The sequence below is a fragment of the Triturus cristatus genome, chromosome 5_1, assembly GCF_964204655.1.
Source record: "Triturus cristatus chromosome 5_1, aTriCri1.1, whole genome shotgun sequence".
In the NCBI taxonomy this organism is placed as follows: Eukaryota; Metazoa; Chordata; class Amphibia; order Caudata; family Salamandridae; genus Triturus; species Triturus cristatus.
In genome coordinates, this window is record NC_140587.1 from 557,551,066 (window position 1) to 557,695,244 (window position 144,179).

Sequence of the window (144,179 nt, forward strand, 5' to 3'; positions counted from 1 at the left end):
ACAAAATGGAGTCACTCTAGCTAATGGGCCTGCAAACTGCGAGGAATACTGGACGGTTTACTGAATGTAAGCATCAATACATGTAATTTAGCCACACACTGCTAATCTAAAACAGCACGGCTGAGGTATCATAGGATAGGGAATTTTTAATCTAACAGACCCTCCCTTTAGCAGTGTTGGCTAAAACCTTTATTGCCAGCCGACAGGGTCTTTATAATGCTAAGGGGAGAAAACAATACATAATAATTTATCGATCAAAGCAAGACAAGAGCAAGTCAAGCATTTCAATAATCAAACAGGCCTTCATCGAGAAGCATAATTGACTGAACTTCTTGCAACATCATTTTGGAAACTTTGTTGGTGTGACCAGAAGATCTAGGAGTTGGTGTAAGCTGAGTAACACAGTAAGTGCAACACACTGGGAGACAATGAATGCACAGGAAACAAGTAAAGATGACACCTGCAATACCTATTAGGACAAGCAGGATCTTCCAACCCCATGACGTTAGTAGACCCCAGAGCCATCCTGTGAGATACCAAGAACCGTTATCTACATGGATCTCTGAAGCTAGCTTATGTAGTTTCTGAATTGCTAAGTTGACAGTCGGGGCAGTGTCTGGTATGTACACACAGCAACTGCTCCCGATGACGTGGCATGCTCCATCCCTATCACCTAAGATAACATCTAAAACCATTCTGTTTTGAAGTGAGATGAGTCTCGTAGCTTGGAGCTCAACTGTGATGTTCGTGAGTATATCTGCTCTGGTGTTAATGACCTCCTCTACTACCCTTGCCAAACGCCTAATGTTGCGGCTATGGAATATGGGACCCAGAACAGTGTGAGGCCCTTCATTATATCAAAGAACTGCTGCAGAGAGGTGTCTGTCTGATCTATATCATCTGGATTGACAACTCTCTTGACTCTGTAAACTGCAGCATGCCTGCGCTGTAGTCGGGATATCTTGTGATATTCGGACGGGCCACATATACTAGGGGAAGGAGATAAGAAACATATCACTGCCCTGACCACCCCTCAGGTAACCACACATAACCACGGTCTCCACAAATAAAATAGATGTTATGTGGTGGAATCAATGGCGGGCTCTTAGGCATCTTCAGTATAGATGTTGTGTTGCAGGTACTGTTCCTTACCTCTACACTCCCTATTCCCTGGATGCAGAAAGAAGACAGCACATTTATGACCGCCAAGGGCATGGGCTTATCATTAGTGACATTACGTGTTTGAAAAAGATTGATAACATTCGGTCAAATTGAACTGCGAGAATCTGTCCCCGTCCTCTTCTGTTCTATTTACCGCTCTTCCTTTATTCACTGCTCTAAGGCACGAAGTCAGGACTACACGGTCAAAATGCCCATCTCCAGGGGTAGCACCATATGGTGATCTGTGCTGAGGGTACATTTTCATTGTCATTGATGAACGGGGCCTAGTGCCCCTCTGTTCCAGAGAGTCCGGTTGAGAGAAGGGGCGGACCAAGCTAAGCAATTTAAACCAGCCCTCACAACTATTAATATAGGATAAAGGCTTAGGTAGCAGATTTTAACACTTGTGTGTGGCTGAAGGCAGCAACCCACACACCCAACAGTTTGTCGTATTATAAACAGCATGTGTTTGATGCAGCATCTGAATAAAAACATTATCTTTATAAGTCTTACGGTGTTCTTCTTTCTGAGGGGCTAAAGTACCAATAATATGTTCAGGGGGTGTGGGGGTAGTACTTATCTAAGCACGCACAGGATATTTTTCTTCCAGGAAAAACAGTATGCCAAGTACAAGGATCAGAGAGAGCAAAATTATCACTACAAACACAATTGTAGTCTTAAGGGTCCAGGTGGACCAAACAGGACCATGGGTATATGAGTGGGGAGCTGCAAAGGGCTGCTCCTCATCTGGGATGCGCCGACCAAAAGGATGCATCGCTAAAAAGTACTTGGGGAAATTGGAGCTGCTGTTCAACCAGCCAGAGAGGTATTCTTCTTCCCTGTGTCCTTCAGAGCCTCACAGGCAGGCTCCTATCATTCATCAAACATTCTCTCTCCCACAGTGGAGCTGCACAAATGCAAATCAGTAAAACAATTGCGGCCCTTGTGGAAAACAATCCTTCCTTCAGGATAGGGCAACCTCCCTCTTGGGCAAACACCCTCAACGATCCTGTCCAGTGTTCAGGGCAGTGCACCAATGTTCTTCACTCTAATCTAAAACAGGCGCCAGAGGCACAACGCCTGCACCCTAAGCTCAAGTCGTTCCCTAACTCCTGTGTTGCCCTGCTGGTGCACTGTCCCTCCAGCGGGGCTGCAGATTGTACCTAGTATGCCCAGGCACTTCCTCATCAACAAACAAAGGCAAGGACTCAGAATCTGTTGGGGATCGGGACTCAGGACTTGGTGCTGGAGGGGCTGGAGTATCCGAGGCAGCCAGTATCTCAGGGGGAATCGCCTCGATTAAAATCTCGTCACTCTCCTTTCGGTCTGTGCCCCTCTCAGCCGGGCATCAGAAAAGGGAACAAAGCAGAGAACTAGCTCCCCGTCCTGGTCGGCAATCCCATCTTTCACCCAGGAATCATACAGAAGTGAGAGAGGCACTTTCTTTATATGGGAGGCGTGCACTGAGTGCTTCCAGCCATCCACCGTCACAGCTGTCCGAATGGCCAAGAGCACTTGGGTAGGGCCTCTCCACCGCGGCTCCAAACAGGACTTGCGTTGAAACTGTCACCCAAGGATGAAATCCCCAGGCTGGATCTGATGTACGGGGCCCTCTGGCAATGGTTGTAGGTAGGCCTGGGTGGTAAATTCCGTTCCGTTCGCGGAATTTGCGGAATTTGGGTAATTTCGCGTTCCGCGGAGAACGCAAAATTGCCCAAAAATCTGCGTTCCGCAACTTCGCGAAATTTTTTGCTTGTTCGCGTTCTCAATATGCGTGTTCGCGAGATATTTCACCCCGAGCACGCAAACAGCGATCGCGAACAGGAAAAAAGTATCGCGAACAAGCAATTCCGCGTGTTCGCGGAATTTCTGCGTGTTCGCGGAGATTTTTTACCGTTTCGCGGAGATTTGCGTAACGCGATTACGCAAATTCCGCCCACCCCTAGTTGTAGGGCAGCAGATATCTGTTGGTGGACAGAACGCAGATATTTAGACAAGGCATACAAATAAATAATCAAAAGAGGTTATTCTATTTCTAAAAAATCTTTAGGTCTCGGGATGCCCCAGACATTAGCAGGGCACCCGAAAATCACCTCGTAAGGCGATGATCCTGTCCTAGAATGTGCAGTCACTCTTGCTGACATTAGTGCTAGGGGCAATGCATCTCTCCATTTCAATCCTGTGCTTTCATGAATCTTGGCTAGTTTCAGTTTGAGAATGCCATTGTACTTCCCGACAAGGCCAGCCGATTGAGGATGGTTGGACGCATGGAATTTCTGTGTGATATGTAGGCCCTTGCACACCAGCTCAATGAATTTAGCATTGAAATGGCTCCCATTGTCTCTCCAGATCGCACATGGCATATTGTAGCGTGGGAAGTACTCCTTCAGAAGTACCTTCCCTGTTGCTATGGCTGTATTCTCTTTAGTTGGGTAGGGCTCTACCCACTTTCTAAATGCACAAACTACCACCAGTACGTACTTCAGATTGTTTATTCACTCCATTTCAATGAAATCCATTTGGATAACCTTGAAAGGGAAAGAAGGTGGTGCAAAGTTACCAGCAAGTATAGGAGTCCCCTTTCCAGGATTGTGCTTCAAACAAACTATACAGTGTCTCACCAACTGTGTTGTAACCTCAGGGATATTCTCATTCTGCCATACTGGATCTAACAACTTACAAATGCCTTTTGCACTAATGTGTGCTGGGTCCTCCTCAGATCACAACCCAGTGGTATTGAAACTCAAAATGCAAGGGTTGGTACGTCCTCGGGGGTCGTTTTCTTTTGATAGGAAGCTATTACTGAATGAGCAATTTATGTGTCATATACAACAGTTTATAAACCAGTTTCTGGCTATCAATTGTAATACTGTGAAGTATGGTATGGTTTTGGATGCGCTGAAAGCCAGACTAAGAAGGGAGATCCTGAGTTTCAGATTATGCGTTCAGAAACAACAGAGACAGCTTATACAGGAATTGTATGATAATCTGCAACAAGCAGAGTATACCCTGATGCATGCTTTGCAGGCTAGATTAGATATTTCGCAGGTGCAGATGGAGGTGGCTTGCTGTAAAGCCAAGATAAATGGGGAGTGGGCTAAGGACATAGCTAAAAAATATCATTTGTTCAGAAGAGAGTGCTTTGAGTATGGTGAGACAACTGGTAGATGCCTGGCTAAAAGAATTAGGTGCAAGGAGACACAATCACTTCCATTGACGATTCCACTGGGAGAATAGTCGAAACACCGGGGGAGGTTTTGGAGGTCTTCAGGGCCTTCTATGAGGAGTTATACTCAGAGAATGTTAACAATCAGGAAAGAGCTGAATGCTTTTATAAAGATCCGTACAGGAGGATGTTAAGTTTAGATGATCAGAGGTGCCTAGAGGAACCTATAACTATGGAAGAACTTACGGAGGCAGTTGGCGCTCTAGCAACAGGGAAGGCTGCAGGTCCCAATAAGCTTCTAATTGAATTTTTTAAAGCTTTTTTACCTGAGATACAAAAAGAAATGCTTACTGTATTTCAGAAAGCACAGAGAGGGGAAGCGCCGGCGTCCTGGGATGTAGCTGGTATTGTTATCTTTTTAAAAAAGGATAAACCGCTTACATTACCAGGGTCATACAGACCCATCTCTCTTCTCAATTGCGACGGGAAAATCTATGCAAAAATATTGGCCACGTGACGCTCCCGAGTGATAAGTCCTTTAGACTCTGTGCGCCAGCGTCCTGGGATGTAGCTGGTATTGTTATCTTCTTAAAAGAGGATAAACCGCCTACAATACCAGGGTCATACAGACCCATCTCTCTTCTCAATTGCGGTAGGAAAATCTATGCAAAAATATTGGCCACACAATGCTCCAGAGTGATAAGTCCTTTAGTCTCTGTTCGCCAGCATGGCTTTATCCCAGGAAGAGGCACAGTCAACCACAGGTCGGGTAGTTGCCATTTGGATCAGGCTAATGTGCAAAAACGTCCTTGTGGAGTTGTGCCAATCGACGCAGAGAAGGCGTTTGACCGTATCTCCCGGGAATTTTTATGGGCAACTATGCGGTGGCAGAGCTTTGGACCTGGCTTTATCCAGGCAGTCAGTACTATGTATGGCTGTCCTGCGGCCTGAGTTTGTGCTATGGAGCTTGAAACTAATCTCGTACCTATATCCCGGGGAACACGACAAGGTTGTCCCTGCTCTCCTTTGCTATTTGCTCTTTATGTTAATCCTTTTCTGAACTTGTTGGAAAATAGTCTAAATAGTCAGTCAGTGAGTGCTGGGCAGGAAAGGGTTGATATACTAGCGTATGCAGATGATATAGCAATAGTCACACCCAAACCAGTTAAGACTCTGGCAGAGATTGTGCCTTTAACAATATCATTTGGGAAAGGATCTGGCTATAAGTTAAATCTAGCCAAGACAGAAGTAATATACACAGGCCAAGCACTCTTTAATGATTCTAGGGTTATGGATGAGGCAACATATTTAGGGGTGCGTATTAATGCGTGTCTAGATAAGATAGTATTGTCTAATTGGGATCCCATGCTGCGGAAAATCAAAAGGGATCTAGATAGAATGGAAGGCCTTCATCTGTCAATGGTTGAAAGGTGTAATGTCCTAAAGATAAATATCTTAACAAAGGTCTTGTACTATTTTAGGGCGGTTCCCCTGGAACTTACAGGGAAGCAACTTCAGAAACTTCAGTCCATATGAAGCAGTTTTCTATGGACTCAGAGGAAACCTCATCACGTAATGAAGTATATGACTCTTCCATGCTCCCGGGGGGGTTGGGCAGTTCCCAACTTCCAGTTTTACAATTGGGTCTGCTTATTTCAACAAATGGGAATTTTACTGGTTAAGTAAGATGAATCTCCGCATATTTTTCAAATTCTTCTAGGACCCAAACTTGAAAGGAAGTTCTTTAAAACTCTTGAGCCTAGTTATTATTAAAAAAAATGCTTTAAGGTGGTTCAAGCTGCACATAAGGCATGGCTTCAGATAAGGAGACACCTAGAGATTGATAGTCTTAATTTTTATACGCCTACCTCTTCTTCAGAATTGCTCCCCTCTATTTTTTCTGATGTTACTATGGTCAGATGGAGACGGAAAGGCATTCAGACTCGGAGATTTAGTGGATAGCTGTGGCGTTAAAGCCTATTCTTCTCTGATGTCTGAATTTGAACTCACAAAATCTGATTTTTTTAAATATCTGCAGATTCGAGATTACTTGGTAAAAAGAGGGGATGTTGACCGTCTGGCTCAGAAATGTAATCTGCTAGAATTACTTAGCGGGCGAGGAAAGATTGGGGTCTTATATCAAACTCTCATCGCAATACAGAATGACGATTTGGAAGTTCAGAATTCTAAATGGATAGCAAGATTGTTTCAAGCAGGGAATATTTTACAATAATCTATTGCTTTGGCTGATAAACTATTGATCTCCTCCAGGTCTGAAAACACAACAATATAAAACTATGTTCAACTTGTTTTATACTTCTAAAACAATTGCACGATGGGGGGGTTTAAATGAGGGCAAATATACTCGATGCGGGATGGATCAGGCTGACAGTGTGATATGTGTTTTGCTTGCCCAGACTAAGACATTTGATAAATAGGATACAGCTTTTTTTGAAGGAGGTTACAGAGGCACAGAATATGATTACACCAACAGTAATGCTTCTGGGAATCATGGAAGATGCCATGGTTGCCCAGGAAATGTATGCATTTAGATATCTAATCTTTATAGCTGGGGCCGTGGCAAGATTATGTATAGCATCACTGTGGAGACATAAAGATCCCCCCACTTTTGAAATATGGAGAGGTAGGCTATATGCTATCTGTAAGCTTGAATATAGCCTATACGCTATTAAAGGGCCACAGAAACGACGATTGGGCCTTAGGCTTTGGGGGGCACTAGTGGATCATTTGGCACCTATAATGACTTGCAGATGAACATTTCTGTTAGATGGTATCATGTATGTTCTTATCCCTTTGTATCTCTGTTACTTAGGATATAATTGTTGTTTTAAATTACCTTGTCGTAAAGGTGTGGCATTATGTGACCTTGAGTTATTATGACATTATAGAAGTTATTTATGTTTGGCCCTGCTGCATGCTGTGTGTCTATGTAATCGCTTTATTGCTTGTTACTGTTATTGGCTCAATAAAAAAAAAATGTGTGCTGGGCCATGGGCCATAGTGACTACACGGAAAACATAGGCAATGGGCAGCAGCCACCTCTGTTTATCTGACAAATCAGTCCAACACCCATCCTCATCTAAGCGTCCTGTTCTCTCCTCCCACATTGCCAATTCGTCTGCTGGCACTTCTCGTTGCATCTCCCTCACACATTCCACAGTGTCTTCAAATATCGCATTGTCTGGAACCCATCTAGCAGGTCCTGCTACAAACATCCTATTCATCTTTGTTCTAGCTGTCTCTTTGGCTGTTTGGTCCGCAAAGGCATTACCCCTCCCCACATCATCTACCACTGCTTTATGGGCACTGCATTTGATGATGGATAACTTGTCAGGAAGAGTCAGTGCTGAGTATCAATGGACCATGCTGTATCCTCTGACCATGAGATGTCAGGAACCCTCTCTCTACCCAGAGGTGCCCAAAATTTTGCGCTACCCCGAAGGCATACTGACTGTCAGTGTAGACATTAAGAGTCAGTCCTTCACTCAGCTCGTAAGACCTTAGGAGGGCAACTAACTTGGCACCTTGGGCTGACTGGTATGGGACAAGGGATGTCTCAACTACAGTATGTAACGTTTTTATTGCATAGGCTGCAGTAGTAGTGCCATCCGGCAGTTTGAAACAAGAGCCATCAACATATAGTTCCCCTTGGGGTCAGATAAAGGAACATCTGTCAGGTCTACCCGTCCTTTCGTTTCCTCCTCCCATTCAAAACAAGCATTCATGGACATCACTGTCCTTTTCATCCGAAGGGAGGGGTAGTAACATGGCTGAGTTGAGAGTAGTGCATCGTTTAATGGTAATGTGCGGAGCAAATAGGATCAGTTCATATCCAGTAAGACGTGCACTGCGGAGGTGCTGTGTCTTTGTCTTGTTCAATAACGTGTCCACAGCATGAGGTTCCATCACTATGAGGTCAGTATCAAGGACAAGCCCTGCCGATTGTCTGATGGATACAGCTGCTGCCGCAGCTGCTCTCAGACAGCTCGGGAGCCCTCTGGCGACATTATCTAAAATGGCTGAAAAGTAGGAGCAGGGTCTCTGCTTACCACCGAAACCCTGTGTTAGTACAGAAAGTGCGCAACTGTCTGCCTCATGTACATAGAGCACGAAAGGCTTTTGGTAATCAGGAGTACCAAGCACAAAAGCAGAGCAAAGCGCAGTCTTTAATTGTTCAAAATCTTGCTGGCATGCAGGTGTCCAGGGCAAAGGCTCATGCACATCTTTGGTGGGAGGTAAAGAAGGGGTTTCGTTAGTAGGGAGAAGTTAGGGATCCATTGAAAAAATATGAAGTTATCCTGAGGAATGTGCGTACCTCGCATTGGGTTTTAGGAATGGGCATGTTAGTTATGGTAGCTATGTGTTCTGGTGTTAGTCTGCAACCCTCCTTCGACAGAAGGTAACCTAAATAGCTGACCTCCTGTCGACAATACTGAAATTTCGATAAGGACACTTTATGCCCATGGTGTGCCAAATGGAGCAGTAATTTAACTGTGGCCTCCTTACAGCCCTGTTCGGTGTCTGAAGCCACTAGAAGATCATCAACATATTTCAGCATCACATTACCAGTGGGAAGCTTCAATGAATTCAGCTGTGTTTTCAAAGCCTGGCTGTAAATACTTGGACTCTCTGTATAGCCTTGTGGAGCCCGACAGAATCTGAAACTCCGGCCAGCAATTGTGAATCCAAAAATGTGACGGCTGTCAGGGTGTATTGGTATACTAAAGAAAGCATTCTTTAAGTCGATCACTGAGAAGAACTGAGCTGTCGGGGGTGAGGTTCTGTAGCGATCCGAACCCGTGAATTCGGTATCATAGTACTGACACGATTTTGGTACCAATGAACCGCAAATGATCCATTGTTTACGTGAGTGTTTTCGCTGCGCAACTAGCACGAATTCACTGGAAACTAGGGCATTTTCTCTTTAAGTCACGGCATCCATTTTTACGGCATCCATCTTGTTTCTTGCCCTCACATAGTCAATGAACGGACGATGACCCCGGCAAGATCACCTTGTTAAGGACACGTAAGCTCGAGCCCGAGAAAGGCTGACGCTGCATGACTCGGCAGAATCAAGCTGCCTCCCTTGCCTGAGGCCAGTCCTGCTATACTGGTTCTCGTGTCCGTTGTCCTGACTGAAAGGCCGAAGACGATTGCCCTGCCCGTTTATGATCCATAAACACCTCTTATCCTACATTTCAATCCTTTACACCTGGCACTGCTCCTTTCCTTCTGGGCTTTTACAATGGGGAGGTTACGATTTTTATGGTGGGGAGGATCGGGCGAAGAATGAAAAACTGTAGAGAGGACCTGATCGAATACCGAAAACCTACAACTAATCATTGTTTGATATTTATTTATTGTCTGTTTGGGATACCGGGTTGGGCATGAGAAATATTTATGTAATGTTGCCCCGAGACATTTTTCTTGTATTTAAGAAGCGACCCACTTAATGCAATTTGAACAGTCTCCTAGATTCTGCCTCTGTGTAGTTCCTATGATTTCTGTATCCCTGCAGTAAATAAACCTTGGTCTTTGACGCCGCCATCGAGAAGCCCGTGTCTCTGTTTGTTTGTGCACCGGGACAGGGGGAACTCAGGGGTCTTCGGGTGTTGTTTCCCTGACACCTCTGGACTCTTAAAAGTCCAGAACCTCAAATTGGCGCCCAACGTGGGGCAACGTCATCCGGTACCGGTCCAAAGCCTGAAAAGTTCGAGAAGTTTCGTGTGAAGATTCCGGAGGGAGGTACCCCGCTTCATCGATCCCTGCATGTCGTAAAAGTGGCCCGACGATCTCTTCCACGAGGGTTCCCGTTCCCAGACGGCTACAGAGGACCGCTGCCTTGACTGTCACCCTGTCTTGGACCCGAGGTGCAGACCTTAGTACGGCGAGACGCAGACGGGTTCTCCTTGGTGACGTCTTCCACATTTCAGTTAAGTATTAATTGGGTTGTGCTCAGTCTGGTTATTTGGATACGTTTGTTTTGGATTTGTAGATTATCATTGGTTGCTCTTGTTAAGATAATCTTGGTATTTGGTATTGGTTCATTTTGGTAGGCCTAAGTTCTCTGCGCATTTTGGTTGGAATTTGTCTTTGTAGTCATGACTAAGGGTAACAATTGTTTTTTGTCCTGGTTACGTTGCAACGGGGATTCACGGTTGGAGGACTCGTGTTTGGTTCCTCCGATTGGGACTCCTACATATGAGCTCTATTGTAAACATGGTGTGGGTCCTATTACGTATAATGAAGTATGGGTCCGTTATACCAAGAAATATGGTGTCCTTAGTTGGCCACCGCATGGTAGTTTCGAAACGGAAATTCTAGATAATTTAGAAATGAAGTTGTTTAAGAGAAAAGCCCGGCCGGCGATGTTTGATTCTTTTCGCGTATGGCGCAAAGAAGCCAAACAGAGAGAAATTAGGAAAACAAAGAAAGAACAGAAAGAGAAAGGGTTGACTTTAATGGAGTCTGCTAGGCAGCTGCATGTCAACGAGACCGAGAAAGCAATGGAGATGGCGAGTAGAAAACATAATTTGGTGATCGATAAATGCTACCCTGTCTTGCCATCTTGTCCTGCTAAGCCGATAGAGGACCCTGAAAAGGATCCCCTGTTGTCTTACCTGTTGAGTTCACCTCCACCGTATGCACAGGGTATTACAGTACCACAGTTACTACCTGTTGTACAGCCAGCTGTTGGTCAGCCTGGGATAGGTGCTCCACTCCCTTTGAATCCAGCTCCTATCTTTCCCGTGGTCAATGATCCTACGGCATCCCCTCTTCCTGGGTCGCCTATTCCGCCTTTGCCTATTGTTTCGCAAACTGCTTTACCTACTACTCCTACCCTTACTACTTCATCTGCTTCAGCTGCCCTGTCCCCAAGCCCTGTCATTCTGACTCCGCTTTCCGTTCGTCGGAAAATAACCGACTCTGTAACTAATATATTAACCCCTCTTTACAGGTCCTTAATTGGGACCCCCGTTTCTGACTCTATACAGAGACGTAGCCAGCTTCCTGGTCCCGAGGAACGAGAGACGTTAGATTCGACAGCTCTTAGGTGGATGTCGAAAGCTGTGAAGTATGATGCACGAAGAGTATTAGACACATTTATGCAGTGGAATGAACCAACTCAACGTTATGTTTTTGACGTGATGTGCTCTCTTGTGCGTGAGGAATGGGAAGATGATGACTTAGATTCCGTCCCTTCTGATTTAATAAATATTCAGCAGAAATTCGCCGCAGGAATGGTGATAGGTTCAGAAGTAGGGAGAGCGATAGAATTGATTCTAGATTATAGGGATGAGTCCCCTTTTAGGGCGGCAAGAGACCCTGATGGTACACCGGTAACTAGAAAAAGACGAGGTCAGTATCCGATGAGGGATGTTCCGCCCATATGGCGCGAAGCAGTTGCTGCTGATGGGGCTAATAATATTGTAGCTGCTTCAGCACAATTCCAGAGAGTGTGGATACACATTCCTTGGAAACGGGCTGAAGTACTAGCGGTAAAACAAGCATTGCCAGATCCTCGTAAGAATCCTGCTGGTTATTACAAAGAATTAACGCAGACAGTCCAAGCGTGTATCATGAATTTGGCAGACATTGAAATGCTGTTTGGTAATGTAGTACCACAACCTATATGGGCCAAGATCCGGCAAGAGAACCACCCAGTCGCCTTAGGAGGTGATTGGCCAGCTATCTCAGCGGCAGACGCACAGCAGGTTGGCGGAGCTAAACCCGAACCTCTGATTGCTGCCTTACCTGGCAGAATAATTAACCTGATGAAAACGCTGATGCCAGCGTTACGAGTAAATTGGGATAAACTATCAGCATGCAAGCAAAAGAAGGACGAAAGCGTCTCTGACTTCTTCACTAGATTTGAAGAGACCTTCGTAGATCACAGTGGGCAAGATATGAGTACCGAGGGAGGTCAGAGGTTGTTTGTCGATAAGTTCGTGTTTAATTTACTACCTGAGCTTAGTAACAAGTTAAAGGATTCTGAAAGTGCATGGGCAGTGTCGACGACAGCACAGATACTTGCAACTGCTCAGTATTACGAGAATAGAGAGAAAGAAGAGAAGGGAAAGTCAGAAAAGAAAACGAAAGATTTAAAAACCAAAGTTCTTTTGCAACAGGCATATCCGCCTCGTTCGAATCAGTCAGACTCACAGCAGCGACCCCAGTTTCAGCAGCAGCCACAATTCCAGCAAGGGACGGCCCAGAGATTTAATTATAGTTTTCACCGACAACAGTTAGCATGGAATCAGTGTGCCTATTGTAAAAAGGAGGGTCATTATAAGAATGAGTGTCCAGTACTACACCCACAAACTAGTGGTGTCCCAGCTCAGAGAGGTAATGGTGGATTTATGCAAGCTCCTAGAGGTAGAGGGCGTGGTACGATGACACCACAGGCTGATCGCCAATCGAATTATTTCGACCAGCGAAATGTACAACCTACGCAACCAGGTAGATCTCCACAGTATCATGTTGAAGATTACTATGATCATAATGAAGAGATTCAAAGAAGCGAACAATAGGACAGCCGCAGGCAGAGAGAGGGAGTAGTATCAGTTCCAGTTGATCAGAGTGGACCTTATGTCACAGTAGTTACCTCAGGCGTGGTCGAACCGTTTCTGTTGGATACTGGTGCGGCAAAAAGTTCAATCATGCGTGCGAAACTCCCTGGCGCACCTTTGTCCGGCTTAACGAACACTTCAGTAGGTTTCTCAGGCGCCCCTGTTCACAATCCTGTGTCTAGTCCTTTATCTATCTCTGTTGGGCCATGCGAGTTAGAAGCACCCCTCATTTTAACAACCGGTTGTAATGAGAATCTGCTTGGTTTAGACCTGTTGAAACGCCTGCATGCGACGTTGTACTGTTCTCCTTCGAGAGTACAGCTCACATTAGGTAAAGGAGTCATCTCCCCGATGTACATGTCGATGGATAAGCTCCCACCGGAGCTGCGTTCTCTCCCTGATACTCTTTGGGCAACTGGTCCTAACGATGTAGGCCTCTTGGAAATTCCCCCTTACGTGGTAAGTCTAAAAGCGAATGTTAAATTTCCACGAATCCCACAGTATCGGATTTCAAATGAAGGTGAACAAGCACTTTTACTGATTGTAAAGGACTTGATACAAAAGGATGTGATAGAAGAAACGAGAGGAAATGTCTGCAATAGTCCTGTCCTGCCGATTTTGAAACGCACTGATCCTTCCAAACCTCCAATCTACAGATTTGTGATTGACCTCAGAGAGGTTAACAAAATTGTGATTCCACAGTTTCCAGTGGTACCAGATATCACTGCATTACTGACGTTGATTCCTGCATCGGCATCATGGTTCACGGTGATCGACTTGAAAAATGCATTTTTCAGCATTCCGATAGCAGAAGAAAGTAGAGACATTTTTGGTTTCTCATTAGGAGGACGCAGTTTCAGATTCAAACGCGCTCCACAAGGTTATTGTGAGAGCCCTTCAATTTATAGCCAAGCATTAAAAAGTCAATTAGACGCTCTTGTACTTCCTCATGGTGTTGCTCTGATCCAATACGTAGACGATCTTTTACTAGCCGCTGATGACAAGGAAACTTGCAAAGCAGCTACAATTTCTTTATTGCGTCATTTGTCAGACTTACATCACAAGGTGTCACCTTCTAAACTACAATATTGTTGCCAAGAAGTGACCTATTTAGGTCATCTTTTGTCAAAGGAGGGAAGAAGGTTGGCCCCAGAGAGAATCAAAGCAATTTCACAGATGACTGTACCAAGCACACAAAGAGAAGTGCGTGCGTTTTTGGGTATTACGTCATACTGTAGGCAATGGATCCCAAATTTTTCTCTCATGGCAAAACCGTTGGTAGCCCTGACTGGAAAAGGTGTTCCGAGCCCTTTGCCATGGTCTGATGAATGTCAACAGAGCTTCTCTGACTTACGTGATGCGCTGTGTTCAGCTCCTGTGTTGGGTACTCCTGACTACAGTAAGCCGTTTACACTATATGTCCATGAAAGAGAAGGTTGTGCATTGAGTGTAATAACGCAACAATTTGGCGACAAACAGCGGCCTTGTGCATATTTTTCATCCACGTTAGATCCGGTAGCCAGAGCATTGCCAAGTTGTTTTAGAGCCACGGCAGCAACCGCAGTGTCTATTCGACAGTCTGCTGGACTAGTCATGAACAACATGCTAGTAGTCATGGTTCCACATGCTGTGGATACACTCATGAATCGAACGAAGACTCAGCACCTCACCAGTGCTAGATTATCAGGCTACGAGCTGACGCTTTTGGCAAGTCACATTCAGATCAAGCGATGCAACATATTGAATCCAGCAACACTGTTGCCGATTGCTCAGGAGTCGAGTGATTCAGAGCCCCATGATTGTTGTTTCAGAACTGAGGAAGAGACAAAAGGTAGAATTGATTTGAAAGATACTCCGTTATCAGACCCAGACGGCACGTTATATGTCGATGGGTCCTGCTTCAAACTCCAGAATGGTGATGTGACGGCCGCGTATGCAGTTACGACTTTGAGTACGATTGTTGAGGCTGCAAGAGTGAGTCAGAATTCTGCCCAAGCAGCAGAATTAATTGCATTGACAAGAGCGTGTGTTTTAGCTGATGGAAAGAGAGTGAATGTGTTTACTGACAGCCAGTACGCCTTCGGCGTTGCACATAGTTTTGGACGTCTCTGGAAAGAAAGAGGTTTTCTCACGTCCCATGGAACTAAGATCCAACATGGACAGCTAGTCAGCGATCTATTAGAATCCCTGACTCTACCGAATGAAGTTGCGATTGTGAAGTGCAGTGCATATCGAAAGATTACGGATGATGTTGGCCGAGGGAATGCATTTGACGATGAGGTTGCCAAAGAGACGGCCAAGAACATGATGAGCCGAATGTACGTTGCAACGTCTGCAAGAGGGATTGCTGAATCAGGAATGTGTGAGAATACGATTGACAGTGTGAAAGCAATCCAAAATGAGGCAACTGAAAATGAGAAGAATGAATGGAAGGAGAAAACGGGTAAAATAGATTCAAGTGGATGTTGGATTGATCTGTCTGAGCAGCAACGTTGGATGTTACCTGACGCGTATGTACTTGCGGTAGTCACGATGGCGCATGGAACAGCGCACATCAGTTCGAAAGGGATCTGTAAAATGTTAGCTCCAGTATGGAAGAACGATGGAATTACTAAGTGTGCGGAAAGAGTGGTGAAAAACTGCATGGTATGCCTGATGCATAATCCTGGCAAGGGAACCCCAACCCCAGCTGGTCATTTTGCTCCCCCTTCTTGTCCCTTTGAAGTGATTCAATTGGACTATATCCACATGGACAGGTGTAACAATCTTAAGTATGTCCTAGTGGTAGTATGTGCCTTTTCAAGATGGATTGAGGCATACCCATTAAAGGATAACACTGCCATGTCCACTGCCAAAATCCTCCTCAAAGAATACTTCCCTAGGTATGGTATGCCACGGATTGTTTGGTCAGACAACGGAAGTGAGTTTGTAGGGAAAGTTATGAAGAGTGTGTGTGCAGGTCTAGGAATTGTACAAAAATTCCACAGTGCGAATCATCCACAGTCAGCAGGTTTGGTGGAAGGGTACAATGGCACCCTGAAGCTGAAACTTGCGAAAATTCAAGCTTCCACTGGTCTCTCTTGGCCAGACGCACTGCCTCTAGCTTTATTGTCCACCAGAGCGACTGTACACTCTCGAGTAGGGCTTAGCCCATATGAGATTGTGTTCGGCCGCCCTGCTAATGTTTGGGAAGTCCCTAGGCCAAAGGAATTTAAACAAATAGAATACCCAATGTTGATTGATTACCTTCATGATCTGACTGCTAAACTGAGCCTTATTCATCAACAGGTATTCGAATCTTTGCCTAAACTGCCGGAGAGTCCAGGCCATACGTTGAAACCCGGTGACCAGGTAGTGGTGCGGAACTTTGAACGCACCCGAAACCTTCAGCCAAGATTCGTAGGCCCGTTCCAGGTCCTCCTTGTAACCAGAACTGCAGTACGCCTGGCTGGCAGGAAAAATTGGGTGCATGCCAGCCACACAAAGCGTGTCCCTCTTCCACTTCCCTATGACAACTGGGTTAGACAGGGAATTGGTGTATCCGAGACAGAACCTGTTCCTAGGCACATCCCTTTCAGTGATGCAGAGTACCTAACGGACCATCCACGAACTGAAACGCAGAACTTTGACACCTCAGCAGAAACCGTTCCTTTGAATCCTGAACCAAGTATTGCACAAAGTGAACACTTGTCACCTGTGGAGTCGAACATTTCTACACCTGTGGACCAGCTATTTCAAGACCAAACAAGACCTGGAAAATACAGATATAATCTACGTTCTCATGTGATGAACTGATGACAGTGCATTATTACATTTCCGTTTGATAACTGTAAAACTGTTTTGATCGCATTGCATCCCGTACAGTCAGGAAGTTTGCTTTTATTTTTTGCTATCCTCTTGCCTTGCCGTCTGGGTTACCGTAGGGTCGTAACGTGTGCCTTGTTTAAATTTACAGGGAATCAGACATTAGGTCGGTTTCTTCTGTTTGTCTTGGGAACTCCCAGGATAAACAGAGGTAAGTTTCTAACAGGTACAAACCATCCGTTGCGAACGGTTGTAGAAGATGGAGCTTCCTGAATTACGACGGGTTAAAGTCATAAATGTGCACAAGACAAAATTATAGGACATATTGTATAGTAAATGTTTCCTAATGCAATGTGCCCTAACACTTCTGATTGTTTTTATAACTCTAGTAGGCGGAATTGTTTTTGGTATTCAATTGGTCTTTGCACCTGTTATATCTACAGTATCTCCCCATATTTCTGTTTCCCCAACTATTGGTACTATTCACTCTTTCCACCCTTTTCCTGCTCACGAGAAAGCTCGACGCTCTGAGTTTATAAATAACACTTTCATTCAGCTCTTGCACCAACATCAACTAGTGGTTAACACAACAAACTGCTGGGTATGTGGCCTGATACCACATACCATGGACAAGGGCATCCCTTATTTGGTTCTGCCTTTCAGTTATAATGGATCATTCTGGGCATTTCAGACCATGTTCGCCTATGCTCTAGAGACCTACCCTCCACGACCTCCGCGTTCCACCCGGTATAACTCTGCTAATAGAGCCTTGGTAAAAGGAATCACTGATATGGTGAGAGATGTCACTAATACTCCGTACATTCCCAAGGATGAGTTGCGAGTTTACATGGGGTGGAACATTACAGAATATGGCATCACTCTGGGTGAGAACAAACGTAAGAGCTCAACTCCGATCTGGGTCGTACCCCACCAAGGTCAGGTCTGTTTGCAAGGAAATGGGAGGAATCCGAAAGCTCGACTAGGGAAGAGTGACTGTATTGAAACGTACGTGTTCCCGTCACAATCTTCCCCTGCATTCTTAGCCGCTAAGGGTACCTATTTTGTTTGTCAAGACAGAGCATATACATGGCTGCCCGCTGACTTCTCAGGCTCATGTTATATCGCTCAACTGTTACCTCCGACATACACTGCTACACCGGATTATCACAAAACGAGAGTTGTGAGAGGTGTATTCAGTAAAGAGGATACTGCTGGCCAAGAAGCAGGAGACTTTTTCAAAGGTTTCCTCCCGTTCTGGGGGCCTATGGTCAACAGTAGAAACCTGCGTCAACTAACACGAGTAGTTGAATCCACCATCATCGAAACTACAGGTGCCCTTAGTAACCTGACAGCTGAGCTTCAAGCGGATCGCCTCATGACGTTACAGACCCGTATGGTTCTTGATGTGTTACTTGCAGATCGAGGTGGGGTATGCAAAATGATCCAATCAAGTTGCTGCGTTTTTATCCCAGATAATGCGCCAACAGTATACAAGGCCATCTCTAAGTTACACAAAATCTCCGACTCCATTCATGTAGAGGAAGGTGACTGGTCACTTATGGGATGGTTCTGGAATCTGTTATCTGCATGGGGGTGGAAGGTTCTAATGGTCATTGGTGTTACGTTGGTATTTTTATTCTCGTGCTGTCTCATTATTCAGTGTGGCCCTGCCTTATGTAATGTTTGTGTTTCATCGTGTGTAAGGAGACCACTTGTTTTCGGAGATGCATCACGAGATAAAGTAATGCTACAATAACATATCAGTGACCTAATGAACATAGAAATGGACTCTGATATAGAGTGAGTTATTGCCTATGTAAGGGCAAAAGGACGGTCTGAGGTTCTGTAGCGATCCGAACCCGTGAATTCGGTATCATAGTACTGACACGATTTTGGTACCAATGAACCGCAAATGATCCATTGTTTACGTGACAGTGTTTTCGCTGCGCAACTAGCACGAATTCACTGGAAACTAGGGCATTTTCTCTTTAAGTCACGGCATCCATTTTTACGGCATCCATCTTGTTTCTTGCCCTCACATAGTCAATGAACGGACGATGACCCCGGCAAGATCACCTTGTTAAGGACACGTAAGCTCGAGCCCGAGAAAGGCTGACGCTGCATGACTCGGCAGAATCAAGCTGCCTCCCTTGCCTGAGGCCAGTCCTGCTATACTGGTTCTCGTGTCCGTTGTCCTGACTGAAAGGCCGAAGACGATTGCCCTGCCCGTTTATGATCCATAAACACCTCTTATCCTACATTTCAATCCTTTACACCTGGCACTGCTCCTTTCCTTCTGGGCTTTTACAATGGGGAGGTTACGATTTTTATGGTGGGGAGGATCGGGCGAAGAATGAAAAACTGTCGAGAGGACCTGATCGAATACCGAAAACCTACAACTAATCATTGTTTGATATTTATTTATTGTCTGTTTGGGATACCGGGTTGGGCATGAGAAATATTTGTGTAATGTTGCCCCGAGACATTTTTCTTGTATTTAAGAAGCGACCCACTTAATGCAATTTGAACAGTCTCCTAGATTCTGCCTCTGTGTAGTTCCTATGATTTCTGTATCCCTGCAGTAAATAAACCTTGGTCTTTGACGCCGCCATCAAGAAGCCCGTGTCTCTGTTTGTTTGTGCACCGGGACAGGGGGAACTCAGGGGTCTTCGGGTGTTGTTTCCCTGACACCTCTGGACTCTTAAAAGTCCAGAACCTCAGGGGGATCATCGTCAAAATCGCTGTAATGTCGGGCACCACAGGGTATTGGGGACCTCTCTCAGGTCAATTACAAAGCGATAAACATCATGGTGGTGATCGGAGCAATCCAAAGGTGCTTTCTTAAGGATAGGAAGAATAGGGGATGTTACACACATTTGCTCCTGTCTCTTCAACTACACCAGACTTAATCAAATTGTGAATTATTTGCAATAAGGCCTTTTCTCCTGCCTGGGATATCTTGCACTGTGGAACACGGGGCAACCTGGCATTCTTCTTTATCTGGATGGAGACAGGTGGGATCTGAAGGATCCCTACATTTGTGTCACCCGCCGCCCATAATGTAAGTGGCACCTCATGGAACTCAGGAAAGAGATGGTCATCTTTAGTGAAGCATTGTTTGGCATCAACGACTTGTGGACAAACAGTCATGTGAACACCGTCCGGGGAACAATAGATTGTTGTATGTAATCTTTTCAGAAAATCCAGTCCCAGCATATTCTCTCCGCAATTTGATGTCAGCAAAAATGGGGAGTCGACCGTAAAGGGACTGATAGTCAAAGCCAGGGGTGTGGAAATGGGGCTGACAACCGGCACGCCTGAGAAACCCACCGAAATATATAGTTTTGGCCAGACAGAGCTGCCCCCGGGACCAGTGAACGGGAAACAGAGCTATTCATAGCCCCTGTATCAACTTGAAATTTCTCGGTGGAGCCTTGCAAATCCACAGTGACATAGGGTCCGCACTGATCTACAGGCACTGGGTCTGGTCCCTCGCCCTGCCCTTGGCTGTCCTAGCTGTGAGACAACCCCGTCACCTCATCCAGGTTATAGTAATCATGATAGTACTGTCGTCCCCGAGGGTCATCAAAAATCTTCCCGCTCTGTCTACTGTCTGTCGTATTGTCTGACTTTGTCCTCCTCTGCGTCCTGCTCCACGTCCTCTACCTCCAAAACCTTAGCCTCTCAGAGCCCCACCTCTCTGTGACAATTCTGGATACTCATTCCACCAATGTCCATTCCTTTTTACAATACAGACATTGGTTGGGTCCCAAGGGCACACCCGAACCGCCACCCCTGTCAGACCTGGGGCCCCATGGACCCGAGCCCGAACCACGTCCTCTACCTCTTCCTCATGCAACCTGCTGCATCAACACTCTCGTTTTCAAATCTTTTGTCTTCTTCTCCACTCTGTCCTTGTCCTCATTCTCTCTATGCTCATAATACTGAGCCATGCTCGCTATATCTGACGGGGAGGACGTCGTCCAAGTCTGAGGCCTGCAATCGAGCGGCAATCTCATGGACCAAATTGGTAACAAGCCTATTTACAAACAATCAAACACCACCTCCTGTGACAAATCCTGGCCACTGAAATCCAGGAACACCCCTTCGAATCTGGTAAAGAAATCAGACACACTTCTTCTGATGACACGCAGTCAACTTATACCAGTCCACTCTCTTTGGTGGGATAAGGGAGTTCATGTAGGCAATGATGCGCCCTGGCAAGGCTAACAACTCTGCTTTGGGCTTCTCACCAGGGTTTCCCTCCTTATCCCATGCTCTAATCTCCTCTCATGTACCCCCAAATTCCGTTGCATGGTCTGGTGTATGGACCTGCCTCCATACATCTACCGGTACCAACAGACCAAAGAATAACTCTATGTCAGCCAGCGTCATGACTGTCGAGGAGGCCACTTCTGTCAATTCTTTATAATATGCAGTGGGATTTTTTCTCGGGTCCGGTAGCTGACCTTTTAGGGAAAGGACCTCACTCCTTTTCCAAAGGGGTATAGATCCATTGTTCTTGAAACCGAGCGCTGACTCGCTGTCTTATTACAGTATTGGTAGAGTCGCACATTTCCGGTATTTCAGGATGATAAATGGGATGGACATCTCTCATGGGGTGCTGTGTCCCTAAGAGTGGAACCTTCTGGAGCAATCGGCCTCTGTAACCCACCAGTGTAGTCACATTACTAAAAACTTCATTCGGAGCCATGTCAGTAATATATACTCGGTCTCGTATGTCATAAATAATCTGTGGCGCGATCCCCTGAAAGACTGAAAGCATTGCTCCTACAACTGTATCAGAGTAGCCGACATGTGCTAAGGGCAAGCTGTTGTATGAAGGGCTCATAGTCTTTCATCACACTCCAGATATCCTCCATGCTATAAATCGGAATCGAACCCACTGAGCTGCCTGATTCGCTACCACCTGTTTCTCCTCCAGTCCCACAGCTGAACGCACTAACACTTTCTTCATGCAATCCTGCGCTGCTGCCCAATTGGCGCCAGGGAATCCAAGTGTAGGGGTCTCGGTGTGTAACGGTATTTGAGGTGGGAAGCTCCCGGAGGAGAGAGCAGAGGCAGAGGCAGGCACCATCTTATAAGGGGTCAGTGTTGGGGGTGTAAGGGGAAGCGTAGCGGATGAGGCAGAACCCAGAGATTGGTCAGGAGGAGGGAGGGATAGTGCAGGGGAAGAGGCAATGTCTGCACCCATTGCCGGAGGGAGTACAGGAGAAGCAAGTGGGGCTGGGGCTGATGCAACAGTGCCGGAACTACCGGAGTGAGCAACCCCAGATGTCAGGGCTGAGGAACTAGGGACTGTAGAGTACATCCGCTGCGGGGCATAGGGCGGCGGAGGACAAGAATCCAGAGGCTCCTCACCTAGTTCATCTCCTTCCTCCCTAACCACATAACTTTTATCAGCTCATAGCCGGAACCTCCTGTCTTTGCGCTCTATGCCTTTCTTTATATTATCCCTATCATAGGCTACTGCCTTCTGTGTAATCGTTTGTGTCTCTTTCCTTCAAGCCACCTTCTCTTCCCTCATGCACCGCTGCTTCACTTCCTTCTGCCACACCCTCAAGGAATAAAACATAGACTGCCTACTCCTTTTAGCAAACCATTTATCCTGTAGGAAATTAATTTTCTGTTCATCGAAAGAACCAGTAAGTGGCCGTTGCAACTCAGTATTGTCCCTCGTATATTTATTCCACAATGTGCTAAACATAATAGGGCCAATGCTGTGTTTGACATACATGTCAAAGTTTGGGGTACCCTCTGGAGGGGCAGGCTGGCGCTCTTCCAGCCGAGCACTCTTAGAACAGCATCAGCATCCAAAACAAGCAAACTAACTGATACAAGGCGTCTTAACATAAAACACACACACTCTGTCCCTAACTGATAGACAACACTCACAAATGCAATAGGAATAAAATAAAGGAACAAAAGCTGTCTACAAACCTGGACCACTGTCTAGAAAGCACAGTCGCTACTCACTCAAGCAAGCATTGCACAAACGCCACCACCAACGTCGGTCCATACACCTCATAGCACCCAAAAACCACAATCAAACCACAAGTCAGCCTGGAACGAAGCAGTCCAAAGACTGCATCAAGACAAGTAGACAGCCCAGAGACTGTATCAAGTTCAAGAGGACAGGCTCTAGCCCCAGACCTTTTCAAGCATAGACCGAATTACCAATTGGCCTGGAAGATTGTCCTCAAACAGTCTCAGTCCTTTTTCATGCGCAAGCCAAATTCCCAGTTGGCCTGACGGACTGTTCACGAACACTCTGTGTCTTTTCCAAGGATCAGGAAACTCGTCAACTACAAACCAAGACGGTATTAAACCATACCAAGACACACCCTGTCGACTTGTGCCGTTCAAGCAAGGCATTTCGAAAACTGCACCCAAGACAGTCCGGAGACTGCACCAATATAAGAGGACAGACCTCAGACCCAGACCTTTTCAAGAGCAAATCCAATTTCCAGTTGGCCTGGCAGAGAACCTGTGAGCTGTCCCGGACCTCTTACAAAGAGGCCAATTTCCAGTTGGCCCGGCAGGCCACCCGCATGCGCTCTGTGTCCCTCAAGGGTCCGCAGACCCACCAAGTCCAAGTCAAGACTGTCTGCAGACTGTACCAGGACACACATCCTGTCGGCTCGTGTCGTTCAAACAAGACAGTACCAAATCACTCACCTGGTGCACACAAGTCGAGCAAGTTATTCTCCACTGCTGACTCCTTGGACCAACCGGTCAGCTCCAAGATTTCGCCTTTCCAGGACCCCAGCCAAGGGCCACTAGCTGAAGATCCGTCTGATCGGGAGGGTGGGGCAGCTGCAAGAACCAAGCTCGGTCTTGTACGTAAGGGGCCCCGATCCGCCTGACCGACCAGACACCACTCCAGCCCCTATGAACCTGATTATGGGTGGGGGGCCCTTTCGTAGGGTCTCTGTTTAGGCTCCAACTGAAGGACGTGGCCCTCTAGGGCCACGCTGGTACTCATGACCACCTGCTATGCCTACCCAAATGAAGAGTCGGTCAGACAGTAGAGAATACAAACAAGTATTTATTACTGTTACTCTGCAGAGCAGCCTGTCATAACCTGCACCCTGAGATGGCTGGAGAGGGACTGACTCCTCAACATTCACTAAGACAAGATAAACCCTTCAGGAGACTTCCGCCACGTCTCTGGTGGAAAAGTACTGGTATGAGCCAGACACGAACAAAGAAGGCACAGAAAGATGAGCTAGCACCTGCCAGATGGCACACTATCAGCAGCCCAAGGTCACTGTGCCGAGTCTCATCGCCTCTTAACGTGGGAGCAGGACTACATGTATGCAATGGAATGAATAGTAAAATAATCATACTGTTAGCAAGTCGAATTGCAGCCTTGAACATGAACAGAAATATAACGAGATGCAATGTTCTGGTGAGGCAAGCAATTCTGAATTCTAAGGCCTATCATGAGCACGACACTGGCAGTCTTGTAGGAATTGCGAAATACAAAATGGAGTCACACTGGCTAAAGGGCCTGCATACTGGGAGGAATACTGGGTGGGTTACTGAATGCGAGCATCAATACATGTAATTTAGCCACACACTGCTAATCTAAAACAGCACAGAAGAGGCATCATAGGAAAGACAATTTTAAATCTAACACTGGCATATCATTTTTATAACAAAAATCTTATTTCTTTTTAAAGCAGGTGGGGTTGCATGGCCCCCCTTTCCGGGGCTGATTTTGGCCCCAATTATCCTATCCCCCAGGGCCTGCCCTTTATTTTAGCTTTTTTATAAAACAAGGGAGGGACACCATCCTTGGGATCTGACCACAATACGTTCGGGACCTGCCAGAGTTGGCATTGCTTCGCCTCATGGAAGCGAGAGCATTTTTCTGCTCTTGCTTGCACGAAGCAGAGCAGAGTTTGCTATGGCTTGGTGGGAGGGGGAAGCTCCCTTCAAGCCATAGCAAACAGCTACCTCCCGAGGGTGGGCACCTCTGGAGGTAGCAGGAGTCAGCCCTGGGGGTGGCATTCCTCAGGGCCATATATGGCTCATCCAGGGGGGGCGTGCATCCCCTGTGCAGTATTTGTTTTAGCCCCGGCGAGGTGGTGGTCCCCGGGTACAAGGGGCCATTACAGACCCCCTTCATAATGTCATTGTAGCCCTGGGGTGGTAGCAGTCCTCCGAGCACAAGGGAGCTGCGCACCCCGTACAATTTAATGAGAGCCCCAGGGAGGTGCCCAGTGGGCCCCCGCACACATAATAAGAAGTGTCCGGAGAGGTGGCCATCCTTGGGGCTTTCATAAGTCATAGGAGGGGGACCTCGTGCAGTCCTTCTATTTTTATTATATGCCTGACCAAATTAGGGGTTATTTAAAAGCAAGCACTGGAGCCCAAGCTTGTTTAAAAAAACATGTTTGCAGTGACTTTGTGAATATTGTGATTTAGGCAACTATTAAAAATGGCCTGTTGGGGTCCCTCTGGGGCCCTAGACCAAATCTATGGGGTCAGGGTATACCTACCCTGCACCCTTTTCTTTTTTTTACATTTTTTTGGGGGACCCTGTGAAGCAGAGTCTTAATATTGCTGCCAACACTTCCTGGTTCAAGTGTTGGCAGCAAATCTGAGCTGTGCATTTCCCTGCATGAGTTCATCTTTTCTCATAAAAGCTTTGTGGCCATTGATATATAAAAGATATTTTTCTTCTTAAATTTCTGCAAAACTACTGAATGGATTTTGCATCAAATAACAAAAAGCACAATTTGTGTTACAACATCTACCTTTCTGCAAAATTTGGTGTAATTCCGTCCAGAGGTTCAGGCTGTAGGTTTGACAAAATGACCGATGCAAATTAAAATGGGAAAACACATTTTTTTTTAGCCTCTGTTTTATCGGCCCGAACCTAACGAAATTCATACTGATCTAGAGGCACAATTTTATTTGGTAGAGGATATTCTTGTTCGTATTGCAGAAATGCTTGTGTTTTTAGATTTGTGTCATACCTGTATTCTACATCTGTTGCATTGAGAGAATTAGCCCATTGTATCAATCTAGGATGTAAGGCTTTCGCGTTGGGAACGCTTGCCTTTGTCGCAGCCTCTATGGCTGGAACATGGGTAACGACTACTATACATTTCCCTTGAGCCAGGGCTCTTTCTCTAGCTACATCAGTCTGTACTGCTGTTAGTCTTTTCTGTTTGATGCAAAATTCATCTCAGCATTTGTGCATAAATGTGATTTATATGCTATTGGTATTGTTTCACCTTCATTATATGTTAGATAGGTGTACCCAGATTGACCCGCAACTATTCAGATCACCAGGTTGCGTACGTTTACGTGTGTCTGTAAGAGTTTTGAAGCTACCATGCCAGCTTGTAAGGAACAAAGAGTATCTGTGTGTTCCTGTGTCCATTTTATAACTGAAAAGTTAGGATTTATTAAATCGTAGAAAGGTTTTACTCTTCTTGCTTAATCCAAAATGTATGTTCTTCAAAAATTCAAGAATCCCAAGATTGAGTGTACATTTTTTAACGATTTTGGAGGTTGGAGCAGCTCACACTTTTCTAAAAAGTTAGCTGCCTGGCTTTTTTCTTCACTTGAAAGCTCATATCCGAGAAAAAGGATGTTAAGGTGGGCTATTTTCAATTTTTTAAAGTTGATTTTGTAACTCTCAGAGGCAAATCCCAAAATTATGGTATTCAAGTGTTCCTCCAGGTCATCGTCCGTTAGATAAATATCATCCACATATGACAATGCCTATTCATGCAGATATTGAAGTTATACCCCTGGGGGAGCCGACAAAATTGCTCTGGGATCCTAGCGCTGAGAATGCTGTCAAATATCTCCTCACAGGTACTATATTTTGGCAAAAGAATCTATTTGAGATATCTATTGTTGTTTTGTATTTTTTCCACACAATGTTATTCATTAATGTGGCACTGTGTGCATTTTGAACTGCAAAAGTCTTAGTGCAAGTGTTTAAATGCCTGTTATCTAAAACTAAACGGTATAAATTGTCTGGTTTTGATACTGGAAACAAAGGAAACTTAATTTGAGAGGTGCAAGTTTCAATCAGCCCCTTGATATTCAAGTTGATCTAGGATCTCCCTGACTTGTTTTTTAGCTTCTTGCTTTATAGGATACTGCCTTTGTGCAGTTGGAGTATTTTTTAGTTGAATAATGTGGTGGGTTGAATCTTCATCCCTTCCGAATTGGTTTTTGTATAACGCCGGAGCTTGGGCTGCTGCCCACTCCCCGGCATATGTATATTTCAAATACTTTGGAACGTGGTCAGAAAATACAGGTAAAATTACTGTTTCTTCCCTAGGGCAATCCATGACAAATGCTGGCGGCCAATCTTGCTCAGCTAACAACATGTCATAGCAAAATGTCAGGTTCTCCCAAAAGAGACCTCTAACTGTCCTATATTTGTCCCCCTCCATTTGGAGTATTATTTCATACAATGTATGTGGTACACTAGTATCAGGTGTTTCCACCATGACATAATCATTCAAGTCTGCTATCACCAGAAGTTCCATCAGGTTCTGGCAAGCTATTGTTACTTCTGCCTCCACTGTCTAGCATCGTCAGAGCCCATTCCCCGTTCAGTAGTTGAGTCCTCAAAATGTTGGGCATGTCTGATCTTTAGACCTGCAACCTTCTTCTTTTTGAACTGCGCTTTTGGTTTGGCTTTTTCTTCTTTTTTGGAAGTATAATCTTGAGCGTTCTGCTTGTCTCTGGACTTTGTACGCTCTTCTTGTCTGTCTATCCGTTCTTCCCTCTCAGAGGTTTTCAATAAACCCTGAAAGGAAAGAGAGGAACATGTATCAGTATCCTGATACCTGTCAGGTTTCCTAATGTTATCCCTATTCCTAAGGTTATACCTCCTTTTGGAGGGCTCTTGTGGAGGAGATCTACCTCTGGATTGAGATCTATTTCCTTTAACATTTTGTTTTTTGTTATTGTCCCTCTTTTTTTTTAGAAGAAGTAGATGTCTGCTCATTTTCAGGACTACCCATCAGTTGTTGCTTTAATGCTTTTCCACCCAAGCTGTCCCTGCCTAACTCTGCATACGCAGTTTGAATTATTTTGGGTAGTTTGTGCACCTGTTGTGAAGAACTAAACTCCCTTAGGCATTGGCGGATGGCCACTGATGCTGCTTCCTCTTTAATATTTGCTAATATTATGGCTGATACCTGGGCATACTTACCTAGTAACCTCATCCCTAAGTTCAGAGCAGGTTCTGCTCCATACTCATTTTGTATTTGTCTTAATACGTATGGTATTACTGCTAATGACAGGATACCATGAGCTCTGGAATATATGGCAGCGAAAACTGTACCCCACAAGGTACAATCCTCTATCTGTACTGTCATCCCCATGGACAAGCGAATTGTTAGCATTCTGTGCTTTTCATAAGGGCTACTATTTGTGAATACTGCTACTAGCTGTGTTTTTGTCTGAGCTATCCAGAATGGCATTTGTTCACGTTTTGCGGGTATCTTACCCATTACTGCGTGTAACGTTTGTGGTGTAATTTTAGCCGCTGTGTTCTGAACTTGAGCTGTATTTGTTGTTACCATTACTGGCTGGACTGTAAATTTCCTCATGACATATTGCGTCATGTTTCTGTAAAGTTTTGAAAATTCCTTATCAAGTATGAGTAAGTTTGGTCCTGGCATTGTTTCAATGTCAGGATGTGGTGTGTAGGCTGCTAATGTTGGCCATGTCGCTCCTTCTCTTCCGAGCCGACCGAGTCTTACTCTTCTTCTTATATGGGGTAGGACACCTTTAAACCAGTATAAGTGTTCCTGGTACGTGAGCAGAACCTCAATGTCCTCAAACGAACAATATTCCGCTGGTGCATCACTCTCTGTGTAGGAGTGAAATGTTTTTGTTCTTGCATTTTTTTGCTGGGAATGTAATCCACGAATAAAATACCTCTGTTCTGTATGATTCGTGTTCCTCAATCACCAAAGCTACTAAGCCACTCCTAGGTGCTGGATCATGCGAAGCAGTTTCAGGGTAACTGCATTTCTTTTTTTTTTTAATTTTTCAAAAACCTTTATTGAGGAGAGTCAGGTCAGACACATTACACTGTGCAACACTGCAGCTCAAAACAACAGAATGCAGGTCAAGTCAAGCATTTAGTAATGAGTAGGCCACATCCTACAGTGAGCAGAAAAAACATGAAGGTTGGGATCACAGCTCCACTACACAGAGGTCCCTCCACTCTAAGGGGGACACACCTACGATAATAGCCTCAGTGGGGAGTACCAAAAAGGCGGGGCACCTATGGAACGGGAGGGTGCAGTCACTGACCAGCACCGGCGGCCGCCGCGGGCACAGGGCCAGCGGGGAGCGCGGGAGTGCCAGCGCCACTGGAGTGGGAACGGGATTGAAGATAGGTAACCAGAGGGCCCCAGATATCGACGGGTTGGGACCTGGTGGGCAATAAGTCCCAGAATTCCGACAGGAGAGTCTGACACCGAGAGGCATCCTCCAGCCAGCTCTCAACCCTTGGAGCCGGCCGGTGACCCCAACATATGGCCACCCTACGCCTAGCCAGGACCAGCAGCATTGAAATCAGGCATTGGGAAGCATCGGGGCAGAATTTTACGAAACCAAGGAGGCACAGGGGAGGGTCGGGATGCACTGTGACACTAGTCATGTCAGAAATGGTGGAACACACCATCCGCCAGAACTCTGGGACCTTAGGACATAGCTACGCTAAATGTACGAAGTCCACGGAAGGGGCAGCGCAAGGGTGACTGCATTTCTAATATTTTCTGCAATCTGTATTGCATTTGCATCTTCCTTGTCTTCTGAGAGGGGCAGTGCTTGCTTTATTGGGTCTATGTCCTGGTTAGTCATTGTGTTTAGAATACAAAATAACTTTTAAAGGAAACTAAGATAAGGTGTTTTGCACAATTTCAGGAACTTTGTGTCCTTCATGCTTGATTAACCAACAGCCAATAAATAGGATGTTTGCCCACTCACCTGTGGCGGAGTTTAGCCTACCCACTCCAGACGTCTCTGGTGTTTTGTAAATAGGGATTTCTGAGAATAGCAGAACTGAACTACTCAGATTCTACTGTTAAATAAGTACCTAACCAACGTTGGTGACGCCATGTATTGTAGTTCCTATTGAAAGTACAGAATCTGCGCGTTTAGACCACATACACTGTAGGATTGGTGACAGACAAACTCTGATCACCCCCACCGGGTATGCTGGCTTTCTTGTATCAACTAGCTCACAGTGCCGCTAGAACCTCCTCTTACCAAAGAGAGAATAGTTTTTGGCAACCATCGAACATGACAACCCTGATCCCTCTGGACCGTGGAAACAATATACTACCTTTCGCTCAGTCACTCGTGCTTGCTTAGTTTCTCTCAGAAAGATACACCGAATAAAACAAGGAGGGCGTTTTCAGTAATCATTTATTGAACAGTTGTTATTCTGGTGTAAAATAGATGTGCTGCAATAACCGTTAGACAGTATGAGATATAAATGATTAACAGTACTATGAAGGTAAATGGATAGTATAGTTCTACCATCTTACTAAAATCATGAATACATTCAAGTATATAAAACACATGATAAAACAATGCTTACTCCTACAATGCCTCCCTAACTAGATGTACCTAAGTGTACCTAGCATGGGTGTAGGTGTGACATCAAGAATTCCTCTAGGATTTAGTCAACCCCATTACCTGAATTGGGACTATGGGACCCTGTCCTGGTTTCGAGCTGGACACCCCGCGAGAGATGTTAGACCACTGCGAGCTAGAGCGTCTCCATGCAGGAACCTCAGCATCTCTGGTCAGTGTGTCGGCCGGGAAGTCTCGGCCTCCTCTAGCTATCTTAGGAAGATGTGATGAATCTATGCCCATAGGTCTCCTCAGGGCTTCTACCTTTCTGTATTACTGTGTCGGCCTAAGGATGACGTTGGGCATGAACTTTATACATAGAGTTAAACAGGAGATGGCAGTCCTGCTCTGTTTCCAAGAACCCTCATGCATAATGTATGAGATTTCAAACTTAGGGAAAACCCACGTTCTGAATGCAGTGTAATATCTAGGTAAAAGGTCAGTCCCTGTAAACCGTGACAAGTGTAATGTAGGGAGAGAATATAGGTGAAGGGTAATAAGTTTACTGAGGCCTATATTATAATACCTATATGGAACAGAACAATATTGCCCATTTTCCCACCACAACCCCTGGTCACTCTCATACTTGAACTGAGGTGGTGAAGTGAGCTAAAGAATTATGATGGATTTACCCAGATCTGTGACTGGGGGTAAGTCTATGAAAAGTTTCAGTGCTCCGTCCATCATCTCCTTGTGTTTGCTTTGTTCGCCCTCTCATACTTACTACTTGGGGCTCGATTACGATGTCAGTCAGAGTGGCCTACGACTGATGCCTTTGTGGTCTCGGGACTGACCAACCTCTGGTCGGCGGTCCCTACACTGCAATTAAAATGCAACCGCACATGGTGTGGTTGCATACCACCATTTCTCAATGGGAGCTTGTGCTACGGCTGTAAACCAGCCATATCACAAGCTCCCATTGAGAAATGGGGCAGTCTGTTAATTCTTGCACCACGTGGTAGGCACCTCAAGGTGCTGCCACACAGTGCAGGGATTAACAGGGGGCACCATAGGTTGCCGCAGGGAGAAGTGGGACCCCAAACTCGCCAAACTCGGAAGCTAAGTATCGTAATCCCGATGGCAGAAATGCCATCCATTGGGATTACATGATGGTCTCTGACTGGCCGATGGGCTCCTTGAGCCCGTCAGAAGCTAGCTGGAATGATCAGGCAGTTTCAGTTTCGACCGCGGTCGGAGGCTTTCAGAGCCTAATTATAATAAGGCCCAGAGTAGTCAACATACATGTTTAGAGATCTCCCCATAGAAAAGATAGGAGTACTGGAGGTAGAAATTTCTACCCGCAGGTTTGTGGATACATGATTTAGTAGTATTACTGTTGTACCACTTCGTGTTCTGCAAAATGCAGTTTGTGAATTGGGTGGCTTTTTATCTGGAGCTCACTAGGCTAAATCACTCTTGAGCACCCCCTCAGAGATCATGAATATTACCCTATCAGATCATGTCTAGATGTCATCAGCTAAAGCCAACTGATAGACAATGAGTTGACATGATGAAGCAAGTTGACTCCACATCAATAGACACGAGAAACAATTGTGAAAGATTAAATGCTTCATGATTGAAAATGATCATTAAGAAGCAAATACTGTAACATAATAAGACTAATTTATAATGGTAATTAAAGGACAACTGATGCCCATCTCTTCAGCTCTTTACAAAGCAAGAGTGGTGAAGATCTGAGCCCCTCACGTAGATTGGCACATGGAGGACGTAACCATTCTGAGACTCAAGAAGCAGGAGGATGATGACCTAGAACATTCCATTAAGCTGAAAGAAGTCTTGTCCTGTACACCTACAATTTGAGAAATCCCCTGTATCTGGCAGTGTCACTGAATCCGCTAATAAAACATGTACTCTTGCCAGACTCTAACTAGATCTTTAAAACGTTTGTGAAACAAGGCATGATAGGAAAATGCATGCTGGAATTTGAGGTGATGGCATGCCCCAAACAGTTAAACATCCCATACTTTGTAATGCATATCGCACCCTCTTGCTACTTGACATAGATGTAAAAACGTCATTGGTATCTTTTGAGATAGACTGGGGCCACTCATTTTGGGCTAAATAGAACCTGTCTCATCTGTCTGCATTCGGGAGTGCAACAGCAAAGGCAGCACAAAAACGTAATGCATATCACAATCAGTATCCATAGGACCTAAACACATGCAATCCTAATATTATGTGATTAAAAACATTTGGGGCTCGATTTCATGACTGTCGGACTCCAAACAATGGTTCATCGGCTGCTGCCATCTACAATGCATGCGGTCAGCGGCAGCAGGTGGAGGGACCATCCAACACTTTCCAACCGGCTCAAGGAGCCCGTTGGTTCATCGGAAACACTTCAAAATCCCTTAATGACGGTGGCTCCACTGGATTATGGTGTTGGTTTCTGACAAAACACACAAGATGATGGACGGAATGTTGCACATTGGCAAAACATTCACCCCCAGTCACAGATCTGGGTTTAATCCATCCTTATTTTGCTCACCACGCCACCCCAGTTCAGACATGGCCATATGCAAATCAGTCTTGACCCTGTGCCTCATGGGAACAGTCCAGCCCGAACTGCCAAGCCATGTCTTCCCTGGACCGGAATCAAGCATCCTAGGACCGGTTTCAGGGTTTCGCCCCTCTTCAGCCAGGATAGCTTGACTCCAGTGGTGTAGTGAGCACGGGACCCACGTTTGGGCATACCCTTCCCACATAGGGCGAACAGCAAAACACACAAGATGATGGACGGAATGTTGCACATTGGCAAAACATTTACCCCCAGTCACAGATCTGGGGTTAATCCATCGTTATTTTGCTCACCACGCCACCCCAGTTCAGACATGGCCATATGCATGTCAGTCTTTACCCTGTGCCTCATGGGAACAGTCCAGCCCGAACTGCCAAGCAATGTCTTCCCTGGACCAGAATCAAGCATCCTAGGACCGGTTTCCGGGTTTCACCCCTCTTCAGCCAGGATAGCTTGACTCCAGTGGTGTAGTGAGCATGGGCCCCACGTCTGGGCATACCCTCCCCACATAGGGCGAACAGCAAAACACACAAGATGATGGACGGAATGTTGCACATTGGCAAAACATTCACCCCCAGTCACCGCCGAACTGAGGTCGGGCAGTTCCCAATCCGCAATAGACATATCCGCCCGACTTCGTAATTAGGCCCTTGGTTGGGTAAACTGGCAATTCTTGAGTCACACTCTAGAAAAAAGTTTCTAGGGTCATAAGGTCAAAGAAATTTGAACCCTAGAAAGTGTTGTCTTTTGTCCAAACAGATGAGGAATAAGATAAGGTTTGCTCCTTCTTCCACCTTCTCTTTGCTGTTACATTAGAAATGTTAGAATAAATAGTCGTATCAATATTGAAATAAATAGGTTCAAGAAAAATAATGAAATTTACTAATTAATGATATACCTAGATGGTATTCTGGTCAAACTAACCAAACTGGCTAAGTCTGTCCTGCAAATGACACAGGAATCGAAGGAATATGAAGAAGACTAAGGGTTCAAAGACAACTTCCAAAAATCCCAAGTACAGAACATCTTCATACCCCTTGAGCTGGGCATTCTTTTAACATGCTCACTGGAACAAATGGTGACAGCTAACTAATCCATTTTTTCAAGCTTCCTGGAGAGACCTGCAACCTTGGCATATAGTCAGGTTCTCCTGGCTAGGTCATTTCATTTTACGCATGGACAACATTACGACTGGGATGCTCACTTAATGATGGGGGCACTACATTTGACTAAATTACTTTAAAGGGAATTCCAAACTCCAAAAGAAGAGAGATTTCATTACTGGTAGATTCACCATTTGGCACGACAAATGTTGATTAAACTACTTGTAGCCACGTAATTAAATGTGAAATAAGGCTAGTGTTAACAGAAGATGACAAGAGATTTAGTTCTGACTCATAAATTACTTTTAGGGCAAAAAGAAATGGAAAATTGCCTGGGCAATTGAGATGGGAAAAGGAGATAAGCTGGACCCTAACAAGTAAAAATTGAGAGCACATTCACTCCAGGGCTCACACTTTGGCACTCTGCCTGACAGATAGAAAAACTTTGGTCAAAATGAACAGCTATTGGCATTATACCCGTGGCAAATTACATGGAAGGGACATCAGCCATTCACATAGATGTTGATATCAATGTGTGGGGGGTGTACCTTGACACACCTGATGAGAGATTGCCCGAAACTCCAGATATACTGGAGAGATGCCATATACCTTATGTTTTACAAATCTATTCCAAGATTTCCCATTTACACACTACTGGGATTGCTGATCAGACTTACCTTCACCCATGGTGTAAGATAAAGACATCAACTATTCAGGAATAGCTATGTCATTTGAGAAATATCTTGGGAATGGAGAAAGTAGTCCTAGTGATTGCTAACAACATTGAGAAACGGTGGGAAGCCTGGGCATCCATCTTGTTATTCCTGCCTACAGGGTTCATGGAGCTTTCCCGCCACAGATTTCCATTGTTTACAAATTTGTCTCTTGAGAGAACCTCTCTGAAGCCTCCTAGAAAAAGTCTGTTATAGTGAAGGAAAATAGGGGGCAATTATGGTTGGTTGGCACAGAGGAGCTTTATTATCATACAATCCTGAAGGCACACACCAACTGATATAGAACATCAACATAAGTACAAAGTCAACAATCCACGTAGAACGCAGAACACCAGCAGAGATCTGCGGAACATCCAGATACGACACATCCTTTCCCTTTAAAAGGAAAACATCAATATAAAAAAAACATGAAGCAAATGGTGTGTACAACATTACACACAGTAAAACTAATTGAGGAAATACGAAATAAGGTAGGCCAGTAACAGGGAGTGTAAATAGAGAGGGTATAGGTTCATGGAAGGAAAGGGCTAAAATTGAAGATCAAGGAAAAGGGAACAAAAGAATAATGAACAAATATCCAGGAGTCAGTAGCAAACTGGGAATTTAGTGACATGGAGCTGGAGAGAGGGATTAATACACAAATATATTCATCCAGTTAGTATGGTGCCTTCCAATGCCTCAAATCACCCCCTCACATACATTTAAAAGCAAAAATATCAACTCGCCCTCAGCGCCCTCTCTCTCTTTCAAGCTTTTCCCCCTTCACGAGAAACGTTCCGGTAACCATTGAGTTTCCAATTTTGAAGAGTGGCTCTTCTGCATGTGCCTGGCAATCCTGGATTCAATACATCATTAGACAACAAAGCTCCGCATCACCATCACTACCCTTGTACAGGGTATTGTCCACCTCTGTGATAAAAAATAGTGCACAATGTGTTGGAAAACCTAAAGTCCAACTAGCGTTTAACGCAAAAATAGCAAGCAGCACAGTAAAAGATCAAAGACGAACATCATTTCAACTGAAAAGGGTTCTTGCTAGAAAATGGTGTGTTATTTAAAATCAACCTAGCATATATACATTTTCTCTCAAAAGAAGTCAGCTAATCTTGATCACATGATAGAAACTTGTTACTCTCAGCGAAAACATATCTAATGCGCAAGTGTCAGGACGTTTCCCTCAAGAAAGAACAGAATGTATTTGAGGGGAAGATACCATTCATATGTACAATACTAGCTTAAATATTCTCACAATATCCTGCTTCCATTTGCAAGTTTGGAAACAAGTTTACACTATTAGTAAATATGCAAGGTGCAGCCCTGAGCCCTATGACTTTTGGGCTTCCTAGAGCCATGACATTTAGCAAGCATATTCAATGTGAAGTCTTGAAATAAAACGGCATTCATTTTTTATTGTAAGTGTTGAATACATTCTTGGTTATTGTTAGAAATTGGGTTTCTGTTTGGCAAAGGTACTCACCCTGTCCAAGCAGAAGCCACAAACCTAGTCAGGGTATGCAAGATACACACTAAAAGATAACCTGTGCTCACCCTCTGGTAGCTTCGCACAGAGCAGTCAGGCTTATCTAAAGCAATGTGTAAAGTATTTGTGCAACACACACACACAGTAACACAATGATTACACCACAAAAAAACTCCACACAGGTTTATAAAAATAGATGATTATATTATATATAAAACAAGATCAAAATGACAAAAATCCAATGTAAAGAATTGAGATATTGAATTTCAAAAGAGTAAATGCAGTAAAGCGCTTAGAAGAGAGTATCGCTAAAAAGGTTACTCTAGGTTGCGCTGGACCGGGTAAAAGTCAAAGTTCGGGCAACACTGTGGAAGCATGAGTCGGCTACAGGACCCATGCAGGGCCCTGTATACAAAGTACATTTCGGGGTCGCAAACAGTGAGATGCATCAATATTCTCCACGCAGTGAAGGGGAAGTGGTAGTTCGGAGACAATGCTGGAGTCGAGAGGTGTCGAGTGATGCCCTGGATTCTGCCACACAGTGGAGGGCATGCATTGATCTCACCATGCTGTAGCAGCGGTGACACCCGGTTCAATGCGTCGATCTCAAAAGGTAAAGCGCTGGTTTTGATGTGATGCACCGATTTAAATCCCACAACTGGGTCGATTCACCAGTTCTGTTACACACAGAGAGGAGATGTTTCAAAATCCATGTTGGAAGTATCTGGACCACTTCCAGTGAGCCAGGCACAGGAGCTGAGGTAAAGACTTTTTTATTTCCCTGAGTCTCAAGCAAAAGGAGGCAAGCGTACGAGCCCTTGGAGTTCACTTGGAGTGCAGACAGAGTCCAGCTCTCCTTCAGCAGAGTCAGAGAGCTGCAGGCAGCAGGGCAAAACAAGAGAAAAGCAGGCCTTCAAAGCCTCCAGACCAAAAATGAGTCCTTTAAGCAGCACAGCAGTCCTGCTGCCAGATGTTCTGTTTAAGATACAGAATTGTCTGATTTTAGGGGGTCAGAGACCCAGTACTTATACCCAAAAGTGCTTTGATGTTGGGGTGACTTCAGAACAGCTCTCTGAAGTGCCAGGCTATCTGTGTCGGGTAATGGACACAGCCTATCTAAGTGAAGTGTTAGTCGTCCCTTCCATCCTGCCCAGGCAAGACCTTCAGAATGCACATGTATGTAGAAGGGTACTCAGACACACCTATCCTTCCTGTGTTGTTGCTGTCTAGAGGGAAAGAGGGAATGCACAAAGTGTAGCTGTCACCCACCCCAGACCTGTATTAGAGACAGGCTGCCAGGCATACAGAGCAGTAAGTGCAGAGAAATGTCAACTTTCTAAAAGTGGCATTTCTAAAATAGTAGTGTTAAATCCAAATTTACCAGTTAGTAGGATGTATTAATACAATTCCAAATCTATGAAACATGAAAAAGTTACTCCTCTCTGGTCAGCTTAAAAGTATATTATTGAATACCCAATGCTAACCTATGAGAGGAGTAGGCCTCAGAGTAGTGAAAAAATGAAATAGGCTGTTTGTCACTACTAGGACATGCAAAACATAAAAGTACATGTCCTACCTTTTACTCATATACCCTACCATTAGAGCTACCTAGGGCCTACCTTAGGGGTGACGTATATGCAATTAAAGGGGAGTTTAAGGCTTGGCAAGTAGCTGTAAATGCCCAGTCAAAGTGACAGTAAAGTGCACAGACAGACACTGTATTGGCAGTCTTGAGACAGGTTTGAAAGACCACTTCTGTGGGTGGCACAATCAGTGCTGCAGCCCACTAGTAGCATATTATTTACAGGCCCTGGGTATATAGTATATCCCCTTACAAGGGACTTACAAGTAAATCAAATATGTCAAACAGGTGTACATTAATTTCACACATGTTTAAGGAAGCAGTACAGGCACTTTAGCATTAATTAGGAGTGGTAAGGTGTTTCAGAGTCCTAAGACCAAAAAAAAGATTCAGCAAAAAGTGGAAGAAGGCAAACTGTTTGGGGTGACCCTTCAGAGAGGACCATTTTCAATCAGTTATGTATGGATTTCTAGTACTCAAAAGACAGTGTTTGTGGAATACTTGTACACCCCAGGACTGGAGAAAAAGACTCACAGGAAGCACAGATTGTAATTCCCAAAATGTAGTATATTTCATTAAATGTCCATGTGGACTCTTGTACATTGGAAAAACAGAGAGGAAAATGAAAGTACGCCTCACCGAACACAAAAGTAAAATCAGGACCACCAACACTAATTCTAGTCTAGCCGTACATTGGGAAGAACACCGACATACCATCGCCCAACTAAAATTCCAAATGATTGAACAAGTACCCGTCACACAAGGAATAGACAATTCTAAAAGACTACTACAAAGAGAGGCATTCTGGATAAAAAGGTTAAACACCTTGATGCCCCACGGGCTAAACGACAAATTTGAAATTGCATGCTTTTTGTAAAACCTATTTTAGATTGATCCACATGTCTAAAGAAACCCCCCACACACCATTTAAATCACAAATTCATAGATAACACTGAGTTGGTCTTTTTTTCTTCATATAAATGATTTATATTGTGCTGCAATTATCATAGTTTTCTTATAGAGAGGTACAATGAACACTGTTTCATTATCATTGTGAAACTCTGGGAGTCTGCATACCTATTTAACATACTGGACACTATTGGAATGGGCATTATTGGCTAATAGTCACCATGGTCACTTGGTAGCACTCTAGAGCCGATTATTTACATCTATTAGTGAATACCACTTATGGACACATTAATAAATATACTAATGAGGCAATTTTTAGGTTCATGTTTATTGATTCAGCATTCATGTTTAAATATTGAAATTGTGTAGAGAAATTCCTTTCGTAAAATGAACCAGGGGAGATTAGCGATCACTAGTTTGGCGATGGCAATATGAAGACAAGTAACACCAGTATCTCTTTCATTTCCATTCAACGTCAGCATACGGTCGCGTGGCCGTTTTTGTGTCCGTTAGTGCTCTTGTTTAAAAGCAGTAGTCCTGGGCATCTATTTTTACCTGCATCGTCTTAGCGTTGAACGCTGGGATTTTCTAGCTATCGGCAAGCATACTGAGACATCGGGTCGGTGATTGGACCTGGCGTCGGTTTGATGACGAGTTGAGCAAATCTGTATGTTTTCACAGTGAGTTCGTTCTTCGAGTGGGTCGCTGAGCGTTTATTGAATACCGAAAGCAGATCCGAGGTGTTCTAGCTGGATGTGAAGTAGTGAAGTTGTGGAGCACACACACGATTACGAACCTTACGTTCTTAGGTATGTGCAATTGATGTCATGGTGATGAGGACTATAATAATTACCTTTGAGATAACCCTCACTGTTGGCATTTCAGTTTTGTAATGAGAACACGAGTCACGCTGAGGAGAGCTATGGAAATTGTTGAAGTCTCTAGAGTACTATTAAGATATGAAAAATATAACACGTACCTCAGCAGACTGGCCATGTTTAAAGGTATCGGCATCACATTAGAAATCTGAAAGACGTTTTTCTTGTTTTCTTTGTCTTTGAATCAGGTTGCTTTGAAAGTTTTGTTAACTCAGGCTCGCCACGGAGTTAGCAGTAAGTGTGGGTTTCAAGCATAATAATCACCTTTGAGCACATCAGAAAATGGTGAAGGGTGCATGAGACAATAATCAGACAACTAACCCAATTATAGTTCCCTTATCATCAAATGAATTGTCTCCTATTTATAATTACAGGTTTCCCCTGACGAAGGGACGTCACATCCCGAAATGCATTGGGCATTGTGTTTTTCATTTTAAAATATTAGAGCAACAATGTAAATCATACATAAGACATGAATTGAATATATATGTTTGATATTGAAATTCAATTTTCTTTGAAATGTGAAATATACTGAGTAAACAACTCGCTGGTATACATTGTTATATTTGATTGAATACTGAGTAAGACACATTTTGTCGTGCACGTTAGAGCCCAAGTCACATGTAGGGACTTGGCCACTCCACACTGGATTTTTAGTACTACATTACGCACAACTATATGAACATGATTCAGGCATGATTAAAAAAAAATTAAAAAGCTACCCTCCATCTATTCCATGTCCATGAATCTCGATCACAATGTGCTGTTCTAGCTGTCTTCACATTGTATGGGCTCCAAAAGTTCGAAAGACCTGCCACCACCATTCCTGAGTATATAGAAAAGTGACGGATGGAATTCTTAAATTAATCTCAGTCACTGGTATTTACTAGGGCGGCATACCAATCCATCGTTATTTTATACATAGGACCCAGCCATATGCAAATCAGTGTTGACCCTGCTCCAGTGGGAACATTCTAGTTGAACTCCCAGGCCAGATTCCCCCTGAACTGGAACACAATGCAACCCATGACCGGTTTCGCCATAATTAGGTCTCATCAGGCAGAATATTTCAAGCATTCCGTCCATCATGTTTTGTATGCTTCAGTGTGACACCCTAAGTGACATGCGTGTAGGCCCAGACGTGGGTCCTGTGCACACTGTGCCACTGGAACTAGGCTATAACCGGTTGAAGACCACAAACTCAGGGAGAAAACAGTCCTGAGTTACTTGTGTTTTGGCTTGGGAGGACCTGGCCTGACAATTCCGGTTGGGCTGTTGTCATTGGACCCTCCTTACAATGATGATCACTCAGAATCAAAAGCAGCAGGAAATGCGTGTCAGAGTATCACTGATGCACAAAGAGCATTGCAGAGATAGCACAGCATGCCACAGATTGGAGTTTAGGTAAGCAGGCTGCAGAGCTTCAAAATTAACAGATAGATCTGCTGAAGGTTTTTACAAAGACAACCGTGCTAGAAAGTTACCCCTGTAGGAACTGGGCTCAGAAGAGGTTAATAGAATTTATTTTAAATGTGGCATCCAGTAACCACTGCTAGGGTCGTGGGGCATCTGCTCTTGGAGGCCAGCTGAAATGCAGTGAAGGAATCCAAGAGGCAATGATAGTTGACACACAGGAGATTTATCATCAGACAGAATCTACATCAGTGATTCCAAGGCACATACAATTAATGGGTCAGAGAACATCAGGACTGTTCTGCTGGACCATCTAGGTATGACTCTGTCTCACTCACCTTTATTGCTCGCTGGAGTTCTGTATTACTTTTACACCCCACTATCTTCAAAGATTTCCAAGTGCCACTAAGTTGGAGCCCCAAAAAGTTCATTTAGGTTGGCTGCCTAATAGATACATAAAAGCCTTGGACGGAGTGAGAGCCCCCTGAAAGGCTGGTTGATGGGGCCTACTTTGCAACCCTGGGTAAATCTGGAGCCGAGCTGCATTGTTTAGGAACAAGAACGTTTTAACAGCATTCACGAGTTTTCCCTATTAAAGGATGCAATGACTGAAGTCTTTGGCCATAACTGGCGTCAAGCCTGATATAATTTAAATTACTGAGGGAAACTGCTTGAAGCTTTGAAGTATAAGGTAACTTCCTGAAGAAAATGTGCTTCTATGTTACAATTCACTCTCTTTCAGACCCTTTTAAAATCACATTACATTCCCTTCTCTTCCTTGTAGTGTTTACACAAAGACAACTAATTGTTTATCTCACGATTATATTTCCGTTGTTCATCGTCACTGGTTAATGGCGTTAACATGCCAGATACAAATGCACCTTTCGGCGCTCTTCGCTTTTACAGATATTTGTGCATCTCATTTTCAAGGGTCGTTTGGCACTTTAGAGATTGTTAAACATTACCGTCAAAGCAGGATAGAGGTTAAAATGGTATCCACTTTGAAAGCACTTGAAATTGTCTCGGTCAGTAAATATAGCCAAGAAAGAACAGCTTAGCAATGTAAACAGAGGAAAGGCAAATGATTTACACAAAGTCCAAGTGGCTGCTGCAGGCAGAGTACATTTATTATCCGCCTGAGAGAAACACGGGCCTGCCCAAAGATATTAAAAACACCATCGTTACTTTAAAGAAGGATACATTCCATGCGGTGGACATTCTAAATAAATACTGAATAGCTCATATTCTAAAGGCTGTCTGCATATCTATAGTCATTCATGAGCTGCTCCTATTCACTTTGCTCACAATATTCTGGTATCATCTGAGCTGCTAATACCCAAGGGCAGTGAAAGGCGATGCAAGAGCTTCATTTTTCAGATTAATGATGGATTTCCTAGTGACATAAACACTATGATCAATCACCCAATTCATTGCATTCTTCAGAGAGTGGTACTGTGAAACAAACTGATAAAAGGAGAATGACTGCATTTTATCAGTTATGTGTGCGGCAAAATATATTTTCAGTCTTGTAGTTACCTATTGAAACCCAGGTCCATATTCTCGTAGCCAAGTTGAGTCTTTCGTCTATATTTATGTTTTTTCCTATGCTCCCCTCCCACCATCCTTTGCAGGTTGTCAACAATACATGGGTCAAAGTTGAAAATGAATGGGCCCTCTCACCTCATATTCTTCTTTGTGCCATTTTCATACCAGATGCCTTAGTAAGATTCTAACTCACCCTACTGAGGAGGGAAAGCATAATGCGGTGCCCACTATAGTTGGCATTCCTCTGGGCTGGGCCATCTTTTGCTGGATTTGCCCAAATCTCACCCAATCTGACTTCAGGTGCATGAACACCAGACAGTCAGCTTATTAATGGGGCTTCCAAATTCCGTTATGCGAAAATCACTGTGTCATCTCCACTGGCTCCCTATCCAAGCTCATATCAAATTTAAACTACGCTGTTTGGCTCAGAGATCACGACATACAATATTTCCTTACAAGTGCTATATTGTCGTCTCACTCAATTTAATTGCTCGCTGGGAACCTGTGTTAATTTTACACCCCACTATCTTCCAAGATATCCAAGTGCCATTGAGTTGGAGTCCCTAAAAGTTATTTTAGGTTGGCTGCCTTATTGATACATAAAAGCCTTGTTCAGAGTGATCATTTATGAAAATGTTCATAATTCTACAGAGAGGAGCACACACCCAATTATTACCAAACATGTTAAACCTCATACTGCACCTTGGCAAGCCTTGCGTCAAAATAATTCAGGGAAAAATTGACCTGTTGACAAAATGGAATTTTCAGGAACCCAAATTCTGATCAAACAATAGTAAAATCACCAATGTACATGAAAGGTTGCCTGCAGAATAAGGTTAGATCAGAATCTAGCGAAATTGTCAAAATATATATAATGTAATAATGGTTAAAGAACTTTGTGGTATAACATTGATACTAAATCGCCACCACAGAAACATGTAGAAAGTGTCAGCGAAAGCCGGAATTACTTGTTGATGCTTATCAAAGTAGTTCGCAAAGTGCAGCTGGAAGAAGGGCATTTTGGCACTCAATAACTTTGGTGTTTAATGTTCAATGAATATGTTCAGTAACATATTAAGATCCGAAAAAAACCTTTATATATGAACGGCATTGAAAACAAACACAATACATTCAAAAGAGGTTGGTCACCTTTAAGCAAATAATTTTTTAAGTTTAAAAGAAAAGTTTATTGAAGATATATTAGTACTCAGAGCAAGTCATTACGTAAAAGTACCTTATACTCACCAATCAGATATAAATAAAAATATAAGCAATATATAATATCTAAAGAAATTACATAAAAACAGATTAAGAGGAAGAAAGAAAGAAGGAAAATGAGAATGAAAATATAAGAAACAGTAACATTTAATTGAATACAAAGGAGCAGCATAAATAAATCCAATATCTATTAATAATTTAAATTATTACACATGAATGTTAACGTTAAAGAAAAAATGCAAGAGATATTTGGAACTGGAAAATATAAAACCACACTCAGGAACATTTATGGAGGTTTAGTGACATTTTCAATTGATAGGTGATGGGCAATAGAAGACTGAACAGAGGAGTCTAAAAAAATTAGTAACAGGAGACCAAATAGCATTACATCGAATAGCTAAAGTTATGAGCTGTACATAGACTCTGTTTAAGCGATATTTGTAACAAATACCATACCACCATGCCTGAAAGGAAATGGCTGAAGTTTTTTCCCAGTTCTTTGTCATTTGTTGAAAGGAAACAGCTAGTAACAAATCAATAGTATCAGTAGTATAGGTAGGTAAACATTTATTGTCAATAAGTTATTTAAAACCATAACACTATATTGAGGCTTTTGTTTTGTCCTCATTTGTGCAATAAAATATTTGAAGATTTATTGGTCCCTTTTTCCATCTCTGCCAACTGAGGTCTACCTCCACTCACAAGGATCGGAAAGGAGGTGTTTTATTCCGGTGGTAACCATACTCTTCTGTCCCTGTTAATCAATGGGATATCTGTACCACCAGGGCAGCTCCCTTGAATAGGGAAATCCATATTCACTGGACAGCTTCCCACAAATCCTGATCTTTGATGCTAATTTATTCTCCTAATTTATGCTTCTGTTCCCATATAGCCCAAAATCTGGTCTTTTTAGTCTGAGCTCTACTACGATCCAAGTTGTTGATCCTTTAACATTGGAGGACCCTGGACTGTCCACTTCATGCAAATCTCTTGTCTTGCAATCAGGATGAGTACAAATAGCAGGTTTTCTGCTTACTGTTCATATTATTCAATACTTTATTATAACGTTTAAACTTGAATAAAGCTAGTTATTTGCTTACCTCTATTTCTTGACCCATCACCTCTTTAAGTACCTTTCCCACATCCTGCCAGTATCTCTGGAGCTGAGGACACTGCTGAAACATATGGATACCATCTGCTCTTTCCTCTCCACATTTATGGCAAGTCTTCACTTTTTGACTGCCCAGCTTTGTCAACCCCTTCGGCGTCCAATATGCTCTGTGTGCTGAAAACAAATATATTTTTTTCTGAGAGGTGCAGACTTAATTGTATTCCATAAAGCTGACATCGATACAGGACATATATTTTGTATATCCAGCATCAGCGTGTACTTCCTCCAGATCTCTAAGGGAGTATGGATTCCTCCTCACCTGCTAGCATCAGCGTCCAATGCAACTTTGATACTTCTTTCGTCTGTAGCAAGCTTCCTTGTAAATTTTCCTCAAGTGCACTATTTCCTGTCCACTCCATAACCAGGCTCTTTGCCCAACTTGCCATTTGATAGTATTGCATTTGGACAGAATACCCAGGTAGTTGCTGATAGAAGTTCCCAGTCAATCAGACTATTTTCTTTACCTGATACAAAAAACAATGGTCCTAGACCTTCATTGCCAGAAAGGGGTATAGATCCTTACTCAGTGATATCATTCAATTAATTATGAGCTAAAATGAATGGGTTTGGTAGCTCTCGGCATTCAATACAGTATTCAGCATAAACAAAGAGAGTGCAACAAAACAAAATCTAAATCACCATACATTTATTTTCGGATAAATGGTGAACCATACAGTCTTTACTTTTGACAATTGTTGTAGTCAAGGTTGCTCCAGAGGGAATGTGCATGTAGCAAGGGTGCTTAAGGGTGAGTGAGTGAGAGAAGAGAGAATTCAAAGTGGTGACATAGGGAAGCGTGGCACAATTCAATATTGGACTGGTTTTCAATCACCGTCCTACAGGGCCTGGTCACGTTTCACAATATGCCATATAAATCATACAATTACAGATTCAACTAGAAATCATTTCTAGTATAGCACGTGGGGAAATAACGTGCCCCAGGCTAAAAACTGGGGGTGTCGACGTTTCGACCCGTCTTAGTGGCCTTGAGGGTGGTTTAATCCTGGGCCATGCGGATCTTCATCAGGACAGATTGGGGCAACCTGGGTGGTTACTGGACCTTTTTGTGTGCCTAAAATGATTAAAAACGGTGATAAGAATGTTGCACTAGGAGCTATTTGTTGTATTTAAGGGCCTACAAGTTGACTTACCCGCTGTCGATCGTGGGGCGGGACTCTTCAGTATAAGACGTGAGGGATAAGGATCATAGTTCCTGTGTCCAAGCGTGCTAATCCGCTTACAGATACATGTTGGATCAGTGGCTGAAAACTGAAGAAGGAGGTCAAAGTCAAATCCATTTGATACATGTATATACGGGCCAATTAAGCTTGTGAATGGGGGGTCGGTTTACCTTGGAGTAGAAGAATGCAGAATCTACTTAAAGGATGTGTGAGTGTCTCAATCAGTTGGATGTGATGCCACACTGAAATTAAGTAAAAGGAAACACGATTCAGCCTTGTATATAGCTAGGCATCAGTGGATGCATTAGCGCGAGGGGAGGGGGGGTTTTATTACCTGGATCCGCTCTATTGTGGCATCCGTGCTGTGCCTCGAGTCGCTGGCAGCTGAAATGCGGCTCACCGCGAGGACGCTTTAACTAGAGTGACGCGTCAACGTGAGATTGACGGCTCCGGTACCTTTCAGGAGACAGAGTTAAAAGACTATACCGGAAAACTATTCTGAGTAGAAGACAGGTTGCTCGGTTACCCCTGATACATGCACGTTCCCTCTGGAGCAACCTTGACTACAACAATTGTCAAAAGTAAAGAGTGTATGGTTCACCATTTATCCGAAAATAAATGTATGGTGATTTAGGTTTTGTTTTGTTGCACTCCCTTTGTTTATGCTGAATACTGTATTGAATACCGAGAGCTACCAAACCCATTCATTTTAGCTCATAATTAATTGAATGATATCACTGAGTAAGGATCTATACCCCTTTTTGGCAATGAAGGTCTAGGACCATTGATTTTTGTATTGCATTTGCACCCAGGTCCTCGACTATTGGGATACCCCATTTTTGTAATGGCTATTTTCTTTAGCCAGCTGCCCCATTTTGTTATTCCCTCTGCGAATAGGGGATTGATAATTTATCTTTCAAACATTCTCGGGTTCCTGGAGTGTCCCATTTTGGAGCATAGGCACTATAATAAGGTATTTTTAATGTTTGGCTAATTTGGTACCATCATTTACAAGCGGCTAGCAGTGTCTTCAGCCTAACTTTTTAAAGTACTTTGGGTGTTCAAAATTATAGAGGAAAAAGTTACCTTCCATCTGCAATCTCTTAGTCATTGTTCAAAGGCACGGGCGGGGTATAAGCTAGATTTTCCATAAGAGGTAATCTCACATTCTTTTTATTTATTTATTTTTTCTGTTTTGTATTTATTTTTATTTTAATTTTTATTTTTTAAACTGTGATCTCACATTCTTGAACTGAAATGCCTGACAGCATTGATAAAAATCTGGGCTGGCAATCCCCTCCTGTTTATTTTTTCTACAAAGTTTTTTCCATGCTATTCTTTCTCCTTTTCAGGCACATATGAAGCTGCTCAGCTCTTCCTGTAGTTTTTGGAACCATTCTAGCTTGAAATCTAATGGTATGGCATTAAAGATAAACATACATTTCGGCAGTATTGATAACTTCAAGATATTTGATCTTCCAATGAAAGAGAGAGGAAGACCTCCCTATACTTTTAATAACTTCCTAGTCTTGATCCTCATTTTAAAACAAGTTCAGCTGAGCTATTGCATCAATGTCTTTCAGCACTTGCACTCCTAAGTACCTTATCCTCTCTTTCACTATCTGGTTGTAATTTTGGGTGCTCCATTCCATGATTTCAGTTATTTCAGTTTTCTGTTGGTTAACTAGATAATCTGAAATTTTTCAAAACTGGGCCAGGGTGTTTAGAATTATTGGGAGGGAGACTTCTAAGTCGCTAGTAAAAACCATTAAATTATCTGCATAGATTGCTACCATTTTTTCCAGCCATTGTACTTAAAAGGGTGATGCCGTGGTTAGCCCTGATTTCCCTTGCTATGGGTTCAATATATAAGTTAAAGAGCAATGTTTACAAGGAGCATCCTTGATGGGTGCCTCTTTTAATATTTATCTCCTCTGTAAGATTACTGTTAACCAGTATCTTGGCAGTTGGGTTCTTATACAGAGATGTCACCAGCCTCCCCTAATTCACATTGATTGATGACTTTTTGCAAAAGGGCCAGCTGACCCTATCGAACCTTGCGCTGCACCAAAAGTAAGCTTCGACAAGGGTATCTTTTTTTGGGTAGCCAAATCCATTGCCCCAATCAACTCATGTGTCAACTTATATAGCTGTCTCCTTTTAATTAAACCTCTTTGGTCTTCATGTATCAGTCGGCCTATCACCTTTCCCAACCTTTTAGCCAGTATCCGGGTGTATATTTTATAGTCAACATTCAGTAATGATATAGGTCTGTAATACTCACAACATTTAGGATCCTTTCCCAGTTTCAATATTATGCTAATCACCAATCAGTCCCAGGATGCTTGTTTCCGGTCCAGGGAAGACATGGCTTGGCAGTTCGGTTGGGCTGTTCCCATGAGGCACAGGGTCAAGACTGATTTTCATACTGCTGTTTCTGAACTGGGGTGGCGAAGTGAGATAAAGAACGATGATGGATTCAACCCAGATCTGTGACTAGGAGGGAGTGTCTGAAAAGTTTCAGCGCTCTGTCCATCATCTCCTTGTGTTTGCATTAATTTTCCTTTGCAATTGTTTGATTCCTAGCAATGTTTCTGACTAAAATAGTGAAGTACATATTTTTATTTACCATTATGACGGAAAATACAACATATATTTTTTATGTCAACTTTGTTAATGCATACACTAGATAAAATAGTATGTGATGGTAATTTGAATTTATTTGCAAGCATATATCATGATAATGGACACTTACACCAACAAATAGATGTTTTAATTTTTTTTAAAGCTAATTCAGGTGTGTTTATTTCTACCTGATTAGTGATAAGAATAAACACATATGCATTACACCTTAAAAAATAATGTCAAGTCAAAGCTGATAGAATACAGGAATTAACTTGACAAGGGAAATGTTACATGGATAAATATATTAACTGATAAAAGTTTGGAACTGACAGGTATTTAAAAAGCAAAGGTTACACCTTGTCTAGTGTAATTTCTACATTATGTTACATTTCACTTATCCCAATGATGTGTAATGCATATGTTTTTAGTTTGACAATTTGCACAATTTATTTAAACACACCTGTTTGGTTATTTTTAGTTTTTTTAAATTGATGTCCTTTTTTGTGCAACTGTCTATTTTTTTCAGGCAGCTTGCACCAATATTTGGGAATCAAATGTAATCATGCAGATGTGTTTCTTTAAATGTCTTTAATGTCAACATTAGACAAATATGTATTGCACATTGGTATGCTATTGCTTGAAAGAGAGATTAAAAAATGCATGAATCCAGTGCAAAAGTTAGCAGTAAAGTCAAAAGGTAACAGGTAACAGAGGAGCTTACCGTTGATTCCGGTCACAATGGGTTTGATCTGCTTTGTTGTCAAGCAGCAGAGGCAGGACCTGGATGATCGAGTCCATGGGGGAAAAGTAAGTGTGAAAGTGAGAAAAGGTGAGTTTATGCCTTGTATACCTTACAATTCACCAACTCAGGTGTTGAGGTTTGACCTCCACAGTCACGTCGCGGAAAGGCACGTCGTGATTGAACCGGTGGACAAACTGGCTGTCCGCCCGCCAATAGCCGCTTTTGCCTATGGCGGTTCAATGCAGATGAACATACCTTATGGAGTCGGCGGCACTCCGACGATCTTTCGTCCATGGCCCCACCAGCAACTAAATAGACCAGGAGGAGTTCATAGTAGGCAGATGGGGAATCTGATGGAAAGTGATGGTGGGACCATTACCACAAAGATCTAAATCAGGCCCTTTGCGTGGAAATCGATTATTATATAATCCTCACTTGTTGGATGTAACATCCAGTGTTTACGAGACATAAAGGTGGCAATATGTTCTCTGAAGCTCATCCACCTCAGCTCCTTTTGAGAAAGTTTCAGAGTGATTCGTCAAGTGGAGCCAATAAGAAGGTGGGTTAAGCTTCCCAAAACATTTATTTCCAATGTTGATTCCCATAGCAATGGTCTGTCACAGAAAACAATGTCTGAACTGAATTCCAACAAATTTGGCAAAAGGTAGAACTTTACTCAGAAGATTTTGGTTATTTAGTGTGAATCTGTTCAGCCATTTTTGAGAAATTTGGTTTTAAAGAAATGCTAGAGGTGGTCATGAAGGGGTAACAAAATAGGGATAACTGGATTTTTGTTGTTCAGATATTTTCTGATTGCCCACTTTAAAGGGGACAGGCCGATCCTGACTGGCCGACCACAACAAAAATGATATGTGTGGTCGCCATTGCATAACTCAGGGACATGATCCTTCTATCCTGAAAATGGATGAAAAACATATAAGGGGCAAGGCAAGTACACACTGACCCCTAGAGGCTTGAGGGAGTCTCAAAGGAATCCCCTTCCTTGATTGACTTGCTACAATATAGACAATATTTCAGGACTTGGGGTTATATTCCTTATTGAAATGCACTGTAGAGAATACCAGGTTATGAGGATCTCAAAAATGAGCATATATACAGAGTAATAACAGATTTTAGTAATAATATCATTTGCTTGTGGTGTCATACTCTTTTTAGGAATTCTGGTGATTTGTACGTGATTTTACTATGCTGACCCCCTGCTCGGAATTGATGAACGATGTTAGAGAGAAACCTGCTTTTTCTCGTGATTTTCAAAGTAATTATTGAAAGTGCCCTAGAATCTAAAATAAGAGAGCACTGTTACTATAAATTCACATCATGTTCCTCGTTCATGTGAGTATAGAGTCTGATATTCTGAGTGAAACGTACTACCAAAAGCATCAGCAGCCTGTCAGTTGATTCCCCAGTGTTTTGGTTCAGCTTCCTACAGTGTTCTAATAAACAACTAGAGGATCATATTGGACCTATCCACACAGTTTAACATCAAGCTGTAAAGATACATTGAAGGGAATTTACTGGCAACACATACTTAACGTACTCCACTATGAACCGAGACTAGGAAGGCTAACATCTCAATTCCTCATTATTAAACCAAGTCAGAATCGGGAAGAATTTCTTGACAATGTACAGACGTACCTAGCAAGAACGCTGTACCTAAAGTTGAGACACAATTTGTTACAGATCAAGAGCCATACAGCAAACTGGGGAGGCAAGAAAGATCGTTCTATGCACTAGACGCACTTTAGGGTCCACAGAAAACACAGCAAACATTTTGTTTTTCTGCATGGCATATGATAGAGCAAGGAGGAAGTGGATTTGATCACTATGCAATTCACTGGGAGTTAGAAAGTACCAAGAGGCACTGAAGGTATTGACAGCTGGCACCGTACCATACCTCATATTTGCCTTATCCAGATACTTGTTTATTGTGGGATTGATAAGGAAAAAAGTGGGGATAAAGCTGTGTTGTATCAAGGATCAATACACTCATGACTGCGAAAACATCTTTGAATTGTATAAAATATCCAGTCACTTCTTCCTATTATTGTATTATAAGAAGTTTTTTTCTAATTTTAGAGAATTTACTGGGGTGGTAACAATGGAATGTCATGGTGACCAGTTTATATTGTTTCAAATTATTGTATTTGAAACTCCTGACTTTTTTATTGAGACTATATAATATACAGTTGGATGTATTTTAGATTGTATTATGAATGATTGTATTACTATGAAACTTTTATTGCCTTTAGCCGAAATAAAGTATTCAAATGAACTAGAGGGCAACATTCTGTACTTATGACAAACGTATGGGACCCTTGAAGCCATTTTGAGGGATCAAAACATTAAAACTTAAAGCATCCATTTCTTTTAGAAATTAAATAAGGGTACTCCTTTCGTTATGAAAATTATGGTTAGTGCTCTACAATGCTAAAACGTGGACACGTTGCCTATGAGTTCTCAAATTTCTTTCTCATTGATGCCAATAAAGCATTCTGAAATGAAGACTGAAACATTTTCTTTCAAAACCACCACAGTGGGCCAGTTAACTCTTCAGTGTTCTACTATAGCATAACCACAAGTTCTAACAAAGAAGTAAAACACTAACATTTTTTCAAGACAAAAGTGAGTCACTTTGTTGGAATAGGAACTGTTAATTTTAAAGTCATTGCTGAAGAGCAGGCTGTAATAAATGAGCAGAGATGAAACCAGAAGGTTAAAAAATGTGATGGGAAGTATGGGTTTTTATAAGAGGTAGAGGTACACTGAACCCATGGGACTGATGGAGGGGTCTGTGAGGGACCCCTCATGGCAGAGAGGTTGTCAACAAAATGTTTGTTTGAGTGCCTGACAGTCTGCAGATCCACCACACAGCTCAGCACAACCCTCTGTGTGCTCTGCATGTAGATCAGCAGATCCAGACCCAATTAAAAAAACACATACACCCACTCACAGACCCACACATACTCACACACTCGCACACCCTCTTCCACACCCACAAAACCATTGACACACCAACACACAGACCTATGGAGCCACCAATGCACCTGCTTACTGACCTACAAAATCACTCACATACCCACTCACAAACCCACACAACTGCTCACACAGCCACTTTCACACCAAGTCACAGACCCATAAAACCACTTATTTACCCACTCACGGCCCCATGCACCTGCTTGCACACCCACTCACACTCACTTACACACCCACACAACCACTCACACACCCACTCACATACACATTTAAACATCAGTTTTACACAAACCACTACAATACACACCCAGTGAAGAAGGCTTAGCAGACAGGCCACTGTGTCACAAATCGCTAGTAAAATTATTCTTCACCCTGGAGAAAGGTGTCAGCAAAAGAACAGCCTGTTGCAAACTATTACTATACTCACCGTAATGAGAGGTCTTGGTGAACAGAAGAATATATTGCAAACTTCTACTACACTCATCCATCCCAAAGGAGAAAGGTCTAAGCAAAGTGGTCAGTAGAGTATTAAAACACAACTATACTCAGCCATCACTGTGTGCCTCAATGAACAGCTTAGACTGTTGCAAAGCACTATCATACACATACATCAGCAGGAGACATGTGTCAGCCTAGAGGCTAGTTCACTCATAAATAGTAGATCCATTCCACAAAGGGGATAATAGTTCTGATGATGTATGTTAGAAATACTAACACTCATTCGTAGTACAGAAATAATAGTAATTTAACTTATGAAGTAGCTCAGATATACCTTTCAGTGCCAGAAGCATTTACAAAACACTCACACTCACTGGATGATGTCATTAGTGATGTCATGAGTGATGTCACTAACCATGTCATGAGTGATGTACTATGTGAGTTCTAAAGCAGTGTATTGATGGGGGGGCGTCACTTATAGATAGCTCAGGTAACTATACCTTCTGAATGTCTATGGTTTTGTCTGTGTAAAATCTGAATCTAACTATAACGTCCATGTAACCTTTAGTTTTTTCAGTGAATTCTAATGATGTTTAAATTCTATTTCCTAACTGTAATGCCCCTGTGACTCTTTTTCAGTGATTCTAAATATGTATCTATATATATATATATATACACACACACACACACATACAGTTACCTCACCAAAACACAGGAATTAACCAGTTATAGTTAGCAGAGCTAACTATAACTTGCACCCCAGCCATGCATTTCTTACGGCCTCATATAATACATCACTCAAGACACATTCTATGTCATAATTTATTACATTGCTGATGACATCTGAAATAACATAATTGATTACATAATTCAAGTTTCTTTTGCACACATTGATCATAAACGAGCATGGCATTACAAAATAGTTCATAATAATATGAAGAATCATTAATACAATCATATATACAACCCCCTTAGGTAGACCAGGCTTATTTTATATGCAACATTGACCCTAAAGTGTACACTTCATGGGTAGCTGATTTCATGTTGACTGTAGGGTAACACACAGTGTTCAATCTGTATATAACTGTTGAGAGAAAAACAAGGTCCTCAAGATACTAAACTTCTATTACATAACTAATGCCCTTGTAGAGACAGCCTTTATCTGCATCAACCCCCTCACAGTCACCAAACCTTCATTGAGAAATAAAGGTCACATGACTAGAAAAATGGGTACTGTTCACAGTATTTACTCTATGAAGAGAGTTTACTCTGTATGTACCACATAGTTTTCAGACAGTGAAACTCTCATGAGAAATACATCACACAGTATTAAAAAGCATCTACTATCTGAAAGTGTTAAAGATCATATTACCTTTAGCATTCATGCTGTGGTGAAAACTTTACAAATAGTCCATCTTGTAAAGCAAATCAAGCACATGTGGATAGGTTATCACCTGGTGCACACAGTCTTCTCTGTTATGTAGAAATGTCATGCTGGGACAATTCTGTCTAATAACTCAAGGCTGCTTACAACAGTTAATAGGTAGTGCATAGAAGCTTTGCTCTCTTGGAAGCGTGTTTTGCAGAACTGAAAAACTTGTGTGGAACATACTGGACAGAAGTCATAAGCTATTACCTGCACACAGAGTTACTTGTCAATACAAAGATTTACAACATGTTCAATTCCGCTACACACCTTTGATGCATTAACAGCACGTGTTTTGTAAAATCTTACTCCCCTCAGCTGTACACAGGCTGCACAAAATTAGGTAGAAAAGTAATATAGTAATTACCCACCACTATTTATACTATAAACCAAACTAACACTCTCATTGGATGCTGTTGGCAGTGATCTCATCAGTGACATCATAAATGATGACATTGAACATGCCATGAATGATGTAATATGCCAGGTCACAAGCAGTGCATGGTGAGGTTGCAAGTTTTAGTTAGCTCTGCTAACTATAGCTGGTGAATGTCTTTGTTTTTTTAGTCCAAAACTTTAATGTTGTCACCTAACTATAACATTAGTTTAACTTTAGCTTTTTTCAGTGAATTTATAAGGTTGACAAATCTTCATGAAACTGTTCCTAAAAAAACATTCAGCCACCTCAGCTCCTTCCTTGAAAACTTTGTGGTGATCTGCCCAGCTGGGACCAAGAAAAAAGGGTGGTCCCAAAACACGAAATCCCCTTGCATTTTCTTTAGCCATTACTATTTACTGTGAAAAACTAGAAGTGTTGTGGAAATGAAGGTAAAAATGCTACATAAGGGGGCAGCATAGAGGCATGCTGTCCCCCTAGATTTAGAGATTAGGTGTCTAAGGGAGAACTACTGTGAAGAAAATAAAAATCTTTTGTGTTTAACTAATGTTTACGATCTTCCAGCAGGGCATGCTTGCGGGATCGTGAATAATGAAAATGAGTAGATGAGTTCTCAATGCACTCTATTAGTAGAAATGCATATTGTTGTCCTTGTTTTTGAGAGGAAGTGTGTAAGAGATACGTACTGTAATGAGTAAATAGTTAATTATGTTTTTCAAAACTTTTTATGATCTTGTGCGACTCTCGCGGGATTGTAGAAAGTAGAAAGGAGTAGGCGATCTTTTAATGCACTGTAGTATGCACAATTACTACTGTAGGAAGCAATATTACTGGTGATGGTGTTTATCAGCGTGTCCTATTTATACCCATTGGCTTGATAAGAGTTGTGAGCAGAGTACAGTCTATTCCCACACCCTACTATGCAGACCTATTATCAGAGAGTGGGGTGTTATTAGGTAGCACAGCCAATCTCCAGTCACCAGTAGACACACCGGTCATCTGTGAGAGAGGTGTTAGTGGAGAGGCCAGTCTCTCTCAACAGACCCTACTAGACACACCCATCATCTGAACGAGAGGTCAACCTATCATTCTCCACACCCTACTATGCACACCTGTCATTCTAAGGAAGGGTCTCAGCGGAGAGGCCAGTCTTTCTCCATACACCCTACCATGTACACTTGTCATCTGAGAGAGAGGTCTGAAAGAAGAGGCAAGTCCCTCACCACACCCATCATCTGAGACAGAGCTCTGAAAGGAAAGGCAAGTTTATCCACACACCCTACTATGGACACCTGTCATCTGAGAGAGAGGTCTCTGTTGAAGGGCAGTCTCTCTCCACACACCCTACCATGCACACCTGTCATCTGAGAGGGAGATCTCAGCAGAGAGGCCAGTCTCTCTCCAATCACAATCCACCACGTACAACCATCATCTGACAGAGAGGTCTGGAAGGAAAGGGCTGTCCCTCCCCACTGACTACTATGCACACCCATCATCTGAGAGGGAGGTCTCAATGGAGAGTTGAACTCCATCCACACACACCTACTATGCACACCTGTTATGCAAGAGAGGGGTCTAAATGGAGAGGCCAGTCCCTGCACAAGCCCTACTATGCATAGTTGTTATTTAGAGAGATGTTTGAAAGCATAAAGTAATGGAAAGCCCTCAACTGCTTGGTGGGTGCCCTAAGTGGAAACTGGGGCACCCAACTTTAAATGATGCAGGCCTCAGGAGATGAGGTCCCTGGGGCCAAAAGGTTTAGGAAAGGGGGGCCACATGGCCCCCTCCCATTTTGAAATTAAATGTCCTTGCCGAATGGGCTTGCCAGGGCCCAAGAAGCCTTGGGAGGGAGTGCTGCACAGCCCTCGCCACTTTAATCCACATTCTGACCTCAGGGAATGGACTCCCTGGGGCCTATAATAGCTCTGGAGGGGGCCTACAACCCCTCTTCCCTTAATAAAAAATTGAGCCCCAGTGAACTGGGACCCAGAGCCAAAAATCACTCGGGACGGGGGCCGTGCAGCCTCTCCCCAAAAATATACCAAGCCCCAGGGGATGCAGTCTCCAGGGCCATAAATGGACTGGGGAGGGCGGCCCTACTGATGCCCCTTTCCCCATATATAGTTTATAAAATGTCAGACGGATTTTTATTTTAAAAAATGTACAGTCCAGCGGGATGCAGTCCCCAGGGCCTATAAAAGCTTGTGGAGGGGGACCTTGGGCCCCCTCCCCTTTTATTTACATTTCAGCCCTCTGGATGGGTTCCCTGAGGCCTTAGAAGGCTCAGGAAGGGGGACTTTATCGTCCTCCTTTTATTAATGATTTACCCCTGGGGGATGGAGTCCCCGGGGTCTCATAAATAAAAAATGCCCTGGGGAGCGAGTCGTTGGGGCCTATTGGTTTGACCCCATGGGATGGGATGCCCAGACCTAATAAGGCTCGGGGAATGGAACTGCCCACCACCCTCCTCTTAGATTTTGGTTCTGGTGATGTGATCCACCTGGCCCAAGAAAGCTTGGGGAGGCAAGCAGCCCCTCACCCTTTTTATGTTGTATGTGGTCCCAGGGAGTGGTCCTTGGTGCCTATTTAGGCTCAGGGAGGTGGGCTGCATATATATTTTGGCCCTAGGGGATGGGGTCCCCGAGGCCCGGAGGCCAACCTTACGCTGTGCACCCCAAAGGCTGTGCATGGTGTGGGATTGATGGCCAGCTGGGCATTTCACCACAGGGCCTGGCAGCACAGCCAAGGATGTGTGCAGCTTGAGAGTGGCTGCTGGAGGCAGAGTCTTGCCACCCCTGAAGATTGTCACCTGCTATGAGAACTTTGCAGTGCAGGGGAGCCTCAAGGGTTAAAGCTGTGCCCCACACGCCACAGTGGCCAATAGAGGTATCGGCCCTGATCCCGCAAAGCCCCAGCCCCCTCACTGTACAAGGGGGTTTGGCCACTAAGCCCTCCATTTCCAATCCCGGGGCCTTGTCTAGACAGGCGCCAGCGATCTGAGGGCAATGTGGGCCGTATGACTGGAGATTGGCCCGTGCCTTGAACTCTCCCTTGCAGCTGCACTCGCTGCATTCACCACAGCACCACCAGTGCCAGCACCATATTTTGTGGCCTTGTGGTGAGCCCTGGGGCCAGCCGATACTCTTAATTGTTTGCTGCGGTGGGGGCTTGCACTTCAGGGCCATTTCCCACCACCCAGAGAAGATTTCCACCCACCACAATGGGACTGTCTGGGAGGGCAGGCCCAACCATGGTAGACGGACTGCTTGTTTGGGGAGCGACATGCGCTCTCCTATCCTACCATCCATTCTAGTGGTGGGGGTTCCCCTGGAGGACCTGAGGGCCTGTAGACCTATATTGCCAATCTGCTGGGGCCTTTGACCCTGGGCTCACTTCACCAGCCCGGAGAAGCACACCCTTGGGGTATAGCCTACTGTGGCCAAGCTGGGATATGGACCATTGTGGCGTGAGTCCCAAACCTCCTCCCTGTTGCCTTTTGAACTAGCCATAGGACCTGTAACTACCACAATGTGATGATAAGCCGGGGGACTTCGCTGTGGCAGGCCTTTTCACCACGTTGTGCCCACTACCCCACCCTGAGTCCTGGACGGACCATTACCAGCCTCGATCTACCTTGTTATTTCTGAGATCTCCACCTGCCCAGTGGGCCTGTGCCTAATTAACTCCTCTTGGACCTGCTGCATGGGCGTGGGGCAGTAAAACCAGTTGTGCCCCCAGTAGTGTGTCTTATATGTTTGGAATGTGTTGCTGTCCCAGGCCTGGAAGAGGACTGCCTGAATGCAAGCCCCACAAGGAGTTGCTACACTCTCTGCCTTCGTTCTGGTGAGGGGTCACACACATCTCCATCACCAGCAGCTGTCTCCTAAACTTGACTATCTGCCCACATGCTCTTCTGTGGCCCTCCCAGTGCACCCTTGAGCCCTGTCTGACATGCCCTTCAGGCCTGGATATTTTGGTCTACCCTATCCAATATGGACCCTGCACACTCTGCTTTCACCTGTGTTTGGTGTGATCGGGTGAGTTCTCCCCCACTTTGCGGGGACGGACCGATGCCTTCTCTGGGATCCCTGGAGCATGGACCTTCTGCCAGGATGTACCCGGAGTTGTGAACTGCTGTGAGCCATCCTGGCTGCCTGAACCCCTTGTACCTGGCACTGATAACTGGGTTGGGTGCCTCTACGGTGGGCTCCCTCTATGCACATTTGCCAAGTCCTGCCTACTAACCCCGTACGGCTCCAGGTACATGTTACCAACATCCCTCTTGCTATGGTGTGCTCAACATAACTGGCCACTGTGTCCCTCACCAGGCCTGCTGGGGTGCCAAGCCTCTTTCTCCCACCTGCGGCCCCAGTGATTCCTTCCGATAAGTCCACCCAACAGCTGCTCCTTACAGAGGTGGCCCCACAGTCACATCCCTCAGCCACCCCGCCTGTTTCAGCCATTCCGGCTCTGGCCACTCCCCCCTCAGACCATGCAATGGAACGCATTCAGCAGGAGATCACCACAATGGGTTACTGCCTAGAGTGTATGGATGCCAACATGACCAATCTCTATGCGGAGTCAAAGTCTATCTGGGCCGACATAGCTGGCTTTAATGACAGAGTGATGGGAGTGGGGAATCACTTGTCAGTCGTGGAGGAATGACTAACCCGGGCTCTGGAACGGGACTCAGCACTGAGGTAACACCACAATAAAGTTACTAACATTGAGGACCAGAGCTTTAGGCACAACCTCCACATTTTGCATTCCCAGAATGAGTGAAGGGGTCCAACGTCTGGGGGTTTCCTGAGGAAACTCCTGCCTACCCTCACAGGGCTGACTTTTTCCACTCCTCCGGTGAGTCAGAGGACCCACCGACTTGCCCACAATGTTCGACAGCACTGAGGCAGGTGTGGCCTCTCATCGCTTGTTTCCTTTGCCATGAGCAGGTTTGGCAACTCCTACCAAGGCTCAGATCCACAGCCAGGGCCCACAGCCTATAAGACTTTGAGTGGTAGGATATCAGTATTGCAGCAGACTTTTACCAGGAAATCCAGAGTCTTCCTCGACCCCTGGGAATTGCAGTCCTTTCTAGAGAGTCTCCAGGACCAGGTTATGGGCGCTGCAGCTGTAAACTCCTTGTCAGAGACCCGCTCAGAGGACACTCCTTCCGTGGAACATGGGAAGAGGGGGCCCTGCGAGGGTAAATGCACAGACAAGCTAAATGAATGCCCTGCCAGGAACCAGGTTGGTAAAGACAAGGTCATCCAGGCAGCAGTGAAGCTTACGCAGGACCGGGGCTGTGACTAGTCCTGCTTCCCAATGAAGCCTGGAGCACTTTGGGACAGAGGGCCTCCCCCCACCGTGCTCCTACTGCAGCTGCTGGCACGACCTGCCTGTGACTGTGGCCTTGATGTCCTCCGGATTGGATGGATGATCATTGCCATTCTGTTTGATAGCCTGACCCTTGGGCTATTGTTACTGTTATGCTGTTGCTTTGTAGGCGAGCTATGTTCCTGTCGTCTGTGCTCTGTTGTAATTTGCTTGCACAGGGTGTGGTCTGATACCCTCTTGGATTTGCTGGGTCCCTTTTCTTGGCTGCCCCTCCCCTGTGGCATTCCTTGCCTCCCGCCTACTCCCAGGACTGCCTTGTTGCATCTCTCCCTCATGCACTGCTCCTGCTTTACTGCTCCAGGTCTGATGCCCCAAGCCATGCAGCGCTGTTGCTTTGCTGTCTTAATATTCTCTCTTGTCCCCTTTTCCCATCCAGTCATGTCAGCCCATTTTGGACCTTTCTTGCTGCCGCAGCTGACCTTGGGGTACTTTGTGGATCTGGGTCTCCTTTGAAGCACACCCTGCTTCATTGCCCATCTTCCCTCTAATCTAACCCCATTGCCTGCCTGCCTCCTAACCCCCACCTCTCCCGGGCCACGGCAGCTTGTCAGTTGTCTTGGTTGGCTTGCCTATTGCTCTTCCCCCCGGGCCTCCCACGCTGGATGAGTTCCCAGGTTTGGACCCATGGCTCGAGGTTTCTAGACTACCCAAAGGAGCTGATCCCAAGCCCCTTGTAGGTTTGCCCCTGTGTTTTCCCTCCCCTTGACCCCCCCCCTCAGGTCCCTCCTCCGACTTTCCCTACCTGCTCTCCCTCTTCTTCTCTCCCTTCCCCCACCTCGTCTCCCCTGCTCTCTCTCCCTGCTTTCTGTCCCACCTTTTCTCCAGCTGCCCTCTCCCCTTGTTTCGCCCTTCCTCTCTAGCGCCCTTACTTCTCAATAGCCTCCCGACCTCCCTACTCCTACCAGACTGATGTCTGCACTCTTCTGGAACGTGAACAGCCACACTCACTACATCAAGCACAAGAAGGTGCTGGTGTGCCTCTAATCCAGTGTGCTGATGTGGCCCTCCTTCAGGAGACCCACCTCTCCATGGAGGAATTGGAAAAACTATGCCGCGACTGGGTGCCCACATATAAATGATCCAGACAATTGCTTTCCTCCCGCCCAACACCTTGTCCAGGCACAGACACATTGGCTGTACCACTAGTTTTCTCTTCTGTCAGCGTAACACGCTGTCCTTCTTCATCCCATTCCAAGTAGTGACGAAGCAACCGAGGATCATCTCAAATGTGGATAATGAGTGCGTGATTTCACTAAAAGAAGTATTATAGGCGCATAAGAAACTTCTCTTTCCATAGGCATTTCATCTTGCTTTACAGGTTTTGATTCCACTATGTACCTTTACAAATTCTCTCTGTAATCTGCTATACATGATTCCAATCCTCTACACTTTCCATACCGTAAAGCTCTGTTTATATAGTTTCCTGTCTTCCAATGATATTGAAAACGTTCCAAGGCTAACTCGTCATTCCCAATATGTTATTTTCCCAGCTCCACTCCTGATGTTTGGTATTATATATTCATTGGAGTTTAGGGTGATCGCAAGCAAATTTTCTTTCAAACATAATCAGCTAATAAGACAACAAAGGTTATTTCAGGGTTTCACTTTACTCTTCAGATTCTTGTGAAACGTGTAGGAAAGCAATAATGTTTGTTCTAATAGAGTCTATGAGAAGAGCGATGTATTATATTTAAGATCAAGAGAAAATGCTTCCCCTTTGTTAGAGGTGAAGACATTCTGATCCTAGACATTAGTAACATGAGTTAGATTTTGTGTTTTGATTTTAAACATCTTTTGCACCTTTCGAAATCTCTAGCACATGTGTTTTTGGTAATTTGTATGTGGATAGCACAGGTCCACAAAATGACCCACATGTTTTTCTGATCCTTCTTAGCACATATGACTTAGCTAATTAATGGCAGTTTAAATTATATGTGTTTTTTTACGTCCTACATGCATTTTTTTTATTTAGGATCCTTTCCAATTGCACATATGCTTCTCTGATAAAGCCCTTCACATATGTGTGTGATAGAACGATGGATGTTATGAAAAACCTGTCTTATCATTCCTCTGCCATACATGTCGCATGTTATATCGACTGCGGCATGACTTTTTTCCCCTAATTTAACATGTAAACTTAAAATCTTTCTTCATGGTTGGTAAGGATCTCTTACCGACTTCATCATTGCTGTCATCAAAAAAGTTTCCTTTCACGATGCATATTTGACCAGTTCTGTAAAAAAGGAGTTTGTGGCTTTTTATTTATTTTGGCATAGCTACACGTGTGTACACTAACTCCTGGCCAAGATACCATCTGTCATTTTCAATAAATATGAAAGCAAAAGTGAACTTCAATTTATAAATGAGTTGAAGTTATCCTTAGTACTGAGGTTTGGCAATGACTTTTGACGAAGCAGCTGTTTTGAATAATTCTGATTATTTAATGTTCTATATAGTGTGTAATAACCTGTACTCATCGTGTGTATGAGTGAGGCAGGGGAAATGTACTGCCCACTCAACCTTAAATGAAGGTTTTATAAAATCGAATGATCACTATAAAACCACTTGTACGCTCGCATTTAACATCCTCTGCTCTGAAAAACGCTCTTAAAAGGCCTCGACGGTAACTCCCACACAAATGATTCTAAAGTACAGAATGAGGAGAGTTACCCATACGTTCTTCCATCTCCTTCTGCTGACATTTTATAATTTTCCTCAGGAGATTTGAATTTAAAATTACTATGTAACTTTCAAGCTAAATCTCCCTGTGAGACCTGGGGACATATTAAATTAATGTTCCAAAGTAATAAAATAGGAGCTTTTGAAGGATTCCATGGTTAATGGTTCACAGTTTTATGATTGGACTTCCAGACCTCCCTGCTACTAATGGGATTCTAAATAAAATCCATTTAGAAGGCGAAGCATTTTGCGAATCGATCTGGGCAAATTCAAAACCATCAAAATGCAGGTGGTCCTGTGCCTGCCAACCAGCATTCACTTTTAAGAGCTCAATGACAATATTAGCGAGTTGGGCCAGAAATGGCATTTATCAAGGTAATTCAAAGGAGATAGTGAAATTTTGAAAGGAGGGAATTGACATGACCTCTGCATGCTGCTAAAGATAAACACATTCCATCTTAAAGGCAGGCACGCAAATTCAGAGTACCTTTGTGTTGTTTCAAAGCCAGTGCAGAAGTACAGTATGTCCACCAAATGAAGTCAAAATGATTGATTTGCAGCAGATTCAGTACTATCTCTGAGAGACCACATGTAGACTTTGTCAGAACCAATCCTTAAAATTCAAGATTCATATCAGGACAACTCTTTCTTAGGGCCTCATTCTAAATGGGCTTTTAATTCAATGGGGCTGGTAACATCAGGTATTGGATGCAGAATTACCGATTTTACTGGTCAGTCCTCATTTTTTAATAGTCTGGATTTTACCCACCCCAGTACTACCAGTGGCTTTGATATCAGTAACTCTGGGATGAGAAAAATCCTGACCATTTTATTGGCGACTCGCAATGAGGGCCTTGGTCGTTAAATATGCAGGAAGTTTCTTAGTAAGTTGAAGTTTCCAGAACAAACGTTTTGTAACGTGGTAACTTGGCTTGGAAAGGTCATATATGCATCCAAAAGAACTTCCAGATGCGTGGCCTAATATTGTGTGTTCCTGACAAAGGGACCATATCGGAGAGGTTTAGTAAACAACAGGTCAGATGGTCACAGTGGTTCCTGAATAAGGCTAATTACAGGAAGCAAAAGTTTAGCATGAAGGGAGATCATGAAATAACTGTTGCAAGATTTACGAAATGAACAGCAAAAGTTTAGCATGAAGGGAGATCATGAAGTAACTGTTGCAAGATTTACGAAATGAACTGCAAAAGTTTAGCATGAAGGGAGATCATGAAGTAACTGTTGCAAGATGTACGAAATGAACTGCAGAAATTTAGCATGAAGGGAGATCATGAAATAACTGTTGCAAGATGTACGAAATGAACTAGAAGGCACATGCATCAAAGCTTTTTGCGATCGCAAACGGTGCGATTCGCAAAAATTGTCCGTTTGCGATCGCAAAAATAGCTTTTGCAATGCATGAAACAACTTGCCACTCGCAATGTAAGAAATCACAAATGTTTGCGATTTCTTTAATTGCATTTGCATTGAAGGAATCGCAAATTGCGATTCCTTAAATGCAATGCAAGATGCCTTTAAAAATAGCGATTTCGCTATTTGGTCCCGCTATTTACCGTGGAATCATACCTCATGGTAAATAGCGGTAAATAGGTAATAGGTAAACAGCGAAAACTTTGAAAAATGCCCTAAAGCGCAGGTTACACACACACATGTCCTTGGGACATGTGTGTGTGTAACATATGTGCACGGATCTATTTCAGGGGTGCAACAGGGTGTCCGTTTGACACCCTTGCACCATTGAAATTGCATGCGCAATTTGCAAGTACCTATTGGTACTTGCAAATTGGCCTTGCAATTTCCCATTCATTCCTATGGGCCTGTAGGTCCATAGGAATGAATGGGAAGCTATTCCTTATTTGCACCTCACAATTTACTAGTCGCAAATAAGGAATGTGTAGGAATCGCTATTATTATAGCGATTCCTACATGGATAGGATTTTGCGAGTCCTTAATTGCGAAGCCTTAATATTCGGAATTAAGGATTCGCAAAATCCTAGCTTGATGCATGTGCCTGTAAGGGTGTTATTTAGTGACAAGTGGAAAGAGGCAAGCGCCATAAATTGAGAGATGCCCAATTATGGCCACATTGTGCTTGCCTCCCTAATCTACGCCGTTAGAAATATGGGAGACATCATTCTGGACACCTAGTCAATTACTCCACAAATTGATAAAGTGACATCTTTTGCTTTGATCAACTTAAGATCCTAAGAAAATGTTGCCTTTTCTCCCTACTTTGGCCCATGTCCGATCATTTAAACACTGGTGTGTTCCCCACAATGTTTGTTTGTTACCTAATCTCCCAAACCATATTCTTGTCTCCAGTCACCTGCTTTCATTCTACTGTCTTCTGGTGGAGAAACATATTTTATTCAAAAGCCTTTTTTATTTCTTTTAGGTTTTACACAACTGAGGACCTGCATTTTCAAACAAATGTTCACTTGATACTCCCCTTGAAACCTTCATGATCATAATCTGCTAATTTCCTCATTGTTGGACTTGGCCCTCTCTACAGGGTCACCCCCAAACCGTTTTGCCTCTACCCTCCTATTTTTCTGAATTCATATTTGTTGGCTTTGGGAATCTGTGCACTATAACACTGCTAACACGTGCTAAAGTGCAAGTCAATAAAACATGCTAAAATTGGCTTACACCTCATTGGCATATTAAGTTTACTTATAAATTCCTAGTAAAGTGGCATGCCACATAACCCAGGCCTATACATTAAATACTATTAGTGTGCCTACAACACTTATTGTGTCATCCACTTAAGTAGCCCTTAGACAATTCACCAATTGTGAAACCTCCCTGGTGGTCTACATGATAATCTCTCTGTGCAAACTACAGTATAGCGGGATGACAAATTGCAAAATCAAAACCAGAATATGCAAACGTAGAAGTAACTTAGAAACAGAAGTCACAGTATGAACAAAATATCAATATATTACATTGAAAATTGTCACAACTTGACTGACTTCAACTGGGTGGTATTAGAACACCCACCAAACCTTGTTAACTGTGAAAGAACCCCGCTTGACAAGGAAAAGTGATGTTTTTATACTTTCAACACACATAGCAGGACTGAATAAGAATATCCCCTGGGGACAGTTTACTCAGTTATAACACATAATTTCAGCCATTCTCTAGTACTAGTATCCATATTCAGTTTTTAATATTAATTTTGATCACTTATTTTTTAACATATGGTAATTTTTCCCTATTCCGAAACTGTGGATGTTTCTGTCTACAAACACATATTAAAACATATATTGGAACAGATTATCCCACAGAGGAATTACACCAAGCACTTGTTCCACTGTAACAATTTAGAAGTTGCATGAATCAGGAAGTAGTGCCACTATCAGCAGCCATTTTGTTTCAGATAAGCTCTAGTCTTCCTTTCTCAGGATCCTGGGGCATGGGAGAGAAGTCAGATGCATTTAATTACGAGATGCAGCTGTCAGAAGGAAGAGTATTTAAAGCACTCTGGCTGCTCAGTTGCCTCAAAATGCGGGCACGGATGGAGGTATTGTGGGTGAGCAGGCCAGGCAAGGACCTTGGAGTCGTAAGTACGGCATAGCACCTTGTAAGGTGGAGATTGTAACTCACGAGAGTACCCTGATGCTCAATGCTTTCCTCTCTTTTTCCTTTCAAAATCCAGAGTGCAACCTGCACGCCCCTCCTTTGTGTACCTTTGGAGCACTATTAAGTGCCTTAAAATGTATGTACCCACTATGTGTGTTTGAGTGTGGTGTCCAGAGTGCATGACACTTAGTTTCATCCCATATGAGTCCTAGATGTGCGCAGGCTTGCATATATTTATTCCCACAGGGACGAACTTCATTTCTTTGACTAAGAGTCATGGTTTAAGATGAGAAGCATAACGATACGGCTACATGATACTGCTAAGGGCATGTACAAAGAGTTGAGAGCACAGTCTTTCAACATCTGTGCATAATCCTTGAACAATGCTGTTTGTTCCCTCTCTTTTCAGATACCCACTTACGGACACCAAGTAGGTGGTTTAGGTGTGCTTGGCATATGTATGGTAAATTCACCAGTTACATCAGAATTATGGAATAGCTGTGGATTATGGTAGTATAGTAGGTCATGATGAAAGCCACAAGCATGTGGGAGCATAGGTGGCAGAAACATGTTGACCCTAATAGGAAGTAGGGGTAACTAGAGCCCTGGGACTTCCTAACTTTTCCTATTTTTAATCATACCAGCTGGTGCTCAGATTAAAACATTAGGTCTACCTGGAAGGTATTTTTAAAGAGTAATCCTACCCCTCACGCTACCCAATTCCTTTTTTAACGGAGTGCTTCTGTGCATCTCACAGGTTGTAACGTGCCCCATTCCATAACAGAATGGAAAGGAACTTTATATTGAAGCAGGCCACCAAATGGTTCCCTAAGAGTTCTTTGAAGCAAAAGGATTCGTTTTTTCCTTAGGTCGACAGGAGGGTTCTTAGATTGACCCAATCGATTTGGTCTTAATCATTTGTGTAAAGTTCTTTGTCAGAGGAGAGGTACATCACCTCTTCACTCCCCATAATTTGATTGTGGAGAATTTAAGACCTACCAGCTTTAAAAACAGGCACATCATCTCTAGCTTGAAAAAATGTACATATATTCAAACCATCTTCAGACAAAATAAAAGTAGTTTATCTTTCAGCACAATTACGTCAAAGTTTTCATATGTACACATTTTCATTCCTTTTTAGATAGATAACATGTTTGAAATTGTACATGATTTTATTAATGGAAGTATTAAAGTTTTCTTCTTTTACTGGTTTTTCAGGTTATGTTTTGTCGACTTTTGTGTATTAATAATTGAATAACACTTCCAATTAAAACACCTAAATTAATAACAAAGTATAAAGGCCACCAGAGAACAAATGCAACTAATTACTCTGTGCATAAGCTTAACAACCCAGGAAGGCTAGCCATATCACATTTATATATACCTAATTAAATCAATCAAAGCTGTCTTGTTTAATTGAATAACTATGCTAGATGGTTGCTTTACATTTAATGCATGTGGTTTGCTAATTAATAAAGTACCAAAGGAAATTCCAGGAGCCAGTAAGTGCCGCAATGCTGTCTGCCAACCACAGAATACACTGGAAAAGCTCTGGGATTTAGGTAGGCCCTAAAGGTAGTGTATAGTAGTAGAAAGGAGAAAGCATGCTCGATCCACCCAGCTCAATCCTCATAGCCTATTCATAATTAACACACACAAACACCCCTCTTCCTTGTATGACCACATTATTGCTGTTGTTTTTAGGAAAATTATGGTATGAATTCCAATCCAGAAATCTGTTCGTTTAATCAGTAATGCTCTTAATAAAACTGTAACCAATAAGATGTATTTTACTAAAGCAACCTTATTGAATATTTTACTAACACAAATAAATGAGGTTCATGGGAATGGAGCTAAATGTAAAGAGAAATCCCCCTGTGTAATATCTTACCCCATTCTCTATGATCTTGAGAACCGATTGACAATTTATTTTCTGACAGAGATTGGCTTATATCTGGACGTTTCAATGTTTGTTTAAAATGTCATGGATCCACAACTATTCCTCAGACATGCAGATATGCTGGCCACATGCACACATATCTTTAGAAGTACATGAGACAAGAGGGCATTCAGACTGGATGGTCAGGGAACTGGAATGTCGGATTTCACTCACGCTTTGCAGTGCACTCAATACATCTAACTTATACACGAATGGACAAGCACGAAGTGGTGCAGAAAGTGTAGGAAGATGCATCACAGACAGTCTATATGGGAAGTAGAAACAAATAAAGGAAAAGTATTTTGGCTTCAGTAATTCAAAATCTAAATCAATTTAATGTCAAGGCGAGAGACTTTTGTTATGTATGCTTCCTCTGTATGTTCATCGTTTAACAGTGACAATAAATTAGGGGGCAGAATTACGAACAATGTATTAGGCAAAGTGGTCACAGTTCACTCACCACCTTGTACCAAATGCACTGGTAATTTTGGGAACAGATTCACAAAATTCCATTTAGTAGTGTGTTGTAATTAATATTAAGGAGGTAAGTCGCAAATTGTGACCCACTGCGATTCTTTGGCATCATAGGGATGGTGACCTGCTAGGGTCAGCAGACCACAATGTCTGTGATTGCTTTTTTTAAAAAAGGTCATTGTTTTAGAATGCAGCTCATTTTTATTAAAGGAAAATGGGATGTGTTTTAAAAAAAATAAAAATAAAAGTTTCACAAATGTTTTTGGAGGGGAAACCAGTGGTTCCATTAACCACTGTTTACTCTAAAAAATGGTTTCAAATTTCTCAAATTGGGGCCTTAATGCTGTTTTCAAATGGGTTACCTCCTCCTTTTTTGTGATCTAATTTCGGTCACAAAACATTATTAGATACCATAAGAAATCAGGATTCAAAAGGGACGCCCTAAACTTGCCCCTTTCAAACACCGTATTGGCATGGTTTACTAAACCAGTTTTTCTGAATTGTAAATGGGCTTAGCATATTTGAAAAAAGGTTTTAGCATTCGCAATCCCTCTGATCACTGAATCAGAGGGTTTGCAAATGCTAAAACCCTTCATACTTCTAGGCCTAAGTTTTCTATGACTTATTGTGAAGAAAAAAATAAACAACTGGAAAGCAGACATACACACAATAGCAACTATAAGCATCAATACGAGTCTCTCCTGCAGCTATCAAGGTTTTTTTTTTTTACCGTCGCACTTTCACTTGATTTTGCTGTGGTGTTTCTACTGTTACATTTCTCTATTAAAGGAAGTCAGGTAACACTTGTTCACGGTTTAATAAGATTATTTGTCCATGTACTCTAACTTTCAGGTACAGTCCATCATGCCCCTTGCCCTCTTTTTGAGTTTCTGCCTCAGCCTTCTCAGTCTTTTGGAGGCCACGGCAGCACCCCCAGAGTGTTATTTTTGTTTTGTTTTTGGGGCAGAGATTCTATGGATGATACTTCGTGATGGAGCAGCCAATGCCATGGTGTTTTTCTAGCAGTAGGCTGCAAATGTTGTGTAGTTAGGTCTCGCGAGCCAAAGGCTCGAAGAGACATTTTATATGTGGGCTTCTCAAAGTGCTGCCGTGGCCTAAAGCTACAGTGCACGTGAACGTGCACGCGCGCAGCGCCATGTGTCTTTCCTCCGTAGCGATCGTAATCACGATCACTTTCACTTTCGCGGGCTCCTCTGTTGCTGACATTCCCCCCTCCCTTCTCGCCCAGCCCTTCAGCAGTGTGGACACTAGCGGCACGGAAGCCTGCGCCTCAGTCAAGGAGCTGCACTGTATATTATACTCTATTATATTACAGTATATATTACATTAAATTATATAACATTACATATATTACATTAAGTTATATTACATTACAATATGTTATATTACATTATATGTTATACTACATTATATATTTCCTTATATTAAGTTCACTGGACACTGCAGAGTTATGGAACAAGTTATTTTATTCGGTCAGGAGAAAATCCCTTTGCACCATCCCAAGCCTGAAGCAGGCAACAAAGGCCGTGGCATGATTCAAACCATGAGAACCCCAGGATGGCATAAGGACTGCACACGGCAAACATCCGGCCAGCCCAGAGGCAGAGCTGCGCAGGGCTCACAAGATTATACGAGCTACACACTAGAACAAGTATATTACATTACATTGTAATATACGCAGATTTTAAGCAGACTGTGAATGAAGCATTTCTACGGCCTGTGAAAGGGACATGCAGTGTCTCAATCACTCCCGTTCTTCCTTCATCCCTTCTGCAGTCTCGCGACACTTGCGCCCTTCTCCTTACATCTTTCTGAAGCCCTCCATCTGCGCATCTCATCTACTTTCTCTTCAGCGTCCTGTTTTCACTCTCTCCTGCATGTCCGTCCTTGCATCTCCTTGACTTTACGGATCTCCCCCACACACACGGCACCCACTCACATGTAAACACTGCATTTTCTTTCACTTTCGCCCTGTCAATATTGGGCAGCTGTGTGCCTCCTGCACACACAACAATTGGCACACCCCACCACTGCTCTGTGTGCTCTGCAGAGCAGTCAAAGATTGGATGAGTACCCACTCTGAACCCCTCTATCACCTGCTTTGGGGATCTGAAAAATCCTCACTGCCTTGGGCCTGAACTCCACGGCTCACAATCACGCCTGCTATAAACACCCACCCACAACCTGAAATCACACACATCTACTGGCGACCCTTTTCACAATACACCATACACAGGAGTAATTTGCCACATGAAAAACCAGAAACACAACATCCGTGAAAAAGCAAATACTCTTAGGAAAGGCAAGATTAAGAAACATTTGAAATCTTAACACAAACAGCATCACAGCTCCCACCTGAGAGGCCAGGGTCTGTTTTTCCCATGATGGACTGATAATTAGATGGGCATTAAGGAACATCTATCATCTACCCATAGGGTTTCTTTGCTCATTTTGTTTGCAGTCACACTGCTTTATTTGTCATGTATCTCCGTGTGAACGTGCACAAGCACCGAGCCCCCTTTGTACAGCAGCACACATTTGGGAAACTTATTTGTGTGTCTGCATCATTCATTGTGTCTTGAATTTTTCAAACTTCTCCTCTGATGATTTTTGTTGAAATCCATAAAAGAACAAATGTATTACACAGAATCCTCCATATGTCGCATCCAGAGAACTTTATTTGGCCTTTTCTGTAGGGTGCACTTTTTCTAGTTCTCTCCTGTGTTCTGCTTCCCACTCACCCTGTTTCTCATCCCATAACACAGTGCTTCCCTTCACCCTGCTTCTCACCCCTAAACACCGTGCTTCCCTTCACCCTGCTTCACGCTGCTTCTCATTCCTAAACACCGTGCTTCCCTTCACCCTGTTTCTCATCCCATAACACCGTGCTTCCCTTCACCCTGCTTCTCATCACCGTGCTTCCCTTCACCCTGCTTCTCGCTGCTTCTCATCACCGTGCTTCCCTTCACCCTGCTTCACGCTGCTTCTCATCCCTGCCCCAAGTTGGTTCAGTGCTGTCCTCAGCCCTCCCTGCTTTTATTATGTTTTGTAAAGACCTCTCTAGGTCCAGCCTCGTAGGGAATGGCGCAGCCGCTAAGAACAACAATACCAGCGTACATTCTATTTTACTTTTTTCCATGCTATATATATTACATCAATAAGCATTTTAGGTCTCGCGAGCCAAAGGCTCGAAGAGACATTTTATATGTGGGCTTCTCAAAGTGCTGCCGTGGCCTAAAGCTACAGTGCACGTGAACGTGCACGCGCGCAGCGCCATGTGTCTTTCCTCCATAGCGATCGTAATCACGATCACTTTCACTTTCGCGGGCTCCACTGTTGCTGACATTCCCCCCTCCCTTCTCGCCCAGCCCTTCTTGTCACCTCGAATCTAGCTGCCCCTCCCCCCACACGCAGTTCCAAAGCAGGCAGTTCTGGCCATTCATTACGCCATCTCTTCGTCTGTCCCCGGCGATTTAACCCAATTTCTGTCCCTTAATCATCGCTTCTTTCCTCTTATGTATATCACAACCTATTTTTTTTTTGTGGCTCAATCTGTTCTCGTCTATCCCTACCTGGTCCTATGCACACTGTTTTTTTCCCATCCGTGCCTGAGACTGTTTCCCTCACGTGCTAACCCCTTCTACACATCACCGCCGCTCTCCTTTTCAAAAACGTCTCGCTCCCCGGAACTTTTTCACTGACTGTCAAAAGGGAAAGAAATTGAAAGTGTCTGGTAGAATAAGGCAATGGACTAGATTACGTATGAGGAGAGCATGCCCCTCGTCACCCTGTCTCTCCGGCATTATATCCCATCGAGACTGTCAGCTGTCACTCCCCCACGACACCCCTCAGCTTATCGGTTTATAAAAGCGTCTGCGAGAAGGGACAGCAGGTGCGTGCGTCTGTGTAATCGCGCGCACTTTACCCATGATCACCCACGGAGGGCGCGCGCGACTCGCTCAAACAAAACGGGTTGATGTATTAACTTTTCCATTGTGTGTGACTACTGACCGCGGCGCGGGTTCAAATCCCAGGATAGTTTTAGGCAATGAGCCCTGTCTGCTAGGGGTGGCTGCTTGGTGGGTCTGAAGGAAAATGTTAGGCACTCGTAAAAATTTAGGTCACAGGGTCGAAATGAGAGCACAAGTTAATATTTACCGATCTGCTGCACACTGCTGCATTACTCACTGCTGCATGCTGCACAACACTGCTGCACGCCACACAGTGCTGCATGCCTCACACTGCTACACGAAACACTGCTGCACGCCACATGCTGCTGCACGCCGCACGCTGCTGCACGTCACACACTGCTGCACGTCACACACTGCTGCACACCGCACACTGCTGCACGCCGCACACTGCTGCACGCCGCACACTGCTGCACGCCGCACACTGCTGCACACCGCACACTGCTGCACTCCACACACTGCTTTTCTGCGAGTTTATGCTACTGACATTGTAAATGACAATGCCTTTTATTTGTTTTAAAACCAAAACATAAATAAAAGGCATTGTAATTTTACAATGCCAATAGCTCAAACTCTTATAAATGCGAGACCTATTGCATTGCAAATGCTTGTTTTTTACTTGCAGGCTTGTGTGCATGTACATTAACGCTTTCCTCTGGTAGGTCTCACTAGAAGAAAGTTTTACTGTTAATGTTTCCTATTTTGTTCAAACATCTCTGGATGACATTTACATAGAGGGTGTTGAATAATTATACATAAATGTCTTGGTGTTTGGGTGCTAAGACAATCTGACATTTATTTTCTACATGCTCTGAGTTTCTGAAGAAACGATACATTAGTTCACACCTTGATGAAACTGCAGAACTGTTGATTTAATATGCGAGAATGGGGTATAAAACCACCTTCATTCTGAGATTGAGCCGATTTTTTTAATACTTTTTTCTAATAGGGATGCTGCCCAATTTTCTCACTGATTTTGGTGCTCATTTGGATTTGGCATAGACTCTGTGCCAATTACTTTTGAATTTCTTTTACAATAAAACGCTATAATTTTTCATTGATCTAGAACTCAGTTATTGTGTGTACCACATTATTTATGGGATTGTTTACTCTCCTGATTTGATATTTAGGGAGGTGCCTTAACACAGAAACACATTGCCTCATGAAATTGAGGTAATGCCGCCACCAATCCAGTAATGTGGGAGGTTTGAGTCAGATAATATTTTGGGGTGTTCAATATTTGGGGCACAATTTGCTCCCACAAATTTTGGTAGCAGAGGAAGGTTGTATATTAAAGGGCACCTCCTTTTCTATAAGAGTCCCCTGTAGTTCCTTGATCCTTCAGTTGCCCAGTGTGTAAACATAGTGGCTTTTTTTCTTTGTGTAGTTTCCCAGTCCTGTGAGTTTTGTCAAGAAACTTCACTGAAGTGTTGTTCCTGAGCAGTTTGAAGGGTTAGTATGAACTGGGTGGAATGTTTTTGATGACTGAGAGTGACTTTGGAGTGTTTAAGGTAGGCTGCTGACTTCCGTGTTGTGAAATGGATTGTTATGCTATGTGCAAGGTGTTTGGCTATGAGATGCTGATTTTGAGATCAGTTGGTAGTCTGATTACTGTTGTGCTGATGTATTGTTCTTATTTGATTATAAAGGTTTTGTTTCAATATTAATTGGTTTGGTTATTGGATTCATGAAAATCCAAGATCTCAAGATATTGCGGTTTACTTGTCTGCATAAAGTAATGCATTTTGCAAGGTACAACATGCACACAGATAGGGGTTTCTGAATTAAGGAGTTTTCTTTTTCAGGGGATTGCGTGTCTAATTTCGGTTGAGTAATAGAAGTAGCAAGGTTAGATTGCCACTTGGATGGGGGTCTGCCTAGTGAAAATATGGTTGATTAGCAGCATTTTTCCTGTAGGTTCTCTTGTTTCTAGTGTTTGTGAGGTTTGCCTTACTTGACCTGCTTATTCTTTTCTATTTTAGGTTGAGCAGACAAGGTTTATTTTGATTAAATAGTGTTCATTATTGACAAAAGGGTGTTGCAATAGCTTTCCTTAATCACGGAGAAGTTGCAGCGTGATTGGTGAGATGTCACTACAAAGCCATGCTGTTGTTGATTGATTGCTCACAGAGCTGCTCTGTGATAGGTTGGCCTTTTACAGAGCCACACTGTGATAGGTTGACATTTGCAGAGCCACACTGGGATTGGTTGTTGTTCACTAGTTTATTCTGTGTGATTTTTAGATCGTTTTGAGAAAAAATAATGAATGCAGTGTGGAAAAAGCCTACAGTTTCTGCTGTACCTTCTACTGAGTTTCAGGAATTACCTGCCTAGGGAAAGGCGTGAGAGACATTGTGTTTTACAAGTGTACCTGGACTTATAAATGGCATGAATATACCGCTTCATTTAGAGGGTATCTTTAACATTAGAAAGCTAAATGTTCTGAGACAAACCCTGAACACCAGAAAGCTGTTACCTAGACCCACACAGTTGGAGGTGCTAAACAAATGGGTTTGAATGGCTGCCGAGAAAGAGAGAAAGATAGAGGAAGATGATTTCCCACATTAGCCAAAGAGACAGATGACAGAAAGAAATCTGATGAGGGAGAAAACAGAATCATAATTCAGATGAGGAGTATACTTTTCTAAACAATCTTTTAAACTTTAGACCTCCTCCTTATACTGACAGGACACAAGAACAGAGAATTAGTCTTGGTGGATTACCAGATAGAGGTGCAGCAGGAGATAATACAGTGGTTCAAACACAGGTGCCAGCTATATCTGTAGTTGTGAGCACAATTGTGAATGCCCCCCTGAGTCTACAATGACAGCATTGCCAAATGCTAGCAGAGATAGTTTAACTGTTTCTCAAACTTAAATTGAACCCGCCTGCTAATACTAATGTAATTGAGGAGCTTCATAAGGAAAGAGTTATAAATGTTCCACTTTTAACAATTGAATTTGGAGGAATGTTACGAGGGACAATTGATTTAAACAAATTGTTGACCTAGAATATTGATGAGATGAGGCATTTAATTGAAGTAGCTGCCAGATGTGTAAATGAAGCACATGACAATTTGGAGGAAATTGCTGATACATGCTAGGTTGATATGAGTAAAATGAAGAATGTGAGAAATTACAAAATGGATTTGACACATGATAAAATAAAGAAATTGGGTTTAGTGAATTTGAGAGCTAACATTAAGGATTTAATTGAGAAAACAAGAGAGTGGGGTGACTTGAAGAAATATAAAGAAAGATGGAAGAGTAGGACAGTAAGGAAAAAGAAAGCTATGGAGCCAGGAAGGAATGCAGAAAGAGGTGCTAGTGATTCAGAGTTTCCATTGAGAGAGGTACATGGAGGAAATTTAGTGCATGTGCCCTAGACGAGACCTTATCTTTATTCCTTTACTACAAATTTTCTAAAATTGCAAGAGGAGCCTGAATGATGATACAAGGAAGTTCATATGTTGACTATAATTTCCCAAATGTTGTGGACTCATTTGAATTCATTATTTCAAATTGTAGTTCCTAGTAACTTGTGGTCTGAATATAAGTTTGCTGTTGCTTGGCCAACTGAAGAACAACCTAGGGTTACACCTAATATTGATCCTTCTGAGGAGATGGTTAGCAAACATGGATAGGTGATAGTGCATTTGGAAAAGAAGGTGCTTTAAAATGATATTAATTGGGCAAAGGGTTTGAGGACTTCACAAGAACAGAAAGAGTCACTGAATGCTTTTTATGAAAGTCTTATTCAGAATTTCAAGAAGTATATCGGAGTGGGCGATCCCAAAAAAGATGGTGTTAGTGGTTTGATCTCTGCTGTTCTTATGTGTCTGCATCCTGAGCTTAATAACCATATACAGCAAAGTGAAATGTGATGGCAGACAAAGAGCATAGATGAGATTTTGAAACTTGCCAAATAGAGTAGTGATTGGTTTGATGCAAAGCAGAAGAAAATCTAGAAAAGGCTGATGGGTGCCCAGATGAAGCAATTTGAGAGGAGTGTGTGAAATCAATTGATGGGTTCAGAATTGGGTTATTATGTGTAAACTGGAAATGCAGGAATATGTGAAATGTCTCAAATGGAAGGTGTGAGAGTGGAAAATAGGCCAATTCAAATGCAAGGCCATGGAAGAGGGATGGTGAACAATTCTGAAATTAATGCACATTTGGAAATGTTGAAGAACACCTCTTATCATTTATATGGTAGAACTATGCACTGGAAACTGGAATGTAGACAAAATCCAAATTCAATTTAGAATTAAGTTGCCCACCCAGATGCAGAAAGACACACTGCCAGTGGTCCCAGCCAAACACACTTTTATACAGAGTATGCATGATCAGAAACAGTTGCACATGACGATGCCTTAAACACAAGAGTTGCAAACAAATATTGAAAACAACATGCCATACAGTCCAGGGTACCAACAGGATCCTTTGAGTCTAAAAAATGATTCTTTCAGTTTTCTTCAGGGAATATTTCATAATGATGGTACCTGAGAGTGGAGGAATATTTGCTACTTTGGGCAGTCCTAAAAGCAGACTAAAATGGACCATGCATGGATGGTGAAATCAATGGCCACCCTGTTTAATTTTTAATTGATATGAGAGCTACCCATTCTCTATTTCATTTTGTTGAAGTCCCAAACGTACCCCTCTCTGGAAGAGAAGTACAAGTTGTAGGGATAAGTAATAAACAAATTGTTAACCAGGTTACTGCAGATGTCAATTTTAAAATAGGACAAATAGTAAATAAACATCAGTTGATTTGTGTGTGTTATTCAAGTCCTGTAAATGTTTTGGGCAGAGATTTGCTTTGCAAAATGAATTGTGTGATTTACTGCTCCCTGGATGGTGCTGAAATTGAAGCCCAAGATGAGGATTCAGTGTTTAAATTTAAATCACAGGATTTAAGAGTTCAATTGCACCCAGCCTTGACTAAAAATGACCTACCTCTGGACTTAAGATATGGTATCAAAGAAGAGGTATCAAAGAAGAGGTGGGGGATTTCTCTGGTAAATAAAGAGATAGGATTAATAAAAAGTGCCTAGCCTGTGAAGATTAGTGTTAAATATAATGCTGTTTTCCTCAGACCTAAATAGTGAAGACATTCAAAGGAGACAGAAGAAGCTATAATTGAGAAAATTATTGAACAGAGATTTATTCAGGAAGTGGTTGGTAGTCTTTGTAACTTTCCCACGATACGGATTAAGAAACCTAATGTGAAATTGTGAATTGTGCAAGATTTAGGAAAAACTAATAAAAAAGTCATCCCTTGTCATCCAGTTGTGCCAAATTCAGCAGTAGGTTTGTTACAAATGCCAAATGCAGCATGGTATACAGTTATTGATTTATGTCCAGCTCTCTTCTCGATACCTCTCAATGAAGAGAGTCAGAACCTCTTTACATTTCAATTCCAAAATAAAATCTAATTTGGTGTAGAATTCCACAGCAGTATACTGAAAGTCCTTCAATTTGAGTCAAATGCTAAAGAAAGATACAAAAAACTTGAAGTTGCCCAGGAACTTAGGGCTTAATTTAAATCTTGGCAGACGGGTTACTCCATCACAATGGTGATGGGTATCATGTCTGCTGAAATATAAATCCCTTTATATCCTATGGGATTTATAATTCAGCAGACGAGATGTCCGTTACCATTGTGACAGAGCAACCCATCTGCCAAGACCTGAATCAGGGTCTTGGTCTTGGTGTAGTATATTGATGACCTAGTGGTCGCATCCAAGACAAAACACAATTGCTGTTGAACTGTTTAGCTCATATTGGTCATAAGGTTACCCCAACAAAAATCCAGTATGTAAAAATGAAGCGAGCTATCTTTGTCAACACATTGAAAAAGGAGCAAGGAAAAGCTCAAGAGAATGCATTTCTGGAATTAAGAAAATGAGTCCTCCTACAACCAAGTGGGATGTGAGGATGTTTCTGGGAATTGTTGGCTATTGTTGTCAGTGGAGTCAAAATTTACCTTGATTGGAAAAGCTTTAATAAGGTTGATGCAAAGTGACATAGTGGACATGGTACCATTTGGTGGAGAATGTTCTGAGGCATTCTGGATATTAAGAGAAAGTTTATACAATGCACCCACCCCTGTATTGCCTGACTACAATTTCACTTTCTTTCCTTTCTGTCATGAAAAAGGTGGGTGTGTATTGGCAATTCAAACTTAAAACCATGGTGGAGCCTTGAGACCAATAGCTTATCTGTGAGCTGTATTAGATCCAGTAGCTGTAAGTCTTCCTGGTTGTTTGAAATTGATTGCAGCTGTTTGCATTGCAATTGAACATGGAGAAGGAATAGTGATGGGCCATACTTTAATTGTATATGTCTCGCACTCAGTTGAGATCATATTGGCACGTACAAGAACTCAACACATAACAAACAGTTGATTGACCAGATATTAACAAGTCAGTCAGTCAGTCAGTCAGTCAAAAGATCTTTATTCGACCATCAACTGGTCATAAAAGCCACGGAATAAACACAAAGTTCATATTCAAATTATAACAAATACAATGATTAAAAACCTAAAATCCCAACAACACGGATATCACAATTAAACAGACCGGTTTACATTGGATAGGATTTCCTGAGTTTTATAGCAGTAAAGATAAAGCTAAGTGATGCGTGGCAAATTCCTGACAAGGCAAGGGATTGTAAAAACCTTAAACCATCTTTATATGAGGTAAAGTGAATGTGCAAAAGTGCTGGACATAAAAATCAAGACCTTTTCGGGCCATACTATGTGCAAAACAGCTTCAAGTGTGCAGCGGACTGAGTGAAGACAGCATCACATGGACACTTCGTGCCTAAGGATACCCTAGAGCCGGCCAAAGGAAATGCAACTAAATCATTAATCAAATTCCGTCTCAACCATGTCAGATAAAATTTGTGCTGCTGATCTCCTATCCAAGTTAAATAGCAATCAATTCCTGGACAATAATACATTTACCTAAAATTTATGGTAGCACTTGAGGTGAGAGACTATTCAATTCTACTTTCTTCTCTAAAAGAGGCAAAAGCCTCTTTAACGCTTCCTTTTGTCTGAGGGCCTATGTATTTTTGGGAGTCAAAAAGGGCTCTCAGATCCAAAGTATAGAAAACCTTTTTTACGTATGTCATGCATGGAATGGCATTCATGTTATCTAGGATTAAACAGTCCCTCAGAACCGGCCTCCTGGAGACGGAATAGTGATGGGCCATACTTAATTGTATAGGTCTCGCACTCACTTGGGATCATATTGGCAGGTACAAGAACTCAACACATAACAAACAGTTGATTGATCAGATATTAACAAGTCATACTGGCACCAGAAAACTTCTTGATTGAGAGGTGTAACTCATTGAATCCAGCAACACTGCTTTCAATTCTCCAAAAATGCTGTGAAGACATGGACTAAGATGATCATGATGAACATGAGCACAAAAGCATTGCAGTTACAGAATTATATATTAAACCAAAACCAGATAACAAAGAAACTCCCCTTGAAATAGATGATCTCAGTTTGTTTGTTGATGGTTCTTGTTTGAGAGACCAATATGGCGCAATAGAAGATTGCCTATGAAGTATACTCCATTTCCAAAATTCCTGAAGTACCATATCAGCTAAATGTAACTTCAGCACAAGTGGCAGAGTTAACGGTCCATGATTTAGGTCAACTATGATCACAGAGAAATGTTATGATCTTCTGAAATAGCCTCTCCATACTTGATTTGCTGAAAGCAATATAGCAGCCAGATGAGATTGCTGTGCTCAAGTGTGCTGCCTCTAAGGATGAAAAAGATATGGTCACTCTAGAAAATAATTATGTGAATTAAGTAGCCAAATAATGTGCACTGGGGGATAATTATAAATTAAGAATTAATTCTAAGCAAATTGAAGATAACATGAATTGTTTCTAAATGAGATCAATTCAAACGTCTGTAAGTGAGTTCAGAGACCTTCAGGAAAAGCCATAGACCTGAGAAAAAGAAACTAGCAAAATAAGAGTTGCATGAAAAATCATCAAGATTTGTATGTTACTCCTGAACCTAAGTATGTACTACCTTATGCGATGTTGTATCCCATGGTAAGATACTCCCATGGACAATCACACTCGGCAAGTGAAGCCATGATTAAAACTTTCAGAAAATGCTGGGCGACAACACATTTTAGAAATGTAGCTGAAAGTTTGTGTTCTAGATTATTGTTGTGCCAGCAGAAATAATCAAGGAATGAGAACAATAACAGTCTTGAACCACAGTGGCAAATCAGAGAGCCCATGTACAAGTCTCCAAGCTGATGTTTTGGAGATGTCGATTTGCAATGGCTTGAAATACATTTTGGTGATTGGCTGCTTGATTTGTACTGCTCTCCAAATTGATCAGAGGTTCCATTGTCATTATAGCTATTGTCCTCAATCTTCAGGAGTGATTGAGAGGATGAATGGGATCCTCTAGAACAAATTGGCAATATGAGTTTCCTCTTGTTTTAATGAGTATTAGATGTGCACCTGACAAAAAGACTGATCTTTCACCCCATGAGGTGATCATGGCCAGGGCAATGGGATTGGCTTATACTTCTTCAGCTGCACTTGTTTCAATCAATGATAATATTGTGCTGGATTGCAAAGGTCTAGCTGTCAAGATCTGCCTCTCAACAGGTAAACTTGCAGCAGAAGCAACAAAAGAAATACAATTTCCTAATCTGTATCCTGGTGACAGGATAGTGGTCAGAAGACGTGAGGGAGAGGTGCCTTGAGGAGCACTGGAAGGAGCTGTATCAAGTGTTCCTGAAATAAACACTGCTGCAAAGTGTGCTGGAGATCCACAGTTGTATCCATGCCACTCACATGAAGTGAGTGAAGGCGGCAGATGAAGAAGTAGTGAAAACAACCACTTATTCACAGAATCAAGTTAAAGTTCACAGTGTAAATCCACTGGAGGGTGGTGACATGTTTGATAATTCTGAGGATAAAACTGGTGAAGATGACAAAGTCATAGAAGTCCAGATTGATGAAATAGAAACATCTGGTGAAGATCATGGTACCTCTGCCAGCAGTGCTGTCGAGTTTCAAAGCAAGGATCAGTGTGAAGAGGTGTTGCAATGTCAAAGTCAAAGGCATGAGTGACAGCAAGAAGAAGTCATGTCTGATCCAAATAATTATAGATTCCAGTTGGAAATTCAAATCACAGGAACCCCCAGAGAAAGAAAGCAGTTTACAGTGAATTTTACAGTTGGAACTGATCAGAGTTCGAATTCATCAGTGAACAAAACAAATTCAACAATGACGAGGTGCAAAAAAATAAAGAAAGAAAACAAATACCTGAAAAAAACTTGCAAAAGAAACCAGAGAGACTAACACCAATCAATGAAGCACCTGAAGTGATTGAACTAGAATCAGAAAACAATGAAAGTGACTGGCTAGTTGCTAAAAGATCAGCAAGAAATAGAACCCCAGATAGAATGTATGCATCACCTGAATGGGTTTATCTAGCAACAGTGTCTGTGAAAGAATAAGAGATTTACAGGCCAATATACCATTGTAAATACACTTTTGAAAGTGAACCTGAAGGTGAATCAGAAGAAGTACTACTTTTAGAAGTTGAAATAATGTTAAAGATAAAGCTAATGGTGAAAACATGCAGCAAACTAAAAAGAAGAAAATAGCATCTTTAGGATCATGAACTGAAATGAAATTTTGAAAAAATAAAGGATTTCTGGTTTGTTTTGCAACCTAATGTTATTTTAAAGATTATTTGTGTTAATTTTGAAATATTTGGATTTTTATGATCATTTGGTTTTTAGTTTCGATAGAAAATGAAGTACAGTAAATGCTTTAAAATTATTAGCTTGATTGTCTTATTTATATAAATAATAATTTTAGTTGGCCAGTTGTGCATACTTTTTCAGGTAAGAGACATCTCCACAAGAAATTAATTTACTACAGTACATAATGAAGTAAAACAAAACACAAACATGTAGGGAAAGTTTAGTTAGTGGATTGCAAGACACTATTTATGCAAGAATGTTGAGAGAGTATGTTGAAATAATGAATATTAGGAACGGACTTGTGGGCACTCCTCTGCAGGATAGGGTTACACATATACGCAACTTCCCATTTTCTCTAGACTGGCATGTACAGTGTTTGTTAGTATATTTAATAATTAATTGTTGTCTCCTTATTTGCTGCATTTCAACAACTTGTTGGAGGATTTGCCTATCACCGAAGCTGTAAATGTTCATAAGGGTTTGAAATATGGTAACTTTCTAAAAAAGATTGCACAAATTGAGCATGTAACTAAGGGCCACATGTATGGGCCACATATACGACCATTTTTTAGCAGTCGTAAATGGAGATTCTGAACATTTGCAACTGCTAAAATAGTTGTAGCATGTTTCAACCCTATTTTGTGAGTCTGTAATCTGTTACCGACTCACAAAATAGGGTTTGCGAGATACTTTTAGGAAGGGGCATGCCAGGGGTACCAAGTTGCAGGGGGATGTATGATTGTTTTGAGATTGGAATGCGGTCACAAAACAATCGCAGTTTACCACCTACTTCAAGGAGGTGGTAAACCACGCACAAACGGGAAGAAGTCCCCTTCCGCATTGTGATTGGCAGTGAAAATGTTTTCTAAGAGCAGGCAGTGGTCCCATGGACCACTGCCTGCTCTTATAAAATGAAACTGAAAATTGCATCCCATTTCCTTTAAGGAGAAAGTAATGCATTTAAAAAAAATGCTTTATTTAAAAATCAAACACGGACATGGGGGCCTGCTGTCCCCAGCAGTCCACCATCCCTGTGTTATTGACCATTCCCAATGGATCAAAAAGTGCGATCACTAGTTTTTTTTTAATGTTTAAAAGACTTAATTCAATGCCTCAATGTACAGCAATACATGCAGATTATTGATATAATTGACAATAAACAGAGGATCAACAAATATACTGCATAAATAACCTTGAAGTAATCATTAAAACCTTTCTAATTTTATATGAAGGGAGGGAAAGGAGAGAAGGCAAGGGGGGGATCATATAAAGGAGAGAGAAAAAAAACATCCTTCAGATAAATAAAGGAGATATCCCACTTCACCCCTAAGGGCCCCATTACGATGTCAGTTGAAGTTGCCTCAGACTGACACCGTCGGGGTCTCAGGACCGACCTCCAGTCGGCAGTCCCGACATCGCAATTACAGTGGAACCGCACATGGTGCTATCGCATACTCACATTTCTTTATGGGAGCTTGTGCTATGGCCGTAAACTGGCCGTAGCACAAGCTCCGATAGAGAAATGCGAGAATCTGTTCATCCCAGCACCGCGTGGCAGGCACCTCAGGGTGCCTGCCACATGGTGCAGGGATTTACAGGGGGGCACCAAAGGTGCCCTCTCAGCTCCCAACCGGAGGCCGCAGGGTAAATGTCACTTTCTGACAGGCTTTCCATGTCGGAAAGCCCGAAATGGAAAACCTGTTGGAAACCGTTATTATAATCCCTACGGCAGAAACGCCGTCCAAAGGGATTACAGTCAGGCCTCTGACTGGCTGATGGGCTCCTTGAGCCCGTCAGAATCCAGCCGGAATATCTAGCTAGTTTCACTTTCGACTGCCTGCATCGTAATGTGGCGGTCGAAACTGAAACCGCAATGAGTGTCAAAGGCTTTCTGACTCTCATCGAAATTAGGCCCTAAGTTTTTCTCCCGTGAAATTTCAGCCTTGGATTTGGTTCAAAAAGGAGCCAGAAGAGAAAGAAACTTATAAATAGAAGACGCTCGAGGACTTGTAGAAGAAAATTGGTGAAATCAGACAAAAGAGGAACAGTGACAGGAGAATGTTGTAAAGAGAAATACACATTGAGGACAGCATTCATAAGTAATACATACCAAGTATAAAAAGATTTAGGACAATGATAAATATGGCTAAATTGGGAAAAAGAATTGGAAGCGTTATTATGAAAAAGTTGGTGAATCCACATGAGACCATTTTTTTCCAAGTACATCTGAAGAATGGCCTATTATTAATTTTAATAAATTTGTTGTACAATATTGCCATTTTCAGGAACAAGGATGGGGTTAGAATAAGTGGAAGGAATGTAGATTTGATCAATGAAACCGTCTGTTGTGAAATAGGAAAGTTAAGAATTGAAGTTGTGGATGAGATAATAATACTTCCTCAAAAGTAAAGGGAAGAAGAAAAGCTTTTTCCACTTCTAACCATACTCGAGAAAAGGGTGAAGTTGGATTCTAAGGTCCAGAGGGCAGCTTGACGTAACCAAAAGCTCTATGGTGCTGAAAGAAGTCTGAAAAGTTAACTCATCTAGCTAATTTTTATTTTGTAAAAGAGTTAAAACTACCCTTGACTTCTTATTATTCTATAAGAATTTAGTAAGCATTGAGTTGATTTTTTTAAAAAGAATTCTCAAAAAGGAACTGGCAACATAGAAAGAAAATAGAGTCAAAGAGGGGAAATCATAATTTTTAAAGAATCTAAGTGCCCCCACCATGACACAAATAAGGTATCCCAAAAAAAGATAGAATATTTTCTAATTTAGCAGTTAGCTTTTTAATTTTTTTTTTTTTTTTCAGGAATAGAGTTTGTAAACCAAATGACCAAGTATTTATTTTTAACTGAAGAAGACCACTGGAAGCCTGTAATACTAAAGGAATGACTTAAAGTATATTTATTAAGGGGGCTAATTTTCGTTTTGTCCATATTAATTTTATAACCTGAAACAGTCGAAAAAAGGGATATTTCATGAAGAAGAGGAGGCAAATAAGTTTCCGGGTAGGAGATAAATAAAAGAATATCATCTGTGTAAGCAGCACGTTTTAGATGACAAGTGCCAGAACAAACAGCCCTGCCTTACTCATCATTGACTTACCATTAACCAATACTGATGTATGAGGAGATTTTGATTTGGTTTATCATTTTGTATAGTGCTCGAATGCCCTGAGGCATCTTGGCGCTGCTGCTGTACAAAACAGGAGGGGAAAGGCGAGGCAAAAAAATGGAAGTTGTGAATGATATTAAAGGGAAATAAGAGTTATAAACTTAGGGCCGAATTCATACCAGCATCATGACTGCAGCATAAAATCCCCATTTATTCTGTCAAACACTTTCTCAGCATCTATTGTTACGGCTGCAAGGGAAGATTTAAGTGATGGGGCTTTACAAAGGAAATTAAGAAATAATTGTGTGTTATCCAATGCAAGCCTACCTTTAATAAATCCTGATTGTTCTTTCCCTATAAGATGTGGAAGAAAAGATTGAAACCGAGCGCTTAGAGCTTAGCAAAGATCTTATAGCCTAACTGTGAAATGAATCCGTAATTCTTACAAACAGCAGGATCCTTTCCATCCTTGTGAATAAGACATATTATAGCTTCCTGGAATGTGCCAGAAATGGAGCTGGATTCAATGAAATCATTAAATTAAATTAATTATATAAATAAGGAAGGAGGATATTAGAAAAATTTAGATATCACTAAGTTATTTTGAAACACTGATGCTTGGCCATCACATTGCCCTCTTGTGCTTCAGAAGGCCTCTAGTTCTGTGCTACTTTTATTAGCAGAATTCTGTTTTCCTGTTAGGATCTGTTTTTATAATGTGATTACAGCTGAAATTATGGCAAAATTAGCTTCCTACATGCTTTCTGTATAGGGGATTGTGCTATCTGTTCAGTTTCTGACTTTGTTTCTTTAAATATACTGCCTCTTCAGGAACAAAGCTAAGTGCTGTGACTTTGGCTCAGCATACCTTCTCGAGAGTGGTTCAGGCAATGGAAGGATGTTCCATGTCCTAGAAATCTATTTACCAGAGTTGCCCCAAAAACATGCTAATGTTTGGCAACCTGTGACCATCCCACTTTGGAATCTTGATAGGAACTACTTTAAAATAGAATAGAAATGTTGACTTTAAACCCACGCAGTTGCTGATATAGTGCCTCATGCTACTACTACGATTGTGTTTATTGAAAAAATAGCAATACAAGTGTTTTAAAAAGCATACAGGCTCTTCGTTGGAAGTAAAAACAAGGGTAAAAAGTTTGACCACGTTTGTGAGCAAAGCATATGCACACTTAAAGCGCGAGATCATAATCTGTTTTTTCGCATTTTTGTGATTTAAAATGCCCGACTGGTAATGAATGTGGTTCACTGTCAATGTTTCTTAAAAGTCACTCAGGCAACCTACAGGTCAAAGGCTGCAGAGTCCTCTTTGACATCAGCCGTGGATGGATATTGTCAAAAATGAAAATGGTCAGGTATCTTTCTTATGAGTTTGAATGTTTAAAAAGGAATTCTTATATTTCAATACTTGCCTTTTCTGTCTTTTAGCCCACAATGTATACATAATACAAAGTACTAGGAGAGTGGACACATGGCCTGAAATGCAAGCAAGCATTTTCTGCCACATGCAGTGCATTTGGTTTACTCACAAATATTGGAGTTTTTACCATTTTTGGCATAGTTAGTGTCATACCTCTCTGGACACATTTCTGGATGATAGTCCTTGATCAACAGAGGGTAATATGTCTGTTTGATGATGCTTGGAAATGGCCCCAACCTTTGGCATAACACAAAATAAAAGGACACCTGTAGATTGTGATAAGGGTTCCCTGATTCTCCCATATTTCACAGATATTTATTGACTTTGGGCTTCAAGGACCTTCCCTTAAGGTCAGAGTGCTCCTGATCTGTTGGGCCTCCCCTCTGAGCCACAAGGGCTGCAAGGGCCCGTGTTACGCCCTTGCCCCAAACCACCTTGTACTATTATCTGCCAATGACAGACAAAAATTCAGAAACACATGTGTCCTGGGATACAGGCATTGTCATCGTCACTATATGGCGAACACTCTATTACCTGTAAGTAATATCAAGTTACTGTTGTCATAAACTGCATCAATCATAAAGTATATAAAAGAGAAGAGTGTGTCCTCTCCTTACATATTCCATATTGATTAATGTAGTAGCTTTGGAATATACCACAGTACCATTAATCCAGACATAGCTTGTAATACATTTGTGAAATTGTGAGTTTTATTCACAAAGAGATAATTTCCTCAATCCTATACTAATCAATATGGATTATGAAATAGACTCATCTCACTTGAGCTTGAAACCAAAATGCAGATGTGGAGAGGACGAGCATAACGGTGTCAATAAAGCTCACCCGAGCGAAAAGTAGGGCACAAGAGTAACATGAAAAATTGGGTGTTAAACTTGTAAAAAGTGTTTTCAGCAGAAGAATTCAATGTTGAAACATAGTAAGCGATTGGTTGTATTAAGAATGAAATTCTAAATTTGCAACTTTGGCAACATGGCAAAAACTACGAGTGTGTTTTTATGCTAATCACAGTTGTAGTTTTAATCCAATGCACGTCATGCACTTTAAAAAATGGCCACGTTTTGAATTTCATTTACCGGTGAGCAAGACTACTTGTCAGTCGAAACACGTTTGGTAGCGGCGGAAATTAAAGATACAAATTTCACACGCCGTCGTCATCTTTGTGTGGAATATATATATATATATATATATATATATATATATATATATATATATATATATATATTATCTACTGGCGGTCGCCAGTAGATAGTTATAGTTAGGACCGTGTTTCCATAGGAAATCCGCAACATTCTATTTGGAATAACTTTTGCGTCGATTGACGAATCCTCGCGAAATTTTCAAAATAGGTGGGGCGCTCCGCTCCGCTCCTTCCCTGAAAGTCTCGGGGGGATTTGTCAAGCGGGGGCTGAGAAAAAGGGGGGATCCCAAAACGCGTTTTCCGCATGCATTTTCCCATAGGACCTTTAGTCCGCGCTACAGCCTGAACGGCTGAACAGAAAACCTTGAAAATTGGCAGAGAGGTAGTCCTCAGGTCAGGGATGTGCCTTTTGCAGGTCTGGTGTAAATCTGTTCAGTATTTTCTCAGAAAATAGCATTTAAAAGCATATATATATCTATAGGCACGCACCGTGCGCGTACGGTAAGCGCACCCTGCCGTGCACGAGCGCAATTCTGATTGGTTGTTAGATCTTAGTAAACATTCGAATCGGTCGAAACCAGGAAGTGTCGGCCGCCATTTTGTCTCTCGCAGTCCGAGGGAGGTGAAAAATAAAGGTGGAGAACATGAAAAGGGGGCAGGGTGGACAGTTCCTGACCCCCTAGCCATTGTCAGGGGGTCCCCAAAGGACCCCCAAGGGCCATAAATGTTTTTAATATAATTATGAAAAATCGCGGAGTGCGTTTACAGTGCGCGCACGGTAGAAACGTGAAAATGACGCGAACGGCGTAACGTGGGCGCGCGGTGCGTGAAGCGCACCGCGCGCCCACAGAGCGCGCACGGTGCGCGAACGGTGAAAAACCTTAATAAAAACAAAAATTTATATAATATTACATAACTTAACATTTAAAAAACCGTACAAATTCACTGAAAAAACCATAGGTTTCACACATGTTATAGTTAGCTGGACATTTCCCTCGTAAAAAACCAATGAAATTCCCCCATTATAGTTAGTAAAGGGAACTATAACTCACGCGACCGCAATCCACTGCTGATGACGTCAGATATTACATCACTGATGACATATGTGTCTTTCTGTAAAATAAATATTTATTAAATATATATAGCTAAAGGTTAAAGGAAAGAAAATGGGTAAATAAGTGAATAAATACAGTGATGTAATATCTGACGTCATCAGCAGTGGATTGCGGTCGCGTGAGTTATAGTTCCCTTTACTAACTATAACGGGGGAATTTCATTGGTTTTTTACGAGGGAAATGTCCAGCTAACTATAATATGTGTGAAACCTATGGTTTTTTAAGTGAATTTGTAAGGTTTTTTAAATGCTAATTCCTAACTATAACGTGTGTGAAACCTATGGTTTTTTCAGTGAATATATATATATATATATATATATATTATCTACTGGCGGTCGCCAGTAGATAGTTATAGTTACAACCTAGTTTCCATAGGAAATCTCAAAATTCTATTTTGAATACCTTTGGCGCCGGTTGACGAATCCTCGCGAAATTTTCAAAACTAATGGGGCGCTCTGTTCAGCTCCTACCCTGAAAGTCTCGGGGTGATTCGTCAAGCGGGGGCCGAGAAAAAGGGGGGGTCCCAAAACACGTTTTCCCCATGCATTTTTCCATAGGACCTTTAGTCGCAGCTACAGCCCGAACGGCTGAACAGAATTACGTGAAATTTGGCAGAGAGGTAGCCATAAGGTCAAGGAAGTGCCTTTTGCAGGTCTGGTGTCAATCTGTTCAGTAGTTCCTGAGAAAATCAAAAGTAAAATCATATATATATGTGGGCGGAGCCTAACCACACATCTCATCCTGAGATCTGATTGGCTGTCAGCACTTCATCCAAGAAGTGTTGGCAGCCATCTTGGGACCAATATACATGATAGCACCTCATTAAAAAGCATTGCAGTTAATAGAAGGTTTTAAGACTTTAGTTACATTATAAATCATTTGTTGATGGTACCATACTCATTTTAGGAATTGTGGTATGTTCTAAGGTGATTTCACCATGTGAAAAAGCCTTCTGCTGGGATATCATGATTGAGAGAAAAATGTTTTCTCATGCCTTTCCCACAGAGGTTTGGAAGGTGATCTATAAACTAAACTGAGAGCTTATTTTCTGTAAATTCACATTATCTTTCTCAGTCATGTGAGAAAGAAGTCTGACATTCTCAGTAAAACATGTACATCCAACAAGGGCAGAGACTGTCAGTTGATTCCTTTGTGTTCTACTGCAGCTTCCCAGAGTGTTCCAAAGAACAACTAGAGCGCTAACAGTCCTACTTATGACAAACGTATGGCACACCTGAAGCCATCTTGCTTGGATTAAAGTGGTAACTCTTAAAACATTTAGTTTAAAAAGGAACAAAATGAGGGGGTTCATTTTTTCATAAAAAGTATGATTAGTGCTGCAGAAAGAAAAATTAGGGCACATTTTGAGTGACTTCTCAAATCCTCTTCTATTTCATAAAAAAATTCTGACATGCAGACTGAAACATGCACTTTCAATACCAGCAGCAGTTTTCCCTGGTGAGCAGTAGCTTTACTACAGTGATCTAATGAGCAAAAAGAGTGCTAACATTCTGAATTTGTGGCAAATGTGTGACACATCTGAATGCCTTCTTAATGGAATCAAAGTGAAAAACTGAAAGTATTTCCTACTGAGGAGACTGCAGTAAATGAGGAAATTAGGAAACTTCATAACAAATAAGTCTCCCAAGATGGCCACCAGAGACAAAAGAGCCCAAATGTAGCCCAAATATCACCCAGATGTAGCCCAAGTATAGCCCAATGACAGAATGTCCCAGAGTGTTCTTAAAAACAACTAGAGCACTTACTGTCTTCATTATGACAAAAGTATGGCACACCTGAAGCCATCTTGATTGGAATAAACTGGTAACACTTAAAACATTTAATTTAAAAAGGAACACAATGAGGGGGTTCATTTTGCCATAGAAATTATGATTAATGCTGAAGAAAGAAAACGATGGCACGTTTTGAGTGACTTCTCAAATCCTCTTCTATTTCATTAAAAAATTCTGACATGCAGACTGAAACATGCACTTTTAATACCAGGAGCAGACTTCCATGGTGAACAGTAGTTTTACTACAGTGATCTAATGAGCAACTAGAGTGCTAACTTTCAGAATTTATGGCAAATGTGTGACATATCTGAATACCTTCATGATGGAATCAAAGTAAAAAACTGAAAGCATTTCCTACTGAGGAGACTGCAGTACATGAGGAAATTAGGAAACTTCATAACAAATAAATCTCCCAAGATGGCCACCGGAGACAAAAGAGCCCAAATGTAGCCCAAAATCACCCAGATGTAGCCCAAATATAGCCCAATGACAGAAGTGTGCAAAACACTTATTATTTTGTGTTTTTGCAGTGTTATATAGTGCAGACTTGTCAGGTATTGGAGTGCTTTACATGAGCATTGGTTACATCACACAAGAACAAATTCATTTGGGTTGTAGACATGGGGAGACTAAGTGATTTGACCAGAATCACAGAATGTCGACCTGAAGCAGAAACTCCAACCTGGTTCCCCAGTTGCAAAGTCTGCAGTTCTGGAAGTAACACCACATCCTCTCCCCTAAGTGCAACATTTAATCAAGTGGTCAACTGGATAAAAAAACATAAAGATAACAAATAATTTAAAAGTGCTTTGTCGCTATTTGAAAACTCAGAAAATATGTCCTTATTTTAGTCTTTTAGAGCACTAACCATAATTTTGATGCCAATAAGACCCTCTCATATATGTAATTTCTAATGGAAATGCTCTAGGTATTACAGTTTTGATTACATCAAGATGACGTCAGACGTTCCACACTTTTGTAATAAATATAGAATGTTAGCAATCTAGTTGTTCATTAGGATACTGTTGAGAGGCAGAGGTCAGGGGCACGGACTCTGAAAATTGAAGGCAGGTAGGAGGGTGCAAAGGCAACAATTTAACCACACTGAGCAGGCAGGAAGGGCCGTGGCAGCAGAGCAGACTATGGAGGGCAGTGGAAAGGGGGGCAGGGGCAACAAACCAACAATACAGGACTTGCAAGAGAGGCTGTGGCAATGTAATAGACCATTATGGGCAGAAGGAAGAGGCAATGGTAGTACAACCATACATGCCAACAGACCCGATTCAGCCAGGAAACGTCCAATGTTTTTAAGCTCAAATGGGCTTTATTTGATCTGTCTCCTGTCTACAATCTCCTCTTTTTCAATGTACCTCAAAGGGGAAAATCAATACCTTAGTTTTTTTTTCAAAATCTCCCTCTTAGCAAGTTCAAAATGTTCGCAAGTATGGTACATTGGATCATAGAAGGAAATAGGGAAGGGACATGGACTTGGATAACAGAGGACAGGAGGGACATGGAGAGGTGCACCAAACTGACCCTGCAGGGCAGGCATCAGGGTTTGCAGCAGCTCAATACACCACACAAGGCATGCGGGACGGGAGTGCAGCACAACAATCCATAGAAAGCAAGAGGGAGGGGACAGGACCATGCACATGGACAACAGAGAACAGAGGGGCAAGAGGCAATGGTAGCTAGCTGACCATAATGGACAGACAGGAGAGAAAGCTGCAGCATAACAGACCATAAAGGACAGGAGGGACGGATCAGGGGCATTACAATGGAACAGACAAGCCAGGAGGGAGGGAGTAGGGGTCTGCACATGTAAACGGAGGGCTGGGGGCAAGGGGGCAGGGCAGGAGAAGCAAGATAGCCATGGAGGTCAGGCAGGATGGGCACTACAAGCAAGACACACCATGAACAGCAACAGTGAGACTGTGATGGAATACACACAGACCATGGAGGGAAGGTAGGAGGAGGTCAGGGGCAGCAAACTGACCACACAGGGAAGGTGGGAGGGGCCATGGCAGCACAGAAGACCATACATGGCAAGTGGGAGGGTTAGTGGCAGCACAATGGCTATGATGGGCAAGAAGGAGGGTGCAGGGGCATGCACAAAGGACGATGGAGGATAGAAGGGAGGGTCAGGACCTGTGCACAGACAAGAAAGTTCAGGGGAAGGGGCCTCACAACAGACCGCATGGGGCAGGCAGGAGGTGCAGTTGCGGCACAACAGACCAGGGAGGGCAGAAGGGTGTGGCAGTACAATGGACCATGTAGGACAGGAGGAAGAGGATAGGGGCAAGGCATGTGGACAGGCAGGGTGGAGGTGGCAGGGACAGGTTACAGTCATCTGACAATGCTAGGCAGGTGGGAGGGGAGTGGCAGCTCAACAGAACACTCAGAGTAGATAGGAGTGGCAGGTCCATGGAACATGGTGGGCAAAAAGGATGGAGCAGGGGCATGCACAAAGACATCGGAGGGCAGGGGGAAAGAGAATAGGGGCAGCAAGCTAAGCACAGAGTTTAAGCAGAAGGTCAATGATGGGGCATAGAATTGGGCAATGGAGGGCAGGAGGAGTGGACTGGTACATCATACTAAATTGAGGGCAGTGGCAGCACATCAGACCATGCATGGCAGGAGGGAGGAGGCTAGTACATGGATTCACACAACAGAGGATAGGGAGGAGGGGGATGGGGCAGCAAGCTAACTGTTCAGAGAAGGCGGGTATTAGGAACTTTATTGTTTTTAAAACGTGTGTCTGTGCGAACTACTTAAAATATGAACAAGTATGCAGCATAATCTCACTTTTATTCAGGAAGAAGAGGACGTTTGTGACTGTGACTCCGGGCTCACTTGGCAGAAACACCCCCTGACCATCCACCCCCTATCGCAAAATGTAATGCCCGTGAAAAGGGTAGGTGAACACAGTGTTATATAGAACATAGTCCTGAGAGCACGATTGAAAATGAAAACTAGATATAGTGTATGGTATAAACTATGCACCAAAAAGTGTGATATAAGATGAACCGGGCGTGAAATATAATATGCAATACATTGTGCGCAATGACAGATTCATTGGAGAGCGCGAGATAGCACAGGCACTAGCGTGTGCTATGCGATATGCGCCTTGGAGTGTAATATGCACAGGGCAGTGTTGTGTAACCTAACTAGTCTCTAAAGTTGTAATATAAAATATGTGCTGGGGAGTGTAAAGTTGCATATGCACTGTGACAAAGATATGGATCCCAGATTGTATTATGTATGGCATAGCACAGTGCGTTATAACATAGGCATCGAGGAAGGCACGTTAGATGGGGCAATATAACCCGTGCGAAGACAAGTGTGGCATGACATATTCACGGGGTGGTGTTACAGTGCACATGGGCTAGAGAGTGTCATAGCATATGCACTAGCTGGTGGAATACAACACAGAGGTGTGTGGCACTCAGCAGGCAATGGTGGGTGTAACACAGCATTGGGCTCTGCCAGGAGCGCGCTGTGACTCTCAAGTGATGTTCGTCCCCTTTCCAGAGATTAAAATAAAAAGTATTACACATCCGGCAGTGGATGTGTGTTTTATTAACCGTGAGGGGGGTTTCTTGCATAGTTTTGGTCGAATTTTTGTCGAATCCCCTTTGAATGGCTTGGTGTGCATGTGTATTAAATGTGCCCGTCAATAGCTACCCATGTGTGTATAAATAAACAACAAGGGTGTCTACCGGGATTAGGCACGGTAGGGCATCAGACATGTCAGAGCTTCACTAGTGGTGTAAATACATTCCACGTGGATTCATTGTATGCATAGTCGCCTTTTAATGAATATCACGCAAATCGTCATGGTGATAGGTACGTACAGTTTGTCCAGCATGTCCTAGGTGTGTCTATAAATATATATTTTTTAAAAATAATAAAAAACAGTGGCCGGCCCTGGGGATTGGGGTCAAAAAAATATAATTAGGAGACAGGCCCTGGAGGATGGGGTCATCAGGGCCAATAAATTAGAATAAGAAGGGGAACCACACAGCCCCCCTTCTTAAAAAATTAAAATAAATAAAAGACTGGCATCGTGCCAGAGGCCACGCCCCCTCTTTGCAGCACTCTGCAAACGTGCCCCCTGGTAAGTTGGGGAATTAATTCCTCTTCAATACTGAGGGTCCCTGAGGGCCAACTAGCCCAACAGGCATCTCCAGTATGCGCCAGGGAGCTGTGCTGCAGACAGGTGTTCTGAGGCCAAGCCCCTTTTTACACCTCTCTGCAACGCAGCTCTGTGGCGCTTACTGGAGGTACCTAGTGGTCTAGTTTGACCCTAGGGACCCTTAGGATTCAGGGGAATTAATCTCTCAACTTAGAACAGCCACAGGGCGCGTTTACACAGTGGTGAAGGGAGGGGACAGGGCCTGAGGTGACATGTGCAAACACGCACTATGGCACGTTTTAAATTGGGGATATAATTTCCCTTCAATACTAAGGGCCCCTGGGGGCCAACTAGCCCACCAAGTGCTTCCAGTAAGCGCCACTGAGCTGCATTGCAGAGAGGTGGTCCAGGCCGTGCCACTTTTTACACCTCTCTGCAACGCAGCTCTGTGGCACTTACTGGAGGTACCTAGTGGGCTAGTTGGACCCTAGGGACCCTCAGGATTTAAATGAACTTAATCTCCCAACTAAAAACGGACACAGGGCGTGTTTACACAGTGGTGAAGGGAGGGGACGGGGCCTGAGTTAACGTGTGCAAAAACGCCCTGTGGCCTGTTTTAAGAGGTAGTTTTAATCCCCCTGCCCTATTATATACTAGGGGCTTACAGAGGAGGTCATGCTAATCACAGGGGGACCCCAACGCATAATGTTCCCTAGTTTATGTAGGTGTTTTCACTGTATTCTAAGTGTCTTTTAACATAGCACTGGCTATAGGACTGGTTTGAATAAATATGAACTCAACTATCTCTACCTATAGGTTTCAGAACGTACAATGTATCGTCTCTTTAATATATCTACACTTGGACTAGGGCAGTATGATTCAAAACATAATCAAGGGTAAATTTTTAATAATTTTATTTTCAAATTAAATCGATTTATGTAGAAATATATTCAGTACATAAAGAATTTTCAAGTAACAGAGAGCATGCTTATCGGGGTCCCAGACGTACTCAAACACACACTAACTGACACACTCATACCAAAATCATTCTAAACCAAAAATGCTAAATTCGCACATTCACATATAGAGGATATAAACCGTCCAGAAAATTCAAAATGTAAACATAATACAATGAATATTCAACATTATGTTGGCGAACAAATGTCCACAATTTAAGGAAAAACAGGGTTTAGGTGGGCCTCATGTGTGCGCCGACGCGCGTTTCGGTGAATGCACCGAAATATAGGTGCCACCTTCCTCAGGGCGAGCAGAAACCAAGAGTCATAGTATGTTTTAGGGCTGGGACCTATCAAAGACAGTAATGATAATGCATTAAAATGGCAAATCTAGATAACATCATTTATCTAAGTCATGAAAATATCATACTCGCATCATTAGTCACAAGTGTAGGCAACAGTGAGTCAGAATAGAAATATTTTTATGCATAAAATTCGGTTAAAATACGGACACACTAAGGATTCCAGGAAATCACCGAGAGTTAAAAAGGAAAAAGGAAAATATATAACAAGATGTTCATTAGAGAATATATGCATAGTGAGGAGGAATTCTTTTTTTAGATATCCGCCCAAAAAGTAAAGACAGAAGGGCGGGAGGGGAGGAGGGGTGGGGAGGGCATGGAAGGAGGAGGGAGGGAGGGGGGGTAAAGGGGGGAAAAGGAGAGGGATTGTTAACGCTCACCTATGCAGTCACGTGAAGCGAATAAACAGGTTAGAGGCAGTCAATCAAGCCGATTGCTTGAAATAGTTCTACTGAAAAAAGCAAACATACAGAAGATGAATAGGTCATGAAGAGACTACCGCTCTGACTGATTGCACAGATCCTAAAGGCATTAACATATTCGCAAGCGACAATTTGAACAGGGATTTAAAGCTCTCTAGCGCTTTTAGTTGAATGTTTGTGCCTCTTTAAAGCAAAATAGGTGGGCAATGCGATTTTGAATCGTGTTGGAAACGAAGAGCCGCTTTGCTAAGGTTTTTATTAATGAAGTGAGAAGCACAATGCTGAGTGCGTTAAGCATAGGTTATGCTCGCACGCGCAGACATATCTATAAAAACGTGTACATGTTAAAAATTGAATAAACACAGAATCAGGGTGCAGAACGTAAAGATTTGTAAAGCGCACGTGGATATATCTAGGAGAGCGTGGAGGTGCTGAAGGGTACACGCAAACACACTGGGCAGAATGGGTATGCATGTATATGCGAGTTACCAGAAAACTAACGCACCTGAAGGGAAAATACGCGCTCTCAGAGTCGGTAACGGATCTCTTGCTGAGAAAATTCCGGGTGCGGGATAGTTAAATTGCCGATTCTGCAAGAATAGATGACAATGAAATAAAAATAACCGATGGCGTTACACGACTTTGTTCCAGTAGGCACAATGAAAACAGACAACTAAAAAGGGGTGAAAGAAAATTACCTTAAAGACGAGGCTTGAAGAGATGAATTAAATGCATTTAAATGAAGTCCACGGAAATGTTGCTCGAGGTCAGATTTAATCAGGGCTGGAAAAATACGAACACAGTGAAAGGTTTTAAAAGAAGAAATGTGAATGCCGGGTGATAAGATAAAGGGAAAACGAAGAAAACAGAAGCGTCTGATCCAAGTACCTGATGCAGCACGAGTCAACGCGGTAAGATCCCATTTCAGAGTACTCCGAACAGAACGGGAAGCCTCAGGTGAAACGAATCAGGCCGGGAAGCACACGTGATGTTCAAGGGCCGTTTAAGTAGGCCGATAAGCTCGCGCGTCACGATTTCGACGCGGAACGAGAATCAAAGCGTGTCATCGCCAGTAGGGAAAAGGGGTGTGTCTAGGATGGAAGAATAGATGAAAAAATATCCAACGGCTAGCGCAACCGAGGATAAATAAAGTTGCTTCGATTTTAAAGGTTGCAGAAAAAACCAAACAATCGGACAGAAAATGTTACACAGCAAAAGTGGTAATATACGTGAAAGGTTACAAGCAGGCAATGGGCGTTAAGGATATGTGTCTGCATGAGAGAGTTAAATCGTGCAGACAGAAGGATAGATCCTAGAACAGAAGTGCATATAAAATGTGGAAATTATATTGATAGACACCAGTGACTACAAGGATCAAATGCAGGGTAATGAAACTTGAGTCTAATCGACAAAGCCACATAATAAAGGAGATCACAATAGCAGCACTAAGATGGGTAAGGCTGCACTTCGCATGGCACCTAAATAAAGTTTCCTGGAATCCTTAGTGTGTCCGTATTTTAACCGAATTTTATGCATAAAAATATCTCTATTCTGACTCACTGTTGCCTACACTTGTGACTAATGATGCGAGTATGATATTTTCATGACTTAGATAAATGATGTTATCTAGATTTGCCATTTTAATGCATTATCATTACTGTCTTTGATAGGTCCCAGCCCTAAACCATACTATGACTCTTGGTTTCTGCTCGCCCTGAGGAAGGTGGCACCTATATTTCGGTGCATTCACCGAAACGCGTGTCGGCGCACACATGAGGCCCACCTAAACCCTGTTTTTCCTTAAATTGTGGACATTTGTTCGCCAACATAATGTTGAATATTCATTGTATTATGTTTACATTTTGAATTTTCTGGACGGTTTATATCCTCTATATGTGAATGTGCGAATTTAGCATTTTTGGTTTAGAATGATTTTGGTATGAGTGTGTCAGTTAGTGTGTGTTTGAGTACGTCTGGGACCCCGATAAGCATGCTCTCTGTTACTTGAAAATTCTTTATGTGCTGAATATATTTCTACATAAATCGATTTAATTTGAAAATAAAATTATTAAAAATTTACCCTTGATTATGTTTTGAATCATACTGCCCTAGTCCAAGTGTAGATATATTAAAGAGACGATAGATTGTACGTTCTGAAACCTATAGGTAGAGATATTTGAGTTCATATTTATTCTGTCCCTTTTCCCCTGAATCTCTACCTACATCCACTGTACAGGGGTTCCCCTTTTTGCATTGGTTTATAGGACTGGTTTGTCAGACTCAGTTACCACCAGTATCCATCTGAAAAAGTTGAGGGTACAGGATGATATTTGCAACAAGGCTTCTTTCTGCTTTTCTTTTTGTTCTTTCTGCACGTTATCCTTCTTCCTGCACTTTTCTTCGTCTTTGAGGACTTCTGTTGCTTCATTCTGCACTTCTTTTTTTTCTTTCTGTGCATTTTTTCTTCTTTCTTCACATGTCCTATCTCTGTAGGCATAGTTAGAAATTAGCATTTAAAAAACCTTTGAAATTCACAGAAAAAAACATAGGTTTCAGGCACGTTATAGTTAGGAATTAGCATTTAAAAAACCTCAGAAATTCACTGAAAAAACCATAGGTTTCAGGGGTGTTATAGTTAGCTGGACTTTTCACTTGTACAAAACCATTGAAATTCCCCCGTTATAGTTAGTTCAGCTAACTATAACTCGCGAGCCCGCAATGCACTGCTGATGACGTCACATATTACATCACTCATGACATGGTCAGTGACATCACTCATGACATCACTGATGACATCTCAAATGACATCACTGATGACATCACTGATGACATCATCCAGTGAATGTGTGTTTTTCTGAAAATTAAATATGTTTTATATATGTATATCTCAAGGTCGATGGAAGAATAAATGGGTATATAAGTGTCTAAATGGATGATTTGTTTTTGAAAAATTGATTGTGTAACTGACTGATTAAGTGTATCATAGTGAATACATGGCTTAGTGAGTAATGTTTAAATATGTAAATATCTGTATCAGTCTCTCACTTTGTGTATAAGTGCCTTGTTGATCATTTTTGTTTTTATTTCCGTTTCCAATAGCCGCGTCCCCTCCTTTTGTTGCCGGCGTCTTCTGTTCGCTTTCCGCTTCTGCCTGCGTTTGAAGTTGGCGCTTGTCCCGAGAAGTTTTTTTGCGCTCTTGGTCTGAGAGTTGCTCTCCTCTCTTCGCACAAAAAATTCAGTTCTTCCCCTGGGGAGGGTTTATCTAGTGTAGACCTAGCCTCAAGTACTCGCATTTCTGATTCAGAGTCACTTCCTGCTGCCGAGCTGAGATCTGAATGCGTTGTTTCAATATTCACTCTTGTTTTAGGGGCAGTTGTTGTCGTTTTGTTTCTAGAGACTCTGAGGGCATCGTACTTTTTGGCAAATGTAAAAATCTGGCCTAGTTCATAATCATTTTTGTCCCTTATGAACTTCGTAGCTTTGCGTTCTTTAATTTTGTCTTCCTCTTTTTTGAGTCTTATAAGCATCTCTTTGCGCAATTTGGATATACCCTCCGTAGTCGTAATCTTGTCGAGTTCATCATTTAATTCATCGATTTCATTCAGTAATCTTGCTCGATCAATGTCCGCATATTTAATTAGAATGAGTGTGAGCTTCCGAGAGGAATCAAGGTTACATTCAGCCCATTCGCGCATGAGGCCAGGATTTGGATCCTCGTATGTGGGGGCAGTGAGTATGCGCAGTCCTCGCGGTATCCTCCCTACTTCAATGTAGCGTTGTAGTGAGCGCGACTCCCACCACTTGCTTTGTTCTGCGCGCATTTTTTTCTCTAGTAGTTTACATTTATATTTGACTGAGTCAGTATCAGCTGTGCTTGCCATTTCCGTAGGTTTATGAGTGCGTGTGGTCAGAGGGGTATCGGAAAATAATTCCGTAGCAGCCGCCTCCCTCTCTTTCACCATATCCGACGACATCTCTGGAAATCAATATATATGGACTCGTGTGGAGACGTAGATCAACAAATACGATCGTCTCCACTGGGTTGCACACTTCTCCACCCCCGCACAGATACACAGACAGTCCTACCTGGAGTACTTCCGAGCACGCCTCGTCCTCCGACTTGGTGTCCTGTGGACTAGTCCAGGGTCCGGACGACACGTCTGATCCAAGATGGGGGGGGGGGGGTCCAGCGTCTGCTTCCTTCACGGACTGAAAAAACTGCTGGGTTGCCCCGGAAGTGAAAATCCACTGAAGACGCCGACCAGAGACGGAGAAGGGATCTGTGTGAGACCGGGTGGATATATATATATATATATATATTACCTACTGGCAATCGCCAGTAGGTAGTTATAGTTAGGACCTATTTTACATAGGAAATCCGCAACATTCTATTTGAAATAACGTTGTCGCCGATTAACGAATCTTTCCGAAATCTTCCAAACTTTTGGCCAGCTCAGGTCTGCTCCTATCCTGAAAATTTCACGGTGATTCGTCAAGCGGGGGACGAGAAAAAAGGGGGGTCCCAAAATGCGTTTTCCCCATGCATTTTCCCATAGGACCTGTTGACGCAGCTACAGTCCGACGCAGCTACAGTCCGAACTGCTGAACGGAATTACACCAAATTTGGCAGAAAGGTAGACCTTGGTTTAGACTTGTGCCTTTTGCTTAAATGGTGTAAATCCGTTCAGTAGTTCCTGAGAAAATCAAAATCAAAAACACATATATATCTGGGCGGAGCCTAACCACTCATCTCATCGTGAGATCTGACTGGCTGTCAGCACTTCATCCAAGAAGTGTTGGCAGCCATCTTGGGACCAATACACATGAGAGCACCTCATTTAAAAGCATTGCAGTTAATAGAAGGTTTTAAGACTTTAGTTACAATATAAATCATTTGTTGATGGTACCATACTCATTTTAGGAATTGTGGTGTGTTCTAAGGTGATTTTACCATGTGAAAAAGCCTTCTGCTGTGATATCATCAATCATGTTTGAGAGAAAACTATTTTCTCATGCTTTTCCCACAAAGGTTTGGAAGGTGATCTATAAGCTAAACTGAGAGCATATTTTCTGTAAATTCACATTATCTTTCTCAGTCATGTGAGAATGAAGTCTGACATTCTCAGTAAAACATGTACATCCAACAAGGGCAGAGTTGATTCCTTTGTGTTCTACTGCAGCTTCCCAGAGTGTTCTAAAGAACAACAGGAGCGCTAACAGTCTTACTTATGACAAAAGTATGGCACTCCTGAAGCCATCTTGATTGGAATAAAGTGGTAACACTTAAAACATTTAATTTACAAAGGAACAAAATGAGGGTGTTCATTTTGCCATAGAAATTATGATTCGTGCTGAAGAAAGTAAAATTAGGGCACATTTTGAATGACTTCTCAAATCCTCTTCTATTTCATTAAAAAATTCTGATATGCAGACTTAAACATGCACTTTCAATACCAGCAGCAGACTTCCCTGGTGAGCAGTAGCTTTACTACAGTGATCCAATACGCAACTAGAGTGCTAACATTCTGAATTTATGGCAAATGTGTGACACATCTGAATGCCTTCTTGATGGAATCAAAGTAAAAAACTGAAAGTACTTCCTACTGAGGAGACTGTAGTAAATTAGGAAACTTCATTACAAATAAGTCTCCCAAGATGGCCACCAGAGACAAAAGAGCCCAAATGCAGCACAAATATCACCCAGATGTAGCCCACATGTAGCCCTATGACAGAAGTGTGCAAAACACTTATTTTTTGTGTATTTGCAGTTTTATATAGTGCAGACTTGTCAGGTATTGGAGTGCTTTACATGAAGCATTGGTTACATCGCACAAGATCACATTCATTTTGGTTGCAGACATGGGGAGATTAAATGATTTGACCAGAATCACAGAATGTTGAGCTGAAGCAGAAACTCCAACCTGGTTCCCCAGTTGCAAAGTCTGCAGCTCTGGAAGTAACACCACATCCTCTCCCCTGGGTGCAACATTTAATCAAGTGGTCAACTGGATAAAAAAACATAAAGATTACAAATAATTTAAAAGTTCTATGTCGCTATTTGAAAACTGAGAAAATATGTCCTCATTTTAGTTTTTTAGAGCACTAACCATAATTTTGATGCAAATAAGACCCTCTCATATATGGAATTTCTAAAGGAAATGCTCTAGGTATTACAGTTTTGATTACATCAAGATGACGTCAGGCGTTCCACACTTTTGTAATAAATATAGAATGTTAGCAATCTAGTTGTTCATTGGGATACTGTTGAGAGGCAGATGCCAGGGGCACAGACTCTGAAAATTGAAGGCAGGTAGGAGAGTGCAGAGGCAACAATTTGACCACACTGGGCAGGCAGAAAGGGCAGTGGCAGCACAACAGACTATGGAGGGCAGTGGAAAGGGGGCAGGGGCAACAAACCAACAATACAGGACTGGCAAGAGAGGCTGTGGCAATATAATAGACCATTGTGGGCAGAAGGAAGAGGCAGTGGTAGTACAACCATACATGCCAACAGACCCGATTCAGCCAGGAAACGTCCAATGTTTTTAAGCTCAAATGGGCTTTATTTGATCTGTCGCCTGTCTACAATCTCCTCTTTTTCAATGTAACTCAAAGGGGAAAATCAATACCCCTTTTTTTTTAATCAAAATCTCCCTCTTACCAAGTTCAAAATGTTCGCAAGTATGGTACATTGGATCATGGTAGGCAGGAGGAATTGGGGTAGGGACATGGACTCAGATAACAGAGGACAGGAGGGACATGGAGAGGTGCACCAAACTGACCCTACAGGGCAGGCATCAGGGTTTGCAGCAGCACAATACACCACACAGGGCATGCGGGACGGGAGTGCAGCACAACAATCCATAGAAAGCAATAGGGAGGGGACAGGACCATGCACATGGACAACAGAGAACAGATGGGAAAGAGGCAATGGTAGCTAGCTGACCATAATGGACAGACAGGAGAGAAAGCTGCAGCATAACAGACCATAAAGGGCAGGAGGGACGGATCAGGGGCATTACAATGGAACAGACAAGCCAGGAGGGAGGGAATAGGGGTCTGCACATGGAAACAGAGGGGTGGGGGCAAGGAGGCATGGCAGGAGCAGCAAGATGACCATGGAGGTCAGGCAGGATTGGCACTAGAAACAAGACACACCATGGAGAGCAACAATGAGACTATGATGGCATACACACAGACCATGGAGGGAAGGTGGGAGAGGTCAGGGGCAGCTAGCTGACCACACAGGGAAGGGCCATGGCAGCACAGAAGACCATGCATGGCAAACGGGAGGGTTAGTGGCAGCACAATGGCTATGATGGGCAAAAAGGAGGGTGCAGGGGCATGCACAAAGGACCATGGACGATAGAAGGGAGGGTCATGACCTGGGCACAGTCAAGAGAGTTCAGGGGAAGGGGCCTCACAACAGACCACGCGGGGCAGACAGGAGGAGCAGTTACAGCACAACAGACCAGGGAGGGCAGAAGGGTGTGGCAGTAAAATGGACCATGGAAGACAGGAGGAAGGGGATAGGGGCATGGCATGTGGACAGGCAGGGTGGAGGTGGCAGGGACAGGTTACAGTCATCTGACAATGCTAGGCAGGTGGGAGGGGAGTGACAGCTCAACAGAACACTCAGAGTAGATAGGAGTGGCAGGTCCATGGAACATGATGGGCAAGAAGGATGGAGCAGGGGCATGCACAAAGACATCGGAGGGCAGGGGGAAGGAGAATAGGGGCAGCAAGCTAAGTACAGAGGCTAAGCAGGAGGTCAACGATGGGCCATATAATTGGGCAATGGAGGACGGGAGGAGTGGACTGGTACATCATGCCAAACAGAGGGCAGTGGCAGCACATCAGACCATGCATGGCAGGAGGGAGGAGGCTAGTCCATGGATTCAGACAACAGAGGATAAGGAGGAGGTGGATGGGGCAGCAAGCTAACTGTTCAGAGAAGGTGGGTATTAGGAACTTTATTGTTTTTAAAATGTGTGTCTGTGCGAACTACTTAAAATATGAACAAGTATGCAGCATAATCTCACTTTTATTCAGGAAGAAGAGGACGTTTGTGACTGTGACTCCGGGCTCACATGGCAGAAACACCCCCTGACCCTCCACCCCCCATCGCAAAATGTAATGCCTGTGAAAAGGGTAGGTGGACGCAGTGTTATATAGAACATAGTCCTGAGAGCACGATTGAAAATGAAAACTAGATATAGTATATGGTATAAACTATGCACCAAAAAGTGTGATATAAGATGAACCGGGCGTGAAATATAATATGCAATACATTGTGAGCAATTACAGATTCATTGGAGAGCGCGAGATAACACAGGCACTAGCGCGTGCTATGCGATATGCGCCTTGGAGTGTAATATGCACAGGGCAGTGTTGTGTAACCTAACAAGTCTCTAAAAGTTGTAATATAAAATATGTGCTGGGGAGTGTAACATTGCATATGCACTGTGACAAAGATATGGATCCCAGATTGTAAAATGTATGGCATAGCGCGTTATCACATAGGCATCGAGGAAGGCACATTATATGGGTCAATATAACCCGTGCGAAGGCAAGTGGGGCATGACATTTTCACGGGGTGGTGTTCCAGTGCACATGGGCTATAGAGAGTGTCATAGCATACGCACTAGCTGGTGGAATACAACACAGAGGTGTGTGGCACTCGGCGGGCACTGGTGGGTGTAACACAGCATTGGGCTCAGCCAGGAGCACGCTGTGACTCTCAAGTGAGGTTCGTCTACTTTCCAGAGAGTAAAATAAAAAGTATTACACATCCAGCGGTGGATGTGTGTTTTATTAACCGTGAGGGGGGTTTCTTGCATAGTTTGGTCGAATTTTTGTCGAATTCCCTTTGAATGGCTTGTTGTGCATGCGTATTAAATGTGCCCGTCAATAGCTACCCATGTTTGTATAAACAAACAACAAGGGTGTCTACTTGGAGAGTAACCACCGGGATTAGGCACGGTAGGGCTTCAGACACGTCAGAGCTTCACTAGCGGTGTAAATACATTCCACATGGATTCATTGTATGCATAGTCGCCTTTTAATGAATATCACGCAAATCGTCATGGTGATAGGTACATACGGTTTGTCCAGCATTTCCCAGGTGTTTCTATAAATATATATTTTTTTAAAATAATAAAACACAAAGGTCGGCCCCGGGGGATGGGGTCCCCGGGGCCATAAGTGGCCTGAGGAGGGGGGCAATGCAGCCCCTCCTAAACAATAAAAAAAAAAGGGCCATGACCTAGGGGTTGCTGACTTAATCTCTCAACTCAGAACGGCCACAGGGCGCGTTTACACAGTGGTGAAGGAAGGGGACACCGCCTGAGGTGACGTGTGCAAACACGCCCTGTGGCGCGTTTTAAGTTGGGGAAATAATTCCCTTTCAATCCTGAGAGACCCTGGGGGCCAACTAGCCCACCAGGTGCTTCCACTAAGCACCACTGCGCTGCGTTGCAGAGAGGTGGTCTAGGCCGTTCCCTTTTTACATCTCTCTGCAACGCAGCTCTGTGGCGCTTACTGGAGGTACATAGTGGTCTAGTTGGACCCTAGGGACCCTCACGATTCAAGGGGACTTAATCTCCCAACTTAAAACGGCCACAGGGCGTGTTTACACAGTGGGGAAGGGAGGGGACGGGGCCTGAGGTGACGTGTGCAAACACGCCCTGTGACGCGTTTTAAGAGTTAGTTTTAATCCCCTGCCCTATTATATACTAGGGGCTTAAAGAGGAGGTCATGATAATCACAGGGGGACCCCAACGCATAGTGTTCCATAGTGTATGTAGGTGTTTTCACTGTATTCTGAGTGCCTTTTAACATAGCACTGGCTCTAGGACTGGTTAGTCAGTATCCGTCTGAAAAATTTGAGGGTACAGGATGATTTTGCAACAAGGCTTCTTTCTGCTCTTCTGTTTGTTTGTTCTGCATGTTATCCTTCTTCCTGCACTTTTCTTCGTCTTTGAGAACTTCTGTTGCTTCTTTCTGCATTTTTTTTTTCTTTCTGTGCGTTTTTTCTTCTTTCTTCACATGTCCCATCTCGGTAGGCATAGTTAGAAATTAGCATTTAAAAAACCTTTGAAATTCACTGAAAAAAACATAGGTTTCAGGGGCGTTATAGTTAGCTGGACTTTTCACTCGTACAAAACCATTGAAATTCCCCCGTTATAGTTAGTTCAGCTAACTATAACTTGCGCGCCCGCAATGCACTGCTGATGACGTCACATATTACATCACTCATGACATGGTCAGTGACATCACTCATGACATCTCAAATGACATCACTGATGACATCATCCTTGTGATAGAGTGGCAGACCTCCTCTCCCCTAATATAACCTTTGATACACACATTCAAAAATAGAAACTAACATTTTCAAAACAATGGACATACCAATACCAGTTACAACAACCTATTCAGTAATTCTAAGATCCACATACACATCCACTCATTCACCAACAGTCCTATACAGTCACTCATACATTTACTCACTCATCATATGTACTCATACACCTATGCATCCTGTTACACAATGCCACTCATCCATAGAGTTACTCACACACATAGTCACACATGCTAATAAAGAATCAAACATCCATTTACTTGCATATAATGTTATACACACACCACCACACTAACTTCTACAGAAATTTACACACACTTAGTCTTTTAAACAATCACTTATAGAAACACATACTTATTCATACAGGAACTCTTTCAATCTCTCACTCTCACATATACTCACTTATATACACCAATAGTCACATATACTAGTTTAAAACATATGTAGTTATTCATAAAGACACTATTGAGACAGTCATTCACTCACTAACACACCCATGCACACACTCATCCACCCATACAGTCCTGCACACATGCTGTCTTCAACATATACAAACAGTGAGTCACTCATTCATGCACCTATGCACTACGTAATACCCCCCACAGAACCATACAGACACTCAGACATTCATACTGATACTCAAAAAACCAACTAATAACCTATATAGACACTCATGTAGCTACTCACCAACCCATGCAGCCACTTATACATAAAGTGAGAGACTGATACAGATATTTAAATATTTAAACATTACTCACTAAGCCATGTTTTCACTAAGATACACTTAATCAGTCAGTAAACAATCAATTTTTCAAAAACAAATCATCCATTTAGACACTTATATACCCATTTATTCTTCCATCAACCTTGAGATATACATATATAAAACATATGTAATTTTCAGAAAAACACACATTCACTGGATGATGCCATCAGTGATGTTATCAGTGATGTCATTCGAGATGTCATCAGTGATGTCATGAGTGATGTCACTGACCATGTCATTAGTGATGTAATATGTGACGTCATCAGCAGTGCATTGCGGGCGCGCGAGTTATAGTTAGCTGAACTAACTATAACGGGGGAATTTCAATGGTTTTGTACAAGTGAAAAGTCCAGCTAACTATAACGCCCCTGAAACCTATGTTTTTTTCAGTGAATATATATATATATATATATATATATATATATATATATATATTCAGTGAAAAAACCATAGGTTTCACACACGTTATAGTTAGGAATTAGCATTTAAAAAACCTTAGAAATTCAGTGAAAAAACCATAGGTTTCACACATGTTATAGTTAGCTGGACATTTTACTCGTAAAAAACCAATGAAATTGCCCCGTTATAGTTAGTTCAGCTAACTATAACTCGCGCGCCCGCAATGCACTGCTGATGACGTCACATATTACATCACTCATGACATGGTCAGTGACATCACTCATGACATCACTGATGACATCTCAAATGACATCACTGATGACATCATCCAGTGAATGTGGGTTTTTCTGAAAATTAAATATGTTTTATATATGTATATCTCAAGGTCGATGGAAGAATAAATGGGTATATAAGTGTCTAAATGGATGATTTGTTTTTGAAAAATTGATTGTGTAACTGACTGATTAAGTGTATCTCTCACTTTGTGTATAAGTGGCTGCATGGGTTGGTGAGTAGCTACATGGGTGTCTATATAGGTTATTAGTTGTTTTTTTGAGTATCAGTCTGAGTGTCTGCATGGTACGGTGGGGGGTATTACGTAGTGCATAGATGCATGAATGAGTGACTCACTGTTTGTATGTGTTGAAGACAGCATGTGTGCAGGACTGTATGGGTGGATGAGTGTGTGTATGGGTGTGTTAGTGAGTGAATGACTGTCTCAATAGTGTCTTCAGGAGTAACTACATATGTTTTAAACTAGTATATGTGAGTATTGGTGTATATATGTGAGTATATATGAGAGGGAGAGATTGAAAGAGTTCCTGTATGAATAAGTATGTGTTTCTATAAGTGATTGTTTAAAAGACTAAGTATGTGTAAGTTTCCGTAGAAGTAAGTATGGTGGTGTGTGTATTACTGTATATGCAAGTAAATGTATGTTTTATTCTTTTTTAGCATGAGTGACTATGTGTGTGAGTAACTCTATGGATGAGTGGCATTGTGTAACAGGATGTATAGATGTATGAGTACATATGATGAGTGAGTACATGTATGAGTGACTGTGTAGGACTGTTGGTGAATGAGTGGATGTGTATGTGGATCTTTGAATTACTGATGAGGTTGTTGTAACTGGTATTGGTATGTCCATTGTTTTGAAATTTTTAGTCTCTATTTTTGAATGTGTGTATCAAAGATTATATTAAGGTGAGAGGAGGTCTGCCACTCTATCACAAGGATGATGTCATCAGTGATGTCATCAGTGATGTCATTTGAGATGTCATCAGTGATGTCATGAGTGATGTCACTGACCATGTCATGAGTGATGTAATATGTGACGTCATCAGCAGTGCATTGCGGGCGCGCGAGTTATAGTTAGCTGAACTAACTATAACGGGGCAATTTCATTGGTTTTTTACGAGTAAAATGTCCAGCTAACTATAACATGTGTGAAACCTATGGTTTTTTCACTGAATTTCTAAGGTTTTTTAAATGCTAATTCCTAACTATAACGTGTGTGAAACCTATGGTTTTTTCACTGAATTTCTAAGGTTTTTTAAATGCTAATTCCTAACTATAACGTGTGTGAAACCTATGGTTTTTTCAGTGAATTTCTAAGGTTTTTTAAATGCTAATTCCTAACTATAACGTGTGTGAAACCCATGGTTTTTTCAGTGAATTTGCAAGGTTTTTTAAATGCTAATTTTTTTTTTTTTCTTCATTTTTTTCAAACATATTTTTAATTTAATTTTTTACCTTTTATAAAGACTATGCTTAATTTTTTAAAATCATTAAATATTTATTTTATATAAATTTTTTAAAATAAACAAGTAAAATTTATTTCTAGATTATTTTTTTTTTTTTTTATAGTACGCGTACCGTAAGCTCACGGTAAGCGTACGGTTTACGCAACGTCCGTAATCTATCTACGCTGCTTGCGTATAGTTACGTACTTTGCGTAGCGCGCGTACTGCGCGTGGGACGCGTGCGCGCTTACGCAACACGCGCACGTTACGCGGAAGTGCCGGGAAATGACTGTTATGCGCATGCGCGCAAGCGCGTGTCTTTTTTACGCGCACGCGTACTTTTTGCCGTAAGCGCACCGTAAGCGTACCGTAAGCGTACGGTAGGTCATGTGATCATGAAACACAACTTTTGATTGGTTGAAACTACTTTCAGTTCTAGAACTCTCCTACACCACACCCATTCCCCTCATTTCTGCTTGTGATCCCTTGGGAGAAGGAGCTGGTTTGTCTTTGGGATACGATGGCAGAACAGCAGAGCTCTTCTGAGAGTGAGGCTAGCACCAGCAGCACTGTCTTGAGGCAGAGAGCGAGGAAAGTAAAGCCTTCTTATGTTTGGGATTATTTTACTTTTCCAGAAGGCCAGCAAAAGGTGAATGCACCCTTAGTTACTTGCAAGCTGTGTAAGCGTGTACTTTCTAGAGGTAATCCTGACAGGAAGTATTCCTTTGGGAATCACACCATGATGAGGCACCTCAAGGATGTACACAAAAGGACACATGCTCAACTTTTTGGAGGTAACTCTTCAGAAAGACGAGCCAGTACATCCACAGCAGCTCAGCCTGGACCATCACCTGCAGAGCTTACTCCTTCTTCTGCAGCTCAGGTGAGCCCTTCATCTGTGGGGGGAGAATCTCCTTTTGCTGGCCCTCTGGAAATGAACCCTCGATTTCGGAAGGTTGATATTCATTGCACATTTTGTAAAGCTCTAATTTGTTATAGGGAGACCAGTGTTTCCCTAGTGAATAACAAAATAGATCAGCACATTTGTAGCTTTGAATGATTTTCCCATGGTTCCTTTCCTCTGTCCCTGCATGAACACAACGGTTCTTTTAAGAGCCAACCTTATCTTTCATCTTTTTTTGACATTTTTTTTAAAAAACTTTTTTTTTTTTTTTTTACCGTACGCGTACGGTAAGCGTACCTTTTTTTTTATTTTTTAAAAAAAACACTAAAAATCATTTTTCACATTACAAGGTCCTTGAGAGACTACAATTATTACTAATGACTTACCATACTCACTGAAAAAAATATTTATTCATTTGTTTTTTTAAAAAATAGTTTTTAAAATGAAAATCTCTTTTTACAATTTGAAATCACTTTTACAGACTGACACATTCTGAAACCTTTTTTTTAAATTTATTTAAATGCACATGTCCAAGCTGTTTTTTTTTCAGACCACCACCGTGTGTATTCTCTGTGACTGCCTACACTCCAGCAGGGGCAACCAGCCTTAGTGATGCTGAATGTATTTGCATTACAGACTTAAACCTGAAAACCCCACTCGCTTCTAATTACTGTGCATGACTATACATGGCAAGCACATGGGTGTGTGCTAACCCTCTGCTTCTTCCCCCAAAAATTCGCTCCTCTTTTCCATCTACTGCAACTGTGAAATCACCAGAGCAAGACGCAATAAATTTCTGCCTATAATTCTTCTATGCACACAGAGTCATGTTTTCACATTAGTGCCAAAACGAAATTTCTTTGCCAATTTGAAAGCACACTTACTGCTCTTTTTTTTTTGGGCCAAGTGAAAATCTCTTTTTACACTTTGAAATCACTTTTACAGACTGACACATTCTGAAACCTTTTTTTTAAATTTATTTAAATGCACATGTCCAAGCTGTTTTTTTTTCAGACCACCACCGTGTGTATTCTCTGTGACTGCCTACACTCCAGCAGGGGCAACCAGCCTTAGTGATGCTGAATGTATTTGCATTACAGACTTAAACCTGAAAACCCCACTCGCTTCTAATTACTGTGCATGACTATACATGGCAAGCACATGGGTGTGTGCTAAGCCTCTGCTTCTTCCCCCAAAAATTCGCTCCTCTTTTCCATCTACTGCAACTGTGAAATCACCAGAGCAAGACGCAATAAATTTCTGCCTATAATTCTTCTATGCACACAGAGTCATGTTTTCACATTAGTGCCAAAACGAAATTTCTTTGCCAATTTGAAAGCACACTTACTGCTCTTTTTTTTTTGGGCCAAGTGAAAATCTCTTTTTACACTTTGAAATCACTTTTACAGACTGACACATTCTGAAACCTTTTTTTTTAATTTATTTAAATGCACATGTCCAAGCTGTTTTTTTTTCAGACCACCACCGTGTGTATTCTCTGTGACTGCCTACACTCCAGCAGGGGCAACCAGCCTTAGTGATGCTGAATGTATTTGCATTACAGACTTAAACCTGAAAACCCCACTCGCTTCTAATTACTGTGCATGACTATACATGGCAAGCACATGGGTGTGTGCTAAGCCTCTGCTTCTTCCCCCAAAAATTCGCTCCTCTTTTCCATCTACTGCAACTGTGAAATCACCAGAGCAAGACGCAATAAATTTCTGCCTATAATTCTTCTATGGACACAGAGTCATGTTTTCACATTAGTGCCAAAACGAAATTTCTTTGCCAATTTGAAAGCACACTTACTGCTCTTTTTTTTTTTGGCCAAGTGAAAATCTCTTTTTACACTTTGAAATCACTTTTACAGACTGACACATTCTGAAACCTTTTTTTTTAATTTATTTAAATGCACATGTCCAAGCTGTTTTTTTTTCAGACCACCACCGTGTGTATTCTCTGTGACTGCCTACACTCCAGCAGGAGCAACCAGCCTTAGTGATGCTGAATGTATTTGCATTACAGACTTAAACCTGAAAACCCCACTCGCTTCTAATTACTGTGCATGACTATACATGGCAAGCACATGGGTGTGTGCTAAGCCTCTGCTTCTTCCCCCAAAAATTCGCTCCTCTTTTCCATCTACTGCAACTGTGAAATCACCAGAGCAAGACGCAATAAATTTCTGCCTATAATTCTTCTATGGACACAGAGTCATGTTTTCACATTAGTGCCAAAACGAAATTTCTTTGCCAATTTGAAAGCACACTTACTGCTCTTTTGTTTTCGGGCCAAGTGAAAATCTCTTTTACAGACTGACACATTATGAATCCACCATGTGTAACTACAACAAAAACAATTCCCATTTCTATTATTCATTTCTTAAGTTACCACATACATCCCCTCTCAAACTGTAAACTCACCTTTAAAATTAGTTAGTTGTGAAAGAAATGTGTCACTCAAACAGCAGATTTTCAGAGCCAGGATCTCTGTTCTGTACACCTCTCTCCTCTCAGCAGAACCAGATAATGGCAAACTTTCCCTCTATTTTTCCACACATATACATGTAAGTTTCAAATCTCAGTGCTTCCCCCTTTTTTTCAAATGTAATGACACATTTCTATTGGTTGAAAACCAACCCTTTTCCAAAAGTACCCTGCCCCCAACTTGACTTCTGCCTAGTACCCTTCCCCAACTTGACTTCTGCCTGCTACCATAGCAACAGCTCATGGAACACTGCTGTGTGCAGTTAGGTCAGAAGTTCGACACACAATGTTTCAATTCCACAGAGCAAGAGTGCTTGACTTTTCAATCCTAACTGCAAATCCATAGTACTGTTCTTTGGTTACACATTTTTTTGTACCAATACAAAACATGCTTCTATTAATTTTCACATACAGCCTAGTTTTTTTTCTAGAATGGTATGAAACAGCCAATCAGTTCTTTTTGTTTTGTAAAAAATATGTATGCCTCCATTTCCAAACTGTCTTTCTTTTCATATTGCCATTCTACTGAAAGACACCTCCTGAGTGCATCCAGTTCTCCTTTGAAGATGTTCACAGTGTGGATTGTAGGGCACAGCTATGTCTTCTGGAGTGAAAAGTTTGCAGAGAAAACAGATATGGTGAGAGACCTTGCTTTGCCAAATGTAGACATTAAATGGATTGGTCAGAGAGGGTTAAAGTGGCACCAATTGATGCCATTGGTGAAATCCTTCATGCAAATCCAACACCCTGACCTCATAATAGTGCACTGTGGTGGCAATGACCTAGGCACTTTGACTGGGGTAGGTCTGGAAATGCTTATGAAGGACACCTTTGCACAACTGTATACACTTTTCCCTAAAACTGCCTTTGTGTTTTCCAACATATGCCAAAGGCAAAAATGGAACTGGTCCAATCATTTCTGTCCACAGATTGACAAAGCAAGAAAGCACGTCAACAAATCTGTTTCTGCTTTCCTCCGTGACTATGGTATGGGTGCCATTTACCACAACAACTTGCGTTACGACATGCAAGACATTTATAGAGGAGATGGTGTGCACTTCAATGATGAAGGGAACAGAGTCTTCCTCTTGAACCTTAGACTCTGCATCGGTACTTACTTGTAGGTACCACTAAAAAAATGACTCCATAAACACAACAGCTCTTTTTAGAGCTCCCTAATTTCTAAACTCTTAAATCTGATTTTCATTTATTTATTTTTATTTTTTTTACCGTACGCTTACCGTGAGCTTACCGTACGCGTACCCCGTGATTTTTTTTAAAATCAATAAATGTTTTTTTTGTACTTTTCTGTCCTTCTTTGACCCCCTTACAATTGTTAGGGGGTCTGTAACTCTCCTCATTGCCCCCTTTCCTTGTTTTCACTCTTTTTTTTCAGAGTGAAATACACAAAATGGCGGCCGCCGCTTCCTGGTTTCGGCCGATTCGAATGTTTACTAAGATCTAAGAGCCAATCAGAATCGCGCTCGCGCACGCCACCGTACGCTTACCGTAAGCGTACGGTAAGCGTACCGTAAGCTGGCTCAGATATATATATTGATTTAAAGGCTATTTTCTCAAAATCTACTGAACTGATTTACACCAAACCTACAAAAGGCACTTCCTTGACCTACGGACTACCTCTCTGCCAAATTTCTAGTAATTCTGTTCAGCCGTTCGGGCTGTAGGTCGTTCTAAAGGTCCTATGGAAAAATGCATGGGAAAAACGCGTTTTGGGACCCCCCTTTTATCTCAGCCCCCGCTTGACGGATCCCCCCGAGACTTTCAGGGTAGGAGCGGACCGTAGCGCCCCACCTATTTTGAGAAATTCGCGAGGATTCGTCGACCGGCGCCAAAGTTATTCAAAATAGAATGTTGAGGTTTTCCTATGGAAACGTGGTCCTAACTATAACTACCTACTGGCGACCGCCAGTAGGTAATATATATATATATATATATATATATATATATATATATATATATATATATATATATATATATATATATATATATATATATATATATATATATATATATATATATATATATATTTTTTTTTTATTATTTTTTTAATTATTTAGGAAGAAGGCCTGAATACAGTTCTGGACTTTTAGCTTCTGGGACAGTTAACTTATTTGTGTAGAGTATGTTGAACCACTTACTGTACATGCAGTGGTTGAGAATTCATAAAGCAGGTCTGACTGGGTTGCATAAATTTTCCCCTTCTCAGACTATATACGATGTGCAAAGTTGTTATCAACGGCACTCCAGGGAGTCTTTTGTCTCACTCCAACGTAAAATCTTGCTGCTGTTCTAGTAAACTCACAGGACACATTTTCAATAATTCCTCAAGACCATTATTCTTGCTTGACAGATTTTTCCAGGGAGAATTCAGTCACCATTTGATTCCAGATGTTTGAAGTATCCAATTCACAATCTTTTCAAGCAAGTAAAAATCGTCAGCCAAGAAACCATTTGAGTTTTCATTACTAAAGTGGCATGCTAGTAAATAGAGAAATGCTTATCATCAATTCACTCTGTTCGCCTGCAAACCCTGACCCCAAAGATGTGGCAGCTGCAAAGGCCATGTAGCTGCATTCTGAGTAAATATTGCAGCCATAAGACCACAGTGGAGCAAGTGGCGCAATGAATGGATGGGTGATAATTGTAAGCACTGTACAAATGTTAAAAAATCGACAAGAACAATCGGCAAAAGCAGCATAGCTTTGTAAGTTACGATGTGAAGAAGATTAGGGGGTGTCCCTGTATTCCATCGCACCATGTGCACACCTATGCATATACAACAACACAGTCAGTCACTGCCCAGAAAAAAGGTTTACATAAAAAGGGCCTCATTAGGCGGTATGGCTCTACATTCTATTGGGCATATTTACAATGGAAGTGACAGAGCGCGGCGTTAGCCTTCTTGGATTAACGCCATGCTCCGACACTTCTCAAATGCAAGGCTGCACCATATTTACAACAGTATGGTGCAGCCCTGTGTTTCTCCCTGTGCTTTCACTAATTTAGTTGACTAGTGCCAATGCAGGCACCCTTTCACCATAGTGCAAGAGTGCCTGCGTTGAGGGAATGGATTGTTTATGTGCAGGAAGGTGTCCCTTCCTGCACCTAAACAATCTTTAGATGGCATTTTGTAACTTCTATGTGTGCTGCTTAGTGCAGCACACATAGAAGTTGTGAAATGTCATTTGTTTTTAATGATTGTTTATGTGCAGCAAGGAACACCTTCCTACACATGAACAATCAATGACATTTTGCTTTTTCTCTGTGTAAAATGAGGAGAAATTAAAAGTTTCTCCTCATTTCGCCAGGGTATGACCAGGTTTTCCCTGGTCTTAATTTTGGGGCTGCCCCATATTTATGCAACTCTTGTAAATATGGGGCAGCAGCCAAATCAATGGGTGTTGCGGTGTAACGTCCACCGCTACGGCCATTGCCCTCCCCTTTAATGCTAAATTTAGCATCAAAGGGTGCCTTATTTACAAGGCAGCATTAAGCCACATCAAGTGGCTTATCTCTGCTTTGTAAATAAGGCAAAGCCTCTATCGCCAAACAACGTACAAAAAGGTGATGTTGAGGTGGCGATATGGGCTTATAAATATGCCCCTGCGTTTCCTCCCAAGGAGCTACTAAAATGTACAAGTCAGATCATAGGATTTATAATTTACCCTGGTGAAAGCTAATGGAAGCAGAGGATGTGGTCAGCGGCGGCTGGCACTATGAAAATTTATTGAGACACAATGCCCCAAAACTCACTATAAAGTCTGCGTCCTGTTCGGTGTCTCTCTGGTGGTATACTGTTAATGACGAGCAGGAAAGGAAAGAACTTCGTTCCTGCCTAGTGGACGTGAATCCAACCAATCCCGGAGCTGCTCTAATGCTGTTTTCAGCATGAGAGAAACTCCAGGATTGGTTGTAGCAGGCTAACCGAGTGCTCATTTTGAGTCTGGGCCTGTGCCAGCAATCCCCCAGCTGTTTCACAGCCCTGGGATTTCTGGGTCTACAGTGTGCATGTCGGGTTGGCCATCGCAAGACAGCCGGCCAATCCAACGTGTGCACTAAAAGGGAAGCAGTGTCATCCTGCAAATGCAGGAATTAGCCCCACCCTCTGCATTCACAGAGTGAGCGGGCTGCAATTGAAATGGCATGGCAATGCCATTTTATTTATTTGCTTTTACCTGTTGCCCTCACTGCAGGCTGGGTGACACTCCTCTGGCATGGATGTGGTAAACTTGCAGTTTTAGCCCCTGCGCAAAATTCCGGAGGTATGTTGCATGCATTAAACTGTCCATTTTTAGGTCTGCCATTATGCAAGACGTTTTGATTTTACTGAAATCATGTATAAATGGTATACCTTTAAGGGCATTCAGCCAGCATTGTTCATTCATTGGTCTGTTCTTGTGTCATTCACATTTTTCTTCCACCCACTATGGCATAAAGCATGAGGCAATAGGTCAGGCCACTTTAGTTACTGGCTAACTTCACTGTGAGTGACAACATTTTGCTCTTTCATAAACAGGCACATACAGTAATTGCTTTCACTGTCAGGGACTATTATAGTAAAGTGTGCCCTTTCAAATAAAAATATACATTTGGTTTTAGTGAATGTACCTTTTTTATATTGCTGGGGGCCAGCAGTTCCTCCAACAGTAAAGTTTAGAACTGACAAATTCAAAAGGCTGTCAGCAAACCCAAAACCTTTTGGTATTGTCAATGTTTATTAGGGTCTCTGGTCAAATTAAACATACACATTACATAGGGAAAACCTGAGAGTAATAGATAAAACAGACTAAATAAGATATTATTGCAGGCCAATAGAACAGAAAACCATAAGAAAAATGCTCCGGAGTTTTTGGAAGCTAAATCTTAGGTGCAATTAATTATTGTATATTTAGCTCTTCTCTTTCTCCTCCCTTTTCTCTTTCTGTCTATTAAAAAAGGTGGGATTCTTTTTTGGAAGGATAGAATTGTGACAGATAGGGTCATTTGGTCGTGGGGGGACGGTACTTTGGACAAATAGGGGGTATTAGTTAGATAGATAAGTTTATACTTCACTTCGGGAGAGCACATCATTCATCCACTACAGACCTGCCAGGTCTGTTGCTTTCATTTACAGGGTTGGGGAGGGGGGGGGGGGTGGCGGTGGTGCAGAGGGGTAGGGAGTGGGGTGGGTAGGGAAGGGGGGTGTAAAAAAAATTCAGGGAAACCAGAAGAGAGGCGAAATCCGTGTGACATTGGGATGCGGGAATGTTTTAAGACACTGCACTGGTATCAAAAAATTATTGGGATGGGTAGGTTGAGAATTTGTTCGTTGAACATAGGGGGGCTGAACGATGCCGGTAAAAGATATAGTTCGGCTGAAGCTATTCGTTCATAGGGAGCAGATGTTATCTGCCAACAAGAGACTCGTATACCTTGGCAGAAGAGAGGGATAAATACTATTCCTGGGTATATGCAGGCGATCTGTTCACAGCAGACAACTACAACAAGAGGTGTGGCTATTCATATTTCCAAATGGAAGCCTTTGGCTGAGCGAACTTTAGCGGATAAATGGGGGAGATGGGCAATAGCCTTATTACCTTGTAGGACAACACTATGTACAATTTATGGTTCTAACCTGGACGACCCAGATTTATGGGCTAATTTAAAGCTTGAGCTAGCTGCCTGGCCTTCGCCACTTATAATCTGTGGAGATTTTAATATCCACCTAGGCATACAGGATATGTTTGGGGGAAAGTACGAGGGGAGTAAGCCACGAGTATTTAAAGCTCTTAAAGCTTTAGTAGGAAGTCATGGATTAGTAGACATGTGGACCCGAAAGGAAGTCGGAGATGCTGGGTATACATATTTTTCCTGCCCTCATCGGAAATATGTCAGGCTTGATTATTTTTTGTTTCTGCTTCCCTTATAGAGCGAGCTAATATACGGAAACTGCCCAGGCTGCTATCAGATCATAACCCTTTGATGCTGGAATTAAGCTTCAGGAACACCTAAATCGCCCTTTAAAATGATCCTTCAATAGGAAACTCTTGGTAACCGAGGGATTTATAGATCATATCCCGAGCTGGACCAAGCAATTTTTTTAGGCAAATCGGTATAGTGCATCAAGGGAAATCGTATGGGACACATTTAAAGCTTGTTTAAGGGGGGAGATTATTAGTTTTGCAGGGCATATTAGGAAAGAGCAGAGGGTGGCTGTGCAACAACTTATGGCTGAACTTTCTAAGAACGAGGAATTACATTTGCGAACTATTGAAAATAAACAGATGGAGGCATTGAGTCTAATAGAATTAAAAGTGATAAGTGTTAAAGCTAAAATAAACGGAATATATAATAACAGGAATGCTAAATTATATCAAACACGGGCTAGGGATAATTATGAATATGGGGAGATGACTGGGAGACATCTCGCTCTAAAATTGATACAGAGGACGGCTGCAAATAATATCTCGAAGCTAAAGAAGCAGGATGGGAATATGGTAACTAAACCTCAGGATATTCTTCAGGCTTTTGCAGAATTTTATGGTGATGTGTATAAATCTGAGACTGATCCTTAAAAAACAGCTCGGCTGGGATCAGCTATCCCCTCTCCAATTATACAGGAATTGGAAAAAGATAGATCATTAGCTGAAGTTATTGAGGCACTACAGATTATGGCGTCTGGTAAGGCTGCTGGTCCAGATGGAATTCCGATGGAAATTTATAAAGCCTTGCAGCCGGAGCTAGTACATATGTTACTGGACTTGTTCTGAGCAGTACAGTATCAGGGCAGGCCACCTCAGTCCTGGCAGGACACTAATATAATTATTTTTTTGAAAAAAAGGCAAATTATCTGAAGACCCTGCTTCGTATAGACCAATCTCCCTTATAAATGCGGACGAGAAATTATACTCTAAAATCATAGCCCGTAGACTTGCTGAAATAATAGCCTCCCTGTCCGTGCTCCCCTATCCTTTTTGCCCTTTATATAGACCCATTAATTAGAGCAATGCTCAACGATCAGGCTATTAAACCTATAGTGGTCAGGGGTTACAATACTAAAGTTTTAGTATATGCGGATGACATCGCAATAGTTACCCCTGATCCTAAGGCAGCTTTGGACCGAATTGAGGTTTTGGCAAAGGAATTTGGCAGCCAATCTGGTTATAGGCTGAACACCGGAAAAACCAAGATTGTCTGCTCTAAAAATTTCACAGTTTCACGATGCTCGGAGGTCCTCGGAGGCTACATAATTAGGGATAAATATGAATGCGGAGGTAGGGACGATCTGGGACATCAACTCTATACAGCTGATAAATAAGATTAGTACTGATTTAAAACGAATGGATAATTTACATATTTCTATTATAGGTCGAGCTAATGTCATAAAGATGACTATGTTCCCAAATTTTGTTTATTTATTTAGATGTATCCAGCTGGAACCTTCAAAAGCGTTTTTTATAAAAATTGATGGAATATTTTCACAGTTTATTTGGGGCTATAAAAAGACTAGAAGATCAATAAAGCTGATGACGTTGCCACAAAACCGTGGGGGTTTGGCAATCCCCCATATGTTATATTATTTTTGGGCTGTAACTTTGCAGCAAATGATTAGCCTTTTTTGGCCTAAAACCACTTCAGGAATTATTTCGGCAGATCAAAGTAGGGAGACTCCCCCCTCTATTTATGAGTTGGCTTTAGGGGACCCTGCTTCAGGTGTTTTATTAAGGCAACTTGAGGGGAGTTATTATAAAAAAACGCGGTCCAAGATAGTTAGAACTTCTTGGAATGTATGGAATAAAGTAAGTAAACTCCTGAGAATCCCTAAGGTTCATGGGTATCTTTTTATATGGTGCTCGTCAAAGTTCCCCTCTGTACTCTATGATAAACTGCGTAAAAATTGGGAGCAGGCAGGAATTAATGTAGATGGGGATTTATTTGATCGATCAGAGTTTAAATCTTTTGAAGAGCTTCAGATCCAATTTGGTGTAGACACTAAGACTTTTTTTTAAGTATTTACAATTCAGGGAGATAATCAAACTAGAAATGGCCCAAATAACTGAATTGGATAATATACCGATACTTGACTGGCTGGGGCATAGGCAGCCATGGTTAAAAGATTTATACTTAATTATGTTGAATGCCAATCAAGATGATATTGCCAGCTCAGAAAGTGTTTGGGCAGGGAAGCTGGGGGATCAAGATGTGGACCTGTGTAGGTCTCTTTACCTGTCGAAAAAAAAATTCTTGGCAGCAAATTTAAAAGCTCAACATTTTAAAACTCTGTTTAGGCTTTATTATACCCCTGCAAAATTATTTAGATGGGGAAAAAGGCAAACCGATCGGTGCCCTAGATGTGATCAGGGCCCTGCAGATATGATTCACATGTTTAGTGGCTGTAATAAGCTTGGTACCCTGAAACAAAAAATTGATAATTTTCTTAATCAAGTTGTAGGTGGATTAGCTCGATTAACTCCTACTCTGATTGTAATTGGGATTGATGATAGTCTACAGATGCATTCCTCCCAAATATATTTTTGTTTTATGGTAACTGCCATTTTTTGTTTAATTATTGCAACTCATTGGAAGGACGCCGAACCACCCTCCTTTCAGGAATGGTATGCAAGGCTGCATCATGTTTTTAACTCAGAGAAGGCACTGTGTAAATGTAAAGGGAAAAGAGCTAAAAAAAGAGGTCTTCAGGTTTGGGGCCCGTTATGGGAAGCTGATGAGAATTAAAGTAGTAATCCGGCGCTGTAATGAAGCAGTAGCTATTTCTGTTGTTTTCTATCCCTCCCTATGGGATTTATGAATGTAACAAGAAATTTGTGAAATTTGCAATGATTATTTAACGGAATAGATTGTGTCTTTTTTTTTTTCCACTCTCTGTAACAAAGCATGTATTGGTTTTCCTGATTGAAATAATAATAAAAAAAAAAGAAAAATGCTCCTGAGAACAAATGATGATGTTTAGTCTGAAAACATGACTTGGGAGTGCAACAAATTATTGTGCACACCCTTAGACTTCCCTATTGTGCACCAATAGGCGTTCACAATTCTACTTTTCACATTATTTTACAAAGCCTTTCATTTTGCCCCCCAGTTTTTGAGGATGAAAAAAGATGAGCTCAAAGAAATACATACTGAATGACGCTTGAATGCTCCTTTGGTGATCTCAGAAATTGGCACCTCTGCCAAATCGTCCTCTCGTTGGCTACAATCTTGTAGCAGCTCAAACTCCATAGGAAGATGACTTAGGTCCTCATGTACAAAGATTCCTCTTAAGAAATCGTAAATTGTAACGTTTCATATTTCACAATTTGTGATTTCTCATCAGGCGTGTACCAATAAGGAATTAGATAAAGCCCCAGCAATTTTTACAAAATGCATTTGTTTTTTGCAAACCAACCTATGTACTAATAGGTTGGTTCCCACATACACAATCGTAGTGGGTCACAATGTTACCTGCCTCATTTAAATGTATGAGGTATATTGCAGAATGCAACCCACTATGATTGGTTACATTCACTGGCATTGTGGCCTCCTGGGGTCAAAATATCACGAAGCCTGTGATTGCGTTTAAATAAACCAATATTTCTTTTATGGGATTTATTTCAATAAAATGAACAATTACACAAGGTTTTTTTCGAGCATACATAGTCCATGGACCACTGCCTGCTCCTAAAAATCTTTTTTGTGAATATTCACAAAGGGGACCCCTTTCTGTTTGCAAATGACTTAGCACCTCCTTTAAGGAGGTGGTAAAAAGTTATTATTTACCATTGAATTTCAGTTGGAAAATATTAATACATCTTTATAGGAATCGGTATCTGGAACGGACGCCCTTAACACACCCCTTCCAAGTACAGATTCAGTATCTATTCCCAAACTCAAATTATGATTCAGGAATGTAATGAAATGCCTCTTTTTGCATGTTCACCCCCACATTTTTGGACTGATGATGAGAGACTCTAATAGTAGACTGAGGCCTGCTAACCAGATCCCAAGTCCAATTTTCCAATTCTATACAAAAGATATGTGAATTGGATGCACCTAATTGGCAAGTACTGACTTAAATAGTATATGGTACCCAGGGCATGTAAGGCAGAATGTCCTCCTAGGGCTGCAGCACAGTTTGTGCCACCTTGAGTAGGGAAAGAGCAAAATGGATCCCAGCAGATTGAAAGAGCAGTGTTTATACTGCTAGTTCAACTTCACCATCACAGCTAATGGCAAAGCCCCCACTTCCTTTAATGATATATGAAAGTCTCCCTCAAGGAAGGTCTATGGAGCCCTATATATCTTATTAAGTAGGACATACAATTCTGATACATTTTAACAGCAAAACTTTCAAATTGTCATCTTGCTGTGGGAAGATTAGTAGCCCCATTGGTTAACACAGGGATACTGGCTGGCATCCCAGCCTGGCTAATCCCTGAGTGGGATTCCCTAATAGGGGCAAGTAAGGTATCAAATTAATCAAGGCATTAAACCCTCCTATCCCAGGATGGGCACTAAGGGTATTAGCCCAGGAGCTGAGCTTCAAAAGTGAGGCTGCCTTTGAAGGGCTGGTTGCAACAACACCTCTGAGAAGGATGCCTTTTCTTTCTGCAGACAGTTAGGACCCTGAGCCAGAGAGGGAAAAGCCATTTCCCAAACCGTTTTTCCCATGGGCGTGTAGCTCACTGGTAGCCACACCTCTAAGGTTTGCTAACTTGCTCCTGACAACCAAGGACGGGTCATGCCATTTTAAAAGGGGCAAGAATGAGGCACTCTGGGATAGCCAGATGCCACACATGGCAGGAAACATGACAATAGTTAGGAGAGGACCCAGTAGCCCATTGGCTAGTGACCACACGGTCCCCTTGGGGCTCTTTACTGGGATGAATGTGGAACCTTTGGCACCCTGCCACTCAGATCACACTGGAATTGGAGAGAAGACCGAAGAAGGACTGCCCTGCTGCCCTTGAAACTTCACAAAGAGATGCTGCACAATCGTAAGGACTGCATCTGCTGCACTGTGGGCTATCAAAGTTTGGACTATGCTTATGGCTCATGGCATCGGGGAAAAGTTGATTCACAGCCCCAAGGTACAGAAGTGACTCCAAGGATCAGTCGGCTGATTCCCTGAAACCAACTCCAGGGACACAAGTGCTGAAGAAACCCAAACCAACAAGTTGATAGCCACTGCAGATGTTTTGACACTACCAGTCGCCGGGCATACAAAAGGACAAATCCGAGACAGCCAAAAGTTGCACCCATGGCTGTCAGACCGAGGAATACTATCAAAGTTCAGATTTGTTGTACCCAAGGGGCACTAGCCCCAACAAAAGGATTTTGCCCCTACCACGGTGCAGGGAGACCATTAGCTCAGCATCGGCTGGCCTACTACTGCAATGTAGAAGACTTCGAGGGACCCAGATCTCTGTGGCCAAAGTCGATCCTCAACACCTGTGGATCATGGGACCACCACAAAGACACTCCCTGTGACAGCACCTCAAGCGGAGCATCCTTTGAGCATCTTTTGCCTGTATCCTCAGCATCAGGACCACTCCATTGATGTCTATGGCAGTCGTCCTGTAAAGTTTGGAACTTGTCTTAACTTCTCTAGTGGCCGGGTACCTGCCCAAAGTATCTTCTCTGGCCTCCTAGAACTGTACCCTACCGAAGTTGGTTATCTAACCCAGCCCGGAGTACTTGCACAAACTCTTTCAAACTTTTGAAAAGTGTACAAACTTTTTGTTGACCAATGCTTCTTTGTGGTTGCATTTAAAAGTGATAAAAACATCTAAAATCTGTATCTCCTGAACCGTCCAGTGGATTTTGATGATAAAGGTCTCTATTATTCATGAAAATACACACTATTTTCATAAATTGTTGCTGTGTCACTTTCTTGTTGTGTGACTTTCAAATGTTGTTGTTTGGTGCTGATAAATCTTTACACTAAGTTCATTTGCCAAGCCTTACTGCTCACAGCCAGCTACCCAGGGTTGAGCTAAGGTTAAGTAAATGAGACTGACGGGACCCAAGACAGTGAGTGAGTGTACTCCTCGATATGTTACCACAGTCATATCATATAGTACACCCAAACTCTCTAAGGAAGAATCTGTAACATCTTAACGATTCATAAGTTGGGTTTGGTGAATTACAAAACTGCTACTTTGTGGTCGGGAAGACTACAATTATACGAATCAGAGCCTTCCCAATTATGAAATAGCTTAGTGCATGAGAACCTTAGTCCTTGCTTGATATTGGGATCTTGCAAAACACACAGCTGGAAAATTGTTCCTTTCTCTGAGTTCTTCCTCAAATGCATCCAAGATGTCACCTTATCTTGAGTTTTGCTATATCCATGGGAATAAATGTATTGATAATTTTGTCATGTATTTTGTATGATTTTCACCAAAAAGATAACCACTCAGTATCAAAAGGCCTTTTGAGGTCAATTCTTACAATTTAGGATTAATTCAAGTCAATTATGACTTGCACCCTTCCTCAAAAGAGCAGAGTTTGCATTGACCAAAAGACAAAAGGCAACTTGTACCCAGCACGGCACATGGTTTATAAAAACTGGAACCCCCACTGATACCCACCTTGCTTAGGCCTGCTCTACCATATCAAAATCACACACAAATGGCCTACCTACATCTAATAATTTATCTAAAAAATATAAAAGCCATATTCTGTCCCCTTCTTTAGTATCACCCCAGCATTAAAAAAAACATACTCACTTCAGACAAGTATCGCAAGTAGGTTTTGCCTTCCAAAGCAGTTTCAACACTCTGCCCCACATAACATTGCTGATTTTTTTTCCATGTGATTGCTTATGCTTGCACTCATTTTTCAACACAGGCTCATGATCAATTTGACTGGGTAAATAAGTTACCAAGTGCAATTGCTTTAGTTATGGTCCAAAAGAAAAACAATGTGAAATAAACAGTTACAAGCAAAATGTTCAGGCTCATCTTATACAACTGGTTTAACGTGATAACGCATGCAAACACATGCATGCATAAATGCGCACAGACTCTTTGTGCAGTGTCTCAATGGAGAATCAGTGAATGTGATTTTGTGTTGGTGTAGCTTGATTGTACCGGGACACTGGATAGCAGAGAATCTGTACTGAGAGGCAATGGTGGATACCGGAAGTCTGTTAGTTTGGTCCTTGCCAAATTTCCTTATCTGTCTAAGGGTAGCTTGTTCCAGGTTATGGTCCTGACTACTTGATTTATACTGGAATTATGCTGTCCGTTTTCATTCCCGCATCTGTGATAACGGGCATATGGTTGAGTAGAGGCAGTTTATTGGTATTGTTTTTAGTGTTCGGTGTTAACTGTAAAGAGCACAATAGCCTTTGGTTCTTAACACTATTATGTACCTACTAGAGCACATAGGGGCCTATGCATCAACAATGCCATTTGCGATTCCTTATTAGCGAAAAATAAGGAATCGCTAATAAGGAATAGCAAAAGGCTATGCATGTAGGAATCGCTATTCAAATAGCGATTCCTTAATATTCCTTATTACCGAATCGGTAATACCGAATCGGTAATAAGGAATACCTACCCATTCATTCCTATGGGCTTGGAGGCCCATAGGAATGAATGTAAAGCCAGTCTGTATTAGCGATTCGGTATTACCGAATCGCTAATAGCGGGAGCACTTTCAAGGGTGCCAGGGTGTCAAAAGGACACCCTGTTGCACCCCTGAAAATGATATGTGCACATATGTTGCACACACACATGCTCTAAGGGCATGTGTGTGCGCAACATGAAACTTTGAAAAATGCACAAAAGTGCATTTTTCAAAGTTTTTGCAAATTACCATGCAGTTCATCTTCATGGTAATTTGCTCCCCCTATTAGCGAAATCGCTAATTTTTTTACTTTGATGCATTGCATTTAAGGAATCTCACTTTGGGATTCCTTAAATGCAATCGCTATTTAAGGAATCGGTATTTAAGGAATCCCTATTTAAAGAATCGCTATTTAAGGATTCCTTAAATAGCGATTTCTGCTTTTGGGTTGATGCATTGGGATTGGGTATTTTTTACTTAATACCGGGAGCTATTACCGAATCGGTATTTTACCGACTGGATTTTGGGTTGATGCATGAGGCTGATAGTGATCTGCTATCCACATAAATCATATTGATTTTCAATTGGTCCCTCAGTTGGATTAGTGAAGGTTGAGCATGTAAAGGGGGTGTAAAGGAGCTCCAAAACTTTGTTGCTCCTATTAAGAATGCTTTCTCATCTGATCTTTCTTTGCAAGTTACAAGAATACATTAAATGTTAGACCTGGCACCTTGGCGTGAGTTTCCCTTCCACTTTTTGCTGATATGCCTCATGTGTTTTGTTGGTGTTAGCTGCTCAGGGCACTGTGCCACTGCTAATCAGTGCCACAGTGCAAGTGCTCCCTATGAAAAGTGTATACATTGATTGGTGTCCATGTTTGGCTTATTTGGCTTACTATCAGCCCCTAGTAAAGGGCACCAGGAGTGCCAGGGCTTGTAAATGCAAATGCTGCTGGTGGGCTTGCAGCACTGGTTGTGCCACCCACAGAAGCGGCCTAGTAAAATGTGTCTAAGGTCTGCCATTGCAGAACCTGCGTGCAGTCCGGTACTGTCATGCTGACTGCGCAAGTGCACCTACTTGCCAGTCCCTAAACCTTACCTTAACTACATATTAGTCACCCCTATGGTAGGCCCAAGGGCAGTGTGCATTGTAGGCATTAGGTAGGACATGTCCTGATGTGTGTGGCATGTCCTAATAGTGAATTACAGCCATTTTCGTTTTTCACTATTGAAAGGCTACCTGCTCTCCATAGGCCAGAATGGGCTGCTGGAATTATTACACTCTATAATCCCAGCGGACCCAGAGAGCATAGTGGAAAGTCAAGTTTAGTATGCCTGAACTCAGAATAATAAAATACTTCTTTTAGTAAAGTTTATTTTAATATCCTGTGTTTGTAAATACTACTTTTAGAAAGCTAGTATTTACTTGCCTATCCATTTCAGGACACCTCTGCTGTGTGTGTGTGTGTGTGCTGCCTAGTTTCATTGAGGAGCAGGGCTGGGGAATTCCAGGAGACAGGCTGGCTGCCAGGTGGTGGGTAGAGAGATTACACCAGGATGGGTGGGAGGAGTACACCTTGACTCTGAATAGACCTGTGCTCTGCCACCACAATGCTGGCTCCGCCCCCTGTGGAGCGGCTGATGTCTCTGCCCTGTGCACTGAAAGGAAAGAGCAGAGTCACCACAACAAAGTGCTCCAAAACCGGACTGAGCCAGGTACAGGCCCCCTGGCCACAAAGAACAAAAAAAACTGTGTATAAAAGAAGGAGCCCTGCTCCTAAGAAATCAGATCCTGTTTACGCCAAGAAGAAACTCTGCCTGAAGAGGAGGACCTGGGAAAGCTACATGGAGGACTACTGTCTCTAAGCCTGAGAGACTGGCCTGTGGTGGGTGCCTTGCTGCAAGAAGGAGAGGAAAAGACTGAGAAAAGACTTTAAATCAACTTGTGCTTTGTGAACAATCTCCAAGGGCTTGCTTGTGAACTTGCCCCCTGAACTGCGCCCCAGGAACAGTGGGCGCTACCCCTTCCTGGAAGAAAGGAAGCTGCTGCTGGTGAATTGCCCTTCTGACTCCAGAGAACCTGTGGCCCCCATCCTGCCGAGCAACGCGATCCCTGCACGATTGTGCTGCTGTGAGCACCGTGACGGCCTGCCCCGACTGGCCTGAACAAAGTAAGCTGCTGCCCCCTCGAGCTGGAGCTCGCATCGTGAGAAAGGACTGTCTAACTCTGAGCACCGAGCCTCTGTGGCCCCCGAGCCGCAGAGTCCACCGCAAGGACTGACGACACCCAGGTTCGCTGCTTCTGGACGACGCGGCAGCGCCTCGCGCTGAATTCACCCCCGAGCCGCCCCTCCTTCCTCCCATCTTGAGGCGAGCCCTGAAGGTCCCGAGGCGCCCCCCCCAAGCATCGTTGTCCTCTGCCAAGTGAGGACTGCACCGCGATGTGGGACGCCCCTCGCCCGACTGCCGAGGCCGCCACGAACTCTTCCACCAGAAAAGAAAAGGTATTGTGATCCTCAAACGCCCCAGCGTACTCGTAGCGTACTGCTGCCTGCACCGGAGCGGTACGCGTCCTCGCGGGCGAATGGTACAGCCCATACTAGCATAGAGACCATTGTCCCTGTACGTTTACCCCCGCAGGAAGCGTGAGTTATTGGAGGGAAGAGTCCCGAAGAGTGTATGGCCCGTACTCGCACCGGTACGACGCGTACCATCACCCGTACGGCTCGCACTGCCTGGATCGTCATCGTCCCTGTACACCTGCTCACGCGGGAAGCGTGGGACGTAGGGGGGAAGGGTCCAGACGAGTGTACGGCCCGTACTGATCCCGGTACGACGCGTACGAACGGCGCTTCAAAGCGCACCGACCCCCAGAAGGTGTGTATTTCACCCAACTTGTGCACTGGAAAGAACTGTGGCACCCAAAGACCTAATTTGAACACTATAACAAGTAACTGGAACTATACCTGAAAACCAAAGACTGTATTGTAAAAGCCTGCTTGCAGAAACTTATATAAAGAAGCTTTATTTTCATAAATACAGTCTGGTGTCTCTGTGTGGTGGGTTGGTGATTGTTGTGGGACATCCTAAATGCTTAACCTAATGTACTCTAGAGTTTAGCCTGACTGCTCGCGCCACACTACCTAGAGGGTGAGCAGGGGTTATTGTCTGAGAGTAATCCTCTGCCCTGACTTAGAGGAAAGGGTCCCTGCTTGTCGGAAGTGCATACCTGCGCCAACCAGAGACCCCGGATTCTAACATTGGTGGCAGCGGTGAGGATCTATGGATTTGCATTTGTGGTGTCTGCGCAGTGATTACTAGCCATTACACAGTGAGGACAGTCCAGTAGCTTGAGACACAAACTTTTAATTTTTGCTTGCCAAGAAAGAAGATCCCTTGTGTTTGGAGTCATGCCGGGCCCAAACAGCATAGAGAAAACAGTATCTGAAACTTCTGAAGTAGGAGAGGGTGAATGGGATGAGTCAAAACTGGACAGCTACACAAAAAACTAACTCAAGTACTTCTGCAAGAAGCTAAAGGTTCCACATGTAGGATGCAGGATCAAAGCAGATCTCTACAAGGCACTGAAAGCCTCGATTGAATCAAGGGGTGCAACTGAGGAGGTTGTACCAGTGGAACCAACGGAGAGCGTTCATAGTTTTGGCAGAAGCCTGTTGCCAGAGGAGCTGGCAGACAGACAGGCCACCAGAGATCATGAAATGAAGTTGGCAGAGCTGAAATTAAATGGCCAATTGGAGCTAGAAAGCAAGAAGATGGCTCTGGAAGAAAGAAATTCAGATGGAGCACGAAATGAAAATGAGGGAGCTGGAGCTGAAAGCCATAAGTTTGGAAAACCCTCCCTCTGGTGGCAGCGCAACGCCGGTGCAGGTAGAGTCAAGGGTGTACATGCCAAAAGATGTAGTTAAAGAGTATTTCAAGAATGATGACATAGGGCAATGGTTCAAGGCCTATGAGGTAGCCATGTCTTCCCACCGGGTCCCTGAGAGAGATTGGGGAGCGGGGTTGTGGGGACGGTTCCTCAGTGAGGGGCGGGACACACTCTTAGATTTGCCCTCTGAAGTCTATAACTCTTACCCCCACATGAAGGAAGCTTTAATGACCAGATATGGGCTAACTCCTGAATTATATAGACAGAGGTTCAGGGGGTGTACCAAGATTGTTGGGAGTACCTATGTGGAGTATGTAACCTTTTTCTGCAGAGCACTGGATGGCTGGGTGAAGGGTAGCAAAGTGAATGATTACCAAGGTCTCTTTGATTTAATTGCATGGGAGCACTTGTCCCTTAATTGTTTTCCTGAGCTACGCCAACACCTGATCGATAGCAAGCTGACTAACCCTAGGAAGCTTGCTGAAGAGGCGGACCGCTGGGTCAGCACCAGGGTCCACAAGGGTCAAGTGGGAGACTCCGCCAAGGGTGGGCAGGGTCCCTAGCAGAAGAGTGGGGGGGACAGGGGAAAACAGAAAGGGTTCCCAAAAGGCCCCCAAAGTAATACCCAAGGGAACCAGCAGAAAGGTTCTCAGCCTCCCCAACCCCCGAAGCAGACAGGGGCCCCGACAGTTAAACCTGTTCCAAGGGGCCCCCACAGTGTTATAAATGTGGTGAACTGGGTCACTTTGCCAGTGATCCCAAGTGTCGCCAGTATGTAAAACCAGCACCCACTGGTGCTTTCCCCAGGCAGGTGGCAACAGTAGCCTTTGGGGAGGAGGTAGAAGTCCAAGGTGGGTGGGACCCCGTTCAGATGACCCTAGTCTCATTAGGAGACAGTGAAATGGCCCCTAAAACCTACTTGCCCTCCAACACTAAGAAATATGGGCAAGTGGTGACCGTCAATGGGAGAAAGGTAAAGGCTCTTCGAGACACAGGCGCCAGTGTGACTGCAGTGTGGCAGCACCTAGTATCTCAAGAGCAGGTTGTACCCCATGCCTATTGTCGGGTTGTCAATGCTGACAACACAGAGAGTCGTTGTCCAATGGCTCAAGTTCCCTTTGAGTGGGGGGGGGTCTCTGGTACTCTGCAAGTCGCTGTGAGAACTGCCATGCCTGTAGACTGTCTTCTAGGAAATGATTTGGAGAGCTCCCCTTGGGAAAAGGTGGAGAAGACAGTTCACCTGCGGATGGTGGGTTTACCTGACTGGGAGTGCGTGACCACCCGGTCAATGGCAGCCAGTAGGGGTGTTCAAGAGATCCTGGAGCCTGAGGGAGAGGCCCAGGAACCCGCCTTAGGGAGAGGGTGCAGGAGGCGCTGGAAACTGGCCCCTAAAGTTCCCACGACCCAGGAGGGAGCAGACCTTGAGGGGGATGCCCTGGAGCCTGCCGGGGAACAGATAGCCGAACTGGGGGACCTGCCTGAGCTGACCCATTGGCAGCAAGAAGAAGGCCCCTCCAGGGAGGAATCCTGTAGAGAGCAGAAAGAATGCCCCTCTCTCGTGGGTATGCGGCAGCAGGCTGCAGCCCAGGCCAATGGTGATCAGTCCGGTACACATTTCAACTACTGGGAGAATGACCTCCTGTACTCCGAGCCTAAGGTTGCTGAACCTGGGTCAGCCCGTGCGCTGGTGGTGCCCCAGAAGTTCAGAGCCTTCCTACTGGGGCTGGCTCACGATGTGCCATTAGCAGGGCATTTGGGGCAGGACAAGACCTATGAGAGGCTTGTCACCCACTTTTATTGGACTCAAATGCACAAGAGCTCAGATGCTCATTGTAGGACCTGCCAGACTTGCCAGGCAAGTGGTAAGAGTGGAAGGAAGCAAAAGGCTCCACTCCAACCTTTCCCTGTGGTCAGTACCCCATTCCAGCGAGTGGGAATTGACATTGTGGGGCCACTGGACCCCAAGACAGCCATGGGCAACAGGTTCATCCTGGTCTTGGTGGACCATGCCACCCGGTACCCTGAAGCCATCCCTCTGAGGACAGTGACGGCCCCCGTGGTGGGAAGGGCACTGATGGGAATTTTCTCACGAGTGGGATTCCCTCTAGAGGTGGTGTCTGACAGGGGCACCAATTTCATATCGAAATATATGAAATCCCTTTGGCAAGAGTGTGGTGTAACCTACAAGAACAGTCCAGCAAACAAGTTTTTAAAGTAGTACAGTCCTTTTTCAAACCTCAATGCATTGAAAGAGAGGTTGTTCCCACACCATTACTTTGCGAGCAAATTTCAGAATACTTTGATCTTAAAATTAAAAAAGTATATGACTCCTTTGGCCCAGTAATAAGTACGGTGAAACTGGACACAGCGAATAATGGCGAGTCAGGAGAAACCCTCACCCAGTTCGCGCATACCCCTCTGAACGAGGTGAGGCAAGAACTCAGCCGCTGTAAATCCGGCTCCCCTGATGACCCCTGCCCTGCTAAACTATGGAGTACCATAGCGAACTTTGTAGCGCCCACACTTCAAAGTATCTGGAATTCTTCCATTACGTCAGGAATTTTCCCTGACGTCTGGAAGCATGCCACTCTCCTTCCCCTAAAGAAAAAACCAAACGGGGACCCAGATGACCTCACGAATCTCCGCCCAATATCCCTTCTAGCCGCCCCGGGTAAAATGCTGGAAAAAGTGATACAACGCCAATTGAGCAAATTCGTGGAAACTAACAACATTCTCCATGAAACTCAATCTGGCTTTCGACCCGGCTTCAGCACAGAAACAGCGCTCCTAGAGGTAGCCGAGTCAGTGAGGTGGTCGATGGATGCTGGAAGTTCAGCTATGCTGGTACTCCTGGATCTGTCGGCCGCCTTCGATACGGTGGACCACGCTAGACTACTCAGCCGGCTGGCAGAGATAGGCATTCAAGACAACGCGCTGAGGTGGATAAACTCCTATCTATCTCAGAGATCGCAGAAGGTGGCACTTGGGACGATTTCTTCCACACCTAAAACCCTTAACTGTGGAGTCCCGCAGGGCTCGGCCCTCAGCCCTCTTTTGTTTAATATCTATCTGGCCCCCCTTTTTACGTTAATTGCCAACTGGGGTGTTAAGGCAATTTCTTATGCCGACGACACCCAGTTGGTATTTCCATACTCTGAGATGACACAGGGATCCTTTGCAAACTTTAAAGGCTGTCTCCAGGACATTGCCCACTGGATGAATATCAACAAACTAAAACTAAATGCCAATAAAACCGAAGTTATCTTTTTCGGTAAGGGCCCCACCCCCGCCCCAGAGCTATGGTGGCCGGCGGAGATGGGCCCCCCCCCCCTTTGCCCAGTCACTCGGTAAAAAACCTTGGAGTGAGATGGGATAAAAAAATGTCTTTCAATTCCCATATCCAACAAGTGGCTGGTTGCTGTTTAAGTAAATTAAGAAACCTCCGAAAATTTCTTAAACTTCTACCAGAGAGCTGTAGAAAAATGGTAGTCCATGCAACGGTCACCTCACGGCTTGACTATGCTAATGGTCTTTACCTGGGCCTCCCAAAATTCCTTACCCATAAATTGCAGGTAGTTCAAAACGCGGCTGCGAGGCTGCTACTGCGAATTCCTTTTAAGCAGTCAGTCTCTCCGCATCTTCGAACCCTGCACTGGCTTCCTGTGGTCAACCGGATAAAATTCAAAGCTCTGACGCTTGCGTTCAGATCTCTGCATGGCTCCTGCCCACTTTACCTAAAAAAACGCCTCCCAAGATATTCCCAAAGTCGGGCACTACGGTCAAATGACCGTGTCATACTGGCTGTCCCACGAGCAAAAAAGGCCCGCCTTGGCGGACGCACCTTTTCAGCAAACGTCTCCGTTCTGTGGAACTCTCTACCTCAAGCAATCCAGCAGGCTCCATCCGAGCACTGCTTTAAGAAGATGCTAAAGACCTGGCTCTTCTCCCAGCCACGCTAGGTCTTCTATCTCCGCCCCAGGTCTTCTATGGTTCCTATAGCGCCGGGACACCTCCTCGCGAGGTAGCTGTTCGCGCTTTATAAAATCCAGTATTATTATTATTATTAAGTTAACCACCCCTTACCACCCCCAAGGAAACGTGTTGGATGAGAGATTCAACCGAACCCTAAAAGGCATGATTATGGGTCTTGAGGAACCCATGTGGCGTAAGTGGGACGTCCTCTTACCATGCCTTCTCTTTGCGTACCGTGAGGTGCCACAGAAGTCTCTAGGGTTCAGTCCCTTTGAGCTTCTGTATGGCCACCCAGTACGAGGACCTCTTAGTCTGGTCAAGGAAGGCTGGGAGCAATCTCCCAGGAAACCTCCCCAGAATGTATACAGTTACATGCTGGCCTTCAGGAACCAGACTAGGCGTTTCAGGCAACTTGCTGAGGCAAATCTGGAAGCCAGCCAGGAGGAACTGAAGCGGTGGTACGACCAGAATGCCACTCTGGTTGAGCTTCAACCTGGACAAAAGGTATGGGTCCTGGCCCCTGTGGAGCCTTGTGCACTCCAAGACAAGTGGACCGCACCCTTTGAGATTCTGGAGTGCAAGAGTTCTGTCAACTATTGCAGTCTCCCAGGAACCCCTTGAGGGTCCTACATGTCAATCGACTAAAGCCCCACTTGGAGAGGTCCGAAGTGGGCATGCTCTTGGCCACAGATGATGGGGCGGAAGAGGAGTCCGAGCCTCTTTCTGACCTCCTGGTAGCCTCAGAGCGAGACGGGTCAGTGGATGGGGTTAACCTCTCACCCACCCTGACCCCTGAGCAACAGAATGACTGCCGCCAGCTGCTGGGGCAGTTTCCTGACCTGTTCTCCCTGGTTCCTGGTGTCACAGATTGGTGCGTCCATGATGTGGACACAGGAGACAGCTTGCCTGTGAAGCACAAGGCTTACAGAGTAACTGACAGGGTCAGAGCCTGCATCAAAGAGGATGTCTCAAAGATGCTTGCTCTAGGGGTGGTTGAGTCCTCCAGCAGTCCTTGGGCCAGCCCAGTGGTCTTGGTCCCAAAGGCTGCAGCGCCGGGTGCCACACCCGAATTCCGGTTCTGTGTGGACTACAGAGGACTCAATTCAGTCACCAAGACTGACGCGCACCCCATGCCCAGAGCTGATGAGCTCATCGATCGGTTAGGGGCTGCCCGGTACCTCAGCACGTTTGATTTGACGTCTGGGTACTGGCAGATCGCCTTGACTGATGGGGCCAAAGAGAGGTCCACATTCTCCACACCAGATGAGCATTTCCAGTTCCGGGTTATGCCATTTGGGATGAAGAATGCCCCTGCCACCTTCCAGAGGTTGGTCAACCAGGTGTTGGCTGGGCTGACCGAGTTCAGTGCCGCCTATCTGGATGACATCGCAGTGTTCAGTGGCACATGGAAAGAACACCTGCACCACCTCTGGGAAGTGTTGATGGCACTGCGCAAGGCAGGCCTCACGATCAAGGCAAGCAAGTGTCAGATCGGGCAGGGTTCCGTGGTGTACTTGGGACACCAAGTGGGGAGCGGCCAGGTGGCGCCCCTCCAACCCAAGATTGAAACCATCCTGGCTTGGGAGCCCCCAAAGCCTCACTTTGACGTGTGACACTCGAGGGCGCTTCTCGCTCGTGTCAGCGTTCTAGTCTCGTTGACTCCACCCACTCCCTACCTTCAAAAGCCGGATGCTGCGTTTGCGCCGGTAATTGTTTGAACTGTTGCTGCTTTACGTTGTGGGGGGCATAAGTGTGTTTTAAACGCTGCAATCTTTGTAAAAAATCAAATATCGCTTTTTGTGCTCTCGTGTGTTCTTACTGTTTTTAAAAAAAGCCCGATTTTTATGATCTCTGCTTTTAGCCCTGTGCTTACTTTTTGCCACTTTGCACTTTGACGTGTGACACTCGAGGGCGCTTCTCGCTCGTGTCAGCGTTCTAGTCTCGTTGACTCCACCCACTCCCTACCTTCAAAAGCCGGATGCTGCGTTCGCGCAGCGGACGCGTGCCGCGGGCGCGCCGGTGGCGCGCCAAAGGTAAGCCCGTCTGCGCCTGTCCGCGCCAAGGACGCGCAAGGGCCGTGCCATGCTGCCAGTTTGAGTGGGGAGGTGTCAGGAGGTTAGAGATATAGTAAAAGTCAATTGTTGGCCCTGAACACGCCATGCCGCAAGGGCTGTAAGAACTGGGCTGTGATCCAGGACCTCACTTTTTTCTGCTCTGCCTGTAATTTTTGCCTCGGCCCAAGGGGCGGATCCTCCACTAGTCTCCTTGATTGTGGAGCTACTATTCAGGCTGCACTCATAAATGCTCGGGCGATGGTGAAACATGCCCCTGATATATATACAAACTTCTCTCTGATGCGGCCTTGGACCTACTATTCATCACCGAGACATGGCTAAATGAGTCGTGTGCCCCTACGATTGAACTTTCTATTCCACCTGGGTTCAAAATTGCTAGACATGATAGATCCTCTGGGAGAGGAGGTGGTATTGCTTTAGTTCTCAGAGACATTTGGTCGTTCTCCTGTGAAGCCTCGGTGGGGTTCGTAGACGGTGAGGCCCTTGATTTTTCTATTGCTTTGTCCCCCCATTTTACCTTTGGTGGCAAGTTGGTCTACCGGCCCCCGGGTCCCCCAGGTGGCTTTCTTAAGGCCTTGGATGACGTGATCATCTAGCGTGCCCTGCGTTTCCCAAGATTTCTTCTTCTTGGGGATTTTAACATACATCTTGATTGTCCTGATGCACCGGGCTCTAGGGAGTTAAATGATTTATGTGACCTGGCTCACTTGACCCAATTGATTAAATCACCTACCCACCAAGGGGGGCATTTGATTGATTTGATCTGCTCCAATTTTGATATATTAACTCCCGACCCGCTATCGATCTCATGGTCTGACCATTTTCTGCTTCATTTCTCATGGTTTATCGGTAAATTCTCGCCTAGTGTTCGCCCTGTTCATAACTCACAGTCTCGCAGGATCGACATTCCGGCTCTTGCAAATACGTTGGCTCGGTCGGAACCGTCACCTACCAGCATCCTGGAGACTGAATGTGCTGATCTTTCCTCATGGATTGCTCGTGGCGTGGAAACAGTGTCTAAAGCTTTCCACGTTGGCAGACCTAGGGCCATTCCATCTAAACCTTGGTATTCACCCTCGCTTAGAGCTCTTAAACTGTCTTGTAACGCATTGGAGCGTATCTGGCGCCGGGACTACTGCCCTTCCGCCAAGGCTACTCTGCGTAAGGCCCAACGTGACTACTTCGCAGCTATTAGCGCAGCTAAGAGTAGTTTCTTTGTTGCCCGTATAGCCAAAGCCAAAAACAACAGCAAAGAGATCTTCTCGATCGTCAGAAGTTTCTTATCTCCTGCCGCAGAACAAACTCCCCTTCCAGCCTCCTTAGAGCGTTGTGAGGAACTATTGTCTTTTTTTATCGATAAAATTCAAGTGATCCAGGACAGCCTTGATCAGGATTCTTCCTCCCCGACTGACTCCTTTTCTCTGACTTTGCCGACCTCTCCTGTCTGTACCTTCTCTCTCTCCATGTTCGCGTATGTTTAGGAATGTGACACCATGGCTATCTTAAAATCTCTCAAATCAGGGTCTCCTTCTGACCCCGCTCCGGCCAGAGTGTTTGCTGGTATTGCTGAGGTGATCTCTCAGAAGGTCAACAGAATTATAAATCAGTCCCTGCAGACCTCTACGGTGCCTAGTAGTTGGAAGCAGGCTAAACTTCTTCCTCTCCTGAAAAAACCCTCACTCGACCCTTCTAGCCCGACGAGTTATCGTCCTATCTCTCTTCTCCCTGCCATGGCTAAAATTTGTGAGAAGGTTGTTTTTCGGCAATTGGAAGCCTTCGTGGAATCCTCTGGCCTTTTACACCCTGCACAGTCTGGTTTCAGGTCCGCCTGTAGTACCGAGACTGCGCTGGTGGAGGTGGCCGAAGCTATTCGGGGGTGCCTTGATGCGGGCGGCAGAGCAGCTTTAGTGCTACTTGATCTCTCTGCCGCCTTCGATACGGTTCCTCATCAGCTCCTTCTCTACCGCCTAGCTAACATTGGTGTTGGTGGCCATGTGTGGAACTGGCTAAAATCTTTTTTAGAGGACCGGTCCCAGCAGGTGTGGATGCCGCCTTTCTCCTCGACGATGAGGAAGGTGTCTACGGGCGTCCCGCAGGGATCCACCTTGAGTCCCCTGCTCTTCAATATCTATCTTACACCTTTGATTTTTCTGGCAGAAAATAATGGCCTATGCGGATGATACACAACTCCTCTTTACATGGAAGGATGCAGATCTGTCTACTGCGTCTGCCCAGAACTGCCTTTCGGCAGTTTTTAAGTGGCTGCCCGCTGCGCATCTAAAATGCAATGAGGACAAGTCTGAAGTTCTCCTGTATGGACAGTTTCCCTCTGACTTTAGATCATCTCTATGGCCTTCCAATCTTCCCCGTCTGCACTCGGAGGGCTCTCCTGCAAAAAACCTTGGGATTTGGTTCACAGAGGACTTACGGTTTACCTATCAAATTAATAAACTGGTCGGTCAGTGTTTTGGCACTCTCAAGGTATTGAGAAGATTTCTCCCATTATTGCCTCAGCCAGCCAAGGAAGCCGTGATTCGTGCCCTTATTCTTTCTCGGCTTGACTACGCTAACGCTCTGTATTTGGGTACCCCTAGATACCTAATTAACAAACTACAGACCATTCAGAATGCTGCTGCTAGACTCCTGTTTAACATCTCAGGTCGATCTAGCGTCAAAAAACACCTCTGTGACTTACACTGGCTGCCTGTCCTTCAAAGAGTACAATTCAAATCCTTGATTTTGGCCCACCGTGCTTTGCACAATACGGGTCCTCTCTACATTCAAAAGCGGCTTGCCTTCTATACTCCTAATAGACCGCTGCGATCCACCACCCTACGTCAAAACAGCCATTGCCTGGAATGCCTTACCTTTGAAGCTTCGCGCTATTCAAGATCTTAGGCTTTTTAAAAAGCAATTGAAAACTTATCTATTCTTAGGTGCACTCTAATGGTCTTTCCTCAAGGTTCTGCTTGCAGCATTCGCGCCAGGACACTTTTTGAAATATTAGTGCGAGCGATAAGTATTATATAACAAAGACCCAGACAGAGGTGAGGGCCTTTCTAGGACTCACAGGGCACTACAGGAGGTTTGTCAAGGGGTATGGCAGCATTGTTGCTCCCTTGACAGAGCTGACTTCGAAGAAGCAGCCCAGGAAAGTGATCTGGACTGACACCTGTCAGAAGGCTTTTGACACCCTGAAGACTGCCATGTGCACGGCACCCATGCACTTGGCTCCTGACTTCTCCAAAGAATTTCTAGTGCAGACAGATGCATCAGAGCATGGTGTAGGGGCTGTTCTCTCACAGATGACTGAGGAGGGCTGGGACCAACCTGTAGCCTTCATTAGTAGGAGGTTACTTCCACTGGAACAAAGGTGGAGTGCAATCGAGCGAGAAGCATTTGCTGTGGTCTGGGCGCTGAAGAAGCTAAGACCCTACTTGTTTGGGTCTCACTTCCGGGTTCAGACCGACCACAGGCCCCTCAGATGGTTGATGCAAATGAGGGGTGAGAACCCAAAACTGTTGAGGTGGTCCATCTCTCTACAGGGTATGGACTTTACGGTGGAACATCGCCCTGGCACAGATCACGCCAATGCTGACGGTCTGCCCAGGTTTTTCCGCCTTAGTGAAGAGGAACTCCCTGGGGTAGGGTAGTTCCCCCCACATTTCAGCTGGAGGGGACACGTGTTAGGCCTGGCACCTTGGCGTGAGTTTCCCTTCCACTTTTTGCTGATGTGCCTCATGTGTTTTGTTGGTGTTAGCTGCTCAGGGCACTGGGCCACTGCTAATCAGTGCCACAGTGCAAGTGCTCCCTATGAAAAGTGTATACATTGATTGGTGTCCATGTTTGGCTTATTTGGTTTACTATCAGCCCCTAGTGAAGTGCACCAGGAGTGCCAGGGCTTGTAAATGCAAATGCTGCTGGTGGGCTTGCAGCACTGGTTGTGCCACCCACAGAAGCGGCCTAGTAAAATGTGTCTAAGGTCTGCCATTGCAGAACCTGCGTGCAGTCTGGTACTGTCATGCTGACTGTGCAAGTGCACCTACTTGCCAGTCCCTAAATCTTCCCTTAACTACATATTAGTCACCCCTATGGTAGGCCCAAGGGCAGGGTGCATTGTAGGCATAAGGCAGGACATGCCCTGATGTTTGTGGCATGTCCTAATAGCGGGCGAATGGTACGGCCCGTACTAGCGTGGAGACCACTGTCCCTGTATGCTTACCCCCGTGGGAAGCATGAGTTATTGGAGGGAAGAGTCCCGAAGAGTGTACGGCCCGTACTCACACCGGTACGACGCGTACCATCACCCGTACGGCTCGCACTGCCTGGATCATCATCATCCCCGTACACCTGCTCACGCGGGAAGCGTGAGACGTAGGGGGGAAGCGTCCAGACGAGTGTACGGCCCGTACTGATCCCGGTACGACGCGTACGAACGGCGCTTCGAAGCGCACCGACCCCCAGAAGGTGTGTATTGCACCCAAATTGTGCATTGGAAAGAACTGTGGCACCCCAAGACCTAATTTGAACACTATAACAAGTAACTGGAACTCTACCTGAAAACCAAAGACTGTATTGTAAAAGCCTGTTTGCAGAATCCTATATAAAGAAGCTTTATTTTCATAAATACAGTCTGGTGTCTCTGTGTGGTGGGTTGGTGATTGTTGTGGGACATCCTAAATGTTTAACCTAATGTACTCTAGAGTTTAGCCTGACTGCTCGCGCCACACTACCTAGAGGGTGAGCAGGGGTTATTGTCTGAGAGTAATCCTTTGCCCTGACTTAGAGGAAAGGGTCGCTGCTTGTCGCAAGTGCATACCTGCGCCAACCAGAGACCCCGGATTCTAACATTAAAGATCAAAAGTAGTAGATCTTAAGGTACATGCAGGTACATAGCAATTGAATTTTGATGCTTCATGATCAATCTAGCTGCTGCATCCTGAATAAGCTGCCACCTGCATGAAGACCTTTTATGTGGTGGCTGAACACATGCTGTTGCTCTACTGTATCCTGGATTGCACTAAACTAATAATCTCTAGGGAGAGACGTACGGAGTTAAATAAAGTAAAAAATTACCTCTGTTTGTTAAGCTTGAAAAAGCACGCACTAGAAACAACAACTGCTTACTTAGGGTTCCAAAGTGAAATGTTCATCTAATAGACTGTCCAGATTTAGAAAACATTTTGAGGTAATGGGGCAGTTATCTATAGCTAATGGCCATTTTATCTTGTTGCAAACTGGAGATTCTGTCTGTCAATAGAATCTCAGATTTGGCAGTTTTGGTAAGGTTAATCTCACCTTACAGATATCCAATATTGAACAGCTGCAATAGAGGAGACCAGTTAGCCGTTATGATTGGCGGGAGGAATTGAGCTGAATCAGACTGAACAGCATTTGCATTTTCTCTGTGTACATATACAATTTCACTCTCAATAGGATGGAGGAGGTTGGGCAATGATTAAGTATAAATATTAACAGCAGGAGGTTCACCTTGTTCAGCATGCGTGGAGTTGAAGTAAACTGTGAAAGAGCCAAGGATTGTGGTCTTTCAGATATATAGCCAGTTTATCACTTTTCCTTGGTAACCAATAGAAATGGGTCTTTGAATGAGAGGGTGGAGGTCAAATGTGTGAAGGCTGCCAACAGATCTACTAAAAATCATGGCTCCAGCCCGGATGTATGCCGTTACAACGCATGCTATTACAACGCATACCTTTACAACGCATTTTTTACAACGCAAGTACTACTACAACGCATTACTTTACAACGAACACTTTTACAACGCAAAACCTATTAAAATACTGAAAAGTGCTGTTACAACGAAATCTGTTATAACGCATACCATTACAACGCGATTTTTTTTTTTTTTTAGTTAAAAGTACAATAAAATCTGGCACGGGATGCAGGGAAATTAGGGGTTTTAGGGTGGGGAAGTGTATTAAAATGTGGAGAACAACTGTGCGTAAATTTACTGAAATGCATTACCAAATTAATACTCGAGTATTAAAATTAATACTCGAGTATTACAATTAATATTCAAAATCCCCAATAAAATTCCGTTTTCACACATTTCAAACATTAACAAAAAGAACAATAGTTAAAACAACAGTACTAACACATTTTTATCATGATTAAATCGGAAAGTAAGTAAACAGAGTAAAACACACATACACATAGGCGCCATTTTCACCATCTCACTTGTAAAACTTGTCCTACAACACTTTCTATGAAAACAATACCAAAAGACATGTTCCAAAATGGATGCCAAAACGGAGCAAATGAGTGAAAACAATACATTTTAAAATGCATTTTTAAATTATCATTTTCCACAGTAAAATAAAGTACAAAAAAAAACACATCGAACGCAGTTTTAAAAAAAATTAATAGTGACACAGAGTAAAACTTATAAATACCAGGAAGACACCATTTTGCAATCAGTTGATTATCAACTACCAGAGAGACCAGACGTCAAAACCTGACCCTCTGTCACCTCCACTGCGACCTCCTCAGAGAGAGCACTGAATTTCTTCGGAAAACCATTATTAGTAGACAACTACTAGTAAGTCAGTAAAATATTTTTAAACCATGGTTTTGCGTAAAATATGTCTACTTTCCATACAAAATATATTTTAAAATTTTTAACATTAACTTTTAAAATGTACTGTTTCTAATTTGTTATGACTAAAAATATATACCAACTAAAAACAACTACTTTCTTTTCCAAAAACAGAAACTTGCAATACATTGAGAATCAAAAATTGGTGTACCTAATTTTGCATCGCCTCCACATAAACGACTCACCTTTAGTATAGTGAAGGTAAATGTAATTTAATTTAAATTATTTTAGTTTAAAAATATATTTTAAGCATTAGCTAAAGTGTTGTAATGGCAAATGTGATTTTTTTTCTTTCCTCATTCT